Here is a 142,520-nt window from a genome sequence, read left to right on the forward strand (position 1 = left end):
TGTGAATGGGAGGGAGCCCAGTGGAATAGTGGTTAAAGTAGATGAGTTTAAATACTTTTGGTCAGCTGGCCAAAGTAATGGAGAGTGTGGTAGAGAGGTGAAGAAGAGAGTACAGGCAGGGTGGAGAGGGTGGAGAAAGGTGGCAGGAGTGATTTGTGACCGAAGAATATCAGCAGAGTGAAGGGGAAATTTACAAGACAGTAGTGAGACCAGCTATGTTGGACAGCTTAGAGACGTGGCACTAACAAAAGACAGGAGGCGGAGCTGAAGATGTTGAGATTCTCTTTGGGAGTGGTGAGAATGAACAGGATTAGGAATGAACATATCAGAGGGACAGCTCAGGTGGGACGGTTTGGAGACAAAGTCAGAGAGGTGAGACTGAGATGGTTTGGACATGAGCAGAAGATGGACCCAGGGTATATAGGGAGAAGGATGCTGAGCATGGAGCCACCAGGCAGGAGGAAAGAGGGAGGACAAAGAGGAGGTTTGTGGATGTGCTGAGGGAGGACATGCAGGTGGTTTGTGAGACAGAGGAAGACACAGAGGACAGGGTGAGATGGAAACGATTGATCTGCTGTGGCAACCCCTAATGGGAGCAGCCGAAAGAAAAAGAAAAAGAAGAAGAAGAAGACGACTAAAACATTGCAGCTTGAGTCTGAGAACAGCTTGTGGCACAGAGATGGAGGATGATCAGACAAGACCCTCTGTCTTGTTGATGGACACACAGATCCAAGATGAATTCACTGATCTCCTCTAAAGTTCTGGGGAGTGGTTAAGTGGGCCTCTATAGTCCAACAAGCCAAAATACTGTGATATTTTTTTAAAATCTGAAAATAGCCCATCTGCTTGTGTGGAGACGCATAAAACCAAAGGAGAGAGATTTGGAAACATGCTGAAAACAACAGAACAACAGTTTCAGTAATGAGTGCATAAGATAGAAGACTGATGTGTGTTGTCCTGTTTGTTTCATTTCGGTGAATCACCAAATTCCCAGATTCTTTGCATTCTTCTTCCAGGCACTCAGATCAGCTGTTTTGCTCCCATTAACTTCTCCATGAGACAAGGAGCTTATGTGGACTCATTCTGCTGGGCCAGTACAAGCTCAGTCTACACAACTGTGGATGCACAAGGTACAAAATGAACACTCACAGGCAATGAGAACCCACAGGTTCCGCCTGAAAGTACCGTATGTGTCCGAGTATGTGCCTATGGGACTGGTCAGCCAATTCATACAACAAATACACAGAGAAATTATAAAGTATTTACAATATTATTGTATGTACTCAAGTTGTATTATAATAATAATTAATAAAATAATAGGCATTTAAGGTGCTTCTCGGTGCCACAAGATAAGGTCTGTGTTGAGATTTTTTCCACATCTGTCTCAAAATTTAATAATTTCTCTTCCATGTTAGAGTTTACCTTACATCAGATTTTGTAAAAACATGTTAAGTAATATAATACCTATCTCACAGTGTTAAAATCTAGTTTGAATTGTCCTGGCTCTTACAATTTAACACAAAATTATAATTATTTTTATGTTTCTTTTTTCCTCGCAAGTTAACTTTTCCCTGTGTTCTGTGAAAAATGTTTTTATTATTAAAATGAGGTTTCTCATTATGAGGAGAAAAAATATATCTCTCACCTTGTGTGAAACTTGATGACACAGATGAAAGGAAGCCTTCCAGCATAGAACTGTATGATTCAATTGGTCCAGATCATTTTCTACAAATTGTGAGAAATTATTTATTACTTAATTTATTTTTAAGATAGAACACAAGTTGCTGTGTATATTTAAACTATTATGCACACTGAAAAAGGTGAAACATGGACCAACTTAAAAAAACAACAACTTTAAACTGTTTCTTTTAAATTTATTACATTCTATCAAATTTAATATGCATATGCTGTGGACATGAATGAGCGAAGCTCGTCAGCATCTCACCATGTCATTTAGGTCCTTCAGACTTTATTTGAGTAAATGCTTCAGGGGAGCATTATCATGGCAAAAACCTTTCAGCTTCACCCCCCCCTTTTTAAGCATTTTTCTTTATTTGCCTCTCACATGCCCGAAAAGCTCCTCCTTATCTAACCATGTCCTTTAGGTCCTTCAGACTTTTTTCAGTAGAATGGTTCTTGGGAGCATGACTAAAACCTTTCAGTTTCTGGTGGGGAGTCTGCCCCCCCAGACCCCCCCTTTTTAAGCATTTTCCTTATTTTGCCTTTCAGCTTCTGGAAGGGCTCTGCCCCATACTCCCCACCTTTTTAAACATTTTTGTTGTGTTGGCCGCCAGAAGAGGAGGTACTGCTGGCCCACCACCAGAGGGCGCCCTGCCTGAAGTGCGGGCTTCAGGCACGAGAGGGCGCTGCCGCCACGGACACAGCCGGGGGTGACAGCTGTCACTCATTATCTCATGACAGCTGTCACCCATCTACACTTCATCATACTACTCCATAAAACCCGACGTCATCTCCACCTCATTGCCGAGATATCATCTACCTGTGAAGGTAATTCTCTGCTAAACTGAAAACACTGACTAATAGTCTGAACTTCTTTGCAGCTGTTTTCCTGTAAGTGTTTCCTTATCTGCTGGATTGGCGTTTGGTGTGATCAGCGACGGCTTCGCTTCACACTCCATGTTGTGAAAGTGTCGTGACACGGACCCACAACAGGGGGCGTTAACGAACGGACAATGGATAAGCCAAAAAGTAACAATTTAATGTTGTGAATCGCCCAACAACGTACAGACAATAACAATATGGTGGACTGTCAATCATACACCAGGTGACGTGTGGGCAGGCTCGACGATAGAAGACGCCTGGAGAGAGAAGAGCTGGATCCCCACACAACTTCCAACACCAACGGAGCTGAAGAACACCGGAGCCGCCAAGCCCTGCGCCCCAGGTGGCCGCTGTCTTCAGCGGTCAGACCCGGTACTGCTGGCAGAGAACAGAGAGTCCAGATGAGTGTGAGTTCGCACACTCAGTAATCCCACAGTCTGTATTAAGTAAAGGAGGGAAAACCTCCACCTCCAATCACACACACTCGTGCAGCTCCTGGTCAACCACTTATCTGGTTGGGGTGTGAGGCGAAGCCGTCGCTGTCACACCAAACGCCAATCCCTCAGATAAGGACACACTCCAGGAAAACGGCTGCAACAGAAGTTCAGGTTATTACACACAAAGTGTCAGTCAGCAGAGAAATTACCTGAATGGTAGTTGATTTCTCGGCGAGGAGGTGGAGTTGCAGTCCGGTCTTTGTAGTGGTGGTGATGGGTGACAGCTTGTGTTGATTAATGACAGCTGTCACCTCCAGCAAAGCCGACGCCCTCTCGTGCTTGAAGCCCGCACTTCAAGCAGGGCGCCATCTTGTGGTGGTGGGCCAGCAGTACCTCCTCTTCAGCGGCCCACACAACAGGACCCCCCCCTCAACGGGCGCCTCCTGGCGCCCGACCAGGCTTGTCCGGTGCCGCAGGTAGAAGTCGGCCAGGAGGGCCGGGTCCAGGATGAAGGTCCTCTTCACCCAGGAGCGTTCTTCGGGTCCATACCCCTCCCAGTCCACCAAATACTGGAACCCCCGGCCCTTCCGACGGACGTCCAGGAGCCGGCGCACGGTCCAAGCCGGCTCCCCGTCGATGATCCGGGCAGGAGGCGGCGCCGGTCCGGGGGCACAGAGGGGTGACACGTGGTGAGGTTTGATGTGGGACACATGGAAAACCGGTGGATCCGCAGTGAAGCTGGCAGCTTCAGCTTCACTGCGGCTGGACTGAGGACCTTGAGGATAGGGAAAGGTCCGATGTATCTGTCCTTCAACTTTTGGGATTCCACTTGCAGGGGAATGTCCTTTGTAGAAAGCCAAACCTCCTGCCCAGGCTGGTACGCAGGGCCGGGGCACGCCGGTCTGCATGGTTCTTGGCCCTCGTCCGGGCATTGAGCAGGGCAGAGCGGGCGGTACGCCACACCCGACGGCACCTTCTCAGATGGGCCTGGACCGAGGGCACCCCGACCCTCCCTCCACTAGCGGGAACAATGGGGGCTGGTACCCCAAACACACTTCAAATGGGGAGGGCCGGTGGCAGACGAGACTTGGCTATTATGAGCGTACTCGATCCAGGCCAGATGGTCACTCCAGGCCGTCGGGTGCGCGGAGGTCACACAACGGAGGGCCTGCTCCAGTTCCTGGTTTGTCCGCTCTGCCTGCCCGTTCGTCTGGGGGTAGTACCCAGACGAGAGACTGACGGTGGCCCCCAGTTCCCTACAGAAACTCCGCCAGACCTGGGAGGAGAACTGAGGACCACGATCCGAGACAATGTCTGATGGAATCCCATGCAGACGCACAACGTGGTGGACCAGGAGGTCTGCAGTCTCCTGGGCCGTCGGGAGCTTTGGGAGGGCCACGAAGTGGGCCGCCTTGGAAAACCGGTCCACTATCGTTAGGATGGTGGTGTTTCCCTGGGACGGCGGGAGGCCCGTGACAAAGTCCAGGCCGATATGAGACCAGGGGCGACGAGGCACTGGCAGAGGCTGAGGAGGCCTTGGGCCTTGTGATGGTCAGCTTTGCCCCTGGCGCAGGTGGTGCAGGCCTGGACATACTCCCGGACGTCGGCTTCCATAGACGCCCACCAGAAGCGCTGCCGGACCACTGCCACGGTTCTTCGCACCCCTGGGTGACAGGAGAGCTTGGAACCGTGACAGAAGTCAAGGACCGCAGCCCTGGCCTCTGGTGGGACGTACAGTTTGTTCTTCGGACCGGTCCCCGGGTCCGGGCTCCGTGTCAGGGCCTCCCGGACGGTCTTCTCCATGTCCCAGGTAAGGGCGGCCATGACAGTGGACTCGGGGATGATGGTGTCAGGGGGGTCTGACAGCTCGGTCTTGACCTCCTCTTCGTGCACCCGGGACAGGGCATCAGATCGTTGGTTCTTTGTCCCGGGGCGGTAGGTGATCCGGAAGTCAAAACGCCCGAAGAACAGCGACCAGCGGGCTTGCCTGGGGTTCAGACGCTTCGCGGTCCGGATGTACTCCAGGTTCCGATGGTCCATGAAAACTGTAAATGGTACCGACGCTCCCTCCAACAGGTGTCTCCACTCTTCAAGAGCCTCCTTCACCGCAAGAAGTTCCCGATTGCCAATGTCATAGTTCCGTTCAGCTGGGGTCAACCTGCGGGAAAAGTAGGCACATGGATGGAGAACCTTGTCGGACTCCCCGCTCTGGGATAGCACGGCTCCTATCCCTGAGTCAGAGGCATCCACTTCAACAATAAACTGGCGCTTGGGATCGGGCTGCACCAGAACTGGTGCAGTTGAGAACCGGCGTTTCAACTCCCTAAACGCGGCTTCGCACCGATCCGACCAGGTGAAGGGGACTTTTGTGGAGGTCAGGGCTGTCAGGGGGCTAACTACCTGACTGTAACCCTTGATGAACCTCCGGTAGAAATTTGCAAAACCGAGGAACTGTTGTAGTTTCCTACGGTTCGTTGGTTGGGGCCAATCTCTCACCCGCAACCTTGGCCGGATCAGGGGCGACGGAGTTGGAGGAGATGATGAACCCCAAGAAGGACAAAGAAGAGCGGTGGAACTCACACTTCTCACCCTTCACAAACAGCCGGTTCTCCAACAACCGCTGTAGGACCTGACGTACATGCTTAACATGGGTCTCAGGATCCGGAGAAAAAATGAGTATATCGTCTAGATATATGAAGACAAACCGATGCAGGAAGTCCCGCAAGACGTCATTAACCAATGCTTGGAACGTCGCGGGCGCATTGGTGAGGCCGAACGGCATGACCAGGTACTCAAAGTGACCTAACGGGGTGTTAAATGCCGTCTTCCACTCGTCTCCCTCCCGGATCCGAACCAGGTGATAAGCATTCCTAAGATCCAATTTCGTGAAAATTTGGGCTCCATGCAGGGTGAACACTGAATCCAACAGAGGTAACGGGTATCGGTTACGAACCGTGATCTCGTTCAGCCCTCTGTAATCAATGCATGGACGGAGTCCGCCGTCCTTCTTGCCCACAAAAAAAAAGCAGCACCCATCGGGGAGGTGGAGTTCCGGATCAACCCGGCAGCTAACGAGTCCCGGATGTAGCTCTCCATTGATTCGCGTTCCGGACGTGAGAGGTTGTACAGCCTGCTGGACGTACTCAGCGCCCGGTATCAAATCAATGGCACAATCGTACGGACGGTGCGGGGGAAGCGTGAGTGCCAGATCCTTGCTGAAGAGTCAGCAAGGTCGTGGTACTCGGCTGGCCCCGCCGCCAGATTGGGGGGGACTAAAACCTCCTCCTTAGCTGTCACACCGGGTGGAACCGAGGATCCTAAACACTCCCGGTGGCAGGTTTCGCTCCACTGAACCACAACCCCAGACAGCCAATCAATCCGGGGATGTGTTTAACATCCATGGAAAACCCAATATCACTCGGGAGGTAGAAGGTGTTACATAAAACACAATCTCCTCCCTGTGATTCCCAGACACCACCAATGTCACTGGCTGAGTCTGGTGTGTGATTAGTGGAAGAAGGGTGCCATCTAGTGCCCGCACCGACAATGGTGACGGTAAGGCCACTAGAGGGAGCCCAACCTCCTTTGCCCATCTGCTATCCAGCAGATTTCCCTCCGACCCCGTGTCCACCAGTGCTGGGCGTGAAGGGTTAAATCCTCACTCAGGATCGTGACTGGGATTCGTGCAGATTTACGGGGTCTCCCTGCGTGGGTATTGTGACCCACCCTTAGCCCAGTCTCTAAGGACGAGTGCTGCTGTTTTGATCGTTTAGGGCATTCTCTCTGTGTGTGCTCAGTTGAGCTACAGAGAAAACACTCTCCACGGATCAGCCTCCTTTGTCTCTGATCTGATCGTTTTTTGGCCCTGCTCGTTGGGAGCTCGTGGAGAGCCCTGGCAGTGGAGCGTGGGGAAGTCGGCTCCCTTTCAGACCCGGGAGGAAGAGGGACGGCTTGTGCCTGACCACGCCCTTCATCTCGCTCCCGTCGGTGTTCTGTTAATCGGTTGTCTAACCGTATAACCAGGTCGATAAGCCCATCTAAATCCCGCGGCTCGTCCTTCGCCACCAGGTGCTCCTTGAGGACCAGAGACAGTCCGTTTACAAAGGCGGCGCGGAGCGCAACAGCATTCCAGCCGGCTCGCGCTGCCGCGATGCGGACGTCGACTGCATACTTTGCTGCGCTCCGACACCCCTGTCTTATCGACAGCAGCACACTTGAAGCGGTCTCGCCTCTATGAGGGTGGTCGAACACCTGTCGGAACTCCCTCACAAACTCAGTATAAACCGTTAGAAGCCGTGAATTCTGCTCCCAAAGTTCCGTAGCCCAGGCGCGTGCATCTCCTCGAAGCAAGTTTATAACGTAAGCCACCCGGCTGGCGTCTGACGCGTACATGACGGGACGCTGTGAAAAGACAAGCGAGCACTGCATCAAGAAGTCCGCGCACGTCTCCACACAGCCTCCATACGGCTCCGGAGGGCTTATGTATGCTTCAGGGGAAGGTGGGGGGGTCGTTGAACGACCAGCAGAATGTCTGTTTCTGGCACACGGTCAGCAGGAGGAGGTGCTGCAGCAGCGCCCTGATCATGCGCTTCCACCTGGGCGGTGAGAGCCTCTATCCTGCGATTGAGAACACTGCTCTGCTCGGTAACTAAGTCCAACCGAGCGGCAAAGGCGGTTAAGATGTGTTGCAGCTCACCCACCACGCCTCCTGCCTGTGCACCTCGCTCTCCCATTGGCTGTTCAAGCGATGGTTGACGCCCCTCGGGATCCATGACGCTGGCCGAGAAATCCTGTTGTGAAAGTGTTATGACACGGACCCACAACAGGGGGCGTTAACGAACGGACAATGGATAAGCCAAAAAGTAACAATTTAATGTTGTGAATCGCACAACAACGTACAGACAATAACAATATGGTGGACTGTCAATCATACACCAGGTGACGTGTGGGCAGGCTCGATGATAGAAGACGCCTGGAGAGAGAAGAGCTGGATCCCCACACAGCTTCCAACACCAATGGAGCTGAAGAACACCGGAGCCGCCAAGCCCTGCGCCCCAGGTGGCCGCTGTCTTCAGCAGTCAGACCCGGTACTGCTGGCAGAGAACAGAGACAGTCCAGATGAGTGTGAGTTCGCACACTCAGTAATCCCACAGTCTGTATTAAGTAAAGGAGGGAAAACCTCCACCTCCAATCACACACACTCGTGCAGCTCCTGGTCAACCATTTCGAGTTGGGGTGTGAGGCTAAGCCGTCGCTGTCACAACCAAACGCCAATCCCCAGATAAGGACCACTCTCCAGGAAAACGGCTGCACAGAAGTTCAGGTTATTACACACAAAGGTCAGTCAGCAGAGAAATTACCTGAATGGTAGTTGATTTCTTGGCGAGGAGGTGGAGTTGCAGTCCGGTCTTTGTAGTGGTGATGGGTGACAGCTTGTGTTGATTAATGACAGCTGTCACCTCCAGCAAAGCCAACGCCCTCTCGTGCTTGAAGCCCGCACTTCAAGCAGGGCGCCATCTTGTGGTGCTGGGCCAGCAGTACCTCCTCTTCAGCGGCCCACACAACACCAACCAGATAAGTGGTTACAGGAGCTGCACGAGTGTGTGATTAGAGGTGGATGTGACTTTCTACCTTCTGACTGTTTTGTTACTGGTGTGCACACACCCACATCTCACTGTTTGTGCTCCTCACCAGCAGTACCAGATCCGACAGTCGGGGACGGTGATCACCTGGGAATTCGGACTTGGCGTCCAGTATTCACCAGGTTCAGTGGCGGCGGAAATCGTGTGGTTCCGCTCTTCTCTGGACAGACGTCTTCTCTCCTCGAGCCTGCCCACACGTCACCTTTGTGTATTGACTGCTATCATATTCTGAGATTGTCTGTATAGTCGCTGTGCACATTCACAACATTAAATTTTACCTTTTGGCTCATCTATTGACCGTTCATTTGCGCCCCCTGTTGTGGGTCCGTGTCACTACACTTTCCCCAACAATTTTCCTTTTTTTTGCTTTTCAGCTGACCCCCCTAATTACGGCCCTCTTAACCTCCTGCCACTTTAAGCATTTTTTTAAATGTAGATGTAAATTGCACAATGCACAATATGGCCATATTATCGTATTTCAATATTGTCATATAAATTGTCATGTAAATGTCACTTATATACATGCTGTCCATATTCTTGAGCCACTTAGGTGGGTAGAGAGTTCCCATGGATAAAAAAGCTATTCAACCTACCATCCCTGGTTCTCAAGACCAGGCACCCAAGTGGCTCTACTCTCTCTCTCTCTCTCTCTCTCTTTAAAGATATTTATGTGTACCTTAGTAAACACTAGTAGAGTTCCACCTTAGATTGGAATGTATAATAGAAGATATACCTTACTGAATTGTCATCAATATGATATACGATATGACTATGATTTGACACAAAGTGCAGCAACAGTGAAAATTAAACATTCTTAAGAAACAGTAATATACCAACTCATTTTGCACTCATCATAAGGTTAGGATACTGTGCCCTCCAAAAGTATTGGAACACTTGGAATTTCACACATTTTAATTTGTTTATGCGATTTTAAATACAAGAAACAAAATAAATAAAAATAAATAAAAATTCCTAAAATGATCTTCCTCAAACTCAAACTGAAAGCAAATCTCTAAAACTTGATAAAACCTGTAAATAATAATCAGTTTTATTGCCAGTTTTCTTCAGACAAGTCAGGGGATGGAAACATGAACATTTCCAAGTCAGTGAATATGTCTTGGACATCAATTATAAAGAAATACAAAAGTTTCTTTCACCAAACATCAAATCTCGCTTTCATCTCAAATGTACTTTGACAAATTGTAGCTGAACTTTCAGGTCTTCTTTTAAAGAAATCCTCCTCTACACCACTTCTGTTGGGAAAGTGTAGGAACACGGACCCACAACAGGGGGCGCAAATGAACGGACAATGGAGGAAGTCAATAACAATGCTTTACTGTTTGAAACACGCACAACAAACACAACCGATACAATGTCAAATAATAAGCCGAATTCCAACGGTGTCGTGTGGGCAGGCTCGAAGATAGGAGTCTGTCCAAGTCGAACCGGAACCACCGGATTTCCTCCGCCACCGAACCCCGGGAATACTGGAGCCGCCAAGTCCCGAACTCCCAGGTGGCCACTGCCTCGCTCGTCGGATCCGGTACTGCTGGCGAGGAACAGAAACAGTCAGATGTGGGTGGTCTGCACCCAGCAGCACGTAGGGTGAAACACCACCTCCACCTTCGTCAGAAAAATACTGTAGTGTAGGAATGTGAGTACTTATCCAATAAAGTCCAATACAGTCTCCAGCTGTCCTACACACAAGCAACAAAGTATTACTGTCAAGACGATAACACAATTGGCTGAGTACGTTACCTCCTTGGTAGAGCGATATCTCGGCAAAGAGGTGGAGATGACGTCTTGCTGATATACTGATGCTGATCAGATGAGTGGTGACAGCTGTCATAGGTGATGAGTGTCAGCTGTCACCCGGCTACTCCTGTTAGGCGGCGCCCTCTGGTGCCTGGAGCCCGCACTCCAGGCAGGGTGCCCTCTGGTGGTGGTGGGCCAGCAGTACCTCCTCTTCTGGCGGCCCACACAACAGGACCCCCCCCTCAACGGGCGCCTCCTGCGCCCGACCAGGCTTGTCCGGGTGGCGACGGTAGAAATCGGCCAGGAGGGCCAGGTCCAGGATGAAGCTCCTCTTCACCCAGGAGCATTCTTCAGGTCCATACCCCTCCCAGTCCACCAAATACTGGAAGCCCCGGCCCATCCTACGGACGTCTAAAGCCGGCGCACAGTCCAAGCCGGCTCGCCATCGATGATCCGGGCAGGCGGTGGTGCCGGACCGGGAGTACAGAGGGGTGAGGTTGATGGGCTTGATCCGGGACACGTGAAGAACGGGATGGATCCGCAGTGAGGCCGGAAGCTGAAGCCTCACTGCGGCTGGACTGATGACCTTGATGATTTTGAATGGACCGATATACCCGTCCTGCAGTTTAGGGGAGTCCACTTGAAGGGTCCTTGGTGGACAACCACACTGCCTGCCCTGGCCGGTACGTAGGGCCGGGGTCCGCCGACGGTCTGCATGGGCCTTCATCCTCATCCGGGCCCTCAGCAAGGCAGAACGGGCGGCATGCCACACCCACGGCACTTCCGTAGTGGGCCTGGACCGAGGGCACACCGACCTCTCCCTCAACCACCGGAAACAAAGGAGGTTGGTACCCCGACATACCTCGAAAGGGGAGAGGCCGGTGGCTGAAGACACCTGGCTGTTATGGGCATACTTGATCCAGGCCAGATGGGTACTCCAGGCCGCCGGGTGCACGGCTGTCACGCAACGCAGGGCCTGCTCCATCTCCTGATTGGCCCGTTCTGCTTGCCCGTTGGTCTGGGGATGATACCCGGATGAGAGACTCACCGTGGCCCCCAGTTCCCGGCAGAAGCTCCTCCAGACGTGCGAGGAGAACTGGGGACCACGATCGGAGACGATGTCTGTTGGGATCCCATGCAGCCGGACGACGTGGTGAACCAGGAGGTCCGCTGTCTCCTGGGCCGTCGGGAGCTTCGGGAGGGCCACGAAGTGGGCCGCCTTGGAGAATCGGTCCACTATTGTGAGAATGGTGGTGTTGCCCTGGGACGGCGGAGGCCCGTGACAAAATCCAGGCCGATGTGGGACCAGGGGCGATGGGCACGGGCAGCGGCTGGAGCAGTCCCGAAGCCCTGCGATGGTCAGCCTTGCCCCTGGCGCAGGTGGTGCAGGCCTGGATATAATCCCGGACGTCGGCCTCTAGGGACGCCCACCAGAAGCGCTGCCGGACAACTGCCACGGTTCTTCGCACCCCTGGATGACAGGAGAGCTTAGAGCCGTGACAGAAGTCCAGGACTGCAGCCCTAGCTTCTGGTGGGACGTAGAGCTTGTTCTTCGGTCCAGTTCCGGGTCCGGGCTTCGTGCCAGGGCCTCCCGACGGTTCTCTACGTCCCAGGTGAGGGTGGCCACGATAGTGGACGTCGGGATGATGGGTTCCGGTGGATCCGACAACTCCGTTTTGACTTCATCTTCATGTACCCGGGACAAGGCATCCGATCTCTGGTTTTTGGTCCCGGGACGGTAGGTGATCCGGAAGTCAAAACGGCCGAAGAACACTGACCATCGGCTTGCCTGGGGTTCAGCCGCTTGGCGGTCCTGATATACTCCAGGTTCCGGTGGTCAGTGAAAACCGTGAATGGCACGGACGTTCCCTCCAACAGATGTCTCCACTCTTCAAGAGCCTCTTTCACCGCAAAGAGTTCTCGATTGCCGACGTCATAATTCCGTTCGGCCGGGGTCAACCTGCGGGAAAAATAGGCACACTGGTGAAGGACCTTATTCGGTCTTCCCGCTCTGGGAAGCACAGCTCCTATCCCTGAGTCCGAGGCGTCCACTTCAACCACTAACTGGCGACTAGGATCGGGCTGCACCAGAACGGGGTTGCAGACGAGAAGCGCCATTTCAACTCCTTGAACGCGGCATCGCAACGATCCGACCAGGTGAAGGGGACTTTTGTGAGGTCAGGCTGTCAGGGGGCTAACTACCTGACTGTAAGCCCTTAATGAACCTCCTGTAAAAATTAGCAAAGCCGAGGAACTGTTGCAGCTTCCTACGGCTAGTGGGTTGGGGCCAGTCTCTCACCGCCGCAATCTTGGCCGGATCAGGAGCGACGGAGTTGGGGGAGATGATAAACCCCAGGAAGGACAAAGAAGTGCGGTGAAACTCCCACTTCTCGCCCTTCACAAACACAGCCGGTTCTCCAACAACCGCTGCAGGACCTGACGTACATGCCGGACATGGGTCTCAGGATCCGGAGAAAAGATGAGTATATTGTCTAGATATACGAAGACGAATCGGTGCAGGAAGTCCCGCAAGACATCATTAACCAAAGCTTGGAACGTCGCGGGGGGCGTTTGTGAGGCCGAACGGCATGACCAGGTACTCAAGTGACCTAGGGGGTGTTAAATGCCGTCTTCCACTCTGTCTCCCTTCCGCTCGACCAGGTGATACGCATTCCTAAGATCTAGCTTAGTGAATATTCGGCTCCATGCAGGGGCGTGAACACTGAATCCAACATGGCAAACGGTATCGATTACGAACCGTGATGTTTTCGTCAGTCCCCTATAATCAATGCAGGACGAAGTCCTCCGTCTTTTTTACCCACAAAAAAGAAACCTGCACCCATCGGGGAGGTGGAATTCCGGATCAACCGGGTGGCTAAAGAGTCCAGGACTGTAGTCTCCATTGATTCGCGCTCAGGTCGTGAGAGGTTGTACAGCCTGCTGGACGGTAACTCAACGCCTGGAACCAAATCAATGGCACAATCGTACGGACGGTGGGGGGGAAGGTGTGAGCGCCAGATCCTTACTGAACACATCTACAAGGTCGTGGTACTCCACCGGCCCGTCCCTAGATTGGGCGGGACTCTGACCTCCTCCTTAGCCTGGGAACCGGGAGGAACCGAGGAACCTAAACATACCCGATGGCAGGTCTCGCTCCACTGAACCACTACCCCGGACGGCCAATCGATCCGGGGATTGTGTTTTAACATCCAGGGGAACCCTAAAATCACACGGGAGGTAGCAGGAGTCACAAAAAACTCGATCTCCTCCGGTGATTTCCTGACACCCCAGAGTTACAGGTGGTGTCTTATGCGTGATTGGAGGGAGCAGGGAGCCATCTAGTGCTCGCACCTGCACAGGCGAGGTAAGCGCCACCCAGAGGGAGCCCTATCTCCCTGGCCCTCTGCTGTCTAACAGATTCCCTTCAGAGCCCGTGTCCACCAGTGCTGGGGCCTTCAGGTTGAATCCTCATAAGGATTGTACTGGGAGTCGTGTGGCAATGTGGGTGTGTCCACGTGAATGTCTCGGCCCACCCCTAGCCCAGTTTCTAGGAGCGGGCGTTGGTGTTTTAACCGCTCGGGCAGTCTCTTACCTGATGCTCCATCGAGCCACAAACAAAACACGCTCCGCGGGCCAGCCTCCTCTGTGTATCTGGTGCCCTAAATGTGGCCCTGCTCGTGCCATAGCTTCGTCAGCAGGGGGAGCTGTAACCACACGGAGCGCAGGGGGCCGTGGAGCGGGGGGTAGGGCGGAACGCGGTCGGAACCGGAAGGGAGAGGGACGGCGCGTGCCCGCCACGCCCTTCGTCTCGTTCCCGACGGCGTTCTTCTAACCGATTGTCTAATCGTATGACGAGATCAATAAGCCCATCTAAATCCCGCGGTTCGTCCTTAGCCACCAGGTGCTCCTTTAGAACCAATGACAGTCCGTTTACGAAGGCGGCGCGGAGGGCAGTGCTATTCCAGCCGGACCTCGCAGCCGCGATGCGGAAGTCGACTGCATAGGCAGCTGCGCTCTCCGGCGCCCCTGTCTCATTGACAGCAGCACGGCTGAAGCGGTTTCTCCTCTATTTGGGTGAGGAAGTCAAATAACAATGCTTTACTGTGAAACACGCACACAAACACACAACGATTACAATGTCAAAGAATAAGCCGAATTCCAACGGTGTCGTGTGGGCAGGCTCGAAGATAGGAGACGCTGTCCAAGTCGAACCGGGAACCAACCGGATTTCCTCCGCCCCGAACCCCGGGAATACTGGAGCCGCCAAGTCCCGAACTCCCAGGTGGCCACTGCCTCCGCTCGTCGGATCCGGTACTGCTGGCGAGGAACAGAAACAGTCAGATGTGGGGTGCGTCTGCACCCAGCAGCACGTAGGGTGGAAACACCACCTCCACCTCTCGTCAGAAAAATACTGTAGTGTAGGAATGTGAGTACTTATCCAATAAAGTCCAATACAGTCTCCAGCTGTCCTACACACAAGGCAACAAAGTATTATTGTCAAGACGATAACACAATTGGCTGAGTACGTTACCTCCTTGGTAGAGCGATATCTCGGCAAAGAGGGTGAGATGACGTCTTGCTGATACTGATGCTGATCAGATGAGTGGTGACAGCTGTCATAGGTGATGAGTGTCAGCTGTCACCCCCGGCTACTCCTGTTAGGCGGCAGCGCCCTCTGGTGCCTGGAGCCCGCACTCCAGGCAGGGTGCCTCTGGTGGTGGTGGCCAGCAGTACCCTCCTTCTTCTGGCGGCCCACACAACAGGACCCCTCCTCAACCGGGCGCCTCTGGCGCCCGACCAGGCTTGTCCGGGGGGCAGACGGTAGAAATCGGCCAGGGGGGCCAGGTCCAGGATGAAGCTCCAGTCTTCACCCAGGAGCATTCTTTCAGGTCCATACCCCTCCCAGTCCACCAAATACTGGAAGCCCCGGCCCATCCTACGGACGTCTAAGAGCCGCGCACAGTCCAAGCAGGCTCGCCAATCGATGACCGTGGCAGGCGGTGGTGCCGGACCGGCTAAGTCAAGAGGGGTGAGGTGTGATGGGCTTGATCCGGGACACGTGAAAGAAGGGATGGATCCGCAGTGAGGCCGGACAGCTGAAGCCTCACTGCGGCTGGACTGATGACCTTGATGATTTTGAATGGACCGATATACCCTTCCTGCAGTTTAGGGAGTCCACTTGAGGGTATGTCCTTGTGGACAACCACACTGCCTGCCCTGGCCGGTACGTAGGGGCCGGGGTCCGCTGACGGTCCTGCATGGTGCCTTCATCCTCATCCGGGCCTCAGCAAGGCAGAACGGGCGGCACGCCACACCCAACGGCACTTCGCTAGGTGGGCCTGGACCGAGGGCACACCGACCTCTCCCTCAACCACCGAAACAAGGAGGTTGGTACCACCAGACATACCTCGAAGGGGAGAGGCCGGTGGCTGAAGACACCTGGCTGTTATGGGCATACTTGATCCAGGCCAGATGGGTACTCCAGGCCGCCGGGTGCGCGGGCTGTCACGCAACGCAGGGCCTGCTCCATCTCCTGATTGCCCGTTCTGCTTGCCCGTGGTCTGGGGATGATACCCGGATGAGAGACTCACAGTGTCCCCCAGGTTCCTGGCAGAAGCTCCATCCAAGACGTGCGAGGAAACTGGGGACCACGATCGGAGACGATTCTTGTTGGGATCCCATGCAGCAGTACGACGTGGTGAACCAGAGGATCCGCTGGGTCCTCCTGGGCCGTCGGGAGCTTCGGGAGGGCCAGCGAAGTGGGCCGCCTTGGAGAATCGGTCCACTATTGTGAGAATTGGATGGTGTTGCGCCTGGACGGCGGGAGGCCCGTGACAAAATCCAGGCCGATGTGGACAGTGCGATGGGGCACGGGCAGCGGCTGGAGCAGAGTCCCGAAGCCCTGCGATGGTCAGCCTGCCCCTGGCGCAGGTGGTGCAAGGCCTGGATATAATCCCGTACGTCGGCCTCTAGGGACGCCCACCAGAAGCCGCTGCCGGACAATGCCACGGTTCTTCGCACCCCCTGGATGACAGAGAGCTTATAAGCCGTGACAGAAGTCCAGGACTGCAGCCCTAGCTTCTGGTGGGACGTAGAGCTTGTTCTTCGGTCCAGTTCCGGGGTCCGGGCTTCGTGCCAGGGCCTCCCGGACGGTTCTCTCTACGTCCCAGGTGAGGGTGGCCACGATAGTGGACTTCGGGATGATGGTTCCGGTGGATCCGACAACTCCGTTTTTGACTTCATCTTCATGTACCCGGGACAAGGCATCCGATCTCTGGTTTTGGTCCCGGGACGGTAGGTGATCCGGAAGTCAAAATGGCCGAAGAACAGTGACCAGCGGGCTTGCCTGGGGTTCAGCCCGCTTGGCGGTCCTGATATACTCCAGGTCCGGTGGTCAGTGAAAACCGTGAATGGCACGGACGTTCCCTCCAACAGATGTCTCCACTCTTCAAGAGCCTCTTATTCACCGCAAAGAGTTCTCGATTGCCGACGTCATAATTCCGTTCGGCCGGGGTCAACCTGCGGGAAAAATAGGCACACGGGTGAAGGACCTTATCGGTCTTCCCGCTCTGGGAAAGCACAGCTCCTATCCCTGAGTCCGAGGCGTCCACTTCAACCACTAACTGGCGACTAGGATCGGGCTGCACCAGAACGGGTGCAGACGAGAAGCGCCATTTCAACTCCTGAACGCGCATCACAACGATCCGACCAGGTGAAGGGGACTTTTGGTGAGGTCAGGGCTGTCAGGGGGCTAACTACCTGACTGTAGCCCTTAATGAACCTCCTGTAAAAATTAGCAAAGCCGAGGAACTGTTGCAGCTTCCTACGGCTAGTGGGTTGGGGCCAGTCTCTCACCGCCGCAATCTTGGCCGGATCAGGAGTGACGGAGTTGGGGGAGATGATAACCCCAGGAAGGACAAAGAAGTGCGGTGAAACTCACACTTCTCGCCCTTCACAAACAGCCGGTTCTCCAACAACCGCTGCAGGACCTGACGTACATGCCGGACATGGGTCTCAGGATCCGGAGAAAAGATGAGTATATTGTCTAGATATACGAAGACGAATCGGTGCAGGAAGTCCCGCAAGACATCATTAACCAAGCTTGGAACGTCGCGGGGGCGTTTGTGAGGCCGAACGGCATGACCAGGTACTCAAAGTGACCTAAGGGGGTGTTAAATGCCGTCTTCCACTCGTCTCCCTTCCGGATCCGAACCAGGTGATACGCATTCCTAAGATCTAGCTAGTGATATTCGGGCTCCATGCAGGGGCGTGAACACTGAAATCCAACAGGGGCAACGGTATCGATTACGAACCGTGATTTCGTTCAGTCCCTATAATCAATGCATGGACGAAGTCCGCCGTCTTTTTTACCCACAAAAAAGAAACCTGCACCCATCGGGGAGGTGGAATTCCGGATCAACCGGGTGGCTAAAGAGTCCCGGATGTAGGTCTCCATTGATTCGCGCTCAGGTCGTGAGAGGTTGTACAGCTGCTGGACGGGAACTCAACGCCTGGAACCAAATCAATGGCACAATCGTACGGACGGTGGGGGGGAAGGGTGAGCGCCAGATCCTTACTGAACACATCTACAAGGTCGTGGTACTCCACCGGCACCGTCCCTAGATTGGGCGGGACTCTGACCTCCTCCTTAGCCTGGGAACCGGAGGAACCGAGGAACCTAAACATACCCGATGGCAGGTCTCGCTCCACTGAACCACTACCCCGGACGGCCAATCGATCCGGGGATTGTGTTTTAAACTCCAGGGGAACCCTAAAATCACCACGGGAGGTAGCAGGAGTCCACAAAAAACTCGATCTCCTCCCGGTGATTTCCTGACACCACCAGAGTACAGGTGGTGTCTTATGCGTGATTGGAGGGAGTAGGGAGCCATCTAGTGCTCGCACCTTGCACAGGCGAGGTAAGCGCCACCAGAGGGAGCCCTATCTCCCTGGCCCATCTGCTGTCTAACAGATTCCTTCAGAGCCCGTGTCCACCAGTGCTGGGGCCTTCAGGGTTGAATCCTCATAAAGGATTGTAACTGGGAGTCGTGTGGCAATGTGGGTGTGTCCCACGTGAATGTCTCGGCCCACCCCTAGCCCAGTTTCTAGGAGCGGGCGTTGGTGTTTAACCGCTCGGGGCAGTCTCTTACCTGATGCTCCATCGAGCCACAAACAAAACACCGCTCCGCGGGCCAGCCTCCTCTGTGTATCTGGTGCCCTAAAATGTGGCCCTGCTCGTGTCCATAGCTTCGTCAGCAGGGGGAGCTGTAACCACACGGAGCGCAGGGGCCGTGGAGCGTGGGGGAGGGCGGAACGCGGTCGTAACCGGAAGGGATAGGGACGGCGCGTGCCCGCCACGCCCTTCGTCTCGTTCCCGACGGCGTTCTTCTAACCGATTGTCTAATCGTATGACGAGATCAATAAGCCCATCTAAATCCCGCGGTTCGTCCTTAGCCACCAGGTGCTCTTTAGAAACCAATGACAGTCCGTTACGAAGGCGCGCGGAGGGCAGTGCTATTCCAGCCGGACCTCGCAGCCGCGATGCGGAAGTCGACTGCATAGGCAGCTGCGCTCCGGCGCCCCTGTCTCATTGACAGCAGCACGCTGAAGCGGTTTCTCCTCTATTTGGGTGAGGAGATCAAATAACATGCTTTACTGTGAAACACGCACAACAAACACAACCGATTACAATGTCAAGAATAAGCCGAATTCCAACGGTGTCGTGTGGGCAGGCTCGAAGATAGGAGACGTCTGTCCAAGTCGAACCGGAACCACCGGATTTCCTCCGCCACCGAACCCCGGGAATACTGGAGCCGCCAAGATCCCGAACTCCCAGGTGGCCACTGCCTCCGCTCGTCGGATCCGGTACTGCTGCGAGGAACAGAAACAGTCAGATGTGGGTGCGTCTGCACCCAGCAGCACGTAGGGTGGAAACACCACCTCCACCTCTCGTCAGAAAAATACTGTAGTGTAGGAATGTGAGTACTTATCCAATAAAGTCCAATACAGTCTCCAGCTGTCCTACACACAAGCAACAAAGTATTACTGTCAAGACGATAACACAATTGGCTGAGTACGTTACCTCCATTGGTAGAGCGATATCTCGGCAAAGAGGTGGAGATGACGTCTTGCTGATATACTGATGCTGATCAGATGAGTGGTGACAGCTGTCATAGGTGATGAGTGTCAGCTGTCACCCCGGCTACTCCTGTTAGGCGGCAGCGCCCTCTGGTGCCTGGAGCCCGCACTCCAGGCAGGGTGCCCTCTGGTGGTGGTGGGCCAGCAGTACCTCCTCCTCTTCTGGCGGCCCACACAACACTTCATCAGGAAGCTGGATTTTATATTTTTAATTAATTTATATCAAATTGTAGAGATTTGCTTTCAGTTTGAGTTAAATAAGATAATTTTAGAAAAATGTATTTGAAATGGAATAAACTAATTAAAATGTGTGAAATACCAAGGTCAGTTTCAGTTTGTACAGGGGTCAAAAGTTAAAGCTGCTCCATTAATTTTGCTCCAGCTGTATTTGTGCTGAATTTGATGTTTGTATCACCATTTGAATGATTGTTTCAGTTATCTGCTGCACTAATAAACAGAGCATGAACCAGCTGCTCTCTGTTAGCTTAAACATGTGTACATAAGGCAACTCAAATTAACAGAGAAATGCTGCTTTTAGCTATTAACAACCTGGACCTCATTTCTGACATAAAATACAGTCATTTACTCACCAATATAAGTTTGGTATGATTAGAAGTCCATAGTTCAAACGACATGTTCAGTTCAAATCTGAAGCAAACATTTTTCTTCTTCTACTAAGGTGGATTAGAACTTTTTGTGGTACACAGCACAAACTACTGGACAGGAGGAACCTAGCAGTCAGTGTGACTCACTGATTTCAAAATGCAGGTCTTTCAACCAAACATGTGGTGCCGTGACATGTCAATCATCTGTGTCCAATCAGATTTCGGGGGAGTCCAGTAAAACCCCGGCCTCCGCTCTAGCTTCACCCATACCACGAAGTGTTTGACATTTGAGCATTTCCTGTTTCACTGTGACTGAGAATTCGGCACTTCCTGTTGAGTGTGAGCTTGCCACTGAGTTCCTGCGAGATTCCATGGGATCTTGTCTGTCAATCCAGGAAGTGTTTGATATTTGAACATTTCCTGTTTTACTGTGAATTTCAATTTTGGCACTTCCTGTTTAGGACGCCCTGTACCATGAGTGAGCTTTGCGCCGCTGTGCGCTGCTTTGCTCATATAATTAAAATTTTTGACCATATTATTAATATACTTTAAGAAAAAAAATGAATAAGTTTAGGTGTAGTAAATCAAAGGTTTTCCTTAAAGTTCGTTCAAAGTTTCACTTTTTTCAGTGTAAGAGTTGATAATTCTGAATGAACTAATTATCTGCTTCATTCCCTCTCAATTGGATGAAAGTAATAAAAACTGTCTTAGATTTGTCACTGTTGTGTGTTTTCCTTCAGTTCTTTCCGTACATTTTGCTCTTCCTGGCCATCCTGATGTACACTCCCACCCTGTTCTGGCGATTCACAGCAGCGCCACACCTCTCATCTGACCTCAGCTTCATCATGGAGGAGCTGGATCGCTTTTATAACCGTGCAATCAAACTGGCCAAGAATCTGGCAACCATAGAAAACAAGGAAGCACCAGAGGACACCCAAAGGTGAAACCTGCTTCATTACATCTCACTGAGCCGATCACAGAGTTATTCTTACAGCTGCAGTTTAACAGCCTGTGTGCACAGAGGACCCCTGCGCAGAGAACTACAACTCTCATTAGCACAGTTACCGCAGCAGGCAAACAGGCTTGTTGTTTAACAGGCAGCAGTCAGGCACGCGGGTGATCAGTCCAACAGGAAACAGTCCTTTTGACGGAGCAATCAGACGGGTTATCCAAAATACAAAATAAAATACAAGCAGTAGGTCAGTTTGCAAAGATGAATCCTACCAGACAAACAAATCCAAGTAAAAGTAAGTCCATTTTACGCTTAACCAGTATATCAGGAGAGCAGGTTAAGTGTTGGGCTTGAGACCAGAAGATCCTCGGTTCAAACCCCAGCCTGACCAGAAAATCACTAAGGGCCCTTGGGCAAGGTCCTTAATCCCCAAGTTGGTACCAGTGTGTAGTGAGCTACTTGCATGGCAGCACCCTGACATCGATGTGAGTGTGTTTGTGTGAATGTGAGGCATAATTGTAAAGCGCTTTGAGCAACTTATGCAGATGGAAAAACGCTATATAAATGCAGTCCATTTACCATTTATGTCCCTTCAGCTGCTCCCTTGCTTTTTTTTTCCTCTGGGTCACCACAATAGATCCAAGGTGGAGCTGCATGTCAATTTGGCACAATATTTTTTATGCAACTTATGCAACTCTGCATGACATGGAGAAATGTGGCAGGAGTGGGGTTTGAACTGGAAGCCTTCTGCACTAAGACCAAGCACACTAGCCACTTGGTCACCACCCCCTGCTAGACAAACCAATCCAAGATGGCACATAAAACTCATGAAACTGGTCATGGTAGCAAAGGTGTGTCAGAGAGAGAAAGAGACAAAAACACTGGGAACATAGTGTGAGAGAGCAGTATGAACTTAGATAATCTCACTACAAGGTAACCCTCTAATGACGGTTATAAAGGCAGCCAAATGATCAAATGCAGACGTGCAGGGACACATGAATCCAGAGAAATTGTCAAAGTAATTTACCATAGGAGGGAATTAACCAGATAACATAGGGAATAATAGTAAGAACACACAGAGAAAAATATCAGAAACATAACATGGAGATCAGAAACAAACTACAAACGGAAGTTCATCTCCGTGGTGTGTCCTTCACAGAAACACTTAATAACGGTTTGTTGTTATATTTAAGGTGTTTCATGAATTAATACTAAGTTTATGTCTTTTGGCAGCAGTGCTGTGGGCCTGTCTGAGGAATGCTTTAAATTCCCTTTGGTGGAGCAGTATCTGAAGACCAAACGCTTCTCTCACGGCCTGGTGGTCAAGTACCTGGCGTGTCGCATCCTGACTCTCCTGACGCTGCTGCTGGCCTGCCTCTACTTGGGTTACTACATCCAGCTGGTCTCAGTCACCGATGAGTTTCCGTGTGACTTGAGGACAGGACTGCTGAAGAATGACAGCACGGTGCCGTCGGCGGTCCAGTGTAAGCTCGTGACGGTGGGCATCTTCAGGCTGCTCAGCTACATCAACCTGGTGATGTATGTGCTCCTTGCTCCACTGGTGGTGTACGCCGCCGTTGGACCAGCGCGGCAAAGTTCGAGCTTTCTTCGTCCATATGAGATGCTGCCAGGCTTTGGCAGCCTGGGTGTGGTCACGCCGGTCTACAATGACCTCAGCATCTATCTGCTGTTTCTGGAAGAGAACCTGAGTGAAATCAAATCATTTAAATGCCTACAGGTAGGTCAAACCACACAAACTACCCAGCAGTGGGGAATAAGTTTCATTACACTAGAAGTCTTTCAGAAAGCGCTGTAACTAGGTTTAAGGATATGATTCCTTCTTTATGTTCTCTAATGCCATATACCAACACAGTGCAGAGTAGCTACCTAAACTCTGTAAGTGAGATAGAGTATCTCGTCAATAGTTTTACATCCTCATTGAAGACAACTTTGGATGCTGTAGCTCCTCTAAAAAAGAGAGCTTTAAATCAGAAGTGCCTGACTCCGTGGTATAACTCACAAACTCGTAGCTTAAAGCAGATAACCCGTAAGTTGGAGAGGAAATGGCGTCTCACTAATTTAGAAGATCTTCACTTAGCCTGGAAAAAGAGTCTGTTGCTCTATAAAAAAGCCCTCCGTAAAGCTAGGACATCTTTCTACTCATCACTAATTGAAGAAAATAAGAACAACCCCAGGTTTCTTTTCAGCACTGTAGCCAGGCTGACAAAGAGTCAGAGCTCTATTGAGCTGAGTATTCCATTAACTTTAACTAGTAATGACTTCATGACTTTCTTTGCTAACAAAATTTTAACTATTAGAGAAAAAATTACTCATAACCATCCCAAAGACGTATCGTTATCTTTGGCTGCTTTCAGTGATGCCGGTATTTGGTTAGACTCTTTCTCTCCGATTGTTCTGTCTGAGTTATTTTCATTAGTTACTTCATCCAAACCATCAACATGTTTATTAGACCCCATTCCTACCAGGCTGCTCAAGGAAGCCCTACCATTATTTAATGCTTCGATCTTAAATATGATCAATCTATCTTTGTTAGTTGGCTATGTACCACAGGCTTTTAAGGTGGCAGTAATTAAACCATTACTTAAAAAGCCATCACTTGACCCAGCTATCTTAGCTAATTATAGGCCAATCTCCAACCTTCCTTTTCTCTCAAAAATTCTTGAAAGGGTAGTTGTAAAACAGCTAACTGATCATCTGCAGAGGAATGGTCTATTTGAAGAGTTTCAGTCAGGTTTTAGAATTCATCATAGTATAGAACAGCATTAGTGAAGGTTACAAATGATCTTCTTATGGCCTCGGACAGTGGACTCATCTCTGTGCTTGTTCTGTTAGACCTCAGTGCTGCTTTTGATACTGTTGACCATACAATTTTATTACAGAGATTAGAGCATGCCATAGGTATTAAAGGCACTGCGCTGCGGTGGTTTGAATCATATTTGTCTAATAGATTACAATTTGTTCATGTAAATGTGGAATCTTCTTCACAGACTAAGGTTAATTATGGAGTTCCACAAGGTTCTGTGCTAGGACCAATTTTATTCACTTTATACATGCTTCCCTTAGGCAGTATTATTAGACGGTATTGCTTAAATTTTCATTGTTACGCAGATGATACCCAGCTTTATCTATCCATGAAGCCAGAGGACACACACCAATTAGCTAAACTGCAGGATTGTCTTACAGACATAAAGACATGGATGACCTCTAATTTCCTGCTTTTAAACTCAGATAAAACTGAAGTTATTGTACTTGGCCCCACAAATCTTAGAAACATGGTGTCTAACCAGATCCTTACTCTGGATGGCATTACCCTGACCTCTAGTAATACTGTGAGAAATCTTGGAGTCATTTTTGATCAGGATATGTCATTCAAAGCGCATATTAAACAAATATGTAGGACTGCTTTTTTGCATTTACGCAATATCTCTAAAATTAGAAAAATTAGCCTTCAGTTAATTCAAAATGCTGCAGCTAGAGTACTGACGGGGACTAGAAGGAGAGAGCATATCTCACCCATATTGGCCTCTCTTCATTGGCTTCCTGTTAATTCTAGAATAGAATTCAAAATTCTTCTTCTTACTTATAAGGTTTTGAATAATCAGGTCCCATCTTATCTTAGGGACCTCGTAGTACCATATCACCCCAATAGAGCGCTTCGCTCTCAGACTGCAGGCTTACTTGTAGTTCCTAGGGTTTGTAAGAGTAGAATGGGAGGCAGAGCCTTCAGCTTTCAGGCTCCTCTCCTGTGGAACCAGCTCCCAATTCAGATCAGGGAGACAGACACCCTCTCTACTTTTAAGATTAGGCTTAAAACTTTCCTTTTTGCTAAAGTTTATAGTTAGGGCTGGATCAGGTGACCCTGAACCATCCCTTAGTTATGCTGCTATAGACGTAGACTGCTGGGGGGTTCCCATGATGCACTGTTTCTTTCTCTTTTTGCTCTGTATGCACCACTCTGCATTTAATCATTAGTGATCGATCTCTGCTCCCCTCCACAGCATGTCTTTTTCCTGATTCTCTCCTTCAGTCCCAACCAGTCCCAGCAGAAGACTGCCCCTCCCTGAGCCTGGTTCTGCTGGAGGTTTCTTCCTGTTAAAAGGGAGTTTTTCCTTCCCACTGTAGCCAAGTGCTTGCTCACAGGGGGTCGTTTTGACCGTTGGGGTTTTACATAATTATTGTATGGCCTTGCAATACAAAATAAAGCACCTTGGGGCAACTGTTTGTTGTGATTTGGCGCTATATAAAAAAATTGATTGATTGATTGATTGACATGTGTTAAACATAACAGGCAAAGATGCAAAGGTTGACTCTTTGAAGGTGCAAAGATTCAGATTCTGAAAGGCTGAATTCTGCCTCTTTAAAGTTTTGTCTGTACACTTTGGGAAATTCAAGCTTCAAAGCTGTTTAGACAAATCAAACATTTTTTAACACCTGGGTGCTGCGGTTGTATTGTTTTCAGTATTTCATCATCGTCATTATTATTATTATTATTATTATTATTATTATTATTATTATTATTCGGGATCTGGGTTTGTTGTGTCTACCGAGGGTGAAGAAGAAGTCAACTAGTCACAGGCCTTTTCTTATTGGGTACCTTTTCTATGGAACAGTTTGTCAGTCTGATTCTGTGGACTCATTTAAAACTAGATTGAAACTAGATCTGTTTTTTTTTTTTGTTTCTTATCAGTGACACTGATTTAATGGTTCTGATTTGCACTTTTACCACTTGTTTTAATTGCTTGAATTATATTTTATTGAATTTTATTGTTGTTGTTGTTTTTTATCACTTTCTGTTGATGTTATATATTGTTGTAGTTGCCAGAATGGATGCTCGCCCAACTGAACCCTGCTCTTGTGAAGCAAACTGAGACAACCTGTGTTGTGATTTGGCATAATAATAATAATAATAATAATAATAATAATAATAATATTACTGAACTGATAAGAGAAAAATACTGGCTCATCACTGTATGCAGTGACAGTTTCTCAGGAAAGTAATCAATATATCTTATTAATAGGTGCTTGAACTGCTGCAAGAGGCTGGTGATGAAGGATTTGATGCTATATGCTTGCTGCAAAGTCTGGGACAGGTGAAGACGGACGTGATTGACAGTCATAAGAAACATGGAAACAGCAGCAAAAGCAGTAAGGCTGAAGCATGATGGTTCTGAGGTAAAGAAGAACGTTCTAATGCAACAGAGCCTATTTCTTGTCAGTTTTGGGGAATTCCATCCATGATGACACTGTGACAGATCATGTTTTGTTTTTTTTTGGGTTTTTTTTGCAAATGACCTGATTTGCATGACCAAAAGGAAGGAAGTCAATAGAGAAGAAAATAGAAGACAGATGATTAATCAGAAGATGACACAATGTTTTGGGGTAAATGAAGAAGTCAGCTGCAGGGGGCAGTATTGAAGCGACTGATGAAATCTAAATCTCAGTGGGAGCTGAAGGGTCTTCAGAAATAAATAAGCCACAGAGAGAAGTTCCGACCGCAAGAAGGTATCAGAACTGTTGTGTAACCCAAAAATCAAGGCAAAGGCTAAAGGTCAGCTTTATCAGACCAGCAATGATGTATGCAGCTGAGACACAGGCAGTGAAGGGAGTGCAGGAAGAGGAATGAGAATACTGAGATGAATGTTTAAATGTACAAAGATGGACAAAAAAGAAGGAGAGAATCAGGGGAACCAGAAAAGACTGGCAGATCTTGGGGTGGGTGGGTGTTGCATAAACAAAGTCTGTTTGATGAATCCTGCTGTGTGCAGAATTAGAAGATTTCCCATTTTTTAAAATAAAAATTGTGCATTAATGAACGGAGTCAGTATTTAGCTGTAGGTTTTTAAAACTTTCCACTGGGGGGGTGAGGCGGTGTTCACCCCACTCCTCTAGTAGAAGAATGCCTAGTCCCCCCCCAAGCTAGAGCCAAAACATCAGTTTGGACGTGATGAGAGTGATAAGAATGGATGGAGGTGGATGGACAGACTTGAAGGAAAAGGATGTTCAGAACCAAACTGGTGAAAGCCCGTCAGACACATCAAGTCATTTCGACGTGGGAAGAGATGGAGACAAGTGCATGCTGAGGTTCAAACTCACTAACTGTGGTGGATTTAAATCATGGATCTGCTTTATTTTCTTTCAGATGTCCCTGTGTGTTGCTAAATTTGGAGAAGATGCATCATTACTGCAACTCCTGTTCATCTTCTTCTGAATTCCTGGTGGTGGATTAAAAAAACCCCCTGGAGTGTAATAAAACAATCCAAGTCTGTCATTTAATCAGAGTCTGACCACTGATGTCACTGAGTTTGTATTCTTTTTTTTATTGCTGAACAGTCATGTGTTCATATTATTCTGTGTAATGCACACTAACTCAGGATCTGAAATACCTTACAATCATACTACAATCATAATTTTATAAATATAATCAGTTTTTCTTGAACACGGTGTGGCTTTGCTTTATGACTGAGACATAAGAGTGTAAACAATGAATGCAAATGTACTTTTAGGTCAAAGTTTGGTATGAAGGTGGTGACATCATTTGTTTGTTTTTATTTCTTCCAAGTGCCCGAGGCACAGGCTTTTTAAAAAAAAAAATACAGCTGTAAAGCGTGTAATTACTTCTGTAAAATGTTTTTGTTGGAAGTAAAAAAAGGCTTTTGCTCAAGCAGAGTGTTTTTTTTCTTCTTCTTCATTTTGTTAAAAGTGAATGATCCTTAAATGAAGTATGTGAATGAAGAATATGAAGAATATGAAACAAATCAAGTATGGTTGGTGATTTTTTTTTTTGCATAATTTTTAAAATGTTAAGAGAAATACTAAAAAGGAGCGATGATGTTAATGATTATTATTGTTATTATTATTTCAATTTCATTTTATTTACATTTATTATCTACTGCATCGCCATCCAATACTGTAGGTGGCAGTAATGCAACATGGCTGCTTGATTTACTAAATTTCCTAAATCGAAGATAAAAAAAAAAAAAATCCGAATTTGATTGGTCAATCTTTGTGCGTTGTCATCCGTACTGACCAATAGCCATCGCGAATCGAAGGTCGTTTATTTATGTTATTATTATTCGTAGTTTGCTTTGTGCAAGTCACAGCACGACGGAGTTTAAAAGATAAACTTAGTAAAGGCGCTTTAGTATGTTTACATCATCCGCTTATCGGCAGGTGAGTGTCTTAGGTTTAATTTTGTTCGGATGTTGTTTTATCCACTTTAGCCAACTCTCTTAGCTTAGCTACCATTAGCCGACTTTCCGTTACACTGATTCTAAATATAAATAAACAAGTGCCTGTGCAGCTGTTATATTTTAACGTGATCGATCATACACCAACAAATCCAGCTTATTACACGTTTAGTTCTTACTTTTACCAAATAAGTTAGCTAACATTAGCTTAGCCGGTGGAACAGGCGTTGGTTTAATTATGTTTTACTTTGTTCCTGCTCAGACAAATGATTCATTTTAAACCACGTGGACCTGCGACGGCCTCAGTTTTTCTAGAATAGTCCACATGGTAAGAGGAAAGCTTTATAGAAGACCCTTTTATTGCACCAAAGGTTTGAATTGTTATATTGGGGTTAGATGAGGAGATCGCCAAAGGTTTGATTTGTTATATTGGGGTTAGATGAGGAGGACACCAAAGGTTTGAATTGTTATATTGGGGTTAGATGAGGAGATCACCAACGATTTGATTTGTTATATTGGGGTTAGATGAGGAGGACGCCAAAGGTTTGATTTGTTATATTGGGGTTAGATGAGGAGGACGCCAAAGGTTTGAATTGTTATATTGGGGTTAGATGAGGAGGACGCCAAAGGTTTGAATTGTTATATTGGGGTTAGATGAGGAGGACGCCAAAGGTTTGAATTGTTATATTGGGGTTAGATGAGGAGGACGCCAAAGGTTTGAATTGTTATATTGGGGTTAGATGAGGAGGACGCCAAAGGTTTGAATTGTTATATTGGGGTTAGATGAGGAGATCACCAACGGTTTGACTTGTTAGATGAGGAGATCACCAACGATTTGATTTGTTATATTGGGGTTAGATGAGGAGGACGCCAAAGGTTTGAATTGTTATATTGGGGTTAGATGAGGAGGACGCCAAAGGTTTGAATTGTTATATTGGGGTTAGATGAGGAGGACGCCAAAGGTTTGAATTGTTATATTGGGGTTAGATGAGGAGGACGCCAAAGGTTTGAATTGTTATATTGGGGTTAGATGAGGAGATCACCAACGGTTTGATTTGTTATATTGGGGTTAGATGAGGAGATCACCAAAGGTTTGAATTGTTATAATGGGGTTAGATGAGGAGGACACCAAAGGTTTGAATTGTTAGATGAGGATATCACCAACGGTTTGACTTGTTATATTGGGGTTAGATTCATTTCCTTTATTTACCCAGGTAAAAAACTCATTGAGATTGACATCTCTTTTCCAAGAGTGACCTGGCCAAGACAGCAGCCAAAACATTGTTACAGCGATGAGACAAGACAACAATCAAACACAATTTCACACAAGAGTAAAACAATTAAAACCATTAAGACCATTAAAAACCACAGTGAAATTCAGCATGTACTAGAAGCAGTCACAATGTCCAATAGTGTTAGTTTCACGTTCCTTCAAAAGAGATTTAAATTCACCGAAAGTCACAGGATCTGTTAATTTCAGATCTTTTTGGAGCTTGTTCCAAGAAGCGGGAGCAGCATATCTGAAAGCAGTTTTTCCCAGTTCAGTTCTCACCCGAGGAACTGACATCTGAAATGTTTGTTGGGAACGTAGGCCGTAAGATGGTTGATTTTTAAACATATATACACACAGATAAGATGGCAGGAGCCCAAGAATACATTTATAGACAAATAAAAACCAGTGTGACAATCTACGAGCAGACAGAGATGGATACTCGGCTGTAGAATACAGTGTACAGTGGTGAACACGGTTTCCACAACCAGTGATAAAACGCAAAGCACTATGGTACACACTGTCCAATTTCTTGAGGTGCTGTAAAGTTGCATTCATGTACAATAAATCTCCATAATCCAACAAAGGTAAAAAAGTTACAGAAATTAGACGCTTTCTTACAAGAATTGAAAAACAGGATTTGTTCCGAAAGAAGAAACCCAATTTCAACTTTAGTTTTCGAACTAGGCCCTCAATATGGGGTTTAAAAGACAAATCTTGGTCAATTAATAGGCCGAGGTACCTGTAAGTTGACACAATTTCTATCTCTGTGCCCTCGGTGCTTTTTATCTTGGGGAGATTTGCGGGTAACCATTTAGCATTTGAAAAAAGCATTATTTTTGATTTGTCTGCATTTAAAACCAGTTTAAGATTCATCAAATGAGACTGAATTATATTAAAAGCCGACTGTAAAACTGCAAATGGAGAGGAAGACCCTGATAAATGAACGGATTGCATCCTCCCTGATAAGTAATTACTAAACCAGCCCAGAGCTTCTTTAGAAAAGCCAATCACAGAGAGTCTGTTTAAGAGAATGGCATGATCAACGGTATCGAAGGCCTTTGACAAATCAATAAAAAGTGCAGTGCAATATTTTTTACTGTCAACAGCCTCAATTATGTCATTGAGAACTTTCACAGCAGCGGTCATTGTGCTGTGTCCTTTTCTAAAACCTGATTGATTATTAATTAAAATGTGATTTTCTTCTAGATACTGTTTAAGCTGGTCTGCAACAAACTTTTCAAGAATTTTAACTAAAACGCATAATTTTGAAATGGGCCTGTAGTTATTTAAAACTGATGAATCCCCTCCCTTTAAAAGAGGAAGAACATATGCAGTCTTCCACACAGCAGGAATGATATTGTTAGTCAGACTGAGATTGAACAGATGTGTGAGGGGCTCAGAAATAAAATCTGCGAATAATTTAAGAAAATGAGAATCCAGATTATCAGGACCTGCAGATTTAGCAGCATCTAATTGCTTTAGTGCTCTGTGAACCTCGACTTGTGTTAAAGGCCTCAAAACAAATGATTGGGAAACATTTTGTGATGGTGAAAGGGAGTAACTATTAGAGTGGTTTGAGTTTGGATACAAAGACTCAAATAGAGAGCCGGATGAAACAAAGTAATTATTAAAACAAGATAGAATTTCTGATTTATCAGTAATAAATTGTGAATTACTGACAATATGAGTTGGGAAATCATTAGTTTGGATTTTTCCAAAAGTTGATTTTTTTGCTTTCCAGAATTTCCTTGGATCATTGAGGCTCTTTGTTGTTTGGGACAAGTAAAACTCAGATTTGGCCTTTTTAATTAAAGCGGTACACCGATTTCTGAGCTGTCGGAAACTGACCCAGTCTGTCTCTGACTTGTTTTTCTTGCCCGGGCCCAGGCTTCATCCCTTTCCTTTAAAAGATTGGACAATTCAGTTGAAAACCAGGGGTTGAAGCGGCCCTTGACCCGAAATTTACAAAACGGTGCATGTCTATCAATAATTTCTGTAAAAGCATCGTAAAAGTATTTCCATGCCAGTTCTACCGAGTCAATAATAAAAATTCTGTTCCAATCAAAAGCCCATAGGTCATGGAAAAAGGCCTGTTCAGTAAAATGTTTGAAATCACACTTTAAAATAATTTGGGGTTTTGTTTTGGGTAGTTTGGTTTTACCACAATGGTCACTGATGTCATTGACAAAGATTCCAACCGCGGAGTACTTATCTGGGGCATTAGTTAAAAACAGGTCCAGTAAGGATGAATTAGAGGGCCGTTTGGGATTTGGTCTGGTTGGGCCGTTAACAAGTTGTTCTAAATTAAAAGAATCACAAATTGATTTAAAATTATCAGAAGCAGTGGACAGCCAGTCAAGGTTAAAATCCCCACAAATTAAAATGTCTTTAAAAGCTAAGTTTGAAAGCTGATCAGTAAATGCAGACAAAGCATTATTATTTGCTGAGGGTGGTCTGTAGCAGCCTACAACCGTAAGAAAATGACCATTTAAAAGTTCAACGTTGACGGCCAGAAGTTCGAACTGTTTGCTCAGTGAGACAGATGATAAAATAAATGTATTGAATTTGTTTTTCACATAAATAGCCACACCACCACCTTTTTTGGGTCGGTCGCAACGAAAAATGTTGTAACCCAAAATTGCAACATCATTGTCTGTAATGGATTGGGTAAGCCAGGTTTCAGACAAAACTAAAATGTCACAATTAAGTCTATCCACCCAAACTTTAATTGAATCTAACTTTGGGAGAAGACTTCGAACGTTCATATCCACTATTCCAAGGCCAGATTTGGATTTAAAATCTTCTGGAGTATGTAAAATATTAATATCAGGACCAGGATTTGTGTCGACATTTCCAGAAAGAAGAAGCAGGAGAATTATAAGGCATTTCCTTTTTAAAGAGATGTGCACTGATACCAATTAATTGCCGTTAACCCTTGCCCTGCTGAAAGAGGGGCAGTACAATGAGATGAACCACTTTTGTAGCTCATCGGTATTGGTAAAAGATGGTAGGTAAAGTATTTCATTCAGACGGACAGTAGACCAGTATATTGGGCTTCTAAGATGATCATGACAATAACTGAAGTCCCAGATTGTTCCTTTATGCACAGAGATAAGAGGGGGTGCTAAGAAACATGCTGATAACGTTTAAAAGACGTTTTTTAGACCAGAACAGCGCAGTGGGAGGTCCAATGTGAGCGACCACGTTGCTGGGCGTGATGACGTAGAGTCACAGCGTCGCATGTAAACAGGAACCAGCATGGACAGCCAGGCTGTAAACAAAACCCAAAATCAGCCCAACCAGGGGTCTAAAACCAAGATAAAATCTACAAAGGCCGGCACTGGCCAACGGAGGTAAAATCAAACACTTCCCTTTATTCTGAAGATTCCAAGCCGAACTCAATGAGACGCTTCGTCGGTCACCGGGCTGTGCTGTGCTGCGGTGCGGGACTCTCTCACTCTCGGCCGCTGACGGTGCTTTACTATGTGAATATGGGCTCATCATAGTGAAACGCCGGGTCCAGGTAGCTCCAAGGCCGAGCAGCTCCAGGTCAGCTCCAGCTCCCCTTCTGACTTTGTCCCTCTGGATGGACGAATCAGTTTGATGTGTATATGATGTTCAGTGTACTGAAAAGATTGTAATTCCGAGAGTGACGGGGGCCCTCAATCCACCGCCGTGGCTGAAGATAGCGGCAGCTAGCCGAAGCGGAGCCCTGACGCGCTACGGTGCAAAGTATCACGGCGGGCTAGCTAGCTTAGCGAGCTAACGATGGAGTGCGGTCCTCGTCGAGACGAACCGTAAACCAAGAAGCCGCCGCCAAGTTGTTTCTTGCTACAATATCGCCGTCCGGCGTCAGAAAGGGTCACCAGAAAAAAACATCCATTAGCCATTAGCAGAGACCGTGAATATTACCATGGGCTGAGTCGGGCAGTAACGCTATGCAGTACGGTGAGTGTCTGCAGGCGGACTGAGGAGATCACCAAAGGTTTGACTTGTTATATTGGGGTTAGATGAGGAGGACACCAAAGGTTTGAATTGTTATATTGGGGTTAGATGAGGCGGACACCAAAGGTTTGAATTGTTATATTAGGGTTAGATTCCACGTCCCAACAGCTAGGGGCTGTGAGCATGGACCGGGCCACCAGGCCACCCGCCCTCGACCGCCACCCAATCCTCTCTGCACCCGACCCCCATGGTCCCCTTTGCTGGTGGTGAACCCACTGGAGGGGAGGCCCACGTCTCTCTTTCGGGCTGAGCCCGGCTGGGTCCCATGGGCTAAGGCCCGACCACCAGGCGCTCGCGCACGAGCCCCAACCCCAGGCCTGGCTCCAGGTTTGACTTGTTAGATGAGGAGGACACCAAAGGTTTGAATTGTTAGATGAGGAGGACACCAAAGGTTTGAATTGTTAGATGAGGAGATCACCAAAGGTTTGACTTGTTAGATGAGGAGATCACCAAAGGTTTGAATTGTTATATTAGGGTTAGATGAGGAGGACACCAAAGGTGTGAATTGTTATATTGGGATTAGATGAGGAGATCACCAAAGGTTTGAATTGTTATATTGGAGTTAGATGAGGAGATCACCAAAGGTTTGAATTGTTATATTGGGGTTAGATGAGGAGATCACCAAAGGTTTGAATTTTTATATTGGGGTTAGATGAGGAGATCACCAAAGGTTTGAATTGTTAGATGAGATCAACAAAGGTTTGACTTGTTAGATGAGGAGGACACCAAAGGTTTGAATTGTTATATTGGGGTTAGATGAGGAGGACACCAATGGTTTGAATTGTTACATTGGGGTTAGATGAGGAGGACACCAAAGGTTTGAATTGTTACATTGGGGTTAGATGAGGAGGACACCAAAGGTTTGAATTGTTACATTGGGGTTAGATGAGGAGGACACCAAAGGTTTGAATTGTTACATTGGGGTTAGATGAGGAGGACACCAAAGGTTTGAATTGTTACATTGGGGTTAGATGAGGGGGACACCAATGGTTTGAATTGTTATATTGGGGTTAGATGAGGAGGACACCAATGGTTTGAATTGTTACATTGGGGTTAGATGAGGAGGACACCAAAGGTTTGAATTGTTACATTGGGGTTAGATGAGGAGGACACCAAAGGTTTGAATTGTTACATTGGGGTTAGATGAGGTGGACACCAAAGGTTTGAATTGTTACATTGGGGTTAGATGAGGAGGACACCAAAGGTTTGAATTGTTACATTGGGGTTAGATGAGGAGGACACCAAAGGTTTGAATTGTTACATTGGGGTTAGATGAGGTGGACACCAAAGGTTTGAATTGTTACATTGGGGTTAGATGAGGAGGACACCAAAGGTTTGAATTGTTACATTGGGGTTAGATGAGGAGGACACCAATGGTGTGAATTGTTATATTGGGGTTAGATGAGGAGATCACCAAAGGTTTGAATTATTAGATGAGGAGATCACCAAAGGTTTGACTTGTTAGATGAGGAGATCACCAAAGGTTTGACTTGTTAGATGAGATCACCAAGGGTTTGACTTGTTAGATGAGGAGATCACCAAAGGTTTGAATTGTTAGATGAGGAGATCACCAAAGGTTTGAATTGTTAGATGAGGAGATCACCAAAGGTTTGAATTGTTAGATGAGGAGATCACCAAAGGTTTGACTTGTTAGATGAGGAGGACACCAAAGGTTTGAATTGTTATATTGGGGTTAGATGAGGAGGACACCAAAGGTTTGAATTGTTATATTGGGGTTAGATGAGGAGGACACCAAAGGTTTGAATTGTTAGATGAGGAGATCACCAAAGGTTTGAATTGTTACATTGGGGTTAGATGAGGAGGACACCAAAGGTTTGAATTGTTACATTGGGGTTAGATGAGGAGGACACCAAAGGTTTGAATTGTTACATTGGGGTTAGATGAGGAGGACACCAATGGTGTGAATTGTTATATTGGGGTTAGATGAGGAGATCACCAAAGGTTTGAATTATTAGATGAGGAGATCACCAAAGGTTTGACTTGTTAGATGAGGAGATCACCAAAGGTTTGACTTGTTAGATGAGATCACCAAGGGTTTGACTTGTTAGATGAGGAGATCACCAAAGGTTTGAATTGTTAGATGAGGAGATCACCAAAGGTTTGAATTGTTAGATGAGGAGATCACCAAAGGTTTGACTTGTTAGATGAGGAGGACACCAAAGGTTTGAATTGTTATATTGGGGTTAGATGAGGAGGACACCAAAGGTTTGAATTGTTATATTGGGGTTAGATGAGGAGGACACCAAAGGTTTGAATTGTTAGATGAGGAGATCACCAAAGGTTTGAATTGTTACATTGGGGTTAGATGAGGAGGACACCAAAGGTTTGAATTGTTACATTGGGGTTAGATGAGGAGGACACCAAAGGTTTGAATTGTTATATTGAGGTTAGATGAGGAGGACACCAATGGTTTGAATTGTTATATTGGGGTTAGATGAGGAGATCACCAAAGGTGTTCTGTTTTGTATCAGCGATAGGTCTCCAGCTTTGCAGCAGCACACATGGCAGAATCAACCACATGCAGGTTTGGGTCCTTGGAAGAAGAACTGTGTTTCTGGAAGGAGCAAGCTGAGAGACATCAGCAAAGGTAATGTATTTACATGGCAGTAATTAGAATACAAGAACTAGTGCTGAAGATGTTCGTCAGTACCTATGTTTTTGAGATTTACTCTGCAGGAGTTTTTGTCAAAGGGGTCTGTAACATTTCCAGTTTGGTGCACGTGAAAGTGAACTTTTTATTCAATGGAGTTTTACTGTTTTCAGGTGCAGTTGTCTGCACTTAACTATACAGTCCAGCAGGAGGTCAGTTTCAATTAAATGTTTTAAACTTTGTAGTACAAATGTTAGCCAACTGGTAAGTGGGGGAAAATGAAACTGTGCTCTCTGCATCACCTCCAGTCATTAATAATTTTAGAACTTGACTTATTGTAAGTCTGATAACTCAAAAGTTTCATGAACATGAAAATGATCCCATTGTAAGCAATAAACCTCCTTCCCAGTCTTTTCCTGTTCCCTAAGAACATTCAACTTTTCCATTTCCACTGAACTCAATTTAACAGGAAGGTGACAAATTTGTATTTGGATCAAGGTAACAAGTTTATTTTGTACGTTTTCCCAAATGTGATAGAAAATACGAAGTAGCTGTTGATAAGGCACCGTATTCCTTTTTCTCATATCGCATCCCATAAGAACCAAAGAATTGTACAGCGTCCAGTAGGAAACTACTGTAATTATTGTGAGACACAGAGGGACATCATGGTGTCAAACCTCTACAAAAAATAATTGAAATTCATTTCCAAGTTCAGAACTTACTGTTAAGAACCCTGAATTGACTAGTTTAATTATTGGAGCTGTAGAAAAAGCAGTTTGGTATTTGTGTATGGTACTGTATCAATAGTAATGAAAATAGAACATCAGAGAAAGAAAAATAGAGAATATTAAGTTTTTTAATGTCTCCCTTTTCCCTCCAGGTTACCACAGCAGATCTGATATGGATCTGTGTGTTGATTTTTCCACAAATTTTACACCAGAAGCTCTTCCTGACATAATTCTTCATCACATGGAGAATGGGCATGGGTGGTCTTGAACCAGGGACCTTCTACTCTGGAAACAAGCACACTAACTGCTTGGCCACCACACAGCCCCAACTCTAGATTAACATGAAACCAAAGATGTTTAAGAATTTTATAGGCCAACATGTGTCATCAGTGGCACTTTAATGTTAAAATTACACAATGCTGATGAGCTTTTTGAATGATATTTATTATTTAATTAATTTCTAAGCATTTACAAGGGACACATTTGATTAACCAATATTAAAAACACCAAATAGTGTTGTGTCTGCATGTTCCATTCCCTTTTGTACATGTAGAAGAATTGTGCAGGTTAACTCTTGTAAGTCAAACGGCCATGTTCAATCAGTAATCACAGACTGAGTAAACCCAATTTGGCCAAACTCTCTCTGTACATTTATCAGCCCAAAGTTGACTGTCGTCATCCTGAAGAAGGTGCAGTTCATCTTTTTTTTTTTTTTTTTTTTTTTCAGGGCTGAGGAGACTCAAGAGGAGCTGCAGGAATTCCAGCAGATGAGTCGGGACTACGAGGCCGAGCTGGAGACGGAGCTGAAGCTGTGTGAGGGCCGGAACAAAGAGCTGCTGTCTGCCAACAACAGACTCCGCTTGGAAATGGAAAGCATTAAGGTCTCATCCAGAGCTTCACTACGACACCAGAGTGTGCCACTTAGTGACAAGAACTACATTTGGTTCCTTTATAGCTTTGCTGCTGCAACTTTGGAACGTTGTGCCTTGCTGTGAAACTCTTTGTAGCCCGTGAGAGAGAAACTAACAACAGCAGTGAAAGCAGGATTATGTTAAAAAGAAAACACACAAATCACAGCTGATTAGAGGCAGGAAAGCAACATTTTTGTCATAGTTTCTGTGTGCATAGAAGCAGATGCCCACAACACTGACAGGAAGGGAAAACATGCTGGTACTAGTTTTCAGTACTCGATGGAGCATAACACCACTGTGACCTTTGCAGGAGAAATTTGATGCTCAGCATTCAGAAGCTCTGAGGCACATTTCCACTCTGGAGGACGATCTGACAGAGACCAAAGCAGTCAGAGATCACCTGCAGAAATACATCAGGGAGCTGGAGCAGTCGAACGATGATCTGGAGAGGACCAAGAGGTCAGAGATGAAATTTAGTGTTCTGATTTAGAACACTTAATACTCAGAATACACAACTGTTCTGGTGAATTTAAGTCTTATCAGGGGTCAGATTTTGATTTCCAGGTTTTCATATGAGAATTATTATTTTTTCCTAAGGAAAAACTTGTCTTAAAATAAATTTTGCAACAAGGATACCTGAATGATTTAAAGGACATGCCATGCAGGAATCACAAGAACTTAGGTTTAGGCTGTTAGAGACCATCTGATGATCCACCGGGATTACTTTCTGCACTTGCATGACCGGTCTCAAAGTATACGGCTTTGCAACAAACAGCTACAGAGACTGCTGAAAACAAAGTACTCATGAGTACTCGTTTTTCCGACAGCATTTACATAGCATTGAAAAAAATGTACCAGCACGCAGTTGAATGGAATGTAGCTGCTAATGTTAAGAACGGAGCCGCAGATTAATTCCAAAGTTTAAATAAGTGTGATGTTGTTTTATGATGATTTGTTTTTAAGTGATAACTGTTAGTTTTGATGCAGTCACGCTAAAAGCCTCTCTGCTGTGGGAAGACTTAATGTGTGTTCACGGCCATTAGTCATAAACACAGCCTGTTAAAAACGGTCTCTGCTAGAGACTCAGCTTTGTGCATGCTTATAAGTGTTGTCATTGATGTAACTTTGAAAAATCTAAGAAATACATCTCTGTGATCAGGCAGCCTAAAAAACAGTGGAAAGGTCTATGTGCACGTTCATGTCAGTGACTATAACGGGGTTAAAACAGTGTGCAGCTCTGGTACAGACAGCAGACTCCACACACATCGAGATCCAAAATCCGACACACTCTCAAAGTAAAATAAATTAACAAAGTCTACCAGCTCCACTGAGAACAAAATACAAAGGGAAAAAAAAAACAAAAAAACAGGGCACTCACCCACTAGTAGAATGATTTCCAACATTAAATATGTAAAGTCCACACCATCAAAGAAGTCGTCACGCATGGATCATGTGCAGTTGCCAGCTGGAGCATAATTTTAATTTAATGTTTATTTAACCAGGTTAGTCCCATTGAGATTGAGACCTCTTTTGTAAAGGAGACCTGAACAATTACAAAGTTTCCAATTCACCTAACCTGCATGTCTTTAAATGTACGAGGAAGCCAGAGCACCCGGAGGAAACCCACGCAAACACGGGGAGAACTTGCAAACTCCACACAGAAAAGCTACAGGTTGGAATTGAACCCATGACCTTCTTGCTGTGAGGCAACAGTGCTAACCACTAAGCCACCATGCTGCCCCGCCAAGAACTCTAGTATTTTATGATATACATAATACTAAACATTTATAATTATAATCAGTTAATTTAATGGGCTTTTAAATCAGTGGCAACCTGGTTTAACTTGTCAGATTTTGAGACAAATTTGTCTGAAACAGAGCATCATTGGAAACAGAGTATTGGGTTGTTTGGACAGGATGAGAAATTGTAATGTGCATTTTCTGTCACAGTGGTTAATTGTCTACATAACTGACAGATGATGCAACTAGTTGTTAGTTGGAGCTCTAGTCTACTAAATGCGGCCAACTCCGCTCAGTGGAGATGCTCTAAACAGGAAAAGCTGCTCACATTTTGTCCACATTCACTTTGGTTCAGTTGTAGTGTTTGACAGCCTGCTTCTTGTCCCAGGGCTACCATCATGTCTCTGGAGGACTTTGAGCAGCGGATGAACCAGGTTATTGAGAGGAATGCCTTTCTGGAAAGTGAACTGGATGAGAAGGAGAACCTGCTTGAATCTGTTCAGAGGCTCAAGGATGAAGCGAGAGGTAAAACCTGTGAAATTAAGATCAAAGTCGCTGCTGATTCCAATCATTTCTGTCACCCGACTCCTTCTTTCCTGGATTAATTCAACATTAAGGGACTAGAGAGTTTGTAAGAACTGTGTAAACGGCGTCCACAAATACATTTTGCCAGCATATAACACAAAGACCAGACAAATGTCTTTCAGACTTAACACTTCCTCAAGCCGACTTCTCAATATTCCTGATAAAGTTTATTTGGGTGGATTGCCTCGTAGTGATGAAGGCGTAAAGGTGAACATCATCTGTGTAATGCAGACGTGGTGGTGATTCATTTTTGAGTAAAAGAAGAATGAATGTAGACAAAGACGTATCAGTCACAGAGTTAAAGGACTCCTTCACTGTTTTTATCTGTGTTGGAATATTTTTGTCTGATAAGAAATGCGAGAACAGTTTTTAATCCCCCACCCCCCCACAGAGAGCTGCAGTTTTCATTTAATGTCATTGGAAGAAGAAAAAAAAAAAGCCTTTCTTAAAGCTGGAGGCTTGATCCGTCAGTCAGCTGCTCGCTGCTGCTGAGTGTCTGGTTGACGTTCACACGCGGGTTTGTGCTTCTGTAGATGCGTTTTGACATGAGTTGGCCCTCGTCAGTGGTTACGGGGTCAGTGATTGATGCTGGAATGAGGTGCTCATTAAGAGCTTCATCCTCCTAAAGGAGTCGTGCAGCTTCTGTTATTTTTTCTCTTTCCTTAACTTTGACGCTGCCGGTGTAAAAGAAAAAGAGCTTTTTACTCCCGACACATACAGTGTCCATGAAAGTTACGAGGAGACGGTTTAATCAGATTCACGGTGGCTTTGTGTCCTCACGCGCACATGCAGAATGTGCATGGTGGTAGTGTCCGACTCTGTCGGCTGAAGTTCTTTGGTTTGTCTGTGTTCTGATGTTGCTGTTTGAGGAATGTGCGTTTGCTCTGTCGTTAACTTGGCTGCTAACGGAAGTCAGTCCTGCGCACATTATTGATTGATAGGCATCCACTGTGATTGACTGACAGGTGAGTTTAGTGTGTGCAGGTCCCCTCCCCATCACATGTTTTGGGTTGTCATCATAAATTAAAATCTGAATGTAACCCTTCTGTCGGTGTGTTATTCTGTTTGTTTCAGACCTGCGGCAGGAGCTCGCTGTACGCCAGAAGGACAGACGGCGGTCCAGCAGCCTGACCAAAGACCCGGAGCGACCTGATCTACCGTGTCCTTCATCTACTAACCCCTCCCTTCCCGCTACGCCCTCCAAACCGATTGGCTCATTTGTCACCCCTCCTGCTTCCAGAATTCGGCGAGGTGACCGGCCCTTTGGGACCAGTTCAAAAACTGCTTTAAGCGTTTAAATGTGTTGATTCTAATTCAGATTTGAATTGAGATAAGGAAGAAATTTATTGAAATACAACACTGTGCAAACAATTTTACTGTCTTAGAATCTAAAACAAACAAACAAACAATCCACTGGTGCCTCAGCAGAAAGTTTCAGGTGAAATGTGAAAATTCTGTTATAAAAAAAATGATGGAATAACAATTTTAAAATGTATTTGTTTAGTGAAAAACAAAACAGTCAACTTGCTGCTGATGATAAAATGAGGGTTAAAAAAAACAAAACAGTAAAATCAGAGCTTACTTAATTTGTTTTTATAAAGTGCAGAGCAGACTAGATAAAAGTCATTATGTGGTTTTAAAGTGGTCAGGGTTTTTCCTTATTTTTATTTATTCACAACTGTAAGTTGTCCTTCCAGCAAACTTCCTTATCTTCAAACTCAAGAACTGTAAAACTCTCAAAATGAAAATTTTTACACATTAATACTAGGAGGTCAAAGCTCTGCGTGGCAAAAAAAAGCATGTGTTTCTAACATTTATAGTTGTTTTTTTGTGTTTTTTTTTACCAAATTTTGGGTTTCAAGTAGGAAGTGTGCAGAAGCTCTGAAATGCTCACGTCACCCACTAGATGGTGACAAAAGCTGCTCAAATGTGCGGCAAGGTCTCGACTGTTTATTTATTTGAGAAGTTAACTTTTGGTGAAAATAAACCGGCTGACAGACAAAAATCAACTTACAGTCCTCTCCCTGAACTTAGGACAACTTACTTGTTTAAAAAGGTTGAGATATTTGGCGGCTTTATATTATTTCCGGTACAGGATAATGACGTTTATTCCACTCACACGTCTGTCTGTTTCCTTTAATCCCTGTGTTGTCTGTCGTCTCATCATGTGTTTGTGTTCAAACTAAACCAGTGCACCTGTTTGTGGTGTTTCAGGTGACTGTCTGACAGGAAGCCCGCTCACCACATCGGCGAGAATATCTGCACTCAACATTGTGGGAGAGCTGCTGAGGAAAGTGGGAGTAAGAATCCGAGCATCTCACACAGACTCTGGAGATTTTAATCTCATGGAGAGATTAAAACTTTGTACAAACTGACCGATGGCTGTTTGATGATTTTCTGACAGAATCTGGAGTCCAAACTGGCATCATGTCGAGACTTTGTTTACGACACAGCTGCCAGCAGGCCGGCGCTTCTGCCCGGTGCTGCTTCTCCTTCAGGGATAGACGGAGGCCACGAGGTGCAAACTAGCAGCATGAGTCCTCCGCCTCATTACGACAGGTAAAATCAGCACCGTGGTTTTGATCCATCCATCCAGTCTCTAAATGCGTATATTTCAGTTTATGGTCACGGGGGGCATTTTAATATTTATTTGTTATAATTCTGGCATAACTAGCAATTTTTCATTATTTTTAAAGACTTTTAGTGCATTAAATGTGCTTAAACTTTTTGCTCACGGGTGTTTAATTTATTATTTTTTGTCTTTTTCCTGTCTTACAGTTTGGTGAAGCGGTTAGAGTTCGGACCTGCTCCTCCGAGAGGCGTCCCCCAGGGCCCACAGTCACCACAGGGAGGAGTCAAGATCCTGCTATGAAAGAAACGAGGCGGTGCCCACCTCTCTCCCTCACTAACCGCATTCCCTCATCACCGCCGCTGATCTCTTCGGACAGTAAAACGCAGCTCTCCTTGTTTTGTGCCGCTCACAGGAGGAGTGTGGGCTTAGATGAGTTTTGCAGCATGAATGATGCAGAAAAGTGGTCTGTTGTCAAATCAGGGATCGTACGTGCCCGCCTCCAGCCCCGCCCCTTTGCGTGGATAAGTGTTGACGCTCGGCTGGTTGCTTCAGCACATCAGCTTTAAGATGATCGAAGGACTACGTGCTGAAAAAAAAAATCTCCGGCTTTAAAGACTCAAAATCAAGATTTCAAAATGCAGTATTCAAGTTGTTCACAATAAATAAAATTTTGGGGGGAAAATTCAAATGGTCTTTGATGGCGTTCAGAGCACACTACGGTTCAATAAGCATACAAGTGGGGGCGCTATTTTACCAAAGTTCAAACAAATTAGAAATCAATATGAGAGTAAACTCTTCGTTCTTCCACCAAATTTCATTGAATTCCATGTTTATCTTGTTGGAGATCTGCTGACAAACAGCCGTGATCACATGACCTTTGCACATGTAAAAATAGAGGATTATTCCCATGATGCCTTACTACTTCTAAAATCCACAGAATGCAAATGTTCAAACTACTCATACAAACTTGTCACTGTTGACAGACCAAAAGTTGAATTGATTACAGCCTGATTGATGATCAATGCTGAAACTTCTTTTTATTATTTTTTTTTATTTCATAAATCTGAAATTGTATTTTGAACACATGCAGTGTGAAATTAGATTTGGCTTAAAAATTCAGAATTATTTTAATTTGAATTTTTGTTGTATAAAGAATCCCAAATAAGAGCCTGTTACAATCGGTTATTTGCAGATCGTTACACTGACGCAAAACTGAAACATGCAAGAAGAAGAAGAAAAAGCGTCAAGTGAGAAATCAGTTAAGCAAATATCCAGTTTTGATGTGTTGTGGACTTTAATGAGCTGCTACTGATTAACAGTGGCAAAGATTACAGCTAGGAGAACTTATATATATATATATATATATATATATATATTAACCCATAATCACACAGAATGAAAATTCTCCGCTGCTGCAGAATTTGTAATTAGTTGTTAGTTACTGTCGGTATTTTAGCTGTCGCTGCCATCAGTGCGCTGACTGCTTCAGTTCCTAATTAACTAACCTGGTGTCAGTTAAACTATTGATTTGATAATTAACAATAAATCTGTTAAGTCATTTCTTAAGATTAAAAAATCCCAAATCTTTGTCAGATGCGAACATTTTTCCCTCCTCTTTTGAAATGGATTTTAAAATGTTTTGAACTTGATCACTACTTATTTGGAACTGGTTTTAAATGGCTACAAAACAAAAAAATTAAATGTTTTAAAGCTGGTTAAATTACAGTTAATCTGGATGATCTAGATTAAGAAAAGACTGGTTTAAAGTGGTGTTAACTGGTTTACAGATGGATTTTAAATGGCTCAAAACCAGTTTACATCAAGTATATTTGAGAATGTGGCTTAGTTTGGTTATTGAATCCAACTAAATGAAACTCTAGACTATTGGTTAAACAAAAATAGATCTGCCTTGGGTTCCTAGAAAGTTAAACTTTTTTTTATTTTTAGGTAGGTTTCCTAATCTTGGTTAAATGCTATCTGTGGTTGCATGGACTCGTACTAACAGATTGTTTTTATTATGAAAGTTAAAATAATGTTTTCTACCTTTTTGATTAAAACATATTTTTACTTGCTGCTCAGTTTAGTTTAGTAGGAGTTACCAGGAAGCTGCAGGAGGAGAAACTTGAGCAGTAATAGATTTTAACATCTTGTTTGCCTTTTTTTTTTGGTGACTTTTCATTGCTGCTCCACACATACAGAAAATGGTAAAGATATACAGACCTTTATACTTTACTGTATACAGAAAAAAAATATTACAAATATTTTCTGCTCCTTTAATTTCCATAAACTAACCTGTGTGTAATCCAGATTAGAGCCTGACCGATATGGATTTTCGGGGGCTGATACCAGTATGAGGAAGTTTAAAAATTCATAGACATATCTGCCGATACATTAAAAAAAAAAAAAAAAAAATGGCAGTGATTCCAAACATTTTGTTATGAAACTTGTGACAAAGACATGTAACTGAGGCATTATGTTTTTACAGTTTGAACATGAAATTTATTCTAAATAAAGTATAAATGTGACCAATGAACAATGTACTTCATACTACCTTCACTCATATTGGCAGTCGCCATGTTTCATTGATGGATGAGCATTTGCATAAAACACACTTCTTGCCTGTTTTGGCTCCGCCTAGCTCCAAGTATAGCCAGAGGTTGTCTGTTGTTGTTATAAAACACCCACTCTGATTAAAAATGAAAGGCTGCTGGTCGCTTTGCCTCTGTCTCTTGTAGCTAATGTGACCAAGGGGTGATGGGGTCCCAGTCATACTTGATAACATTGGAAACAATGTCACCAAAGCACCCTCTGCTGGACAAACTATGTATTTATGCCATTTCCAACAGCCAAAGTGGGTTTTTTTCTCAACATTGTTTATTCAATAAAATAAGTTTTCATGTTGGCAAAAATAATGCTGATAGCGACATGTTCATGAAAGGCTCTTATCGGCCGATATTATTGGACAATTGATATATGGGTCAGGCTCTAATCTAGATCCACTGAGTCCTGGCTGCAAACACTTCTGTTTAGACATTGAAGTCTTTGTGCCTGAGGTATAATTCTGATGTCTGCGCATGTAGAAACATTTCTGCACCAAACGGTGAACTGCTGTCCGCTCTGTGAGACACGCCCACATTGCATGTCGAAGGCGGCTGTTCAGTGAGACTGAGTTTGTGTTTATGTAAAATAACTTTGGAATTAATCTCGTAGGGTTCATGCAATAAACTCAGTTCAGAAATCCTCTCGAGTTATTTGAAATCAAAACACTGGTGTTAATGTCCTGAAGGTTTCATACTGTTAAACCAGGGGTCACTGATCCATGCAGGACAGGTGACCTCCAGGATCAGGTTTTGTGACCCCTGATTTGAAGCTGAAAGAAGAAATGTGGTTTTGTTTTATTTTATTTTGTGTTAAACTTTTTCACTGAAGATCATACGACTAACTGTCAGATTTGTGCAGTATATAATGCACGATGTGACAGCCGCTAGTTTTCTGAAGAACTTGATTTTTCTGAAATTTGGAACAGACAATCCTTGCAGGACTGTCTGGTCATAAGTTGGACCTCCTTGCCAGGCTCACAGGGCCCCACAAAAGTGCTAAAAGGGCTTTTTTTTTTTTTTTTTTTTTGCACTCCCCTCCCCATACACATACACATATATATTACACATATATATATATATGCCGAGGAAAAGCTGCACGGTATCTTTCTAAAAACTAAAATTTGCATATAGATTGAATCAGGCCACACTAGGTTTTTAATGACCTTGAATCTTTCTGGTATGTAGTCTGATTTTGCTGTTGAAACAATTGTGGCCTCACCACTCATGTTTTTGTGTTTTAAATGGTAAATAAATAAATGGAAAATGGACTGCATTTATATAGCGCTTTTCTATCTGCATCAGATACTCAAAGTGCTTTACAATTATGCCTCACATTCACCCCAATGTCAGGGTGCTGCCATACAAGGCGCTCACTACACACCGGGAACAACTAGGGGATTAAGGACCTTGCACAAGGGCCCTTAGTGATTTTGCGGTAGGCTGGGATTTGAACCGAGGATCTTCTGGTCTCAAGCCCAACGCTTAACCACTAGACCATCACCTCCCCAAGATATTTCCCATGATATTTTCTTGGTTGGTCCAGTTGTCCGGACAGGATGAACTGATCCCAGAACATGAAGACAGAGGTAAGACGATGACATTTATTGATCGACTGTGTGACGTCCAATTAGAAGAAACTGCTCCTAATTTTATTATTTTCAGTGTGACATGTTTGTTGCTGCTCACTCCACAAATTATGAATTTAGTGAACATCATGAATCCTTCACACGTTCACCACACCACTGCTGTCACTTGACCTATGACCTTCTGCTTTCCATCCTGACAGATTTAAACAGAGGAACGTTACAAAGTCCTCCACAAGTCTCACCTGAGAGACTAAAACTGATGCTGGAATCAGAAGATCGGATAAACTGCTGAAATGATCAAAGTACAATCTCAACACCATTTTTTGTAAAAATAAAAATCTGGAATCAACTTTTTGAGTCTCATTATCCCCCCCCAAAAAAAGACCATTAATATTTTTCCTCAGATGTGAGCATGAGGCACTGTGTTATTTTGAGTCAGCTGGTTTTTGTCACCCTTAGGGCGGAGCTTAGTTTGGATTCAGTTTGATCATTTACGTCACAAAATCTTTTTTTAAAAATCTTTATTTCTTGTGCAGGTGGATCAACAAGTATGAAAACATGTAAACGTAAAGTTAGCGACAGCTTCAGGGTGAACAGGAAGGTTTTAAACATGTACAAGAAAGTAAGTGCTGCCCCGTGCCTAATAATCTGGGTCATGGCTGAATAGTAAGATGACACCTGAAACATTCTGTCATTAGCTCAGTTTATGAAAAAAGAAAAATGTAACCATAATTAGGCAGACGGTGAAAATGATACACTGGAACAGTGATTTAAGAAAAATGTTAAACTGTTAAGTTTTCTTCAGGTACAAACAGACAGGAGGTCTGGGATCGAGTTTTCTTCTTCTTCTTCAATAAGACAGCAGTCACAGGCAGGAGGAGGACACGAGGCCCCCGTTTGGAATTCTAAGGCGACTTATCGCCCGCAAGTCCACATGCTTAATAATCAGAGGCACAAAACTTTGCATAAAGAAGCCATTTGGTGCACAACAAAACAGTGTTAATTAACAAGACAAAGTATCACACGGCAGAAAAACCGCCGGAGAAACAGCGTCCTGACTGATACCAGGTCCTTTTGTGTCAAGAAAATAAAAAGTGCTCTGAAACACGGAAGAAAAACAGAAAGATCAGAAAAACCCAAGTTCAGATATAAAAATTCAACTAGAAAATAACGAGGATGCTAAAAAAAAATTTAGAAGCAGTTTAAATGTTTTGCTTCCACTTTGCATCAGTTATTTTTCCTGATCAGATTAAACATGTCTTTTCTCGTCTTATTCCGAGTCAATAAAGATGGGACGGAGTGATGGAAAGAAGGAAAGGATGTGAGGAGAGGAAACGAGGAGATCACATTAAGATCAACAAAAATTCCTTTCAGGTGTCAACTGAAGCCACGCCCACTTCTGCTGATGACATCAGTTAAAAGTTTGGCAGCTGTTCTGACGAATTAATATAAATGAAGAAATTAAATTTGTAATGTATATAAATAATTCTGTGATGTAAACATTTTGCGTTAAATCATTATGGTTAGATTTTAAAAATAAATCCTTTTCAGACTGAGTGAACCTGAACGGACTGTGATGATACGAGAGTTGAATTTTTAGATCTGAGGTTTTTTTTTTTTTTTTTTGGTTTCACATCGAGATCTTTTTGAAATATTCGATACTTAGAAGAACGAGCACATCAGGCTTTGAACATATTCTCCGCTGGTCGGTAATTCTACTAATAGCTAGCCGTCTGTTACTCCAAGGACTTGGTTCCGTTGTAGTCGGTTTGAGCGTCGAGCTCCTCCTCCGAGGCGTCCTCCACCACCCTTCGGCCGCCGCCCACACGCCGAGTTGTGCCACCGAAGGACGGCTCGTTTCCACGCCTGAAGCACCGCAGAGGCACAAACACAAAAAGGAAAAAAATGAAAATCAGATCAGTTGTGTGAAACATTTGAGCCGGTTAGGTTTGGTATGAAACCACTTTGGTGATCGACTACAGGGAGAAGCTATGAAACAGGATGTGCTGGTTACAGGTAAAGCACGCCGGTTATCTTTGTGACTCATTTAAGGAAAATGAGTTTGGTTTATAGCAGTTAAACCAAGCGCTGAGAAAAATATGGCCTCCAGGCAGAAAATGCTGGAATGGAGACGGAGGCCTGGGTTTGAGCTGATGACCCATACTTCTCTCAGAGAGGCAGAATAAAGCGTGTGCACAGAGAAACTAGAAGTTATGGTGACTTGTAGACACAGAGATACCTGCTGAATTACTCCTTGGGTTCAGGGTTGCTTCTGGAAAAAAATGGACATGATTGTTTTGCCTGTGCTGCTGAAATCTTCAGGCTAAATCCTGAACAACTTCAATAATCCTCAGTATGTCATTGTCAAACCATAAAAAAAAAATGTAATTTCACATTCTTGACTTTATGTAAATAACTATCCTGTTAATTTGTCTGTATCTGTGTGAAAGCCCGTTTCTGCCAGTGGACCAAAAAAAAAAAAAAAAAAAATCCTCCTTAGTAATTAGAGTCATCCTGAGACAAAAATGTGATAAAGGTTCATCCAGATCGAGTCAGTGCTGAGGAAAAAAGTATGATGACATTCTGATCTGTAGAGAGCAGGTTGAGTCTAAGCTGGAGATGTGGAGATACACTCTGGAGAGCAGGGGAATGAAAGTCAGTAGGAGCAAGACTGAGTCCATGTGTGTGAGAGGGAGCCCAGTGGAATAGTGCAGTTATAAGGAGTAGAGGTGGTGAAAGTAGAAGAGTTTAAATACTTGGGGTCATCTGTCCAAAGTAATGGAGAGTGTAGGCAGGGTGGAGTGGGTGGACGGCTTAGAGACAGTGGCACTAACCAAAAGATAGGAGGCAGAGTGGAAGATGCTGCGATTCTCTGAGAGTGAGAATGGACAGGATTAGGAATGAAGATATCAGAGGGACAGCTCAGGTGAGACTGAGATGGTTTGGACATGTGCAGAGGAGGGACCCAGGGTATATAGGGAGAAGGATGCTGAGGATGGAGCCACCAGGCAGGAGGAGAAGAGGGAGGCCAAAGAGGAGGTTTATGGATGTGCTGAGGGAGGACATGCAAGTGGTTGGTGTGACAGAGGAAGACACAGAGGACAGGGTGAGATGGAGATGATTGATCTGCTGTGGCGCCCCCTAATGGGAGCAGCCAAAAGAGGAATTACATCAAATTAAAAATAAAAATCTGGTTTCTTTATATAACTATTTATAAAATTGCATTATTTAAAATCACAGTGAACAAATATACACATGACAAATTACATGAAAATATTAACAAAAAATGGAATGTGTCCTTATGTGCCCCCACAACCAAATCATCACTTTTACAGCCGGATTTATTTAGGTAAATTCAGGAGATGGATATGTGAACGTTTCCAAGTCACTGAACATCTTTGATTTCTTGTTCAATTAATCAACAGCATTTCCTTAAAAAGAAGTGAAATTTCAGTTGCTAGAAGGCACATGGGAGACTCGAGGTTTGATTTAATGTTCCAGGATGAAGCTGTGGTGATGCAGCAGACAAAATCACACTCTGTCATCATACTGACTTAGAAAGTTTAAGTTTGGATTCACTTTTATTTTTTGCCCTTGGCAGAAATGGGCTTCCAGAGTTTTGAAGCGTTCCTGCATCGGGATAACTGCGCACTGAAACCCTTCCCGAGTTGTACCTGAGTTTGCTCTTGAGGGAGTTGACCTCGCGGCTCATGGCCTCGTTGGCCTCTGTAGCTTCATCCAGCTCTCGCTGCAGCTTCCGGCGGGCGGCTGTGGCTCGCTGAGACTCCTCCTCTGACTCCTCCAGCTGCCGCTTCAACTGCTTCACGCGAGAATTTGACTTTTCTGCCTGGTTGATGAACAGCCCAAATATGCAGGTTTAGTTCAAAACGGCCATCATGCGCACGTGGCATCATCATCATTAAACAGTCACTGTTCACTCCGAATTAAAATAATAAAACCCCACCGTGCAGCTGGCAGGCTTCACTCTTAGTTTTTTCACGGTGAAACATGCGTGACGGTTTTATTTTAGCTGCCCATCGCGGCACACTGAAATCAGAACATGAAGAAGAAGTGAGGCGTGGCGTTGGTGCAGACCTGGTCTTTGTACTGTTCTGCCTGTTTCCGTTCGTCTTCCACCTGCATCATCAGGTCCTTCAGCTTCTTGTCCTTCTGGCGTAAACTCTTGGCAGACGCCTGCTTCTCTCTGCAACACGACAACCAGGAAAAAAGTGATGAAGGCAGCAGAAGTGAAGGTGGATAATCAGGTTAAAAAAACAAAATCACATTAAATATCCTCTTAATCACTGATATTCTGCTCTGATGATGAGTAGAGCAGATGTTTTCACGTGGTGCTCCGGACAGGCAGAGTCCACAAGTATTTGGACACCACCCCATCAAGACTCTGCTTATGAGGCGAGTGGTTGCTAGGCAACAGATGCTTAACTTGTCTGATTAAAGCCATCAAGAGCATCAAAGGCAGAACTGAGTGACATTAAAATCATCTTTAATCTTTCACACTGAACTTTGACCTTGATGGATCAAAGCTTTTATCAATTTAACGTGAGGAGCTAATGTCCGCTAAGTATTTGGGCATTTCGAACAGACAGGATGGAAGCATGGAAGTGTGTGTGTTTACTACACACACACACACACACACACACACACACACACACACACACACACACACACACACACACACACACACACACACACACACACACACACATCTGACTTTTATGTCTAAGAAGATCGATTAAATTCTAAACCCGCTGAGCAAAATCATCTGTCAACAATGATCAGTACTGATGATCATCTGCAGAGGAATGGTCCATTTGAAGAGTTTCAGTCAGGTTTTAGAATTCATCATAGTACAGAAACAGCATTAGTGAAGGTTACAAATGATCTTCTTATGGCCTCAGACAGTGGACTCATCTCTGTGCTTGTTCTGTTAGACCTCAGTGCTGCTTTTGATACTGTTGACCATAAAATTTTATTACAGAGATTAGAGCACACACCTGTCGCTATGGGCGGACCCTAGGGGGCAGTGCCCGCCCACTGATATGCTTGGGCCCGCCCATCCAAGCCAGATCACAGTCACAGATCTCAAATAAATAAATAAATAAAATCCTTTGGGCTTTTAGCTTTAGCTTTGGGTCAAAACGGCCAGTGTTGCATAATCACTAAGACATTAAATATATTAAAACCGTGTGAGTTTGTTGGAAAGTTTGTCTACGTATGTAATCACGTCAGTGTTGCCCAGCAACAATCAGTTACCGCGTTTATGGGGGGAAATGAAGTGAGTTTTTGCCAGCAGACAGCAGCTAGTTTTTGTGCTTTCCTAAATATGGATATATGTAACTGGTTTAAAACCCCAACATCGGTAACTTCGGATAAACCAACACATGATGTCGTTGGTAAAGAAAACCCTGGACCCATTTCTACCTCCGTGGATCCTGTACTGACACAGGGTGGACGAAAGAGAGGACAGCGCTGGCACTCTACTCAAAGTAGGTCCAAATTTTTATTGTGTGTGTGTGTGTGTCAGAGGCGATTGCTAAGACTGCAAGGGAAGCTCAGCTTCTCCCAAAATGTCAAAAAAAATAAGTGATCAAATATATACTGTTGTGTGTACATGTCACTGACTAAATAGGCGCTACAACGCGCTCAACTTTTGTTCAGAATCAGCTTCTTATCACTGGCAACGACGCGGCTTTCCTCTCACTCAAACCCGCAGCTTCACAGCGCTTTAAACAGTGTGGACGCTGAGCGTCTACAGACTTCAATAGTGTAGTAGACTTCAGTGTGTCTGGGGGTCTATGGGGCAGTGGGCTGGCCGGGACGCTCAGCTTCTGCATGACGATTGGATGATCTGTCTGAGGCTGAATCCCTTTTTGATTGACAGCGAAATGAGCGAATCAGCGATCTTTTGGTGTAAACATCCGTGGGAGCATTTTTTAATTTTCAATTCTGTTCTGAGTTGAACCGGAGACTTTCCTAATCCTCTTAGCGAGATTTTCGTTGTTAAAAACGGCTAGCGACAAATCGAGCTTCTATTTCTGGTGTTTTTTTGTAGCTGCTTGTGTTTGGAGACTGACTTCTATCACTCTGACTTCTATCGCAGTTTCTGTCCCTACCGAGCAGCGGGTGCCGCTGAGCTCCTCCACCGTCACAAAGCACTCACAGGCGGACACACTTCACACTAGCCTCGCGCCAGTCCCAGCTAGCGAGCTAGCTAGGTAGCAAGCTGCACATAATGGCAGACAATTTTAATGTTGTGGACCGGATTTTGGCGAAGCCATTTGATAGTCTTCCTTACGAAGAAAAACTTAAATCAATTTTATTTATATAGCGCCAAATCACAACAAACAGTTGCCCCAAGGCGCTTTATATTGTAAGGCAAAGCCATACAATAATTACGGAAAAACCCCAACGGTCAAAATGACCCCCTGTGAGCAAGCACTTGGCGACAGTGGGAAGGAAAAACTCCCTTTTAACAGGAAGAAACCTCCAGCAGAACCAGGCTCAGGGAGGGGCAGTCTTCTGCTGGGACTGGTTGGGGCTGAGGGAGAGAACCAGGAAAAAGACATGCTGTGGAGGGGAGCAGAGATCAATCACTAATGATTTAATGCAGAGTGGTGCATACAGAGCAAAAGAGAAAGAAACAGTGCATCATGGGAACCCCCCAGCAGTCTAAGTCTATAGCAGCATAACTAAGGGATGGTTCAGGGTCACAAACCCTAGGAACTACAAGTAAGCCTGCAGTCTGAGAGCGAAGCGCTCTATTGGGGTGATATGGTACTATGAGGTCCCTAAGATAAGATGGGACCTGATTATTCAAAACCTTATAAGTAAGAAGAAGAATTTTAAATTCTATTCTAGAATTAACAAGAAGCCAATGAAGAGAGGCCAGTATGGGTGAAATATGCTCTCTCCTTCTAGTCCCCATTAGTACTCTAGCTGCAGCATTTTGAATTAACTGAAGGCTTTTCAGGGAACTTTTAGGACAACCTGATGATAATGAATTACAATAGTCCAGCCTAGAGGAAATAAATGCATGAATTAGTTTTTCAGCATCACTCTGAGACAAGACCTTTCTAATTTTAGAGATATTGCGCAAATGCAAAAAAGCAGTCCTACATATTTGTTTAATATGCGCATTGAATGACATATCCTGATCAAAAATGACTCCAAGATTTCTCACAGTATGACTAGAGGTCAGGGTAATGCCATCCAGAGTAAGGATCTGGTTAGACACCATCTTTCTAAGATTTGTGGGGCCAAGTACAATAACTTCAGTTTTATGAGTTTAAAAGCAGGAAATTAGAGGTCATCCATGTCTTTATGTCTGTAAGACAATCCTGCAGTTTAGCTAAATGGTGTGTGTCCTCTGGCTTCATGGATAGATAAAGCTGGGTATCATCTGCGTAACAATGAAAATTTAAGCAATGCCGTCTAATAATACTGCCTAAGGGAAGCATGTATAAAGTGAATAAAATTGGTCCTAGCACAGAACCTTGTGGAACTCCATAATTAACCTTAGTCTGTGAAGAAGATTCCCCATTTACATGAGCAAATTGTAATCTATTAGATAAATATGATTCAAACCACCGCAGCGCAGTGCCTTTAATACCTATGGCATGCTCTAATCTCTGTAATAAAATTTTATGGTCAACAGTATCAAAAGCAGCACTGAGGTCTAACAGAACAAGCACAGAGATGAGTCCACTGTCTGAGGCCATAAGAAGATCATTTGTAACCTTCACTAATGCTGTTTCTGTACTATGATGAATTCTAAAACCTGACTGAAACTCTTCAAATAGACCATTCCTCTGCAGATGATCAGTTAGCTGTTTTACAACTACCCTTTAAAGAATTTTTGAGAGAAAAGGAAGGTTGGAGATTGGCCTATAATTAGTTAAGATAGCTGGGTCAAGTGATGGCTTTTTAAGTAATGGTTTAATTACTGCCACCTTAAAAGCCTGTGGTACATAGCCAACTAATAAAGATAGATTGATCATATTTAAGATCGAAGCATTAATTAATGGTAGGGCTTCCTTGAGCAGCCTGGTAGGAATGGGGTCTAATAGACATGTTGATGGTTTGGAGGAAGTAACTAATGAAAATAACTCAGACAGAACAATCGGAGCGAAAGAGTCTAACCAAATACCGGCATCACTGAAAGCAGCCAAAGATAACGATACGTCTTTGGGATGGTTATGAGTAATTTTTTCTCTAATAGTTAAAATTTTATTAGCAAAGAAAGTCATGAAGTCATTACTAGTTAAAGTTAAAGGAATACTCGGCTCAATAGAGCTCTGACTCTTTGTCAGCCTGGCTACAGTGCTGAAAAGAAACCTGGGGTTGTTCTTATTTTCTTCAATTAGTGATGAGTAGTAAGATGTCCTAGCTTTACGGAGGGCTTTTTTATAGAGCAACAGACTCTTTTTCCAGGCTAAGTGAAGCTCTTCTAAATTAGTGAGTTGCCATTTCCTCTCCAACTTACGGGTTATCTGCTTTAAGCTGCGAGTTTGTGAGTTATACCACGGAGTCAGGCACTTCTGATTTAAAGCTCTCTTTTTCAGAGGAGCTACAGCTATCAAAGTTGTCTTCAATGAGGATGTAAAACTATTGACGAGATACTCTATCTCACTTACAGAGTTTAGGTAGCTACTCTGCACTGTGTTGGTATATGGCATTAGAGAACATAAAGAAGGAATCATATCCTTAAACCTAGTTACAGCGCTTTCTAAAAGACTTCTAGTGTAATGAAACTTATTCCCCACTGCTGGGTAGTCCATCAGAGTAAATGTAAATGTTATTAAGAAATGATCAGACAGAAGGGAGTTTTCAGGGAATACTGTTAAGTCTTCAATTTCCATACCATAAGTCAGAACAAGATCTAAGATATGATTAAAGTGGTGGGTGGACTCATTTACATTTTGAGCAAAGCCAATTGAGTCTAATAATAGATTAAATGCAGTGTTGAGGCTGTCATTCTCAGCATCTGTGTGGATGTTAAAATCGCCCACTATAATTATCTTATCTGAGCTAAGCACTAAGTCAGACAAAAGGTCTGAAAATTCACAGAGAAACTCACAGTAACGACCAGGTGGACGATAGATAATAACAAATAAAACTGGTTTTTGGGACTTCCAATTTGGATGGACAAGACTAAGAGTCAAGCTTTCAAATGAATTAAAGCTCTGTCTGGGTTTTTGATTAATTAATAAGCTGGAATGGAAGATTGCTGCTAATCCTCCGCCTCGGCCCGTGCTATGAGCATTCTGACAGTTAGTGTGACTCGGGGGGTGTTGACTCATTTAAACTAACATATTCATCCTGCTGTAACCAGGTTTCTGTAAGGCAGAATAAATCAATACGTTGATCAATTATTATATCATTTACTAACAGGGACTTAGAAGAGAGAGACCTAATGTTTAATAGACCGCATTTAACTGTTTTAGTCTGTGGTGCAGTTGAAGGTGCTATATTATTTTTTCTTTTTGAATTTTTATGCTTAAATAGATTTTTACTGGTTACTGGTGGTCTGGGAGCAGGCACCGTCTCTACGGGGATGGGGTAATGAGGGGATGGCAGGGTGAGAGAAGCTGCAGAGAGGTGTGTAAGACTACAACTCTGCTTCCTGGTCCCAACCCTGGATAGTCACAGTTTGGAGGATTTAATAAAATTGGCCAGATTTCTAGAAATGAGAGCTGCTCCATCCAAAGTGGGATGAATGCCGTCTCTCCTAACAAGAACAGGTTTTCCCCAGAAGCTTTGCCAATTATCTATGAAGCCCACCTAACTTAGAGTTAAACAGCAGGGCAGATCAACTCCTCAGATTAATTTGGTGCAAAAGGTGGGGAAAAGTAACAGGTCTTTTCAGCTGTCCTGGTATGACAAAGTGAGCTGGCTGACTGGAAGTGCAGTAACAAATAAAATGTACTGTTTCTTGAAACAGTACATTTTGCTCATTTTGTTATGTAGGCCGAAAATGAGCTTCCCCTCCTTGAAGGACCAGCATCCGCCACTGGTGTATGTGTGTGTGTGTGTGTGTGAGATGGCAATTGGTACTATTGCTACTGCTACCCTTCTGTTGGTTGCTTTGAAATGCACCCGCCGTGGTGTTTTTTTTTTTTTTTTTTAGTTTGAGATGCTGGTTGTCATCTAATACGTCATGTGCACACTCAGTTGGTGGTGGTGGTGGTGGTGGCGGTGTGTGTGTGTGTGTGTGTTGGCAATTGGTAGCTACCCCTCTGTTGGTTGCTTTGAAATGCACCCCCCATGGTGTTTTTTGTTTGTTTAGTTCGAGATACTGCGTGTGATCTAGTACGTTATTTGTACTTGTGTGTGTGTGTGTGTGTGTGTGTGTGTGTGCGTGCGCGAACATGCGCGCGCGTGTTTGAGAGAGAGAGAGAGAGAGAGAGAGAGAGAGAGAGAGAGAGAGAGAGAGAGAGAGAGAGAGCGAGCTGGTCCGGTCATGGTTAATGTGCTGATTATTGTGAGGGATTAGGGCTGTGTGAATAGTAAAAATAAGGAGAAATAAGCTATTAATAGTGGTGCCCACCTGGTGGATTTCATAAGCCCCCCTTAAGACTGAGATCTGGCGACAGGACTGCTAGAGCATGCCATAGGTATTAAAGGCACTGCACTGCAGTGGTTTGAATCATATTTATCTAATAGATTACAATTTGTTCATGTAAATGGGGGATCTTCTTCACAGACTAAGGTTAATTATGGAGTTCCACAAGGTTCTGTGCTAGGACCAATTTATTCACTTTATACATGCTTCCCTTAGGCAGTATTATTAGACAGCATTGCTTAAATTTTCATTGTTACGCAGATGATACCCAGCTTTATCTATCCATGAAACCAGAGGACACACACCAATTAGCTAAACTGCAGGATTGTCTTAAAGACATAAAGACATGGATGACCTCTAATTTCCTGCTTTTAAACTCAGATAAAACTGAAGTTATTGTACTTGGCCCCACAAATCTTAGAAACATGGTGTCTAACCAGATCCTTACTCTGGATGGCATTACCCTGACCTCTAGTAATACTGTGAGAAATCTTGGAGTCATTTTTGATCAGGATATGTCATTCAATGCGCATATTAAACAAATATGTAGGACTGCTTTTTTGCATTTGCGCAATATCTCTAAAATTAGAAAGGTCTTGTCTCAGAGTGATGCTGAAAAACTAATTCATGCATTTATTTCCTCTAGGCTGGACTATTGTAATTCATTATTATCAGGTTGTCCTAAAAGTTCCCTGAAAAGCCTTCAGTTAATTCAAAATGCTGCAGCTAGAGTGCTGACGGGGACTAGAAGGAGAGAGCATATTTCACCCATACTGGCCTCTCTTCATTGGCTTCCTGTTAATTCTAGAATAAAATTTAAAATTCTTCTTCTTACTTATAAGGTTTTGAATAATCAGGTCCCATCTTATCTTAGGGACCTCTTAGTACCATATCACCCCAATAGAGCGCTTCACTCTCAGACTGCAGGCTTACTTGTAGTTCCTAGGGTTTTTAAGAGTATAATGGGAGGCAGAGCCTTCAGCTTTCAGGCTCCTCTCCTGTGGAACCAGCTCCCAATTCAGATCAGGGAGACAGACACCCTCTCTACTTTTAAGATTAGGCTTAAAACTTTCCGTTTTGCTAAAGCTTATAGTTAGGGCTGGATCAGGTGACCCTGAACCATCCCTTAGTTATGCTGCTATAGACTTAGACTGCTGGGGGTTCCCATGATGCACTGTTTCTTTCTCTTTTTGCTCTGTATGCTCCACTCTGCATTTAATCATTAGTGATTGATCTCTGCTCCCCTCCACAGCATGACTTTTTCCTGATTCTCTCCCCTCAGCCCCAACCAGTCCCAGCAGAAGACTGCCCCTCCCTGAGCCTGGTTCTGCTGGAGGTTTCTTCCTGTTAAAAGGGACTTTTTCCTTCCCACTGTCGCCAAGTGCTTGCTCACAGGGGGTCGTTTTGACCGTTGGGGTTTTTCTGTAATTATTGTATGGCTTTTGCCTTACAATATGAAGCGCCTTGGGGCAACTGTTTGTTGTGATTTGGCGCTATATAAATAAAATTGATTTGATTTGATGGAATATTTCACCTTGAACTTTAAGTTGGACCTAAATCAGCACAGTATCGATGTGCAGTAACACAGAAACAGAAGTTTGTGTTCGAGTATTCGCTTAGTGCTGTGATGTGCTTCTGTGGTCTTCACCTGTTCTCCTGCTCCAGCTGCTCCTCCAGTTGGGCCACTTTGGCCTCTAAAGCTGAGATGGAGGACTTGAACTTGGACTTGACCTGGTTCTCCATCTCCTGGAGTTTTGCCTTCAGCTCCTTGTTGTGGCGCTCCATCTGCTGCCGGGCGCTCTCATTCTTCTGCGAGGTGCTGCGCTCTGTCTGCAGCTCGTTGTTCAGCTGCTCCACCTGTGCAGAAGACGCGTCACATTGGAAACCGTCACTGTGAAACCTGCTCTTTCTGAGGAGATGCAAGGTGCTTCCACGGTGGAGTCACCTGCTGTGAGCTCTTCTTCAATCTGTCATTCAGCATCTCCATGTTGCTCTGCTCTTCTTCCAGCTCCTCCTCCAGCTGCGCAATCTTGGCTTCTAGACGTCTCTTCTCATCTGCCAGCACCGCCCTGCAGACAGCAGAAACCACTGTGTGTGACATTTAAAATGTCACGCAGTGCAAAGTCTGACATCTCCACCTACTTTCCAGAAGAGTTGCTGGCCAGCTCATCGGACAGCTCATCTCGTTCAGCCTCTGCCTGCTTCCGCGCCCGCTCGGCTGCAGCCAGATCCTGCAAATGCAGTGTGTGTTTGTGACGTCTCTGCTTGAAGCTGTGATGCTGCCTTCTTTGGACAAACATGCAGCATTACCTCCTGGACCTGCATCAGCTCAGCCTCCAGACTCTTGGCCTTCTTCTCGCTCTCCTTTGCGGTGACTAAAACCTCTTCCTTGGCTGCACGGGTGTCATCCAGCTCCCTCTGGAAGTCCTTCATCTGGGCCTGGTGGGAGGAAGCAGCCACAGCAGAAACTCGAGTGTTTGAGCTTTGACCTGATGGTCGATACAGCACCAGAAAACGCCACAAACACAAAATGCATCTTATACCAGAAAACATCTTCATTCTTCAATATTTATGGTAATATTATTCCATTATCCCGTTGCTGCACATTGTGGAGAATATCTGGTTGCAGCCTGCGGTGTGCCAGCTTTGATTCCAGAGTCTGTGTAGTGTTACACGTCTCTCTATCACAGCCCGACCGATATTTCGGTGGTCTGAGAATATTGACTGATATGAGAATTTCAGGAAAATATCAGTATCTGTGTCATTCTTACAGATATGAAAACTTTTATTTTACCAAATAAAAAAATGCAGAAAAACACTCTCTGTTGTAAATGGTGTCATTGGGGTGGGGGGTACAACAAACATATTGGGATCAGTTATTTTTGCAGATGAGAAAACTTGCATTTTAACAAACAATGTAAGAAAAAAAAACATTTTGGCTGTTAGAAATGGCGTCATTACATGCTTTGTCCTGCAGACGGTGATCCAACAACATTGTTTACAATGGTGTCAAGCATGGCTGCGACCCCATCACCCCTTGGTCACATCAGCAACAAGAGACAGAGGCAAAGCGACCAGCTGCCATTCATTTTCAACCAGAGTTGGGAGTGTTACAGTGACAAAAGATAAATGGTTGCTTTGCCACCGACTAGGCAGATCCAAACTAGACAAGAAGTTTATTTTGAGTGATGTGCCAGGAGATATATCGGTATCGTACAATCCATATTGGTGCAACTCTACTTGCTATCTCTCTGTTTCCTGTCATTTGCTATTGTTGGGATAAATGGCCAAGTACAAAAAAAAAACAAACAAAAAAAAACCTGACTTCTGCAGCTCCAGAAACACGTTTCCTGCATTGTCACATTTTAGACACAACGTCCCTTCAAAGAAGCAAAAACCAAATAATCTGTGGGTTCACTTCATGACGTAGGTTCTTCATATTCTGACCCAGAGCGGTTCTGTTGTGTGGCGGATGCATAGACATGTCTCGCATCCACCCCGACCCTATGATGCACTTAATACTGTATGCTTTTGTACTTTTCTGTTGTCTTGCACACATTAACTCGTCTGCTCCTTCTAACCACAAAACACACGAAAAGCAAGAAAAACATGATGCTTTGATCACTGTGAGAACTGGATTCAGTTACTCATTCACTCCTAATTGGAGTGAGCAGGTATAGAAAATAGATGGATGGAGTTTAGTGAGAAGATAATGTATCATCATGTGGAACACAATCTGCCAGGCTGCACTTGAATGCATCACACAGTTAAAACAGACTTTTCTTTAAGACTGGTTAGTCAGATGATTACTTCCTGTGCTAGGGATCTGCTGCTCCTCCAGTTGTCTCACCTGAAGCTTGCGAAGCTGCTTGATGGCTTCGTCTCGTCCCTTGTTGGCCGCCTCGATGTGTCCCTCCAGATCTTTTATATCTGTTTCCAGCTTCTTCTTGGCTGCTGCTGCTGAGGCTCGTTGCTTGCGCTCATCCTCCAGCTCTGTCTCCAGCTCACGAACCTGCAGTCAGAGTGCAGCATCAGTTTGACAGACGCAGCGTTTCTGTTAAAATGTGTTTTTCTGCGTGGACATGCGAGAACATGCTGCTCCTCTACCTGCTTGACCAGCTGTCTCTTCTTCTCCTCTCCCATCTCATCGCGTCCTTGGAGGTCCCTCTCAAACTGGGCCTTCAAGGCCTGCATGTTGACCTCCAGGCGCAGTTTGGCATCTTCAGCCGCCTGCAGCTCGTCCTCCAGTTCCTCCAGCTGCGTCTTCATCTCCTCCACCTGGGCCTCAAGACCTCGTTTGGACTTCTCAAGTTCATGGACCTGACAGTGGTTGGGCATGTGTGGTTGATGGTTACTGGGTTAAGTACTAATGGAGTCAACAAAGATGCAGACATGATTTTCAGAGTGCCTCAGCCCTGACGAGGTCCCGATGTGGCAGTTTGTCTATTAGTGAGTTAGTTATTAAAACAGGAAATCTTAAAACAACACATACGGACATCAATAAAACTTGGTGGAGATGTAGATCTTGAATCGTAGAACATCTGATAACATTGTGATGTGGATCTGGATCAAGTTGCAGATCCTGTGTTAGATCTTTGATCCTGACCAAAGGGGTGCAGTCTGCCTTTGATCCTTGCTCTTTAACCTTTAGTCACTGATCCTGCTGGTCACATACGTAACTAGGTAAAGAACAATAACTTAGTATCTGTAACTGATTAAAGTGAGAGTCACTGACTGTAACTCGGTAACAGGAGCTGAATGACTCGAGGTAACAGAGTCATTGTCTGATTGGTTGTGGGTAACTTAGAAAACAGTGATTTTTGTTTAGAACAACTAAACCAGTTATTATAACCGTTATGGGTTAACCAGAGAGAAACTGATGGTAACTAGGTACCTGCAACCGAGGAACCCAAGACTCCATTGATCTTGATTAAGTTTATTCTTATTACACGGTCGAGGCACTGGGATCTAAGGGATCCAGCCCGGATCGTGATTACAGGATCACAGGTGGACAGACGACCACCAAGACACAATATTCTTGGTCAGGTTGAAAGATCAGGTTTGAAAAATTTTAGGGAAGACGTCAAAGGAATAACATCTTAGCGTGGAGAGACATCAGCAGACTGCTGGATCTTGGTGGAGGACTTTGGTGGAAGTGTGCAGTCTGACTCTTAAAATGTTGTTGGAAGCCTCCGTAAGTCACCTTTAAAGGTCTGCAGATGCTCTGTGTGATCTGTGCATGAAATAATGTTCTGGTACTAACATTTTTTCCCACATCGTCCTTGGAACTGATCAGGTCTTCCATCTCGAGCCGCAGCGCCTTGTTGGCTCTCTCCATCTCCTCTCTGGTATCTTGGGCCTCCTCCAGAGCTCTCGCCAGGGACAGAGCTTTGGTCTCCTTCTCTCTGGCCTCGGCTTCAGCACGGTCACGCTCCTCTGCATATTTGCTGGAGATGCTCTTCTCCTCAGCCAACATCTGGATGACAGCAAGGACACAGAAGTTTTGTCGATCTATTTTAGGACGTAAAAACTCTCCATACTTTGTTCTACCACAGAGCTGAATTTAGACAGGTCTTTCAGGCCTGCCTTGCTTGTTGCCTGTTGTCATTCAGCTCACCTGGTCAAATTTCTTCTGTTTCTTCTCCAGGTTTGACACGTTCTGCCTCTGGTTGTCCAGGTCCATCAGTGTGTCCTCCAGCTCCTGCTGTAGACGGTTTTTGGTTTTCTCCAGTTTCTCATACGCTGATGCTTTCTCCTCAAACTGGGTGTTGGCTGCTTCCAGGTCCCTCTGCAGACGTTTCCTGCCCTCTTCCAGCGTCTCGATGTTCCCCATCATTTCATCCATCTTCTTCTTGGCATCTGACAGCTGAGGAACCAAAACAATAAGTCAGACTTCTTCACACATTTCTGGTCATGCTTGTTGAATTTCTTAATATAGCAATGTTTTTTTCTTAAGATTATCTGGAGTTTGAACTCTGACCTGGATGTTGAGGGTGGACACATGTCTCTCTACATTCCTCTTGGCTTCCATCTCCTCTTCGAGCTGCTCCTGCAGGCTGTTCCTGTCATCTTCTACCTGCCGTAGTTTCGTAGATAGCTGCAGTTTTTGACGCGTCTCCTCAGCCAACAGCTCCTGTAGCCACACACAAGGGCAATGGTCAGCGCTTTCCATCCCACCTGTTGGTGGTTTGAGATGATCTGAGATTCTCCTGAAGGTCCACTCACCTGTGTGTCTTGGAGGTGGGAGCTGAGGCTGGTGATGTCTTTGCTCAGTTTGATGTTCTTGCCCTCTGCTTCGTTCAGGAGCGTCGTCACACTCTCCAGTTCAACCTGCACGTTCATTTGAAGCATACCGTACATTAACGTCCTCTTAAACGCGCCCAGTGCCCCGTTTTTTAAACGAGTGCGATTACGTACGGTGATCTTGGAGCATCGGTCTCCCAGCTCCGCCTTCTGCTTCTCACTGTCGTTGAAGCGTGACTGCAGGTCTGCCAGCTGACCTTCAACCTTCTTCCTCTTGTACTCCACGTCTTGTTTGGCTTGAGTCAGTGAACGCACCTCAATGGTTAGTTCTGACGTCTCCTTCTCCAGAGCTTGTTTAGCCTTCTCCAGGGTGGACTTCACCTGAGCAGAGGACAGTTAAGACTTTCTGCTGCAGATTACAACAACGTGAGGAAACACGGGCAACATTGGATTGATCGATATCGAAGTACACTTCTACTCTTGATCTTGACCTACATCTTATGTAGATTGACGGTTATGATGGACTTGTTTTTATCTTCATGTCTTTCTCTACTCTAGCTCTTCACCTCCACTTCAGCTTTCCTTTTATGTTTCCACTGTACTTCCTCTCATCACACGTCCAAACCATCTCAACCTGCTGTCCTTGACTTTCTTGGATATTTCTTCTCTGATTCTCTCATTTCTTATTCAGTTCAGCTTCGTAACTCAACACGTCCATCTCAACATTCTCATTTCTTTTTCTGCACTCCCATCACTGCCCCTGTCTCAGCCCTGTCCATCATTGCTGGTCTTGTCCCTGTCTCATCTTAATTCTTGGATCACACACTTGCAAATCTCTTCCAGATAATCCCCCCAGAGTGGACTCTGGGGGGATTATTTATTTCTGCTCCCACGCACCCTACAAATTTAAAGTTATTGTTTCTTTTCTAGGGCACAAAAATCTGTATTGCCAAACACCTCTGCCCAGTGACCTCATGACTCCGTAAGTTGTTATAGGCATCTCTTGATCTCAAAGGCTGCAATCTCATTTCCCCTGGATTAGAAGTGGGACTGGACCAGTTGCGTACTTGGGCGATTGTCATCCAAGACCTAAGGTGGTCCTGTAGTGTAGTGGATGCAGTCGCATGTGGCAAGATCCCAGACCTGACCTGTCTTTTGTCTCCCTGTAGGCTAACTTCTAAGTCCTGATCTTTATTAAGACTTAAATATTATTTCTTGGCAATATTCTTCCATCCTTTCCTCCAAATTCATCCATCCATCCATCCATTTTCTTCTGCTTTATCCGGAGTCGGGTCGCGGGGGCAGCAGCTCAAGCAAAGCCGCCCAGACCTCCCGATCCACACACACCTCCTCCAGCTCCTCCGGGGGAACCCCAAGGCATTCCCAAGCCAGCCGAGAGATGTAGTCCCTCCAGCGTGTCCTGGGTCTTCCCCGGGGCCTCCTCCCAGTGGGACGTGCCCGGAACACCTCTCCAGCGAGGCGTCCAGGGGGCATCCGGAAAAGATGCCTGAGCCACCTCAACTGACTCCTTTCGACGTGGAGGAGCAGCGGCTCGACTCCGAGCTCCTCCCGAGTGACCAAGCTCCTCACCCTATCTCTAAGGGAGCGCCCAGCCACCCTGCGGAGGAAACTCATCTCGGCTGCTTTTACTCGCGATCTCGTTCTTTCGGTCATGAGCCAAATCCCATGACCATAGGTGAGGATCGGAACATAGATCGATCGGTAAATCGAGAGCTTTGCCCCCCTACTCAGCTCTCTCTTCACCACGACGGTCCGATACAGCGACCGCATCACTGCAGATGCTGCACCGATCCATCTATCGATCTCACGCTCCATCCGTCCCTCACTCGTGAACAAGACCCCGAGATACTTAAACTCCTCCACTTGAGGCAAGGACACTCCACCGACCTGAGGAGGGCAAAGCACCTTTTTCCGGTCGAGAACCATGGCTTCGGATTTGGAGGTGCTGATTTTCATCCCGGACGCTTCACACTCGGCTGCAAACCGCCCCAGTGCACACTGAAGGTCCTGATTTGACGAAACCAACAGAACCACATCGTCCGCAAACAGCAGAGACGAGATTCTGTGGTTCCCAAACCAGACCCCCTCTACACCCTGGCTGCGCCTAGAAATTCTGTCCATAAAAATAATGAACAGAACCGGTGACAAAGGGCAGCCCTGGCGGAGGCCAACGTGCACTGGAAACAGGTTTGACTTACTACCGGCAATTCAAACCAAGCTCCTGCTGCGGTCGTACAGGGACCGGATAGCCCTTAGCAAAGGACCCCGGACCCCATACTCCCGGAACACTCCCCACAGGGTGCCCCGAGGGACACGGTCGAATGCCTTCTCCAGATCCACAAAACACATGTGGACTGGTTGGGCAAACTCCCATGAACCCTCGAGCACCCGATGGAGCTTGTAGAGCTGGTCCAGTGTGCCGCGACCAGGACGAAAACCACACTGCTCCTCCTGAATCCGAGGTTCGACCATTGGTCGAATTCTCCTCTCCAGTACTCTGGAATAGACCTTACCGGGGAGGCTGAGGAGTGTGATCCCCCTATAGTTGGAACATACCCTCCGGACCACCACCCCGGTCTGCCAATCCAGAGGCACTGTCCCCGATTGCCACGCAATGTTGCAGAGGCGTGTCAGCCAAGACAGCCCCACAACATCCAGAGACTTAAGGTACTCAGGACGGATTTCATCCACCCCAGGAGCCTTGCCACTGACGAGCTTTCTAACCACCTCGGTGACTTCGGCCTGGGTAATGGATGAGTCTGCCTCTGAGTCCCCAGTCTCTGCTTCCTCTTCGGAAGACGTGACGATGGGATTGAGGAGATCCTCGAAGTACTCCTTCCACCGCCCGACAACATCCCCAGTCAGGGTCAACAGCTCCCCACCCGCACCGTAAACAGTGCTGGTGGAGAGCTGCTTCCGCCTCCCGAGGCGTCGGACGGTTTGCCAGAATCTCTTCGAGGCTGACCGATAGTCCTCCTCCATAGCCTCCCCGAACTCCTCCCAGACCTGAGTTTTTGCCTCTGCGACCGCACGGGCTGCAGCACGCTTGGCCTGCCGGTACCTGTCAGCTGCCTCTGGGGTCCCACCTACCAACAAAGATAAGTAGGACTCCTTCTTCAGCTTGATGGCATCCCTTACTTCCGGTGTCCACCACCGGGTTTGGGGATTGCCGCTGTGACAGGCACCAGAGACCTTGCGACCACAGCTACGAGCAGCCGCATCGACAATGGAGGTGGAGAACATGGTCCACTCGGACTCCATGTCTCCAACCTCCCCCGGGATCTGGGAGAAGCTCTCCCGGAGGTGGGTGTTGAAGACCTCGCTGACAGAGGGTTCCGCCAGTCGTTCCCAGCAGACCCTCACGATACGTTTGGGCCTGCCAGGTCTTACCGGCTTCCTACCCTCCCAGCGGATCCAACTCACCACCAGGTGGTGATCAGTCGACAGCTCTGCCCCTCTCTTCACTCGAGTGCCCGAGACACGTGGCCGAAGGTCAGATGATACGACTACAAAGTCGATCATCGACCTCCGGCTCAGGGTGTCCTGGTGCCACGTGCACTTATGGACACCCTTGTGCTCGAACATGGTGTTCGTGATGGACAAACTGTGACTAGCACAGAAGTCCAACAACTGAACACCACTCGGGTTCAGATTGGGGAGGCCGTGCTTCCCAATCACCCCCCTCCAGGTCTCACTGTCGCCGCCCACGTGGGTGTTGAAATCCCCCAGGAGAACAATGGAGTCCCCAGTCAGAGCGCTATCTAGTACCCCTCTCAGGGACTCCAGGAAGGTCGGGTACTCTGCACTGCTGCTCGGCCCGTAGGCTGAGACAATGGTGAGAGACCTGTCCCCGACCTGAAGGCGTAGGGACGCGACCCTCTCGTTCACCGGAGTGAACTCCAACACTTGGCGACTGAGCTGGGGAGCAATAAGCAATGCGACCCCAGCTCTCCGCCTCTCCCCGTGGGCGACGCCAGAAAAATGAAGCGTCCAGCCCCTCTCCAGGAGTTGGGTACCAGAGCCCAAGCTGTGCGTGGAGGTGAGCCCGACTATCTCTAGTCGGTATCTCTCAACCTCCCGCACAAGCTCAGGCTCCTTCCCCCCTAGCGAGGTGACATTCCATGTCCCAACAGCCAGGGGCTGTGAGCATGGACTGGGCCGCCGGGCCACCCGCCCTCGACCGCCACCCAATCCTCTCTGCACCTGACCCCCATGGCCCCCTCTGCAGGTGAACCCACAGGAGGGCGGGCCCACGTCACTCTTTCGGGCTCAGCCCGGCCGGGCTCAGCCCGGTAGGGGGGCCGAGCTCCTCCAAATCCCTTCTGCAAAAAGAATGCAACATGAAAACTGGTTCAGTCTGGTGCAGACCTGTTTCTTTGATAGTGGTTTGGACCCTCACCCCCTCATCTATAAGCAACATGTTGGTCATTGTTGGTGTTTGACATCAGTCTAAGGTTCTTCAAATGGAGCTATAGCGTCACCTGGTGGACAGTCATCATTGATGCAGGTACAATAGTGTTTTGCCAAGAGCTCTAGTACATGATGCCATAGTGCAACAGAGCCCTGGTTCCCAACTTATGGGTTTGAGACCCACATAGGGGTGTCCAGAAAGTGAGGTCATGAGGTTTGGTCTGCTGTAAAGCAGAAGTGCAGATGTTACATAAAGTTATAAAAACTCACTTAATGGATAATAAACAGTCTCCAAGGAAAAAAAAAAAAGGTTGGTGATCTGCTGCACCAGTGGGACAAACTCCAGCTGAGCATCAGAGGCTTACTCGTTTGGACTGCTCCAGCTGCTCAGTGAGCTCCTCCACAGCCTGGGTGTGCTTCTGTCTCATCTCATGCACCTGGGCCTCATGGGTCCGGTTCTCCTCCTCAATGGCTTTCTTCAGCAGGGTGACCTCCTGTTCTCGTTTGGCTCTGTCACACAGATACATGTTTACTGCACAAACCGGACTTGGACTCGGTGATCGATGCTGTACTAATATTCCTGGTGCATTACATAAAACTCCTTTATTGCCTGTCTGACCTGAGTTCCTGCTGTGTCGCCGTGGTGTCCAGAGTGTCCTCGAGCTCAGACTTGAGAGCCTCCAGCTCCTCTCCGAGGTCTCTCTTGATCTTCTCTGCCTTGTTCCTGGCTGCCCGCTCAGAGTCGAGGTCCTCCTGCAGGTCTGAGATGTGACCCTCCAGCTCTCTGATCTTCTTGAGTGCATTGTTCTTCTGCGATGTCTCATCCTCCAACCTGAGGAGATGCATGCTCTCAATGCCTGATCACTCAAGAGAAAATTTATCCAACCTACCAACCAGAGCTGGAAGTTACCTGGCCAAAGCATTCTGTAGCTCCTCCTCCTTTTTGATGAGTTGGGCTTTGAGGTCAGCGATTTGGGCCTGCAGGTCAGCTATCTGCTCCTGTAGGTCATTTGACTCCGCCTCCAACTTGCGCTTAGTCTTGTCCAGCTCCTGTCGACTCTTTTCTTCTTTCTTTAACCGGACTATTAAGAACACAGCAGGTATCCGTTTGTGCAAATCGAGGCTTCTTTCCACTCAGAACAGACTCTGATAATAAAGACAGACAATTATTCTTTAATCCATAAGAGATGATTACCCTCCAGTTCAGAAATCATGGATTCATGTTTATTTTTGAGCTTGGTGAGGTTTTTAGACTTTTCTTCTTCCTCGGCCAGGTTGGTGCTGAAGTCTGCAATTCTCTCCTCCATCAGCTTTCTCTCCTGGAAACCACCAAAGAAAGAAAGAAGAAAGAAATTTTATTGTCATATGCACAGAAGAACATGTTCCCTGCACAATGAAATGTGTCTACTGCATTTAACCCATCCTAATTGCCAGTAGGAGCAGAAGTCGCCATTAGGCGCCCAGGGACCAGCTCCAGATGTACATCCCTGCCTTGGTCAACAGCAGGGCTGAGCAAACCAACACCGACCCATAACAAACAACACACACACAACACACAACACATAGGCCGGCCCGGTACATAAAACATATATATGAAAGCAAAACACGAGGGAAAAGGAGAAAAAAAACCCTCATAGCTGCTACATTACACAGCGGCAATGAGGAAAAAAATCCCCATCAGCACAGAAAAACAATAATCACACAGACAAAAACAAGGACACAGGACAACAACTGAGATTTGAAAGGACCAGTTTATCAGAACACTCCGGAGGCAGCCTGTTTGGCGCCGTCAACGGCCTTGTCCGACAATCCTGGAGGGGGAGGGAGCAGCCCTGTGCAGTCTGAGCAGTCCTAAACAGTTCTAACACAGTCAACGTCAGAGCTGGAGAAGCTGAGGGGAGAAGACCAGGGAGCGAGCCTTAAGTGTTGATCTTCTGAGGAGGTTTTATCATAGTGACCTTGAAGTGCAGCTGTATTTGGGGAAGCCAAATGAATAGCCAGATTAGCAGACGCCTGAAAGATTCCACAGTTCTGAGAACAGAGTGGCTCTCAATGCATCTGAATGTAGAATGTGGTCTTCACAGATGGTCAGAGCGGGTTTCCAGGGCTGCAATCCTGCTCGAGATGTTTTCCAACGCGCGGTTAACCCCTGCCGACTGCGCAGCCACTGCCTTCCCAATCGAATCAATCATGTAGGGCAGCAAGCTGCTTCCACTTTCTTGATTTTCCGGTAAACCAGCAAAGTGCCCGCTCCACACATCAGAAAGCCGGTCACCACCAAGCCGAATATGTACACATCTTCGATGTCCTCCACAGAAAGCATCTAAAGGCACATGACCTGCCATCTCCTCCACGAGTCCATCACGTAACCCATCACATGCATCCCGGCAGGACAGGTCGGGTCCTCCGCCCCCGAATGTCTTGTAGAAAAAATAGTGTCAATTGCGTTCAGAGACCACTTTAACAGATCCATTTTTGTCGTTTTCCAGAAGAGCAAAGCTGCAGCCTCACAGACAACACGCCACAGAAGCAGGAAAGATAAGGAGGGAGGGAGAAGAGAAAAGTGTGTCCGTCTCGGCCGAGTGCAAGCTGGCAAAAAAAAAAAAAAAAAAAAAATCAGTTAGCCTTAAGTCATCTTTTCAAATTGTTTATCCATGAGCCAGAAGCCAATTTTGACCCAGCTGTTTCCACTTAAGGGAACTAAATGAAACAATTCAGCCTCAGTATACCATGGTCTACACCAGGGGTCTTCAACTCGTTCCAGAAAGGGCTGAGAGGGTGCATGTTTTCTTTGAAACCACCCACTCCAGCAGGTGATTTCACTGATTAACTGATTCCACCTGTTCAAAGTGATGTTAACCAGTGAAATCACCTGCTGGAGTGGGTGTTTGCAAAGAAAGCCTGCACCCTCTCAGCCCTTTCTGGAATGACTTGAAGACCTCTGATCTACAAAATGTATGGTGGCCATCCAGGGTGGTAGTTTTAGCCAGGTATGGGTCAAAGAAGGGGTAAGGCCTGGGGAGGCCCCCATACACCTTTATGTAGGCCATGGGACACTGAGGCTGGATTCTAAGTATTGCTTCGGCCTCTGTAGTGGTGCTGAAAACCTGCATAGCCTCAGTAAGAAAGTCCAGTGAGGTCTGCAAAGCATCATGTCATCATACAAACTGTAGGGGACAGTAAATATCCACAACCCTGTGATCATGAATCGTTCTCACTTTGAGTAGCTTGTTGTTGTGGTCTTCCATCACCAGGATGTCATCTTCCAGCTTTTTGATTTTGCCCTCACAGGTAACTTTCTCCAGCTGAAGCTTCTGACGAGCATCTTCTTCCTCTTCCAAATGTTCCTCCAATTCCTACAAGGAAAAAGGTGATCATGGTCGACCTCAGATGTTCGAAGATTCATTCCCAGCTGAACATGCAAACAGCTTCTTTTGCTGCAGCTAAATAATAATAAACACAACATGCGTGTCTAGTTTTGACCTGCATCTGCTGCTGCATCTTCTTCTTCTCCACGAGCAGTGCCTGAGAACGGTCTTCTTCTTCATCCAGCCTCGCCTCCATCTCATGAAGGATCTCCTCCAGCTCCTGTTTCTTAGATGCCAGACGAATCCTCATCTCCTCAGCCTCGGCATACAGCTCTGTCTCTGCCTGGAGCTGCTCCTGCAAGGCATTCCTCTCCTCCAGAACCTGCCGAGGATTGGACAAGACTCGAATATCTCCAGCATGAGTCCAGGTGGACCTAAATTAAACTTGATGCAGTATTTTTTATGCCTTTTACCGTTGTGTGTTTCAGGGTAATCTCCTTCAGCTCAGACTCAAACTTTGCAGCCACTTCTTTGGCTCTGTGCAGCTCCTCCTCCTTTAGACTCATTTCCTCCTCCTGACGGGTCACTTGCAGCAGAGGTTTGACCTGTGGAGCACGAGGATGGACCAGATCACATTTTGAGAAACAGGGCACAGATTCTAATATAAAAGTCATTTTGCTTCTGTGTAAAAATATGCAGACTCTAAAATACAAGGTTGGACCTTGGTGAAGAGCCTCCACCACTGCCAGTTCCTGAGTTTGAGGTAGGCAGCACAGTTCCTCTGGATCACCTTCATGGCTGTGAGCTGCTGTTGCCTCTTAGCAAATGCCCTTTAAAACCACAAGAAAACCAACGTGCATATTACAGGTACTATAATACAAATGAACCTATTGGAGAACATCAACCCGACCAGAAATACAGCACAGGAACGGAGAGCCAAATAGAGGACTATCGGACCTGGACACTCCTTGAATGATCTAATGGAATCTGAAACTGGACTTAGATTGTAGATATTTTAAGGATTCTCTACAGTTGAGCAACAGAAGTTAATATGTGTAAAATGGCCCAATATGAGCAGAGGACCAGAGAGACATGACCTCTAAAATCTCCCAAACAGCAGGAAAGGAATGAAGTAGGATCTGGTTGGGGGTGTCGGTCTGAAATGTCAGACTGGTATTTCGTTAGAGGGTGATGGCATGCTGTATGGAGGCTTGACTATGCTTACTTTCGGGCCAAGAATCCTCGAGCCTGAGCCTGGAAGGCGATAATGATGACAGTGATCTTTAGATCTCGCTCCTCCTCCAGCTGGGCCAGCACTCCAGTACGGAAGAAGATCTTACTCTGTCCAATCCTGTACAGGTTGGGGTCCAAGTCCAGATGCTTAATCTACACAGTTGGGAGATAAACAAGGATGACCTCATCATCACTACACTGAGTATTCATGAAGTGGACCAATCAGGACTTGGAACTTTACCATGAGGATGCAGGCTTGCTTGCCATCCATGAACCCTTTGGGAATTGCATTAGCAGCTAAGATCTCATAACTGAAACCCAACAGAGATGAGGCAAGTGTTAATACTGTGACTTTCAGCATCTTTTGATTAGCGAGTCTGAAAAGATGTGATTCACCGTTGACGGAACTCCTGGAAGACTATTCTGTTGGGGAATCCTTGTCGGCAGATTCTGATCCCCTCCAGCACACCGTTACACCTCAGCTGATCCAAGACCAGGTGTGCATCTAGTTTACCGGCCTGTAGAGGGCAGTGTTGAATTTTTAAAACTGTGGCTTAACGACATTTTCAAACAGTGAAGGATGTGAGTGATGATGTCAGATCTAGTTACCCTCTTCTCGTGGTTTGGGATGATGCATCTGACAAAGTTGGGTTGGGTGTTGTGGAGCGTCGTCATGAGTTTAGCCAGAGACTCCTTGTAGAGCTGTCCCACCGTCCGGAACATTCCCTTCTTGGTTTTAGAAGCGCTTGGCATGGAGGTGTCTGACATCTTGGCAAGCGTATCAAGACCCACAACTCTGTCCACTGCAAGACACAAAAACACATCGCTCAATTTATGCAGGAGAAAAAAAAAATCAATGTGGAGTGGATCTGCTGCATGTTTGCACATTTTATTGAGAGAATCATCTCAGACTGGAAACAATATTTGTGTGAAGAACAGACATTCTGATGAGGTTGTTTTCTGCACAACGTCTAAGTGTGGTCTATAAATTTTTGGTCCCGATTTTAAAACTGAGGAAATCAGGACCAATTTTTTAAAACAGCTGCCAAAATTTGTATTCTTTAATTTATATTCCTTTCCTTTTCGCTATGGCTTATAGTTAGGGCTGGATCGGGTGACCCTGGACCATCCCTTGGTTATGTTGCTTTAGACGTAGACTGTGGGGGGGTTCCCATGATGCACTGTTTCTTTCTCTTTTTGCTCCGTATGCATCACTGCATTTAATCATTAGTGATCGATCTCTTTTTCCTGGTTCTTTCCCTCAGCCCCAACCAGTCTCAGCAGAAGACTGTCCCTCCCTGAGCCTGGTTCTGCTGGAGGTTTCTTCCTGTTAAAAGGGAGTTTTTCCTTCCCACTGTGGCCAAGTGCTTGCTCATAGGGGGTCGTTTTGACTGTTGGGGTTTTTCATAATTATTGTATGGCCTTGCCTTGCAATGTGGAGCGCCTTGGGGCAACTGTTTGTTGTGATTTGGCGCTATATAAGAAAAAAGTTGATTGATTGATTGATATCTACTTACATACGAGTGTAATCAAACATCAACAAATATACCCGAGCATGCGCGATTCCCATGATGCGATTATTTTTGTGCATATAGAAAATGCTGCTTCCACAATTTCCCCCAGACTTTTCCAAAAAGCTAAATTATCGCTGTTAATATTTCCAAACTGTCTTCTGCTGAAGAGTGAGACACGCTTTTCATGGGATTCATGTTACACAGAAGGATTAGAAAGAGGCTTCTGCTCAGAGAACGGCAGCTCCTGATTACAGAAATTTCTACCTGCTTGTACACTTTCACACCAGAGCAACAAATAAATCCGATTATTCACATTTTGTAGTTCATGACTAAACCTGAAATAATAAATTTTTTGAAATGTTAAAAACTTTTTCAATTGCTCACAATGTTCTATCAAGCTGCTTCACCATAGATTACATCAGTTTTCAGGCCCTGAGTGGGTATCTGAATATTTCATTTTTTTGCATCAAACATGTACACAGTTGTTTCACAAAAATCAGCAATGGGAGACCACCCAAAGACCCAATTTCACCAAAATGAGAAAACCTCACTCCACGTGTCGATGCAACAACACCAACTTGAAGGAGTGCAGTCTGCATGGGTCGTCACACTTCCACGAAAATATTTGAAACACGAGGCATGTGCACTGAAACATTTAATTTATATGTAAATAGAGCAAAATATTCACATTCCCGTGTTTAGAGTTTTTTTTTCCTTCTTCTTCTTTTTTAAATTGAGGAGGCTGTTTTAGCTCCTGCTCAGTGATAACATGTTGCTACATGAGTTAAAGCAGTCAGACATCTCACCATCTTTCCAGAGGTCTTGTACAAATGTACTGGAGGAGTTGTTGAGCAGCGACGTGACGTTATCATTAAGAGGGTCCATGTTCTTCGTCAGCCACGCTGTGGCGTTGTAGTCTACCTACAACCCAAAGAAGATCCATTCAGGAGACCATTTCAACCATGTACTTTTTTAGAAATGAGCATTAGAACTCTGTGACAGCAAAAGATTTATGTTCCAAAAAATAATTAACAGTGGTGCATTGGGGGGGGGGGGGGGGGGGGGGGGGGGGGGGGGGGGGGGGGGGCTGAGGAGGTTACAACTCCCCCACTGGGAAAGTTCTTACATAAACAAAGGACCACTGATGGGCACTGTTGCATGCAGAAGTAGAATTCCAGTGTTTTTTTTTTTTTTTTTTTAAATGTACAAAAAATGAAGACTACAGAGTCCATATTTAGCTTCCCCAGATTAATTATATGGTAGTGTTCAGAATAATAGTAGTGCTATGTGACTAAAAAGATTAATCCAGGTTTTGAGTATATTTCTTATTGTTAACATGGGAAACAAGGTACCAGTAGATTCAGTAATCTCACAAATCCACAAGACCAAGCATTCATGATATGCACACTCTAAGGCTATGAAATTGGGCTATTAGTAAAAAAAGTAGAAAAGGGGTGTTCACAATAATAGTAGTGTGGCATTCAGTCAGTGAGTTTGTCAATTTTGTGGAACAAACAGGTGTGAATCAGGTGTCCCCTATTTAAGGATGAAGCCAGCACCTGTTGAACATGCTTTTCTCTTTGAAAGCCTGAGGAAAATGGGACGTTCAAGACATTGTTCAGAAGAACAGCGTAGTTTGATTAAAAAGTTGATTGGAGAGGGGAAAAAGTATACGCAGGTGCAAAAAATTATAGGCTGTTCATCTGCAATGATCTCCAACATTTTAAAATGGACAAAAAAACCAGAGACGCATGGAAGAAAACGGAAAACAACCATCAAATTGGATAGAAGAATAACCAGAATGGCAAAGGCTCAGCCACTGATCAGCTCCAGGATGATCAAAGACAGTCTGGAGTTACCTGTAAGTGCTGTGACAGTTAGAAGACGCCTGTGTGAAGCTAATTTATTTGCAAGAATCCCCCGCAAAGTCCCTCTGTTAAATAAAAGACATGTGCAGAAGAGGTTACAATTTGCCAAAGAACACATCAACTGGCCCTAAGAGAAATGGAGGAAACATTTTGTGGGACTGATGAGAGTAAAACTGTTCTTTTTTGGGTCCAAGGGCCACAGACAGTTGTGAGACGACCCCCAACTCTGAATTCAAGCCACAGTCACAGTGAAGACAGTGAAGCATGGTGGTGCAAGCATCATGATATGGGCATGTTTCTCTACTATGGTGTTGGGCCTATATATCACATACAGGTATCATGGATCAGTTTGGATATGTCAAAATACTTGAAGAGGTCATGTTGCCTTATGCTGAAGAGGACATACCTTGAAATGGGTGTTTCAACCAGGACAATTACCCCAAGCACACTAGAAACCAGCAAATGTTGGTTCCAAACCAACAAAATTATGCTTCGCAGATGTGAAGAAATCATGAAAACTGTGGTTATACAACTAATACTAGGTTAGTGATTAACAGGATTGCTAAAAAAGCAGTTTTGATCATAATAGTTTTGGATTTGTAGCATCAACAGCAGATGCTACTATTATTGTGAAACACCCCTTTTCTACTTTTTTTTTTTACTAATAGCCCAATTTCATAGCCTTAAGAGTGGCATTCATGAATGCTTTGGTCTTGTTGGATTTGTGAGAATCTACTGAATCTACTGGTACCTTGTTTCCCATGTAACAATAAGAAATATACTCAAAACCTGGATTAATCTTTTTAGTCATCATTAATCTTTTTAGTAATCGTTTAGTCATGTTTATTCATGTGACATCAGGGTGAATGTGAGGCATAATGGTAAAGCACTTTGAGCATCTGATGCAGATGGAAAAGCGCTATATAAATGCAGTCCATTTACCATAAATGCAGTCCATTTAGTCACACAGCACTACTATTATTCTGAACACTACTGTATGTGATTTTGCCAACTTCTGACTGGCCCATTCGCCACTTTCTGAGCTGTACCACATGCCGAGTTGACCGCTGGCGGAGCTGAGTACACCTCGCATGGAGCATAGCGCAGCCAATCGAGTGACGCCTTTATCGATAACGACCAATCAGATAACGCGATACAATGCCTACTTTGCTGTCTGTTTGTTGACAAGATTCTACATGATGCCTATGCAATTATTTCACAAAGACTGTTCTTTATTAAGCCCTTTCACACGGCCCGCTCCGAGTTGCATCGTGCATCGTCATGACAACACCTTGTACACAAGCAGTAAAAACTAAGAGCACGAGAAAAAAAAAAAAACACTGCTGGCTGCAGCAGCTCCTCGGTCTTCTCTCACAAATGTGTTTAAATACAGTCCATAAAAGTCCTGCTCACAGACTGATTGCCAGAGACAGGACATGTCCACATCAAGTATAACTCCAGACATCTCCACATTTACTCACAGACAGTTCGTTCGTGCGTGTGCGCATCTCACGGTCAAAGTAGGAAAGACAAACTATAACAGAACTCAGAGCGCAGACCTGCAGCTCAGCACAAGATCAAATATAAACTAGAAGATAAATCAGAGTGCACAGTCTGTCTGCAGTGCGCACCTGACGCAGACATTCCTGCGTCGTCATGACACCACAGGAAGCTGGAGGCAGCCCCGGTGTGAAAGGGGCTTTAGAGATTGTGCTCATGAAGTATTTTGGACCTGTTGGTGCAGTATGACAGTAATAATAAAGAGTTGAACCTTGAGATTGATTTTTCAGTTTTACTATGTTTGACAAACTCCCAATTTTCTTGTTTACATTCTTGTTTAAATATAATAAAGCAGTTATAGACTTTTGATTTCTCATCAAAAGTCTATAATTGTATTTATGTAGGAAAAAAGCTTTTTATTTTAAAAATATTCTGGTGGAACATACCCCCGGCCCCACCTTACTAAGGATTTATCTTCAGCACACTCAACCAAGTTACCCCCCCCCCCACTCCCCCAAACTTGAAGGTATGTCCGCCGTGCCGAGTCATACATTTGTCTTATAAAATACATTATTCACCTTTCCTGCATAGTGAAGAATAGAAAACTCTGTCTTGTCCTTGAGCTGTTTCGGTTTGGCAAATTTGACGTGGTTTCCTTGAGTGTTGAGAAGTTTCTCTACAAAGGAGACATCTGTGGCTTTGGGGAACCAGCACTCTTCATCCAGCAGGGCCAGGATGCCTGGAGGGTTATTCTGCAGAGAAGACCACCAGGTCAAAGCAAGTCTTCACGTGATATTTAGGTAAAATATAAATTTAAATGCGTTCTCACTGGCCGCTCAATGAGCTCAATGCAAGGCTGCAGGTCAAGACCAAAGTCGATAAAGTTCCACTCGATGCCCTCCCTCTGGTACTCCTCTTGCTCCAGGATGAACATAGTGTGGTTGAAGAGCTGCTGCAGCTTCTCATTGGTGTAGTTGATGCACAGCTGCTCAAAGGAATTGTCCTGAAACAAGCAAACAGAGTTGAAGATACAGAACATGCAACGATAGAAGATGACTACAAGATTCACTGGCACGACGGTTATAGATTCATTTTCCAGCAGGTAAATCACAACATGTTAATACCTCAAAGATCTCAAAACCAGCTATGTCCAGGATTCCCAGGAAGGATGCACCCTGGCGCTTGGTCTTGTCCAGAGCCTTGTTGACTCGGCCCAGGATCCAGCGGAAGAGGCGCTCAAACATTGCCTTGGCCAGAGCTTCAACAGCAAAGTCCGCCTGGGAAACACAGAAGTAACATCTGATGACAGAACAGACTGATGATCTAAAGCTGGACGACTGTGAGAAGGTTTCATTCACAGCAGAGCATCACACGGTACCTGCTCTTTAGTCTGGGCCTTCTGCACCACCTCTCTGCCCACTTTGATTCGAGGAGTGAGGATGGCACGGGGTGAAATCGTCACGTTTGATGCCCTGCAGGTGACACACCTTCTGGGCCGCTAAAGAAAAAGTAGGAGAGATATTTTGGTACATCATCCTTCCTTCCCCTTTCCTTCTTCACTCCATCATCTATGTTTTGTTCACTGTAAAGCTAAATAAAGTCCATTTTCCATTTCTGCGGTTATCCAGGACTGGCTCTCAGCTCCTCCTGCAAGATCCTGAAGCATTCCAGGACAGAGGGAGATTCTATATATATATATATATATATATATATATAATTATAATATATAGATATATATATATATATATATATCCCTTAAGCAAAAGTCATCTCCTAGGTAGACATCCTGAAAAAATCTGCTGAGGGATTCATCCAGGAGTGATACTTCTCAAATGTTTGAAACCACTCACATTCTACCCAAAGTTCCAAAGGTGATGGCAGGAACAGATGGCAGGAACATAAAGCACCCTCTGAAACAATGCCTTCCATTCTAACTCAGGTCTTTCTTTCAAAACAGGATGATGACCAGTGCCCCTAGTTCAGCTGATACTGCCAACCAATCCACCTCTTGGTCTCATGTTCCAATTTTCCCTCAATCATGAAACCATTTATCAAAGATAGGGAGCTCCTTGACTTGGGGAGCAGTAACTCCTTACCAACTGGAAGGGAGCAATCCATCAGAGTATCATGGTCTCAGATTTGGAGTTATCAACTCTCATCCTGACTACGTCATCGACAGTTGCAAAATGTCTCAATGTGGAGAATCTGGAACAAGGTACAACTCTGCTAAAGATAATAACCTCCTCTCGCTAGTTCATGCAGGGACTGGACAATGTTGGACTTAGGACTTTGGTACTCATGAGGTATTTTGTGGACACTGCAGGAATCTGCAGTGTCCACAAAAAGACACAAGACGGACTCATCAAAAGCCTGTAAAACACATGCATACTGGAGGGGCAACTCCAGATTTTTTAAAAACTATAAAAAAAATTGGATTTCCAAAGTGTTAAAGTTTGAGCACACTGCTAATGATATGTATATTTCTTCTAACATTTGTGCAGAGTGTCTGACAGTGTGAAGTAGCACAGTCTGACCGGTGTTGTCTGGCATGGTGGCCTGTTCCTGGTTCCTCTCTTTCTTGAACTCAATGTTTCCGAGCTGCATCACTGAGGAGCAAACCTTCAGGATATCTGGAAGACACGTGCAGGATTGTTTGTTCATCATGGCACATCAGTCACTGCATCAATTTCAGCATTTCCCACTTATGTTTGTCTCACATAAAACTGCTGAAGTCTATAAGTAGGCGTGCACATAACTGGCGCTCGTGTGTGCTAAACATAATTGACACGCAGCAGAAAACATGTAGAGAAGACCTTCTCAGCAGGAAATCGATGATGACAGATTCTAGGAACATCGTTTCCTTCTGTATTTTCATTTATTTTTAGCACATGCGAGCACCTGCTATGTGCATACCTGGCTATTATTATTATTATTACTATGTGGACTTCACAGGAGTTTACAATGAACCATTTCCAGACTAATCTTTTACTTATACCAGGGGTGTTTCCACAGATGTAAAGTTGTGGGACAAAGGCGATGTTTCAACATGAAATCATGACTTTTTTCAACTGTACAAAGTAAATTCAAGCTGATTTTACACAATAGGACATTTACAAATTAAATACATTTCTAAAATGATGCGTTTTAGAAAAAAATATCCAAATACTCTGCTACGATGGACTGTTTTAAATTCCAAGATGTTGGATTTTAATGGTGTACTGGAGAGTACGAAACACAGTGGAAACCAGCAAAGGAAGTAAGCATTCATTTTTAAATTCACTGTTCCTCTGGTATGGGTTAGAAAAGGGTTGAGGATGCTTTATGATAAGGTATAATATCAGTATTCCATTATACAAAGTTCTTTAAAACGATATCGGCAATGATACTGATGCACAAACTGGCTCCTTCAGTCAATAATCAGTTAATATTAGGTGAATTTGAAGGTGAGTTGGAAACTTTAAACCTGGTTAAATAATGGTTAAGAAAAAATTTAACTGTAGCCGTAGAGCGACAGTTTGGTCAAAATGACCACCGGTCTAAATGCACGTTATAACAGAGATAAATTTGACCATGTTGACCTGTGTAAATGAAATGATTTAAAATCATTTCTGTCTTTCTAAACAATCTTTCAGACTCAACTAGACCAAACACCACTGGATGATCAGGGTTGGAACTGATACCGATTCTCTCTTCTTCGGTGAAGCCCATGATGTTCATGGCCTCCATCGTCTCTTCGTACATCTCATCGTCCTGTTGGCCGGAAATCTGGACATGGCCCGAACTCAGGAAACGGTAACTGTTGAAGGACTCTAGAAGAAGTTCCTCTAAAAATAGAACAAGTAGGTTTGAATTTATCTACAGCAGCGGTTCCCAATCGTAGTCTTCGGGATCCTGACTACTGCATGTTTGCTATTTCTGCCTGATCTACCGGGACATCTCAGCCAGGTGTGTTCAGCAAATAAAAAAACTGGCTCAACAGTAGAACACACCTGGTTTTGATCATTATGTGCAGTTTGAGCATGGAGAAATGGAAACAACACAGTACTTGGGGTCCTGAGGCCCAGAACTGGGAATCACTGATCTACAGAGATACATTTTAGCCAGTCAAACAGTAATATTACATTTATTTAAAAAAGGTCAAGATTTAAAGTGAAGATCATGACTTTTCCTGATGACCATATAATCATTATGCACACGTTTTGGTGTTTCATGTTTAACAACGATTCTTACCGCGCAGTTTTTCTTTGGCCCAGCAATCATGTAATAGAAGATGTGAAAGGCTCTTTCAGTTTTTGCCTGTCTGATACATCGAGACTTCTCCAGCAGGTCTGTGAGCATCCAGCTGTTAAAGAACACACACTGCATAGGCTGCCAGAAGGTTGATATCAACTCCTGAAATAGTTTACATTCAACCGAAGAAGCCACGTGATGACACACAGACCCTCTGCATTCACACAAAGGACCCATCGACACCACTGCCTTCAAAGACATGAGCACGATTTTCAAACACATTTCACATTTTTGGTTTAAACACCAAATAAAAAGCCGGCTGGTCTCCCAGAATGAAGCTCACGGACAGAAGAGCAAAGATTTCAGCAGAATTTGGGATACAGGTCTCAATATTGGCACCAACAATGTAGCCGGTCACATCAAAGTTGATACGGATGAATTTACCCTGTAAGAGAGACGAAGGTGTTAAACACAGTTATTCAGTGACACTCGAATACCAAAAAACGGATCGTTTTATAGCCGAACTCACAAATCGAGAAGAATTATCATTTTTGATGGTTTTGGCATTCCCAAAGGCCTCCAGGATGGGATTAGCCTGCAGGAGCTGCTTCTCCAGCTCCCCCTGAACAGCGATATAGAGAAACAGAAACATTAAACAAAGAATGACCTCGCTGTGACACGTGACAGTTCCCGGGGGTGTGGAGGTGGAGAGGCAGGGGCATGTTTCAGTGGTGGAAGGGCAGTTCCTGATGGAGGTGGGACAGTGCCTGGTGTGATGGGGCAGCACTAAGTGGAATTGAGGTGGCTCCCAGTGGGGTAGGGCAGTTCCCATTACAGTGTCTGATGGGGTTGAGAGGGGTTTATTATATCCATCCCATCCTATGGGTTGTGGTAGGGTTACCTTACAGTATCATAAAAATGTCAAAAGCAAAAGACTAGATAAAACGTTTCTGTGGGGCTTTGTTGTCCAGGTGGTTTCCATAGTAGAGAAGCTTTAATCTTCAACTGGACTGGGTTGCTTGACGTGAGGACGTTTCGCTTCAAATCGCAGAAGCTTCCTCAGCTAAAATTCTTGCTCTGGTAGTCTGACTTCTGTCTGACCCTTGTCGAGAACAAACAGAGCCACAAAAGCTGGAGTTTAAACCTAACCAAATGCCTCCTCCCAAGAGGCAGACTGCTATTGGCTAGTGACTAAACAATAGCTTAATTAGCAACCTATTGTGCTCTAGTTAGCACCCTCCTAATGACAGGGTAGCTGTACCTCCTAACGATGGGACTGACATCTCTCCTGATGGCCGCGCAATGACTCCCCATTCCCATGAACAAAAGATGAAACTGCTTTGATTGAGTACCCATTGTAAACAGGGGACAAAGCGTGTCTCAGACCCCCTCCCCGGTTAAGGCTGGGTTTCAACTGTTTCACATAGAATGCTCCTTCACTCCATCTCCTCAAACCATTCTTCTCTCTGGCTAAGATTTTAATCCTTGTCCTCAACGTGTGGTTAGTGTCTTTAAGGTGGAGATTGAACTGCAGATGAGGTCCACTGGCGCCCTCTCTGCGGTGCTGGTATAGCTTTTAAAAGTATAATCTGTGAAAATGACCCGATTAGCAGGTAAGTTTACCTCGACAAAAGAGCAACTGACTGTCACTCGATTTGATTATTATTTTTTTCTTGAAGTTTTTTCTTTTTTATTGTCAATTATTTCAGATTTTGTTTTTTTTTTCACAACATGGATACTGCATTTTAAATATATGCCATTTAAACTTTAATATGTGGGTTTCAACTCAGGATTTGAGATGACTTTTAATTCACGTTTTGCTGCAGCGTGAGGTTATGTTTGGGTCACGTACCACCGGAATAATTTTCACGGCACTGAACGTTGATGAAACATAGTCTTTCTATTCAGTGTGCTGACTGATTTCTGATTGACAAACGGCTTTCTCAGAGGCGATTTGTTTCCCAGCGTGACCGTGGAGAATGTGGACTGAAGGTGGATCTGGGTGATGGTGGGTAAATGAGGCGGACACCCCGTCACTGTGCATCGAGGTAATCCACCTGATCAAAGGAGGCTGTGTGTCAAGGTCATGTGCTGCAAACCTAAAAAACAACTATCCCCCCCCCCCCATCTCTTCTCCTTTTAAATGAGCTAAGTCATGAAAAAAGAGCTGCAACATTAAAGATTAAAGATAATCTTACACATGTTTGCCACGTTTGGCAGCTTGGTGCCCGTTTGGACCATTAACTTCGGTTAAAAGGTTCATTTTAACCACCAGTGTGGCATCAAAAAAAGCACATGACGGTCTGCTCCGGTCCTCTGCACATGACCGAGGCAGCGTCTCTAATCTGGAGTGCGTCCCCGGTTGCCAGCCTGTGGGCTGCTCTGCTCCCTGCCTAGTGGTTGAATTGTGTTTGGGGAGGTGGTCTAGTGGTTAAGCGTTGGGCTTCAGGCCAGAGGATCCTCGGTTCAAACATCCAGCCAGACTGGAAAATCATTGAAGGCCCCCTTGGGCAAGGTCCTTAATCCCCTAGTTGCTCCCGGTGTGTAGTGAGCGTCTTGCATGGCCAGCACACTGACAGAGTGTTTATGTGAATGGGTGAATGTGAGGCATCATTGTTTAAAGCGCTTTGAGCTTTTGATGCAGATGGAAAAGCCACTATATAAAATGCAGTTATTTACCTGCAGAGGACAACTTTCACTTTTTTTACCTCCACCAAGGAGGTTATATTCTATGGTCGTGTTTGTTGTTTTGTCTGTCTGTCAGCAGGATAACTCAAACTGTTTTGAATGGATTTTGATGAAATTTTGTGGAGTGGTTGAATGACAAGAGGAACAATGTGATAAATTTAGTGGTGATCCAGATCCGATCCCAGATCCCGATGCTAACACGTTAGCATGTCTATGGCATTTTTCAATGTTAAAAGTTAGCGTTAAGCAGTTGCAGCTGTAATCACGTTCGGGTGGATTTGTTTCAAATTGTAATATTTCTTAAATTTATTTTTTGTTTAGGGTTAGCCCTCTGTCTGTCAGCAGGATAACTCAAAAAGTTTTGAACGGATTTGATGAAATTTTGTGGAGTGGTTGGAAATGACAAGAGGAAACAAGTGATTAAATTTTAGTGGTGATCCGGATCACGATCCGGATCCCGATGCTAACGCTGTTAGCATGTCTATGGCATTTCCAATGTTAAAGTTAGCATTAAGCAGTTTGCAGCTGTCATCACGTTCGGGTGCATTTGTTTTCAAATTGTAATATTTCTTACATTTATTTTTGTTTATATATTAATAATCTAATGATTATTATATACAATTTTAGAGAAAGAGACAAAAATAAATAGATCACTGTGCCAAGGAGGGAATCTCTTTAGGGTCAGTGACCCTATGGCCTTGTTTAGAGAAGTGTTTCATAAATGATAAAAAAATTCCTATATTTGCAGTTTAGTTGAATAATAAACTGAATTTTGTCTCTTATTTGTTTTTGTCTATAGGCACATGCAATATCAATATCAGTGCTCAGATGACAGTAGCTTCTGGGAAAGGTGCAAGTTGCAATAAACTGTGATGCCAAGCACTAAGGATACATGCTATTCAGTCACAGCAGATTAAACTTTTTTTTACTACTAAGCAAACATCATTGCTAGACTTTTTTAGGTTCAATGTTTCCACGGCGTGTAGATGTTATGGTGTCAGTGACCCCATGGCCTTGGCGGAGGTTTGCACTCTCTGAGTGCTTCTAGTTAATCAATGTATCAGCAAGAATAAGTCCATTCTTTTTCTTCTTTTTTCATTTAATCCTGTAATTGATCCTATATCTTTCAGATTAGATATGAATAAACAAGTGCAGTTCAAAAATGTAAAGAAATTGTTTACTATTACAAAACAAGGTATTTTAAGAATTAATCAAATTAACTAAAAAGTAGAATTTTTTGTAGTTTTGCTAAATAGCAATTAAATATAAAATCCCTCCACCCCTCCCTCCAAATAAAAAGAGGTTTTGATCAACTAAAGAAAAGAGTGCTAATATATGGTGATAAAAATCATATTTATAAAAAATTTGGGTCTAGGCTGCACTGGATATTCATTTTACGAGTCTCTAAAGGGAAATGATGAAGTCTAGTTAGTGTCTGGGAAGATGTTAATCTATCAATAGTTGTAAATCTACTTAGTCACTCACATAAAAGCTAGTTACTACTTGTTTTTAATGAATGGATATTAGCTGTGAATTTAATCACTGAAACATGTTAATGCATGGACATTAATTTGATTAGTTACTAAAGCTTTATGATGCTATATGATGCTTAAAGGTGACGTAGAGTTACACTGATTTAACATGATGAATCCAAACTATGGGATGGTGCGGAGACACGTCATTTCCGGCGAAGTGGCGAATCCGGATGCGAGAATTTGTACTTCCGCAACTGGCCACCCGATGAAAACAAGCTCGGGATGTATTGATTGAAATCAGCTGGTTTTGTTTTGTCTCTAACAGCCAGCTGACGGCTCTCACTGCCTAAAACGACGACATTTATACACCAAGCTGAGCTGAAATGAACTACTGTACATTAAACTGACTTTATTGAAGAGTTTGACCCCTTTGAAAAGTGACCAAATAATATGTATTTTTATTGCGTTCAGCGATGTTTTCATTGGCCAAATACGGCCACCAGAGGGCGCTCAGCTAAAGTCCTTGGCAACCCATTTTTAACTTTGCTACTGTTGTTAAAGTTGCGTTGACTCATTTGTGTTGGGCAGCGGTTCCGAAGAAAAGTTAACAAAATGAAGTGCTTGATGGCCTTTGATACCGGCGAAGCATCCTGTGAATATATGTCCAAACCGTCCTTTAAGTTTCTGAGGCGACATTTTTAAAGTCTGTTTTCTGACACTGAAGATTTTGATGATATTCTTCTGGCAAGTTGACTCATGATACAAGTTAAAAAATGAGGCTAATGTCTCCAAAAACATGTTTAAGAGAAAACGAGGAAAGATACAGACCAGCTGATGAGGTGCAGCTCAGAGTTGGCAAAGCAGAGAAGAGGATCCAGTTCAAATCACTGAGGAAAAAAAAAAAAAAGACAACAGCAGAAAGAGCAGAGCAAAATGATGGAAAGTGAAAGTGACAGCCATCCCATAAAGTGTTTGCAATAAATTACTGTGACAGAAAAGCAGATGAGGTCGAGTCAAATAGTTCCTAGAAAGGAGCAAAAGCAAGAGACCAGTAAAAAGTGATGAACCCAATGCTATTTCTGTTCTGGTAAAGACTGTGGGAGCCACAGGGTTCTAAAAAAAAAAAAGGAGAGCACACAGCAGCAACATTTCATCTGGGACAAAGACAGACTGTGAGCAGGATCAACAGGCTGCAAACCAGCAGGTTAGGTGAACGGGTGACACTGACAGTGTGCATGTGTTTGTCTATACGTGACCCAAAACTGGAGTAAATGGGTTTAGAAAATGGATAGATGATACAATACCCAAAAATTCATCATTCTAATAACTGTGTGACCATCCAACCCACACCCCGGACCACACGAGGTCTTAGGAAGTTTGATTCTGCTTTATGACTTCAAGGCATGTTGTCTCATCTAAGTACCTTCTCTAGCCCAACATAAACCTGGTCTGGGTGTCATTTTATATCCTTGTTTCTACCAAACAGGTTTGTTCAAGTACCATAAATTATCTGATGGTGGGTTGATGATAGATGTGGAAATGACATGTGACATATTGTCATACATATGTTCACGTCATACTTCTATCAAGGAAAGTACAGCCAACAATCTACAAAGAAAGGTAACCTTAATGACTCAATAACCTTATCAATCAACTGAACACTTAACCTAGTTTTGTTGTCAACAGTGACAGTCACTCTTTATGGCTATGACTTGGGTTTCAAAACCAGCATACTTTAGACTGAAGAAAGCACTGGGATGGCTGGCAAAAAGGTACCAAGAAGAAACAAAGCATCACTTTGCCTTTGACCCAAATGTTCTGAAACTAACTTTGAGATCTCTTCGATACCAATGATGAGATGCTTCATTGCAATCCCAAACTATCACCCTTGATTAGGAATGGGACGTAATCTGATGTATGGAACTTATTTTTTGCTTGTTTTAAGGTTAAGTGAAGGTGAAGCTCAAACATCAAACTGGCATTTTCATGTTAGAGATTCAAGTCACCATGTGCTTTTGGTTACTTACAGTCTAATAGGAATTAACAAATTCTACAAGGTCCAACAAAAGTACATCAAAGGAGAGCGAAGGCTCCTCATCACAGCAAATGGAAGGCTGTGAGATGGGTTGAGTGCTGGGAGGGAAAGGCGGGTAAGTGGGGAGGTTGGTGACACATTAGGACAGAATGTTTTTTAATAGACAAGACAATCAGATCAGCATGCTCACACTGTGAAAGGACCCTTTCACTGTCAGGGAGGCTCCAACATCATCTCCAGTGGCAGTGAAAGGGTGTTCATAAAGGGTTGATTAATCAAAAACAGGAAACACAATCAACAACATCAAGAGTATAAATCACGACATCTTCAACTCAACATCTGATGATGATGCTCATGCAGCCTAAATCAACTTCCATTGGGTAAGATACAGAATTTCTGAATGTTGTTAGCGTAAACGGCCTCCAATTCATGAACAGTAAGATATGAGATTTTGACCAAAAGAAAATAATTACACAAATAAAATTATTCTGTAACTCAGTGACAATATCTTCATGCACTACGAGGCTTGGATGAAAAGCATTGACCCTGTCTATAAGGCCGGAGGTATGGTCAATGAAAAGGCACACCTATATTTCAGCTCCACACAATGTAAACCGACTTCTTAACTTTCACTTAACAATGGATTTGTCCTTCGGTAAAAATTGAGAAAATGAGCTAAACTAATTATTGAACAGTCATCAAGTATCTGAAATTAAAAGGGTTAAATCCCACTTATATCCATGTTGATACGGTTGGTACATTAACCTTCATTTACAACTTCCAGAAGGTGGGACCCAGAATTCAAGAGGCAAATAAGGTCTAGGCAGCCTCACCTGCCTCCATCCAGGAAAACTGATCAATAGACCAGAGACAGCTGATATGTCAATACACAGCTAATGCTGTTGGCATCTTCTTGAACAGCGCTGAAAATAAAATAGACGAAAGAACTTGGAATGGAAAAGTTTTGTCGTAGAGAGTGCCACAATTTCTGACTAGGGAAGAACTTGGAATTTTTGGAACCAGATTGTGTTGACTACATAAAATGTTCTCACTCAAGATCAGCATCCATCACTTTTAGCCAAAGGCAAATAAAACTCGCGCAGTGGAAACATCCGTTCTCACGCTGTCCAAAGAAGGCCAGTGTCGTTTTGTTTGCTGGGAAAGCAACAGCATCCGTTTTCTGAGCTACTTTTCAAAAGCTTAGACCATAAATGGGGTGAAAATCTTGGTGAAAAGGCTACATGAGGCTATCAGGTGTGAAAGGAACTGGGAAAGTTGACAAATGATGTCTTGCTTCATCTGGGGCCTCATGTACAAAGACTTGTGTCGACTTTCTAAAAGTTGGCGCACGCCAAAACCCTGAATCAGGCGTAAGCACATATTCAGAAGTATCAAAGTGTGCGTAGGCATGAATCCACGCACGTTTGGTTTATACATCCCACCGAACGTTGAATCGGCCAGCCAGGATTTTTGCGTGATGCACCGCACATTTCCACGGTCATTTCACTTTTGATACATCTGAATGCTGGCGTGGAGACGGATGGACGCCAGGTTTTTGTGCGTAAGCACGCTTTGTAAATGAGGCCCCTTTCTCACAAATCCCAAAGACAATAACTGTGGCTTCAAGTCATTCTACACTCACCATCATGTCCTGATTAGTTATCATCGGTCGTCCATCTCTGCCATATGTTGGTTGTAAAGTATTTTAAAGATGATGATGTCATATTATGGAGAACATTTTTGACGAGTAGGATAAAACCCGTGGACCACTGCGACGACTACATTGTAAAATAACTACCAACAAAACTCATCCCAAAGGGAATCAATGTTAGACTGAAAACTTTTCATCCAAACCTCGTATTCTAACCTAAGGATGGAATTCACACAAACAGCACATGACAAAAACACACTCCAGGCATTCCCCTTTACTCACGTAGGCAAACTGTGCTCCTGATTGTTGCTATTTGGAGGAAATGGCGATATACAGAATTAAAGTGGGCAGTTTCCTACATGCATGAATCAGCTCTCCCATAACAGTGTGTCAATGCTTTGGCAGATCGTTTGATACGAAGTGATCATTTCAGTATTGGATACTTACAACACTGCTGTCCTTTTTGCCTTTGTGTGATGACGCCACAACAGCGAGATACTGGATCACCTTCTTGGTGTTCTCTGTCTTCCCGGCACCAGACTCCCCACTACAGGGGGAAAAAGAAAATCCATATTTAGAAAACATTCATCTTCAAGGCCCATGGATTGAATCAGGCCTCTAATATCACTGGCCAGTTTAATTTAACCAGACATGAGACATTTCAATGTCCAACCAGGAGGACATCTGCTGGAGGGACTATATATTCAATCTGGCCTGGGAATAAATGGTAAATGGACTGGATTTATATAGCGCTTTTCCATCTGTATCAGACACTCAAAGCACTTTACAATTATGCCTCACATTCACCAATTCACACAAACACACTCGCACACTGATGCCAGGCTGCTGCCATGCACCCTGCTCACTACACACCGGGAGCAACTTGGGGGTTAAGGACCTTGCTCAAGGGTCCTTAGTGACTTTTCAGTCAGGGTGGGATTTGAAACGAGGATCCTCTGGTCTGAAGCCCAACGCTTAACAACGAGACCAAAGAGGCGGTGATGGTCTAGATGGAATATAGGATATTCCATGAGGAATAGGAGAATGTTGCTGGGCATAAGCATGGTCTCCAATTGCTGATTTTCTACACCAGACTAGCTACATTTTGATGCAAAAAAAAGAAGAAAAAAAAGCATTGCATACCCGGCTGCGGGCTGACGTTGGGTGTAAGTGGAAGTAAAAGTTTTGTTGTAAAGCACTGTGCATGATTGTGAAATTTTTGAACATATCTAAAAAATGAGTAATACTGGGATATATCATGATCCAAAACCGTGAACAGTCAGATGTAATTAACACAGAACACGGATAATATTTTAAAAAGTATGTGATGGCGGACATCCGGGCACAACATGAAGTAATCAGGATCTGCTGTTCTCGGGGCAGAAGCCTCCTTTAGTTCTCCTCTGCAGCATAAATCCATGAAAAGCATGTTGGGCTCTTCAACAGAAAACAGTTTTGAGATGTAAACAGAGATATTTTAGCTTTCTGGAAAAGTTTGGGAATAACGCGCACAAACACTCGTGTAATGGGACTTCCTGTCTGTACGTTGTTGTATCCAGCAATACGTGGTAATCCACAGTTACACTCCTTTATAAGTGGGAAAAAATTGTAGGAAATATGAATTTTGTCTGCTGTTTTGATAAATCTAATCTGGGGTCATTGAGTCACTCGTTGGATCTGTTCCTACATCAGAGTCAGTCCAGAGTCCACCACAGAAATCATCCAATCCAGCACGAGGATCCAGTCGCATCTCAGACAGAGAGAAAAATCAAATCAAATCAATTTTATTTATATAGCACCAAATCACAACAAACAGTTGCCCCAAGGTGCTTTATATTGTAAGGCAAAGCCATACAATAATTACGGAAAAACCCCAACGGTCAAAACGACCCCCCGTGAGCAAGCACTTGGCAACAGTGAGAAGGAAAAACTCTCTTAACAGGAAGAAACCTCCAGCAGAACTAGGCTCAGGGAGGGGCAGTCTTCTGCTGGGACTGGTTGGGGCTGAGGGAGAGAACCAGGAAAAAGACATGCTGTGGAGGGGAGAAGAGATCAATCACTAATGATTAAATGCAGAGTGGTGCATACAGAGCAAAAAGAGAAAGAAACACTCAGTGCATCATGGGAACCCCCCAGCAGTCTAAGTCTATAGCAGCATAACTAAGGGATGGTTCAGGGTCACCTGATCCAGCCCTAACTATAAGCTTTAGCAAAAAGGAAAGTTTAAGCCTAATCTTAAAAGTAGAGAGGGTGTCTGTCTCCCTGATCTGAATTGGGAGCTGGTTCCACAGGAGAGGAGCCTGAAAGCTGAAGGCTCTGCCTCCCATTCTACTCTTACAAACCCTAGGAACTACAAGTAAGCCTGCAGTCTGAGAGTGAAGCGCTCTATTGGGGTGATATGGTACTATGAGGTCCCTAAGATAAGATGGGACCTGATTATTCAAAACCTTATAAGTAAGAAGAAGAATTTTAAATTCTATTCTAGAATTAATAGGAAGCCAATGAAGAGAGGCCAATATGGGTGAGATATGCTCTCTCCTTCTAGTCCCCGTTAGCACTCTAGCTGCAGCATTTTGAATTAACTGAAGGCTTTTCAGGGAACTTTTAGGACAACCTGAAATAATGAATTACAATAGTCCAGCCTAGAGGAAATAAATGCATGAATTAGTTTTTCAGCATCACTCTGAGACAAGACCTTTCTAATTTTAGAGATATTGCGCAAATGCAAAAAAGCAGTCCTACATATTTGTTTAATATGCGCATTGAATGACATATCCTGATCAAAAATGACTCCAAGATTTCTCACAGTATTACTAGAGGTCAGGGTAATGCCATCCAGAGTAAGGATCTGGTTAGACACCATGTTTCTAAGATTTGTGGGGCCAAGTACAATAACTTCAGTTTTATCTGAGTTTAAAAGCAGGAAATTAGAGGTCATCCATGTCTTTATGTCTGTAAGACAATCCTGCAGTTTAGCTAATTGGTGTGTGTCCTCTGGCTTCATGGATAGATAAAGCTGGGTATCATCTGCGTAACAATGAAAATTTAAGCAATGCCGTCTAATAATACTGCCTAAGGGAAACATGTATAAAGTGAATAAAATTGGTCCTAGCACAGAACCTTGTGGAACTCCATAATTAACCTTAGTCTGTGAAGAAGATTCCCCATTTACATGAACAAATTGTAATCTATTAGATAAATATGATTCAAACCACCGCAGCGCAGTGCCTTTAATACCTATGGCATGCTCTAATCTCTGTAATAAAATTTTATGGTCAACAGTATCAAAAGCAGCACTGAGGTCTAACAGAACAAGCACAGAGATGAGTCCACTGTCTGAGGCCATAAGAAGATCATTTGTAACCTTCACTAATGCTGTTTCTGTACTATGATGAATTCTAAAACCTGACTGAAACTCTTCAAATAGACCATTCCTCTGCAGATGATCAGTTAGCTGTTTTACAACTACCCTTTCAAGAATTTTTGAGACAAAAGGAAGGTTGGAGATTGGCCTATAATTAGCTAAGATAGCTGGGTCAAGTGATGGCTTTTTAAGTAATGGTTTAATTACTGCCACCTTAAAAGCCTGTGGTACATAGCCAACTAATAAAGATAGATTGATCATATTTAAGATCGAAGCATTAATTAATGGTAGGGCTTCCTTGAGCAGCCTGGTAGGAATGGGGTCTGATAGACATGTTGATGGTTTGGAGGAAGTCACTAATGAAAATAACTCAGACAGAACAATCGGAGAGAAAGAGTCTAATCGGCATCACTGAAAGCAGCCAAAGATAACGATACGTCTTTGGGATGGTTATGAGTAATTTTTTCTCTAATAGTTAAAATTTTATTAGCAAAGAAAGTCATGAAGTCATTACTAGTTAAAGTTAAAGGAATACTCGGCTCAATAGAGCTCTGACTCTTTGTCAGTCTGGCTACAGTGCTGAAACGAAACCTGGGGTTGTTCTTATTTTCTTCAATTAGTGATGAGTAGTAAGATGTCCTAGCTTTACGGAGGGCTTTTTTATAGAGCAACAGACTCTTTTTCCAGGCTAAGTGAAGATCTTCCAAATTAGTGTGATGTCATTTCCTCTCCAACTTACGGGTTATCTGCTTTAAGCTACGAGTTTGTGAGTTATACCACGGAGTCAGGCACTTCTGATTTAAAGCTCTCTTTTCAGAAGAGCTACAGCATCCAAAGTTGTCTTCAATGAGGATGTAAAACTACTGACGAGATACTCTATCTCACTTACAGAGTTTAGGTCGCTACTCTGCACTGTGTTGGTATATGGCATTAGAGAACATAAAGAAGGAATCATATCTTTAAACCTAGTTACAGCACTTTCTGAAAGACTTCTAGTGTAATGAAACTTATTCCCCACTGCTGGGTAGTCCATCAGAGTAAATGTAAATGTTATTAAGAAATGATCAGACAGAAGGGAGTTTTCAGGGAATACTGTTAAGTCTTCAATTTCCATACCATAAGTCAGAACAAGAACAAAGATATGATTAAAGTGGTGGGTGGACTCATTTACATTTTGAGCAAAGCCAATTGAGTCTAATAATAGATTAAATGCAGTGTTGAGGCTGTCATTCTCAGCATCTGTGTGGATGTTAAAATCGCCCACTATAATTATCTTCTTATCTGAGCTAAGCACTAAGTCAGACAAAAGGTCTGAAAATTCACAGAGAAACTCACAGTAACGACCAGGTGGACGATAGATAATAACAAATAAAACTGGTTTTTGGGACTTCCAATTTGGATGGACAAGACTAAGAGTCAAGCTTTCAAATGAATTAAAGCTCTGTCTGGGTTTTTGATTAATTAATAAGCTGGAATGGAAGATTGCTGCTAATCCTCCGCCTCGGCCCGTGCGTTCTGGCAGTTAGTGTGACTCGGGGGTGTTGACTCATTTAAACTAACATATTCATCCTGCTGTAACCAGGTTTCTGTAAGACTACAACTCTGCTTCCTGGTCCCAACCCTGGATAGTCACGGTTTGGAGGATTTAAGAAAATTGGCCAGATTTCTAGAAATGAGAGCTGCTCCATCCAAAGTGGGATGGATGCCGTCTCTCCTAACAAGACCAGGTTTTCCCCAGAAGCTTTGCCAATTATCTATGAAGCCCACCTCATTTTTTGGACACCACTCAGACAGCCAGCAATTCAGGGAGAACATGCGGCTAAACATGTCACTCCCGGTCCGATTGGGGAGGGGCCCAGAGAAAACTACAGAGTCCGACAGTTTTTGCAAAGTTACACACTGATTCAATGTTAATTTTAGTGACCTCCGATTGGCGTAACCGGGTGTCATTACTGCCGACGTGAATTACAATCTTACCAAATTTACGCTTAGCCTTAGCCAGCAGTTTCAAATTTCCTTCAATGTCGCCTGCTCTGGCCCCCGGAAGACAACTGACTATGGTTGCTGGTGTCGCTAACTTCACATTTGTCAAAACAGAGTCGCCAATAACCAGAGTTTGATCCTCGGTGGGTGTGTCGCCGAGTGGGGAAAAATGGTTAGAAATGTGAACGGGTTGGCGGTGTACACGGGGCTTCTGTTTAGGACTACGCTTCCTCCTCACAGTCACCCAGTCGGCCTGCTTTCCCGGCTGCTCGGGATCTGCTGGAAGGGAACTAACGGCGGCTAAGCTACCTTGGTCTGCACCGACTACAGGGGCCTGGCTAGCTGTAGAATTTTCCACGGTGCGGAGCCGAGTCTCCAATTCGCCCAGCCTGGCCTCCAAAGCTACGAATAAGCTACACTTATTACAAGTACCATTACTGCTAAAGGAGGCCGAGGAATAACTAAACATTTCACACCCAGAGCAGAAAAGTGCAGGAGAGACAGGAGAAGCCGCCATGCTAAACCGGCTAAGAGCTAGTAGCTGCGCTAAGCTAGCGGATTCCTAAAAACACACAAAGTGAATAATGTGTAAATAATTTAGAGGTGATTCAGCAGAGGGAGTGCTTTAGTTAAGGCACGTGAAGATCACACTGTGAAACAAATCGCTACGTAGTTAACTAGATCAATCTAACTGCGCAGATTAAACAGATACAGCAAAACACCGCTGTGCTCCGGAACAGGAAGTGATACAATACCGCAGTGAGAGCCAACCACCAGTAGAGGCAAGCAAGAGTGAAAAAGAAAACAATCAGTCGGCCAGAAAAACTACACTAATCCGTCAGCGCTAAGCACCAGCAAAGCAGAAGAAATACTCGTCCAGACCTTCAGTTCTTCATTTGTTACTCAGGGAGCCATGAAAACCTCAGTAATACCATTTCACATTTTCCTGCACTTTGCTGGATACTTTCAAGAAGTGGGGATGGAATGTTGTCTGCCTGGGTGGCTGGCGATTGCACCAAGTGGTGGATGAAGGACACGATGAGCACATGCTACCACATCTGACCTGATGTTTTTCTATGAAATATGTTTGACCATCTGGTAATAAAATGGCACAGATACAACTTGTATGAATAAACTCCTGGTCCATATCATTCTGGTGTCTCCGTTTGGCCCTCACTTTGATGGACTCTGTCACCGCTGGATTAGAAGATGAGTGGAGAGATAACACAAGCAGCACCTTTGCTGGACACATGATTTACATTTCAATAAGCACAAGAACTCTGCTTATTGAAATGTAAATCATGTGTCCAGCAAAGAAATCTACCTTCTTCCTTACAGATGATTACACAGTTAAAGGGACTTTTAACTTTTAGGGGAGGTGATGGTCTAGTGGTTAAGCGTTGGGCTTCAGACCAGAGGATCCTCTCTGGTCTGAAAATCACTAAGGGCCCTTGGGCAAGGTCTTTAATCCCCTAGTTGCCCCGGGTGTGTAGTGAGCACCTTGTATGGCAGCAGCCTGACACTGGGGTGAATGTGAGGCATTATTGTAAAGCGCTTTGAGCATCTGATGCAAATGGAAAAGTGCTATATATATATAAATGCAGTCCATTTACCATAATGGCTTTGGGAATAAATCCCAGTTTGGATCTTAGTGATTTGACAGTTTGTGGTCACTTGTGATATTATCAAATTTATTCAGATTTACTATATGACGGATAAATCAACCTAATTTAGAACTAAATAAATGATTTGCTGTATTTTTAAAGCAGTTAATTTGCCATTCTCAAACAGAAGCAAGAGCACAATGTTTCCCCCTTGAGAGAATGCAGTCTTTCATCTCAAAAATGAACGATCCCAGAACCATGTGCCAGCGGTCCAGGATGCAGGCAGCCTCAGGCTCGGGTCCATAAAAGGCTAAAAGGCAGAGGATGCTCTCCGTGCTCGGGCTTGGCAGCTCCAAGAGCGGCCCAATAACTCTGTCCTGTTCAGGTCTGCTCAGGATATACGACATCCAGACTCCTACTGTCATTTGTCAGCGCAGGATAAATTATGAAGCAAGCTTTTCTTCCACATTCTTCATTAAACTGTCACTTCTTATTTGGACTTTGTCCATCTAGAAATGACTGCTGTACTCCGGGACCCCACAAGTATCACGGCTCAAAAAATGATCCAGTTCTCAGATTAGTAACTCCAATTCTCAAAATAACACTTTGCCTGTCTAAGTATTTTCAATAAATTATATTCTCATCCCAGAAAATGACAGAAATGTGGTAAACTGAGCGTGCTCCATTCTTGCAAAGCGAACAAATTGATTAGGACAAATAAAATGCACCCCAGTGGTTCAAGCAGCAAACACATCTGGAAGAAATTCCAGTAAAAATGAGGCATTATATACGTATGTCAGCTTTGTCAAACGTTCCTCTGATTCAAATGTAGCGTCCGGTGTTTTTGCAAGAGGACTAACTCTACGTGTTCTGGTGTCCAAACATCCAGATCATCCCTCTCTGGCGTGTCTTTTACAGATATGCACTTTGTCTACCAGCTGTTTTCTTTGTAATCTTGATTTATGGCGCTGGTATTTCACAAATGCACATCTCCAAAGCTTTTCTACACAGTCAACGATCCCTCAGCACGAACAAAGTAAACCCCTGAATTCCGCTAAATTATGAGGATTCCTTCACTAATTCACATGATATCTTCAATCCCTGAGCAGGATAATGACAATGTGCACATCCCAACAACATCCTGTCATTTTATGGCCGCTGTGTTTATTCTGTAAAACACGGAACAAATAGAAAAAAGGAACCCGGTCACTCTGCTGTGATGGTATGTCAAAACCTGAAGAAAGGATTTAGCATTAGCAGCTATTTCCCAAAGAATTGTTTTACAAGTACAGAGTGTGGCAGGAATATATTTTTATTCCTGATTAGAAAAGTGTCAGTGGTCAAAAGTGTGCAGTAGGTAACGATGTCCTATGAGCCAACATTTGTATTTTTTTTTGATAAGTCAGTCTCAGAAATATTTCTGGGTCAAGCGTAATCTGAGGGAGGTGGACATATCAGTATGAAATATGTGTCTTCAAAGAGTTCAGCTTCTATTTCAGATTATGTTCTCATTCATGGCGGAAGCTCATCTCAAATTCAGTCAGATAATTTATTATTTTCTGTAAATATAAAACACTTTTGTCATGTTTTTCTTAGATGAGATGTCACTGTGATGTTACCATGGTGTTACCGTGATGTCACTGTCGTGTTACTGTGATGTCACAGTGGTGTTTCCGTGATGTCACCGTGGTGTTACCGTGATGTCACCGTGGTGTTACAGTGATGTCACCGTGGTGCTACCGTGGTGTTACCGTGATGTCACCGTGGTGCTACCTTGGTGTTACCTTGGTGTCACTGTGATGTTACCATGATGTCACTGTTGTGTTACCGTGATGTTACTGTGGTGTCACTGTGATGTTACCGTGGTGTTACCGTGATGTCACAGAGGTGTTCCTATGATGTTACCGTGGTGTTACCGTGATGTCACAGTGGTGTTCCCATGATGTTACCGTGGTGTTACCGTGATGTCACTGTCGTGTTACCGTGATGTCACCGTCGTGTTACCGTGGTGTCACCGTGATGTTATCGTGATGTTATCGTGATGTCACTGTCGTGTTATCGTGATGTCACTGTCGTGTTATCGTGATGTCACTGTCGTGTTATCGTGATGTCACTGTCGTGTTATCGTGATGTCACTGTCGTGTTATCGTGGTGTCACTGTCGTGTTACCGTGGTGTCACTGTCGTGTTATCGTGGTGTCACTGTCGTGTTATCGTGATGTCACTGTCGTGTTATCGTGATGTCACTGTCGTGTTATCGTGGCGTCACCGTGGTCTTACCGTGATGTCACTGTTGTGTTACCGTGGTGTCACTGTTGTGTTACCGTGGTGTTACCGTGATGTTACAGTGGTGTCACTGTGATGTTACCGTGATGTCACTGTGATGTTACCGTGATGTCACTGTGGTGTCACTGTGATGTTACCGTGGTGTCACTGTGATGTTACCGTGATGTCACTGTGGTGTCACTGTGATGTTACCGTGGTGTCACTGTGGTGTCACTGTGATGTTACCGTGGTGTCACTGTGATGTTACCGTGATGTCACTGTGATGTTACCGTGATGTCACTGTGGTGTCACTGTGATGTTACCGTGGTGTCACTGTGATGTTACCGTGATGTCACTGTGGTGTCACTGTGATGTTACCATGATGTCACTGTGGTGTCACTGTGATGTTACAGTGGTGTCACTGTGATGTTACCGTGGTGTCACTGTGATGTTACCGTGGTGTCACTGTGATGTTACCGTGATGTCACTGTGATGTTACCGTGATGTCACTGTGATGTTACCGTGATGTCACTGTGGTGTCACTGTGATGTTACCATGATGTCACTGTGGTGTCACTGTGATGTTACCATGATGTCACTGTGGTGTCACTGTGATGTTACCGTGGTGTCACTGTGATGTTACCGTGATGTCACTGTGATGTTACCGTGTTGTCACTGTGATTTTACCGTGTTGTCACAGTGATGTCTTAAGTGTCTCTCAGTTAAGTATTTTGGCAAAACAAAACTCTTTCTGCATTGAGAAGAAAATCAGTGTTTCCCCAACCGCAGACATATTTAATACAACAATATCTGTTATTATATCGTGAGATCACAGCTCCACCTTCAAAAATGTCAGAAGCATGTCCAAGACTAATTCTTGATTGGGACACATTATGCGAAAAAGATTATCGATGTGATAAGAACACGCTCGATTAGCACACCATTCTGATCTTTGGACTTCTCTTCCAGCCCAAATTATTAAATGAAGGTAAAACAGGAAAGCTGAAGTGAAAAGCTTTACACCGTCTCACTGCTGAAAAATTAACTTCCTCTAAATATCAACAGTCCACAAATTTCCGCCTCATGTTGTCGGGGGGGAGCACCCCTGTAATCCTGGGAACTGTGGTGTTAAGATTTTCAGCCTATGGTAAACTCTTCCATAATAATTTCCTCGGTTTCCCTGAGGGAGTCTTCACAAGGGATTAATAAAATTCTATCTAATCTAATCTAATCTAATAAATCCCAGGATGAGTGCAGTCTAAAATCCCCCATGGATCCATAAAAATGTGTTATAGTTGGATTTCCCAGAATTAGGAAGACTTGGGGCAGCTTTCTTGATCCAGACAGGATGGGAGTATGCTGAAGGCCAGGCCTCCAGGAGGATGGTTCATGCCCACCTTGAAAGACTTCCATGGAGCCACCTCCCTGCCATAATGTTGGAATAGGGATCAGGTGCGCCAACAGTCCAAATGGCAGGACAAGGAAAGAAAAATTCCCAGGAGCGTCACAGTGCAGGAGATCGACAGGCAGACTGAAGCAGCGATGTGTGCGAGACTTCACACTGCTGTGATGGAGAGAAACGAGCAAAGCTCTCAGTTTGCTATTCAATCTCCATCCCAACCTTCGCCTTTGCTCAAACATTTTTGGACGTGACCAAAAGCATGAGATCATGCATACAAGGCACTGAAATGGGTGTCGTTCACATGCTGGCAGGACACACCTCGAGGGAAAAGATGAGGAGTTACAACATGTGGGAGGAAATGAAAGTAAACATCTGTGAGGTCCAGGCAGATCATTAGGATGTCTGGTTGGAGACATTCATCTGTCCTGGGAACACTTTGGGATGCTCTGAGAGGAGCTGGAGATTGAGGCTGGGATCAGGGCCCTGAACCAGTTGATGACTGGAAAAATGGATGGCTGGATAATCATGATGAGTCAAAGCCAAAGTCAGTTATGGAGCACATTCAAATTAAAAAAATGTTTGCTTCGACATTTTGGAAATTCAGTGTGTTTCTCTGAGCATGATCCAGTACAAACGTGCTTCAGTGTTGAGGACAACAGCTGGAGAAGGTCAAGGACACACCCACTGCTCACCTGGCTGCAGCAGACACAGGACACGGTGGGGATGGACCAGCTGCTGTTTTCTCACATGCTAACTGGGACTGTTCTGTTCTGCTTGCAGAAGGCAAAGCAACACACAAATTGGAGTGAATCCACCCCCCGGCCCTGTTTCCATGAGACAACGAAGCTTGATAGTTGAGGAAATGGACTGATGTGAACCAAACAATTTGCTGCATCCTGCCAGTTTTGAGAGGAAGCAGAGTTCAGCTCATCATTAAATAAGATGAGGATGTACGTATCACTCACTCACTCACTCATCTTCAACTGCTTATCCAGGTTCGGGTCACAGGGCAACAGCTCCAGCAGGGGACCCCAGACTTCCCTTTCCCAGGCCACATTGACCACCTCTGACTGGGTGATCCCGAGGCGTTTCCAGGCCAGTGTGGAGATATAATTTCTCCACCTAATCCTGGGTCTTCCCCAGGGTCTCCTCCCAGATGGACATGCCTGGAACACCTCCCTAGGGACCTTACAGCCACAAGAGTTCCTTGTGCCAGTGGGACCCCCGTAGCCTTTACCCCTCAGCATCCTCTCCAGTTGTGCCATCAGCACCTGGTATTTCCTGATCTTCTCATGTTCTTTCTTTCTGATGCTGCCACATCTGCCACAACTGCTCCACCACCACTGTGTCTGGAAGGTTGGACAGCACCTCACCTGTTTGTTTGCGTCAAGCTTGAAGTCCAACAGCACCTTAGCACTACCATTCTTTGATGTTCCCCAAATGTACTTTGGTACTTCAAGTCTGAATTTGGCACAGATGGTCCTCTACATTATCCCAGCCACCCCCCCCCCCCCACTACGGTAAACAAACAGGTAAACAAACACAAGTTCACAAATAACATCTGATTACACAAAATCCTAAAATACCTCAAATTTAAAAATACTCCAAACTGAAGTATTGATCATAATACTAAATTCTGTAACACATCAGATTCTGTGCCCAGCTAGCTACATAGCTAAGGCTACATGCTAGCTCACCAACTCAGGTGGAAACCATATAAATTACTTCAAAATAATACATTTGTACAAAGATTACTGTTTTACAAGTGGCTGCAAACTATTATTGCTTTGGGAACAGATAATGTATTTTCTGAGCAGGATTTTGAAAAAATTATATGAGGTCACATGGCTAGCTAACACAATAGCTCCCAGCAGCTCAATACAGTGGCTTGCAAAAGTATTCAGCCCCTTGGTATTTCACACTTTTTAATTTGTTTATGGCGTTTCAAATACAAAAAGTAAATCAGGCTTCTCAGTATAAACATTTCTAAAATGATCTTCCTTAGACTCAAATTCAAAGCAAATCTCTACAACTTGATATAAATTAATTAAAAATATAAAAGCCAAGATGATGGTTTGCATAAGTATTCAGCCCCTTTGGTATAATACCTGTAAATAATCAGTTTAATTGCCAGTTTTCTTCAGACAAGACAGATGGATACATGAACATTTCCAAGTCACTGAATATGTCTTGAACTTTATTTCCACCAGTTATGAAGAAATACAAACAGTATGGCACTCTATGGTAAATCTGCATGGAGCAGACAGTTCTCAAAAACTGAGTGACTGTGCAAGAAGGAGAAGAGTGAGGAAAGCCACCAAGACACCCAGACAACCCAGAAGAATTTACGGGCTTCTGTGGCTGTGATTGAATAAATTGTGCACCGTGCATATTTTGCATTTTGTATCCTCACTTATACAGCTTCATGATGAAGTTATTAAAAAGAAGACCTGAAAGTTCAGCTAAAATTTGCCAAAAGGTACATATGAGATGCAAGCCTAGATTTAATGTTTTGGTGAAAGAAAATCCTCCTCTGTACCACTTCATCATGAAGCTGTATAAGTGGGGATACCAAATGCAAAACATGCACTGTGCACAATTTATTCAATCACAGCCATAGAAACCCGTAATGTCTTCTGGGTTGTCTGGGTGTCTTGGTGGCTTTCCTCACTCTTCTCCTTCTTGCACAGTCACTCAGTTTTTGAGAACTGTCTACTCCACACAGATTTACCATAGAGGGCCATACTGTTTGTATTTCTTCATAACTGATGGAAATAAAGTTCAAGACATAGTAACGTTTTAATGTTCATGTATCCATCCTCTGACTTGTCTGAAGAAAACTGGCAATTAAACTGATTATTTACAGGTATTATCCAAAGGAGCTGAATACTTATTCAACCCACCATCTTGGCTTTTATATTTTTAATTAATTTATATCAACTTGTAGAGATTTACTTTCAGTTTGAGTTTAAAGAAGATAATTTTAAAAATGTGTATATTGAAAAGCCTGATTTACTTTTTGTATTTGAAATGCCATAAACAAATTAAAATGCGTGAAATACCAAGGGGCCGAATACTTTTGCAAGCCACTGTATTGATTGAACCAAACTGATCTGAGGTGATTCTAGAGAGCAGACTATCATGCCAGACACAGGGAAGGCCCTTGTCTCTGGACATTTAATGCCGGAAATGGAGCTCAAACATTTGGCCCACTAATCTGGTTCTTCGATCAGGGTGGGAGGCATGTACTTCCTAACCAAAGGTCTGCGACAGGAGCAAGTTTTGACCCCACTGCCTTGTGAGAGTACAGTGAAGAAACAAATGCATGAAGAGTTAAGTTCCATTTGAAAACAACAAAACATCACAGCATCTTAATAGTGTCACTCAGAAGCCGTTTTCATGTGCTGATGGAAGCTCGCTGACAAAAGACACGACTTTCTTTTATTTTTAGGAGAGACGAGGAAAAGATAACATCTCTAAGTTTAATCTGTGGCTTTTTTTTTTTTTACTTACGTGCAGAGAATAGACTGATCCTCACGATCTGTAAATACAAAGAAAGAAAGTTTGTCTCATTAAACTGCTCATCCCAACAACTTTCATTATTCTGACCAGTCGAAACAGACCCGGGTGCAAACATAACCTGGTAATAATGACCCATCTAATGTGTTCTCCAGTGGGACTGATTTCAGGTCTTAAGGTGATTTGCACTTGTTTTACTGAACATGTAATTGCCATAAATACGTTGATTATGAACCATGAAATCAACTCTGAATGTGTTGAGCAATGACTCATTTTATAGTTTTCCCAAAAGACTTATGAAAGTCCATGTAAGGCCATGTGGGAACTGCATCCTTCACAACGAGCCAGAAATACTGAAAGATGAGAGGACTTCACTGTCAGATAACACTCATGAAGGAACAAGAGCCCTACACATAAAATCAAGCTCTTCATCAAAGAGAAACCACAATGCTGCTCCATCCTCCACCCACACCGTCACACATCCGACTTTGACATTGTTTTACAATGTCAAAGTCGGATGTATGATGGACAGGACACCAGTCTACTGCAGGGCCAGATATAGACAGACAAACACGTCCACACGCTCACTCATTCCCACGGTCCATTTAGAGTCTCCAGTTCACTGAACCTGCATGTCTTTGGAAGTGGTAGCCAGAACACCCAGCGGAATCCCATGTGAACAGGGGGAGAACATGCAAACTCAACACAGAAAGGACCAGGTGGGAAGAGAACCCAAGACCTTCTCACGGTGAGGTAACAGTGCTAACTACTAATCCACCGTGCTGACCGGGTATAGTCAGGATTTTTAAAAATAACTTAAATATTTGTTGTTTTTCACCAGCTGATTTGAACCTGATTAAACTTTCTTTTCAAGTCCTGACATAAGTTTGTTGCAATACACTGTGACTTTTATGTCAGTCGTGCAGAACACACAGATGCTCTGCTGTACCCATGACTGTGCAACATGTTGTGCACGTTGGCTGCCGTGCACAGCCTACCCTGGACTGTAAACCAGTTTCTCCTTTAGGGCAGTATTTAGAGAGTCTGGCTGCGGGTCCCCTGCTTCCTTTCTTGATGCACGCAGACAAAATGCAGCACATTCCCTTGTTTTATTTCCTAATTAAGTCACATGGAGACAGAAAGAGGTGGCCCAGGATGCAAGTGCTTGAAAATTATCCAAAAGCAACACACACACATACCAAACTCAAAGACTCCGAGTGGAGAAGCTTGAAAGCATGATGGGGGTTTTCTTCAGTCAAACACTTACAGAAACTGACTTTGTCAAACAGCTGGAAGAATTTTTTTTTTTTTTTAATCACATCAGACATCAGCAGATAGCAAACTCCTTACAGGAATTGAAACATTTTATCTGCTGAACATCAAAGACCGAAGAGCGATTTAAGCTGAACGGCTAAAACGTGCTGGTTTGAACAATTTTGTGATTCTCACATGAACTGAAAATGTTTTCCATGACAGCCTTGTGGATTTCTTGCAGGGATGAGCTCGAGTGGATTCCCATCCATCCAGCCTCACAAATATGGTGCCCATGTTCTCTGTGTTTACAGATGACACCGTGTTTACACGCCACAACTGCAGCAGTAAACAAACTCACTTCCGGTCTACCTTAACTGGGAAATCTTAAAATGTACACAGTGACACAAACGATAAATTATGCTTAAAAGGGCCACACTGGACATTTTTACCTCAATATATACAATTAGCAAACATTTAACATGACAGCAAATCCTCCAAACATTTTTTATACTTTTTCCTGCTGAACTCTTTCTTATTTACCATTAAATCAACTTATGGCTAATCCACAGATTGGGGTACAGTAAAACTCACATATAATGGATTCAGGTGGACAAGTGAATTTTTTCTGTTATAATCGAACTCGAAAAATGGACAAAATACATTACACATATAAAGCTGACAAAATCTCTTCTTCTTCTAAACCCATTATATGTATGTCACAGATTAGTTACAGTCAGAAGGCGCCGAACATCTACGGAGAATAACCAGCACCAATTAGTCTTACGTATTTTTTTGATTAAACGCCTGACTTTGAATCAGGACCTGCCTCATTTAATGACCCGGTCAAAACTTAGTCTGCAAAAAATAAACGCCTGCCTTAAATAAACGCCGGACATTATGTGCATTAAAAAGATGACACTTGGTCAAGTCTGCTGGGGAGTGATACCTTAAAATCCTAAAGCATGATTTATGCTTCTGTAACGCTGCGGCCATGCAATGACGCTGATGTGTGTGTGACCCTGTTAAAGTTCTCCATCACGTTGGTGGGCGTCTTAATGCAATTTGCCACAGAAGCAGTGGCTTTTTCTGCATCAATTTGTTCCTCAACAAGCTCCACTTCTTTATGCAATCATCAACCTCCAAACCAACGATACCGTACGTGTGATTTCTCTCTATGAATTGCAGGTCATTTGAGCGTCTTTTTCTGACTTCATGTTGTGAAGTTGGTTATATTTGTGGACTTTTCTGCCAAATGCTTTTGATCCATGATCGAAATGTAACTGGGGGGTGCATTACAAAAACTTTTAAATATGATGGGAGAGGAAGGAGTGAAACTGGAAAAGTGACAAATCACAGTAGTCCAGCAGTTAAGGGATAGAATCGTGCACTTTTTTTACAAAAGCGCCAAACTTTGTCCAGGGACTCTTTAGGTTATAAGTCATGTCAAAGCGGGAGACATTTGATTTTAGCCCTGTATCCTGCTTTTTTTTAAAAAGGGTGTTTGCATGGTTATAATACAGTGTATATTTTGCTATTCATATGACAATATGATCATATGGTTATTATGTAGGGGGCCAGTGATCAAGATTGGACATTGTTAAGCTGTAGAGAATGGCTACTGCAACTAGTGCAAAGCTATACTGAGCTTATGTGATCATGTATCGTCCGTCGTGCGGCGTCATACGTCGTCGTACATCCTTATACATTAGCAGGGTGGTATGTTTCAAAATGGAAAGAGGTACAGGACTCATTTCAGGCCTGTAGGGATCTTTAACAGGCCTCTACCTCTGAGACATAAAATTAGGTCACGGTGATCTTCCTAGCATGAAAGCTGTAGAGAGTAGTTCATTAAAAATATTCATGAAACATTTGTGCATATCTAGGAAGTTTGCCAACCAGGTATTTACAATGTTTTCAGTTAAAAAATATGGTGATAATCGTCTTAATACCAATAACATTAAATAATAATGATAACAACAACAACAATAATAATAATAATGGTTATGGCCATAAAAACAAAACTGATTTCTTGTAATTAATAAAAAAGCATTTCTTTCCATTCAAACACTGTTGTTATTTTAGAGTGTAAATATGTTAGAGTGCATGAGTAGCATCTTTCCTTTTCCATATGCTCACAAACAGCTAAATTGCATAGGTATATTGATATTCACAATGAGTTAGACAATATTTAGTCACTTTCCCTAGATTAACGCTTTTTCTAAGAGTGTAAGCACACTGAAGTACATTCAAAGCATCCCTACTTAGCCTTAATACATTTTTCATAACCTTCAAGTTTATATTATGAACTTAAAAAGACATTTGGATAAGAGTTTGTTATGAATTATATGCTGTAGAAGGCTGAAAATGGTTATTCTCTTAAACCCAAGTTTTTAGAGTGTAGACGTTTATGGATTCAATGTCTCCCGATCTTATATACTTCAGGACACTATAAAGTACCTCTGATAAAGTTTCTGCACTTTTGTATAAAAGTGCATGATTCCCCTAAAATTTGTCCCTTAGCTGCCGGACTACAGCCCCTTTGTGGTCTCCGTCATTTAGCAGATGCGCTGCTTTGCAGCCCCAAGAGGACTCTGATCTGAAGCGGTTTGGTTCATCACACACAGGGATATGTGTGAAACTTAACACCATATTACAGTGCAGGCAGCAAGCAGTATTCTGTTAATAATCACTGGTCTTGAATTACGCCCTGCCTCATCCGGTCTTTTAAACATGGAAATGCGGTGTCCACTTTCCTCAAAATGGTGAGTGTCACTGCTGAACTTCATTTCATACCTCTGTCACTGGGCATGTCCAGACTGCTGTGTCTGGGACAGGTGAGGGGTTTTTAATGGGAATACATTGTGATGAGACAGGACATTTTGCCCAGTGTGAGCGTTATACAAAATCCAGTATATATGATGTTTATAGGAAATGGACAACCACACAAAAACATTAGGACTTTTGCTTTTGCTTTCTGGTGAGTGTGAATATCTGGTTTATATGATGACGTTTTAGGAGAATTTTACTGTATATGTTTTTCTTTTTTTTGAAATAGAAAATGCAACCAGCAGCAGTGGGTGCCGCTTCATCTGCCGGAGAACAGAGACAGACCTTGTTACCTTCTCCAGCCTCTAGAATTGACTGTGAGTCAAAGATGATCTAGAAGGGAGATCCATTTAACAGGTTAGAATTTTTATTTTCAGGAAGTGGTCAAATGAGGTCTCTGTGATGTTCCATCATTGATCTATTAGTACAAACATGATAAAAACCACACCACACGCACCATGTCCATGTACCCCAGATGGTTAACATACTTCACTGAGTGAGCACTGCTCCACCCCTCTCGTCGTTGTTTCATTGCGAGGAAATGGCGGAATGATTTGGGCTTTTTTTCCATCAGAATTTTTTCAGAAACTGTTAGAGACAGGCAGCTGGAAACCATTCGAAAAATTTATCTGGCTCTCGGTGAAAATTTTACAGGCTTCACAGAGAATAAGGACTGTTACTACAGCTTTAAGGACGGCCCACAATGGCACACGGCGCGCCGCACTCCGAGCCGCCATCAAGAGGCAGAAACCACCACATCATTTCTAAACGGATGGCTGTGTGGAGCCGGGACCGTCGTGTGCAATTTCTCTGGTTATCACAAGAGTTGGACATCAGCCATTTTCCAGCAGATTTCATGGCGGCTCGGAGCGTGGCGCGCTGTGCACCATTGTGGGGTGTCCTTAAAGCTGTAGTAACAGCCCTTATTCTCTGTGAAGCCCGGAAAATTTTCACCGAAAGCCAGATAAATTTTTCGAATGGTTTCCAGCTGCTTGTCTCTAACAGTTTCTGAAAAAATTCAGATGGAAAAAAAGCCCAAATCATTCCGCCATTTCCTCGCAATGAAAATCCAACGAGGGGGCTGGACCACTCCTCCCACAAGGCGTGCTCACAGGTGAATGACTCAACTGACAGGTGTGGAAAAACTCACGCATGCGCACGAAGGTTCAAGCTTGGCTGACGTAAAAACATATGAATCAAATCCATATAGTTTTTGAAGTAAAAACATATGAATCAAATCCATATAGTTTTTGAAAAAAATAAAAAGGTACGATACTTTTCTCACAGACCTCGTATGTTTTAAATAAATGGTAGTAACTCAACATCTATGCAAACTGAACACACGGGTGACATCCAGTTTTGAGGTAGAGATTCTACCCCTTTTATATGAATCATTCCCACGTCCGGCCCTGACATCTGCCCTCATTACACCACAAATCAAACCAAAAAAGGACCAACGTCCATCTGTCGGTATGCTGTTACAAAAGGGGGAAAAAACCAACAACAAAAAAACCCCAAACAAAAACAAAACCTCACTTTACTGCATGGATAAAAGTCTAAAATTAAAACATTTGAATTAGAAAACAGGAAATGTTTTACTAACCCCCCCTTCATCCAGATGTCAACTCCTCTGAGAGCACATCTTCACATCAACACGAAATCCAGTGGGTATGACCCCGAGAACCACAAGAAACAAGTTCTATGGGAAAGGGGGATGTAGCGACGAGGTTAACCAAGAGACATTTACTGAAGACACGCTGGTGACGCGGTCACGATCGTCACCTGTCTGAGGCTCTCAAACATGCCGCAAACACACACACACCATCATCACCTTCTGCAGCTTTGTTGATATTACAAAACAATTAAAGTATGAAAAAAAAAACATATTTATGGTCAGTGGAAGTCTCAGGGGGCAGTTCCAGATTTGTACCTTGCATCATGTTTCTGTAGGCGTTGTCAGCGATGGAGTAGATATGAGGCGGGACTTCGTGTCTTTTCTTCCTTTTGTACATGTCAATGATCTTCTCCGAGTAGATGGGCAGCATTTTATACGGGTTCACCACCACACAGAAGAGGCCGGAGTACGTCTGAGAGGCCACACAAACATTGGTGTTAAACAGGAAGAACAACATAAAAGACGAACAAAGATCCACAGCAGGAATTGTCACAGAACAAAGATTTAGGCCTGAACGGCTTGTTTTAGAATTCTGCGACATTCGTCACAGATGTCCATATCTGGACTTGTGCACGCCCCCAGACTGCGGTCAATGAGTCACGCCCACTTGATGTTTGCAGGTGAGAGATACCAAAACATTGCCCCTCCCTAAATAAAGAAGGGGCGGGGCAAACAAGAACTGTTTTCAGGAGGCATCGCCACAGCGTAGTTAGCTACACTCACACAGAAGGCATATGCGCGGCACAGTACTGGTAACCATTGGCAATGCTATAGTCGCTGCGTACATGCAGCACTCGCCACTAATACTGGTGACTCTCGGCATGTGACTGCTGCATTTGCGATCATCTGCTGCTTCCTGGCCAGTGATTTATCATGTTTGTCTCTGTTTTCTTTGTCATCATGAATTTCCCGTCTGTCACACAGACGGCGTGGCGTATGTGGTGAGTTTGTGGCATGCAAGGGGAGACCGTGCAACAAGCGCCGCTGACTGCCAAGTGTTTTGGACATGTCCAAAAACATTCACCACACCCTTGTGACTGCCAACAAACATGTGGCATTGTGTGACATGTTTGTGGCGGATAGTGGTAAGTGCTGCAGGTGCCTCTAAACCCCACACACACTCCTGTGTGAGGGGCTTACGCTTTTTCCCAATTGCTCTAAATAAGAACAGAGTGTATCCAGAAAAAAAGTCAGTGCTGCCTTTTTTTTTTTTTTAACAAGTGGACTGCATTTTTGTGCGGTCTCTCAGGGACCTTGGAAGCAAAAAATTCCTGAAATTTTCAGAAAGACGCTGTGACATCACTGAAGCGTCTTTTCAGAAAACTGGAAGGAGATGCTTATTTTTACTGATTTGTCATTTAAATTCTATCACAGCAAAGATGAAAAAACTAAACAAAAACCAAACTGTGACCATAGATTGGACAGACTATGTTCCTGCTGAGGGTGAGTACTTTTTTAATCGCCATACATTATAAGATACTTGTTAGCTGTTTATTGGTGCCACAGAAACAAATCCCACCTGCAGGCTTGTTTTTCCCCCCACTGAAAGTGCTGAGATGAAGCGTTTGTGGACACTCTTGCAGCGATTTTTCCCACATGGAAAAAAAAAGCACTATGTGGACACAGAGCCTAAAATGGATCCTTTGTGAGTCTGCGTGTATATGACTGTTTCTACTTACATAAATAAGACCAGAGAAGTAGCGCTCACGGAGATTGTGCAGCACGGAGGCTTCGTTGAGGCATGTGAGCTCGGCCATGTCTTCCACTTTACTAAACTTGGGCGGGTTCATCTTCTGGATGTCATCCTTGTTGACAGTCACTTTCTTGCCATTGTCGACCAGCTCCACCAGGACCTCCTCGCCGCGCTCCTCTTTGATGCTGGCTGCCTCAAATCCGTGCTTCTCCGAAGGGACCCAGACCAGCTTCTTCGCTGCCCAGTCAGCCTGAGCCATCGGGCTGTTGAGGAAGTCCTTGTCAACAAAGAGGAACTTCTCATCTTCACTTGGGGCCTTCTTGGACATCTTGGATTAAAGTGATGGGCCAACTGTTGAATAGATTAAATTGATGGGCGATCAGATGAAAATGAGAAATCAAGGATATGACACCTAAAGATCAGCATGAAACAGCTTCTGAAATGTATTTTGGTCACAAATACTGACAGTTTGGGCACACGGTTAACTAAACACTGCAGTAAGTGACGGGCCTCTTTCTGGTGGTAAAAGAAGTAATATGTCACATCTCTGGGAGTTCCAGAGCAGATTCTCAGAGACCGCCACCCCCTCAACCCCACGCCATGAGGGAAACAACACCCTCCCCCCCTCAGATAAAGACGACCCTCAGGAATGAACACATTTACAGAGCAGCTTCAAGCTCACAAGTATTTCTTTAGTCATTTCTTAATTAACAGCATCAAACTTTCTCCTGCTGTCTGCGTCTATGCGTCTCTGCTCGGGGGCTCCAGTCTCGTGCTGTCATGACCATATAAGGGCTCCTCCTCCTGGAGCTGGACTCTTTGCTGCCGACCTAAACAGCAAGACAAGCGAACTCCCAAACAAAGCCCATATAGGGAATAGTATGTCTGTGGCTGGTCCACTCGTTTACTTCCAACATGATAACAGCAAGGCAGAGAGCCTGAGGGGACCATGGAGCTGCAGCCATCCTGCATCCCGCGGAACCCGAGCGGGCGTCACTTTTAAAAGCACTTGGTGCTAAAAAACACTGTAATCAATCAAACCAAACCAGGCTTAAGGCAAAAACACAACTTCACTCACTGCCTCATACATGAAAATTCAGTAAGGTATATCTTATATATTATATTCCAATTCTAAGGTGGAACTATACCAGTATACTAAGGTATATCTAAATATCTAAAAAGGAAAAGTAAAATAGAAGAGTAGAAAAGAGTAGAGTAGAGCCACTTAGGTGCCTGGGCTTGAGAACCAGGGATTGTAAACTCATTATTCAAGTAGAGGGCACCGCGGCAAGGCCCAACAGTGTCCTACTGTGATGGAGTGTCAGTGGGGGTGCTGTTTCACCAACGTACAACTAACACAGAAACCAACGGGAGACATTGTAGAAATTTTAATGCAACAAATGATCTTGTATCCATCTAAAAACTGAATCGACTCTTTCTAAGACTTGCACTGTGATTGAATGTCATGATCCAACACGTCGGCCAAGGACACGCCCAAGTTTCACCTGTTTGCAACAGACTGACAGACCGGTTGGCTGCCTTGGTGGTTGCCATCCAGGACCCAAGATGCAGCGAAGCGTAGCACCAGTGTACGGCCCCTGACTTGAATTTGACTTTCTTAACCACAGGTGTCGCCCTGTTCTGGTATTGAGCCCTGGTGCTTTTGTCATTTCATTAATGCTGAGGTCAGATTAGGGATCAAGGTCAAATAGATCAAAGAACTCCGGGGATTGGCTTCACCTCCCTTTGGGTACTTGTCAAATTCTACCTACACTCGATACATGGTATGAGCTGTCAAATCGGATTGTTGTCTGAAAGTCAGGTGGCTTTTTGGACGTCAGACTCTCACTCAGTCTGATCAGCTGTTATGTCACCATGGTTCTATTAATTTATTTTGCAGAGTGGCACACTGTGAGTGACTGGGAACTGTGAAGGGGGAAAACCCCGTCCCACACTGAACCTCCTGGGAATGCTTCTTAAAGGCACCCCAGAGACCCGTTAAACCAAACCATCCAGACACCAATGAAAGCTTCTGCACGATTATTAATTTGAGGCCAAGACAGAAACTTCCTATTTGTCAAAAACAATTAAACCACCGGCCAAGTCAAGATCACCCAGACCTCTGAGGAAGCAGCTGATGGTCTGGTGAGTCAGGATAAACAGGCGCTCCCCTGACAAGCTGCTGTGCTGAAATACGTGCAGCCAGTCAGGTTTGTCATCTCCCCTGTTAACTCTCCGCAGAATTTGTCTTCACCTGCAACATCACCTGGGTTAGAGAGTTCTCGACTTTCTATCCTTTGTTGCAAAGACAAATCTGTCTGTGTGTCCCCAGAGACTGTGATAAAGCCAGAGGGAACAATGAATTCTGGGAGAAGAAACAGGATGTTGGGCTCCAACGTGATGGCTTTCAGTGTGCTACAGAGGTGGCAGCGGTGTGTTGCAACTTTCTCGATTCAGTGCAGCGCATTCTAACTTCCAGGACTTCAAAATCCACTGGAAGAACGCCATTAATTGGTGGAGTACCTCAACGTGACATGAAATACCTTATTTTGCTTTCCTACATGGAGAACAAAAAAATTTCTGGGTTTTGTAACATTTAGAGTTGCACCAGTGGTGCCAAGCTTTCCAACAAAAGCAAATACTGTCTGTCTGCACAGACAGAATATTCACATGTCCAAGCCCACTAACGACATTACAAACAGATCTACACGGCTTAAAAAGAAACATCAAGTTGCTGCCGTTTTAAAACTGAAGAGGTCACTTGGATCAGTGGTGAAACATCTTGAAGACCAAGATCTCCAGTTGCTGTAAACTTCTAGATTATATTTGACCAGGATGACTGAACACTACAAGCCCGACACATTTCCTGAATTAAAGGCCTGTTTGTCATCAGTTCACAAAAGACTTTTAAAATTAGCAGTAGAGAACATTCAACAAAATGGAACAAACTGAGTATCAAGACTGAAACTGAAAAGTTTTGTGGCAAAATTTTCTCCCTCAGATGACCTAAAATCTTGTCAGCCTCCAACCATCTCCACCTGGTAAACCATTTATCACCTAACACCACACAGTGAGACACAGACTCACCGTCCATGACATTACTGTTGGTGTCTCCCACTGGAGTCAAGAACATTCTGATGAAAGATTTTGGAACATTTTAATGCCACACCTTCTGATTCCTGATCGCATCCAGACTAGTCATGTTCTAGAAGAACATGGAAGATTTTGAAGGAAACCCAGAAAATTTCACTGAACATTTTCAATACGAGTGTTGAGTCCATTGCCTTAAGTCAGAGACCACCCATGGACACATAATAGCCACCAAAGAAGGCTGAGATGGTCTGACATCCCAGGAAAGTGATGGTAACAGTTTGGATCCAAGGGTTGTGCTCATGAACCATCTTTCAAATGGTGAGATCCCTTAATGAGGCCTATGCCTTCTTCCTGAAGCAACTATGTCAGGGGTGAAGTAGGTCAGTGGCGGCAGGCCACTTTACGAGCATATCAGTGCCAAGAATGTTCAGGTTTTTGGTTCAGGTGATCAGCGGGTGATTTAATTAATACTTTTCTCACCTCAAAGTGGTGTTAATCATCTTTAGATAGGAGCTTAACTGATGACAACCCCCGTCCGGGTGCAGTGCAGCAACAACACCCTTAAATAACAACTAACATATACATATCAAGCTGAGTTGATTAAAGAAATAGCCATATAAGTTTGAAACTGTTAATTAACTCACAAAAAGGACTCATACGTTTCAGTAACCGGTTCCAGAATCCTTCCAGGGATCATGTTTCTTGAGGAAGTAAGTCAAGATTTAAGATGAAAAAGTTTTATTTCAGCTCTTAAACAGTTGTCTTCAGAAAAACAAAAGCAAGCTATTAAGTTCAATTTGCTAAATTTATTTCAGTCAAATGGTCAGTATTGTAATTAACATAATTTGCTGTGATTCATATTTGACTCTGTAAGCCACATAAAATGATTTTTGAGTTCAACTTTGATGATATACTCAAAAATAAGAATTGGCATCAAACAAGGCACAACTGACCAAACACAAGCTGGCTTTATATTGTTGACTTTTGACTTGATAGAAGTAAATTTTGTACAAAATTGCAGCAGTTATTGTTTAGCTAACGGCGTCATGTAATCTAACTTTATATAATAAAATTATTCCCTACCAAATTCTAATTTTTTTTTTTTAAAAGAGAAAAGTACAAACATTGTCAAACTTAAGAATGCAGCAGAACCAGTGGCGGGGACAGTTCCGCTAATTAGCTAACCACTAATTAGCGATGCTAACTCTTTTGTTTGCAGATTAGCTTTTCAGCAAACTTCAAAAACCATCAGTGAACCAATTAGCTTCTGATAAATTTAGTTCCAATAACTTTTAGACAGCTAACGTTTTTTTATTTTGCATAGTTAGTAGCAGAAAAAACATTTATAAACCCTTTATAAACCCTGTTGGTTTGTCTGCTACATATTTTGCAGCAGTGAGGCAGCTGAGAGGAGCTGAGCTCAACTCTACCACAGGAAAAGGGGCCTGGCTGCAAGGCTGCTACAAACAAATACCTTACAAATACATTCGAAAAATAACCCGCGATAAGCGCAATCCGCGAAGTAGTCAGTGCTATTTTTTGCAATTATTATAGATGTTTTAAGGCTGTAAAACCCCTCATTACACACTTTATACACTTTTCTCAAACAGACATTAACATTTTATCACTTTTCTCTCCTGTGTAAACACTCTTTTTTCTTCTGTGCGAGAAGATTATAAACAGACCTTTCACTCACTGCCTTCGGAGGTACGGATGCGGGACCCGCAAAGAATCCAAGTCCTCTCTCAGTGGCCACGGAGCTCTGCGGCTGTGGTCAACATCTGCATCAAAACAGCGAGCATAGTCTCTGGACCTGTTGCCAGATTTGACGCAGCTCTGCACAGCAGACAGGAGGGCGGTGTGAGTGGCCCGCTGCTGTGTTTACCGATCCCGCAGACTCAGAAAGTGCATCGGAGGCAGTGAGAGCAATCGCGGTGATGCCGACCGGTGCCGCGACCGGCCCGCCTGATAAGGACGCAGAACACAATGCACTGAAGAAAAAAAAAGCATGCAAAATTGCACTTAAAAAAATCAGCGAAACTGCAAGGCCACGAAAGGTGAACTGCGTTATAGCGAGGGACCACTGTATATATGTGTGTGTGTGTGTGTGTGTATTTTGGGGTAACTTTAAACTTCATTACTAAATTTAAAATCAAAGGTGATCTTATTTATTTATTTTTGATGACCTGTCACAGCCCATGTGCAGTACCTTCACAATCCACTTTGGGCCGCTGCCTGCACTTTGGGAATGACTGGTTTTGTATAATTTCTGATCAGTTTTAAGGCAATAATGGATATTTCAAATATATCCCTCTCACATAATTTCTAAATGATTATCTGGGAAGTGATTTTAGCCGCTAGGTAGCTAGTTTAGTCTCTATAATGGCTCTCTAAGCTAGCTTGGCTAGTTACTTGAAAGTTAGCCATTGAGCTTGTTTTTAAAGAATGCATTTTTAATGTCTATAGGGTTTAATACTGCCGTATATAACACACACATGATTAATTATTTACACAAAACTCAGCATGTTCAGGATAAACAGACAATCTTTCCATCATGTAAAAGCTCTTTAAAGTCTGTTAAAAAATAGATAAATGAAAAAAAAGGCTGAATTCTTGTAAAGTGCATATTGAGAAATACACAAATATCTTGAGTGTTTCTTTGTAAACTTACACTGATAACTTGAGTGAACTCAAAGAAATTTATTCAACTTATAACTCAGAACACAAGAAGTCAGAACACCTGTTATAAATTTTTAAAATTGAGAGAAATTATTCTTTCCTTTGAAAGATACCTGTTTACACCGGAGTAATTAAAAAAGTTGAGTTGACTGGAGTAAACTCTGCTTCTTTTTTTTTTCAGTGTAAGTTTGACATGCAAACTGACAGGATCCACTGCAGCCGCAGCGACGCGTTTATCAGGCCGAGTGCAAAGAGGAAACTCTGGTGACAGTCGAGTCACTTTACTGACACGTTCACACTCAACTTCGCTTTGATACACAGTCACGTGACGCTGACGTGACCTGACAGACAGCGATAACGACTGTATGAAGCCCTTTACGACCTTTGGATGAAGCTTTATGACGGCTGGATGAAAAGCAACAAAAATGACACATTCCCGGTCCAGACTGTGTGTGTCAAAATCAAATTACACGAGAGACTTTTGACAGACTCTGTCCTCACAGGTGAGACACGAGAAGCCACCAAAATATTGGTGCTGATCAAAGACATTTAGCAGGAAATATCTGCTTCATAAAGATTAATAAGCTTCTAAACAATAAAACACACATGAACCCTGAACGTAGACACACATTTTATTGTAATTAACTGTCAAACATGGATTTTATAACAAGTGCACTTTTTGACTGTGTAGCACCATATAAAAAGAAAAAAATAATCTAATTAAATACCTTGAAATAATTGATTTTTTTTTTTTTTTCCAGACTGTTTAGAAAAATCTCTGAGGCTTTGACAACAAAGGCAGCTATTTAATGTAATATCTGATATATGCACATCACTCAGAAAAAGCAAGATAAGTCCTGCTGACTGTCTGTGTGCCGCATCCGGCCCCCGCGCCGCTAGTTTAAGAGCAGATACACACCAAATCCTAAAAGAGCAGGTCGGCCTGGATGTCACACATAAAAAATAATAATAAAAAACTCTGAGCGTCGTGGTTAAAGCGGATTATTAACACTAATTTATGAATGGTAATAATACTTTGCGCTCTGACGCGCGCCGTCATGCGTAAATCCAAAGCGTGCGTTCAGTACTCACATAAAGCGCAGAAACGTCCGCTGAGGGGAGTTCTGGGGGACTTGGGGCGTTTTCAGGGTTTGGACTGTCCGGCGCCGACGAGGCAGTACTCCAAAAAAACGAACAGTCCAAATGACCCCCGATAAACTCCGAGCTTTACCATTTAAAGTGCGCCTCGGTGCGCGAGGGTGGAGCTACGCGCGCGGAACCTCCTCCTCCACCACGCCGCGCGCACAGACACGTGCACGGAGGATGCGGCGGCTGAAGATGAATATGACAGACGGTAAAATATTTCCAAATGCCCACTTTTCATGTCTGGATGTTAGTTTGTGCCAAACACGAAGAGAAATGTTCATATTTCTTACTTTTACACATTTGCACATAAAACACTCTGGTTTCTGATTTTTGCCAAGGTGGTGTGGAATCTGAAGATCCCCTCCCCACATGTCCCCGGTTACACAAACAAAGAAAAATCCCACACTGGCAGTTGGTTCCCACATACAGGGGCGGATCCAGGAATATTTGGTGATGGTGATGGGGGGGCAATGAGCTCATTCATGGAATGACAGCTTAATACTGTCTCTGATGTTAAAAAAAGGAAAAAAATTACACTCATAGAAAGCAACCCTTTCCACCGTGAACACTAACGTACATAAAAAAGCCAAATTTGCAAAGTAAATGATTCAATTTTACATCAAACCCAGGTCATTTAGGGCACCAAGGTCATGACCTGGGCTTTAGCTAGCTGAGGGCATTTTGGCCAAGTGGTTAATGCGCTTGGTTTCAGTTCAGAAGGTTCCGGGTTCAAATCCCACCCCTGCCACATTTTTCCATGTAATGTGGAGTTGCGTCAGGAAGGGGCATCCGGCGTAAAACTTGTGCCAATTCAACATGCAGATCCACCTTGGATTTGCTGTGGCGACCCAAGTGCAAACAAGGGAGGCAGCAAAGGGACTTACTATTTTAAAGTATGTGGTGACCACAAAAATGTGTGTGGAGAGAAACTAGCAATAGCATCATCACCAGTGAATTTTTGACAAACTGTCTAGGAACCTAAAAAACAAGCAAAACAACAACAAAAACACTAATCTATAATATGTAGTATCTGTCCACAGACAGGATAAATGTCTAAGGACAGACAATACAGTCTAACATCGTTTTTTTTTTCCACAGGAAGATGATGAAGAAATCAAACTTCTATCAAACTTAAAAACCTTGTTTTATTTTCTATATTAACTTTTCTTTTTAATTTCCTCTTTTTATATATATTTTCTTTTCTTTTTTTTTGGCTGGTGGGGAATGGGGGGGTGCATCACCCCCTGGATCCATCCCTGCCTATGACTCCTATGTTAGTCTGTTAATGCATGTTTCAGATGCATTAAAAGTAACCGGAATCTGGGAATGACATCAGACTCATAGGAATTCTGCTGAACCGTATGTACATAATCCTGAAAATGAACACGATGGTAACAAACCAAATGTGACAAACTACAACAGGACAGATTAACACTGCAAGGAAACGTGTGGCCTACTATGAGGTCGGAGCAGAAAGGTTCAATTCCCTGACCACAGAGGAAGGCACCTTTGAGCAAAGTCTTTAATCACCAAATATCTTTTATGAACACATAAAAGGACAACAAAAAAATTACAAGAGAATACACATCATTCAGTGGAAGTGGTAATGATAGAGTGATACTTTCTCAGTGAGGTACAAAGACAACTCGCCACCGTAACTTATTAGACTGAGCGAGAACACAAAAATTAAGTTTTAAGGAATCAATTTTTGCGTAAAGTTTTGTGGTTTAGTCAGCAATTCAGTGATGAGTTTTGATTAACGTCCTCAACACATCAGGATGAGGATTTACAGGTGAAAACTGCATCCAGTGTCAACATTAATTCTGCAACTCTGGGAGTCTTCTTTCTGTTTGATTTACACCGGATATAAAAATGTCCTCGTTTGTTTGGGCTTGTTTACGGTTTGATTGTATCATGAATAATAGTAACTGTTTTATGGACAGAGTTCTGTGTATTGACTTGATTTAAACATGTACATCAGTCCAACATGATCAGAATGTGTCCACTTGACACAATTTACCTCTTATCCAGTTTGGATACAGAAGAAAAAAATACATTAGATGTTTCATTATTATGCTGGACACATTTAAATCAAGTATATTCAGAAACTTTTTTCAGTGTAAAATAATAAATTCTATACTAATCACAGTGAATAACTTTGTCTGCATTTAAATCTAATTTAGTTCATGTTGAAGAAATGTGTCAATTTGAGTTTAAAAACCACACGTTTCTCTTCAGAACAGTAAAAACATAGACCAGCCCTAGAAGGCATGTACTTTAAACAATCACCGTGTAAGATGTACAATGATACAGTCTCACAGCAATTTATCCTACAATCACACTTCCTTCTGGGATTTTATTAGATTATGTAATCTGCTCTCTGTCCTCATAAGGAACTGTCCCAGACACGGGGACCCCACCCCAGAGATCCCCCTGAATGCACGCAAACCATAAATCCCATAACGAATGTGAGCATCCAAACAGTCGGTACACACTCTGCATTCCACCTTCACAAACAGCCTGGTCCCTGCTCACTGGAAGCTCCTATATAAGGACATGGTTCTGTTTGTTTCAATAAATCAAACTGCATGCTGGTCCGTGCCTGACAGACACAACACTGCACGAGCATGTGAGTAAAACCTGATGACAGAAAGACCAACATACAGGACCTCTGGGGCCCTCTGGCCAATATCAAGTAGGTGGTGTGGCACTGAGGACGGGGACGAGAGTTTGAAGGAGACAGGGACAGCGCGAGCAGGATGAAGCCGATGAGGAGGCAGCGCTGCCCTGAACGTAGAGGTTGTTCAAGGGTGCCATATAAGGACGGTGGGGTCTGTGTGGAATCCCCACAGCTTTCTGTGTTAACGTTCAAAGCTGAGCACAGACAGGGACCCCAAGCTCCAGTGACTAAATATGGTGCAGCGACAACAACGTCCAAACAAACAAAGCTCATTTTAGGTGGATAAATTACAGTTATTAAACTGGGGGAAACAGACATACTGCACAGAGGTGTGCAAACCTCTCTGACCCCAGCCTTTTCTGGAAGAAGATCATGGATTATCAGCAGCTGGAGTGAGGTCAGCTCGAGCACACAAGAGCTGGTTTTCAATGTAATGACTACATTTACAAAAAACAAACAGCATTTGTCATGTTAAAATCATTACTCACTCAAATCTCTGAATACTTCACTCGTCTTTGACAACTGTGTTTATTACAGAAATCGGTGCAACCACAGCACAGCTTTGAATTCATTTAAACCACATTTTCATACACATTTTTCTATTCATTACAACATATATTGAACGTGATATTGTTAAATCAATATAACAGAGTGATCTGAAGCTCTGTGGGATTTTTAACACCAGACTTAGGAAACATATATAATATGAGCAGAGCACCCAGAAACATGGCTGTAAGATGTTTTTAGTATGATTAGTGTTGTAAAAAAACAAAACAAAACAGGGGTCAAGACCCGAATTCCTTTGGACTAAGATTAATTTTGACCCACTCATTGTGGAACCAGCGTCATTAATGATTTAAGGTCAATGAAAATCTCTGTGTAGGTCGACAGTGATTCAGGGATCAGTGTGCAGAATCGAGATAAAACTTACCGAGCGGCTTTTCCCACTATAAACTGAGTAGTGTGCAACAAATTCATTTTTGGTCTTTGGGACAGGACATTCAAGAACAGTGAGTTTCCTTGCCTGTAGTCAACCTCCCAAGAGTCTTTATACAAACATATAGAAAGTTTTTCTATATGCTGGGGGTGGGGGGGTCATGAGAACAATGAGCTTTTTTTTTTGTCGTCAGCCTTCCATAAAATCTTTATTTGTAATTAGAGAAAAGTTATTGATACATTTTTCTGTGATAAGTTGTGAATATATATTTTTGCCCCTCTTGAGAGCCCATGGGGTCGCCATCAGAAAGTTCATCTTAGACACTGTCTGGTCACAGTAAGATGAACCCCCAAGGATTGTCCATGTCAAAAAAAAAATAAAATAAATAAAAGCTCAATGTTTTATTTGGTCCCCTACCCCAGAAACCCATCAGATGGTGCACTGCACATGAATCTTGGTGGCTCCTGTGGACGCTGGTCCAAAAGAGCACAAAAGTGAACTTGTCATGTAGCCAAGTGCTATTTAGATTTGCTTCAAACGAGTGTTGAAGAGACAAAAAAAAACAACAACAAAAAAAAAAGGTACTTCACAGCCTGGACGACAGCATAAGGCCCATATCACAATGTGAAGACCAGCAGAGACCGAGTGTCCCAGAGCCTGATCAAGAAACAAGGATTAGCCCAAAACCAGGGAGTGAGAGGGAGGAACCAGTTCAGGAAGCGAGGCCCCGGCTCGAGAGGAGGAGTGATCCTGGGTGACGTGATAACGGGTTAATGTAACTGAGAACAAGCAAAAAGAAGGATGTGGTGAGAGTGAACCACTGTGACTGTGACAGAGAACGGGAGAACAGGAGGACCGGTTAGTATTTGTTACCAATAAATGATGTGGCTGTTTAATTTACCCACGTTTCCATCTGGACCCTTTGAGTGCACCTGTAATATGATCTACAACAAACAGGAATGGTGTCATGCTAGCAAGGTCAGACATGTTCAGGTTAGCATTTATTCAGACACAAAAGTGACGTGGAACACAAAATGGACACATTTTAGACAGGAAGGAAGACAAAGACCTGCGATACTTATCAAGCTTCATGTCACTGTGGGAAGAGTTGTCCAGGTCGACAAAGTTGGCGTCTTTTACACCTCTTTCAAATCCTTTAAATTTAGAGCAGGTAGCTCAGCTGCCTACCAATCTATAGACTTGGGTTCCAATCCTACTCATGCCACCTGTTTGTGTTGTGTCGCTGAACACCCAGCTATACAAGGGTACTGGCCTTGGCTGGGAAGTAACCTGCGTCAGATGAGTTGTAGACTCTCATCCACTTCCTGTTATTGAATCTCAACATAAGCACCAGCAACAACCGGCCTCAGGGCCCATATCGGGCGTACTTAAAAATCATTTAAATCCTTCCAATAAAAATCAGTCACATCACCACAAGGACAAAAAGGACCCACATGGGTAATGAAGAACTTAATGAGTCTCCGGGGGGGGGGAACCCATCGCCCTCTATTATTCACCTGAAACAATCCAGGTACTTCAGACTCAACCGAGTCAATGAACAGAACCTGGACCATAACGTGATCTTTTATGTAGGTTTAATGCCATTCTTCACAGTCATTGCCATAGATGGCCGCCTGTTCCAAAGACATTATGTTTATGGATATGTTCGACTCCCGAGGAATGCAAATGCATTCTAATTTGAGCTCAGGGCAAACATCGCCGCCCTCCGGTGCATTCAAAGTCAGCTGCATTCAATTCTGTGTATACAGCTGTCACTGTTACAACTCATTTATACAGCAGAGAAATGCTACCTGTCCCGGGCGCACTGCCAACCGAACAATCAGTAGTTCAACTATCTGCTTATATAGCCATTGTCAAGAGAACGCTCATATCTACTGCCAATAAACTCTGAACTGGACCTCAGCCAATCAGAGCTCTGAACTCTAACTTTACAGTGCAGTGTTCTAAACGAGGCTCGCCGTCACTTTTTTCCACTAAATGTTTTTAAAAGAGAGAAAAGCAACATGTCAGGCGTACATTATATTTTTCTAGAGATTACACTTAAAATGTCATTTTTATAGCCGCTTGTTTCATCAAACCACCAGTTAAAAAACAATAGAACCTCTTTTCCCTTTAGTAGTTTTATTTACGTCAGCGATGAAAGAAGTGTTAATCGGTATCGAGCTGAGGAATACCGGGCCGGCTCCAGAGATAATCAGATCCAGAAACTGAGCGCTTAAAGTCATGTGACATAAGAATGTCCAGTTCCCTTAAATGGAGAGAGGAAGTGAGACGCACAAAGTCTGTTTGTTCCAGCTACAGTCTGTCAGAGCAGCTCAGTGGTTTCTTTGTTACATTTTGTTATTAGTGGGCATTTTTTGAAGGTAACATTTAATTTTAATGATGTGTAGAAACAGCAGGATGAAACCTGAGATTCTCTCCTGTTGTTTTATTAGACTTTGTGGTGTCATAAGGACATATCACCTAATCCTAAACTGCAGACATGAAGGGGTACAGACAGAAGTACAATGCATGAAAGTGACATGAAATCATCAGATTACAGTAGAAGCGTCGAGAAAATAATTCATGCTTTTTACCCTCAAAGTGAATAATTTCTATAATGTGACTGAAACTATAAAACAATGCAAAACACCACTAACATCACCTTTATAGCTACTTTTCTTTGGAGAAATCCAGCAGGATTAAAAAAACAAACAAACACTTGAAGTCACTGTCTCTTGGGTTGTCTGGAGGCTGTTCACAAACTGAACATACAATTTTTTTTGTAAAGAGAGTCATTATTAAGAATGAAACATTTAAAGTTTTAAGCATAATAGTTTTTCTCAAACTGATTTTAAACCGTTCTTTAAATTGTAATTAGACTAAAGTTTCATAAGTGTTTTTTTTTTAAGTTTTGAGGAATTATTCATACCTTTTATGAGCTACACAGAAGATAACTGGTGCCTAAAAACTGAAATATTCACAAGAAAGGAAGTGAACGTGATTTGACGGCTAATTATTCCTCCTTTGCGCCATATTTGCCATTTACACTTTAAGCTTTTAATGAATGATGTCAAAGATCATCTTGAATGTTTCGTAGGAATTCCACTTTGGTTCACATACAATGTGAGATGTAACGAGCTCATGTTCTGTCCCAAGTGTTTGAGATCGCAACTCTATCAGAAAGTTTCAGGGACATTTTTTCTAATGAGGAAAATTACACCCATTTCTGTTTATATTTGCTCAAGCTGCCACCATGTGGCCAACCTGTTAAACAGCACCATCACAATAATTCCCACCACACTACTTCAGAAATAGAAAATATTCATTTTTTTTTTTTTACAACTAAAAGAGAAACACCAAGTATCAACTTTTACAAAACTTAAACTCTTGAAGGTAATGACGACACCAGCTGTCTGAGCTAGGGGTCAAAGTTAACACTGAATCCTCCAAACGTGACCTCGATTTGACTGAAAGTCAACGCACAAACTATTTTAAAGTAACATAACCATAAACAGGCAGCAGTGGTGGTCAAATGGTTAGTGTGCTTGGTTTCAGTGCAGGTCACCGGTTCAAATCCCACCCCTGCCACATTTCTCCATGTAATGTGGAGTTGCGTCAGAAAGGGCATCCATTGTAAAACCTGTGCCAAATCAATGACAGAAACTGAAGAAGAAAGAAACAAAGAAATGAAAGAAACTGACAATTTAATTTCAAGCTATATGTAACTTCAACTACATACAGTAGTGTTCAGACTAATAGTAGTGCTATGTGACTAAAAAGATTAATCCAGGTTTTGAGTATATTTCTTATTGTTACATGGGAAACAAGGTACCAGTAGATTCAGTAGATTCTCACAAATCCAACAAGAGCAAGCATTCATGATATGCACACTCTTAAGGCTATGAAATTGGGCTATTAGTAAAAAAAAAAAGTAGAAAAGGGGTGTTCCAATAATAGTAGTGTGGCATTCAGTCAGTGAGTTCGTCAATTTTGTGGAACAAACAGGTGTGAATCAGGTGTCCCCTATTTAAGGATGAAGCCAGCACCTGTTGAACATGCTTTTCTCTTTGAAAGCCTGAGGAAAATGGGACGTTCAAGACATTGTTCAGAAGAACAGCGTAGTTTGATTAAAAAGTTGATTGGAGAGGGGAAAACTTATACGCAGGTGCAAAAAATTATAGGCTGTTCATCTACAATGATCTCCAATGCTTTTAAAATGGACAAAAAAAACCAAAACAAAACAGACGCGTGGAAGAAAACGGGGAAAACAACCATCAAAATGGATAGAAGAATAACAGAATGGCAAAAGGCTTCACCCATTGATCAGCTCCAGGATGATCAAAGACAGTCTGGAGTTACCTGTAAGTGCTGTGACAGTTAGAAGACACCTGTGTGAAGCTAATTTATTACAAGAATCCCCCGCAAAGTCCCTCTGTTAAATAAAAGACGTGCAGAAGAGGTTACAATTTGCCAAGAACACATCAGCTGGCCTAAAGAGAAATGGAGGAATATTTTGTGGACTGATGAGAGTAAAATTGTTCTTTTTGGGTCCAAGGGCCACAGACAGTTTGTGAGACGACCCCCAAGCTCTGAATTCAAGCCACAGTTCACAGTGAAGACAGTGAAGCATGGTGGTGCAAGCATCATGATATGGGCATGTTTCTCCTGCTATGGTGTTGGGCCTATATATCACATACCAGGTATCATGGATCAGTTTGGATATGTCAAATACTGAAGAGGGTCATGTTGCCTTATGCTGAAGAGGTCATGCCCTTGAAATGGGTGTTTCAACAAGACAATGACCCCAAGCACACTAGTAAACCAGCAAAATCTGGTTCCAAACCAACAAAATTAATGCCTCACAGATGTGAAGAAATCATGAAAAACTGTGGTTATACAACTAAATACTAGTTTAGTGATTCACAGGATTGCTAAAAAGCAGTTTGAACATAACAGTTTTGAGTTTGCAGCGTCAACAGCAGACGCTACTATTATTGTGAACACCCCCCTTTTCTACTTTTTTTGTTTTACTAATAGCCCAATTTCATAGCCTTAAGAGTGTGCATATCATGAATGCTTGGTCTTGTTGGATTTGTGAGAATCTACTGGTACCTTGTTTCCCATGTAACAATAAGAAATATACTCAAAACCTGGATTAATCTTTTTAGTCACATAGCACTACTATTATTCTGAACACTACTGTATATGGTGATAAAATGAGTACCTGCTCCTAATTTCCATCATGCCTGTGACATACGACTATTCTGTGCGAGTAACATCCCATTTGGTGTATTTCCGTTACAGTTACTGTCTTTCAGAATTTAATCATGTGGTATTTGGCACTTATCACCAGTATTCATTTACTCACAGCATTTTACAGTGTACATACAGAAACCTGCACATCTAACTTGGTTTCTGAGTCGTCTTGTTTTATTGGGAGGAAATCTCTCCTCATGAGTCAGGTCATCATTCTGGCTACTGTGCGTGACTGTAGATTTAAAGTCATTCACATCCACCGTACAATCCCATCTGTTCCTAAACATGACGAAATGTCCAGCTGGAAACTGTTTTCAGCACGAATATGTTGCCACAGCAACCAGTTTGGACCGATCTGACGAACAGGATAAAATCTGTGATGCGGCAGGGATCAAGGCGCTGCACTGTCTGGAATGTCAACTGTGCTGAAACACAACAAACAAACAAACAAACTCATCTAACTCTCATACAAAGTGTGCAGCATTTACATTCAGGCATCAGGTCCAGCTGCAGACAAAGCTCCGGCACCCCGCAGAAACACTTTCCCTCCATCATCACTGATGCTCAAGAAGTGGGACACCAAGCCATACAGAAGAGGCCTGCAAAGAGACACAAAGCTCTGACTTCATGGAAAAGACAAATTACGCGTTGAGTTTAACAAGATAAAGCCGATGTAAATCAGTCCAACAACATGGCCAACTCACACCTCGGATCAGTTTCCGGTCCTCACATCCCTAACTGATTTTAAAATGTTACTGAAAACTTTTAAAGTAAAACCAGAACTGGCTCAGAGTTGGATGTTAGAGCTTTTATCCCGTATGAGCCCCTGTTCAGCCTCAGATCAGAGTCCCTGCTTGCTGTTGTGATGTCCAGTTTACAAACTAAAGGCATTTGAGCGTCACAGTGAGGCGCACTAATCTCTGGAACATCCTGACTACAGAGATAAACACAGTCTGTGCACCATTCTTGTTTTTATTGTGCCTTATTTGAGCTTTCTATTACAACCCCAATTCCAATGAAGTTGGGACGTTGTGTAAAATGTAAATAAAAACAGAATACAATGATTTTCAAATCCTCTTCAACCTAAATTCAATTGAATACACCACAAAGACAAGATATTTAATGTTCAAACTGATAAACTTTATTGTTTTTGTGCAAATATTTGCTAATTTTGAAATGGAATGGAAACTCTTACTGGGCCTCATGTATCAATGTTGCGCACTTGTGGCGTAAATTTACGGTGTAAATTTGAAGTACACCAAAGTTGCCGTGACATGTATGAAGCAGTGTGCACCTGCCTATTTCCGGCGTACGCCTGACGTGACCTTGATAAATGCGACGGGTGAAAACAATCGTAATTATAATGAACATGGCCATAAATATGCAGACTCCGCTTCAGACACACCCTCATTTTACGACATGGAAGCCAGGAAGACGGCAAAGAAAAAGAACTCCACCAATCACGATGCCTGCCAATAGAGCATCAAAAGTGGCCGTCGTATTAATTGTTTTGTAGTATAATCAAAAAAGTGTTACAGTGGTCCCTCGTTTATCGCCGGAGTTACGTTCTAAAAATAGCCTGCGATAAGCGAAATCCGCGAAGTAGCTAGTCAGCGTTATTTTTTACAATTATTATAGATGTTTTAAGGCTGTAAAACCCCTCACTACACACTTTATACACTTTACTCAATCAGGCATGAACATTTTCTCACTTTTCTCTCGTGTGTAAACACTCTCAAAGTTCAAAGTTTGTAGAGAAATAAGACCAACCTGTTTTCAGGCCCAAACATTTGTTTGAGAAATAAAAATAGAACGTTTTCCTATAAATAATTATGATGGCTTTTAGAACTAACGAATTTAATTTTAACGATCAACATATGAGGTTGGACACATAAGAAATTATTAATAGTGACTGACCAGTATTTCACAGTTCCTCTGATCGCGCCTCTTCGTCCTGACGCCGCGCCTTTTTCCACTGAGTCAAACCTCACTGCAGGTGTCTGTTTCCGAGTAACAAACACAGTTATGAGTAGTTGTTGGCGCTCTTTTTTTCTTCTGGGCGAGAAGATTCTTATAAACATACACGCAGACTCCAATGCACTGTAAAAAAAAAAGCATGCAAAATTGGACTAAAAAAATCCGCGAAACTGCGAGGCTGCGAAAAGTGAACGGCGTTATAGCGAGGGACCACTGTATTCTCTTTTCACATGTCAATAATTCTTGACGTGGATATTTGCTCGCTCAATTAATAAGACACGCCTAATTTTTCAGATTTCTTTATTTTTAAATTTTATTTATTTATTTTATTGTAACAAACGAATGGAGAAGACAAAACCTGATTGCAACACGGGCGAAGGGAATGACAACACTACAGTTGTAATTATCAATTCCATTGTCTAAAACGGTCACACCACATAAAGTTAAGCTCAGCGCTGCTCTGGCTCCAGGCTCTGGAGAAAAAGGCGAGCAGCGCTTTCTTTGCGGTCAGCGCTGTGGCCACGGCTCGTGCTCCATAGACCAACAATCCCGCAAAAGCGGGATTTGTATTAATTATTATGTGGTATAATCAAGAAAGTGTTATTTATGTAACATATGCACTGATCTGTATAATGGCACTGTTCATCATGTTGATCATTTTCATTTTTATGTGGATTCCAGTGCTGGTTCATTTTGGTGTATAATTTACACCACCTCTCGACCTGGTGTATATTTTCAGCGCACCGTATGCCAACGACCACATTGATAAATGCCAAGTAGCGCAGCCATTTTGGCGTACACCCCATATACGCTCAAATATCGCCGTACGCAACGTTGATACATGAGGCCCATTGAGTGTTGCTAGAAGGAAAGGTGATGTAACACAGTGGTAAACATACCACTGTCCCAGCTTTTCTGAAACGTGCTGCAGACATCCATTTCAAAATGAGCAAATATTTGCACAAAAACAATAAAGTTTATCAGTTTGAACATTAAATATCTTGTCTTTGTGGTGTATTCAATTGAATTTAGGTTGAAGAGGATTTGAAAATCATTGTATTCTGTTTTTATTTACATTTTACACAACGTCCCAACTTCATTGGAATTGGGGTTGCAAAGCATTAAACATTTTTGAACTAAAACTGTGAAAAATGAAAGGCATCGGCAGGACGACACCCTGCACACGCACATAATAATAATAATGTAATGGTAATTTCGAGACTTGACAGGAATGGTCTTATCCAGACAATATGCCAGGCCTGTTTAATCTAAATGAACTGCATTGTTATAAAGCTTTACAGTGATGCCTCACAATCACCCATTCAAATCAAAGTGCTGCCATACAAGACGCTCACTACACATCGGCAGTAATTTAGGGATTAAAGACCTTGCCCAAGGGCCCTGAGTGATTTTCTAGTCTGATGGGGATCTGAACCAAGGATCCTGTGGTCACAAGCCCAACGCTTTAACCACTTGACTATGATGCCGTCATGATGTCACTCATAGCACATAATAAATGATTAGCTGATCTATCTAAGCTTTGGATCACATTTCTAGTCCCACCGTCTGTGGAGAGATTGTGAAAAGTCTTGTTCCCCCTCCCCACAACAACTGTGATGTCATTTCATGATGTTTTTGTGATGTCATCAGTTTGCTCAAACCATTTGATTATGATGGATTTGAACTTCAAATGATCTCTAGCTGTACTGGCATACATGCACACACAGCTGACTCCCTGGCATGTGAGGTAATAAAGAGAGCTGAGTGGGAAGGTTTAAGAACCAAATCCAGGTCTCCATAGTCTCATGGGTACACACAGTTCTACCCCGTCTGTAACAGAGCTGAGTAAACAGTAGCTCACGGTGTCGGCTCACTGGCGTCTGTTGTAAACACTTACACGGACTTGGAACTTGCGTCCTCAATTACTTTCAGCTCGTTTGCCAGGAACTGTCTGTCCAGGGGAACCTCAGGTTGTCCTGACTCTGTAAAAATAAGCAATGCTGAGCTTCAAAAATGACATATAACACACACCACAATAAAACAGCTGCTGAAATCAGATGTTGAAATAAAAAGGAAAATGTGCTCCAGCAGAAAATGTGCAATGAGTAATGAAAATAAGAAAAACAAACTTCATTTAATCACTCAACATAAACAAGTGAAAGATTCTGGCTGCTCAGAAACACCCAGAATACTTTAACAACTGTGCAGCAAGAAATAAAGAATTATTATAATCTACTGTCTTAAAAAGACTAAAAAAAAAAAAATCTGAATTAGTGTCCAAGTTTCCATAAAATCATAAACACACCAAGTTGAACTGCAGCCCTTAAAAAAAAAAAAATGAATTTGGCTATATTCTGACAATCACCACAGCAAATGTCAGGATGTTTCATCAATGCATGAAAACATGCTGTCTATGTTACATAACGACGGGAACACAGTCATCATGTTGTGACTCACCCGCTGTCAGCACTGACGCCGTGTACCTGTACTTGTTGAATTCCAGGTACTCTCGGATGAGCTCATTGATCAGCAGGTTTTCGTGGGACAGCGGCGGACGAGGTTCATGCTGGTCATTCATGGCGCTGAACACTTCTGCCCGCATACGAGCTTTTAACTGTCCCAGCACGCCACGGGACTCCAGCGTCTCCTTCACCGCTAAAACGTTTGAAGAAGAGCGACGAAACATTAGTCATTGACACAAAAGTTACCTTCAAACCTTTTCATTATTGATTCACTGTTGAGCTTATGGTCCTGAGACAGAAAGGCGTCGTGTCCAGGGTGAACTCCCCCTCATGTCCTGTGACTGCTGGGATAGGCTCCAGCCCCCTGTGACCCTTAATTTGTGTAAGTGGGTATAGAAAATGGATGGATATTGAGCTTACAAATAAATAAAAACACCAGAATGTTCCTTCACCTTCCTCTCTTTGATATCACTGTGAATGAGCTATTTTTAGATTTTTGATCATTCAGAAAAAAACTACACCAACACTTTGTCCCATAAAAAACAAACAAAAATCATTAGTTTTTCATCCCCACCCGCATGCTGAAATTGGGCCCACATCAATTTTTTTTTTTTTTTGACGGCGGTACAACTTGTGCGAGAACTAGCATGTGCACTAGGTGGTGAGTACGCTTTGGCCTAAGACGGCCAAAGTTTACCGGGGCGAGCCTGTAACTTACCGCCTGACAATGGAGGTCGCTCAGGCGCTAAGTACAACGTCTACAAGGTGAGTTTTAACTCAGGGAAGCTGACACATTCTATTTATGTGCCTTCTGGCAAAATGTAGCCAAAATTTCACATCTTCCTTGAAGAAAATCATTCTCTTGTTATATAAAAATCCACTCTCTCTCTCATCACTTTTTCTGATGTCAATGATAATAAATTGTTTTTTTTTTTTTTTTTAATGGGGCCTTAATGACAGAAATTGACAAACAAGTTCATTTCAAACTTCATGTAACTTCAACCACACCTGCTCCTAATTTTCTTTATGCATGCACGTTTTCAAATGAGTCTCTGTGATAATCCCAGACTTGTCCAGCAGGTGGCAAACAGCTCTACGCCATTTTAAAAACATGTTTTTGGATTGTACTGGTTCATCAAATTTTAATCACTTTGCCCTCATCATGTGACCTTTTAATTTTGTGAGTTACAAGATGAGAGTATTTATTACACTCCCCCCCCCCCCCCCCCCGAGACAGGGGATATATGGTCAGCATCCACCTGTGTGGCTGTTATGAACACATTCAAGTTATTCCAAAATATGTGCATAACTATACACCACTTTTAAGTTTTGAGCCATATAGTATCTGTCTGGATTATGACTATCTTAAACATGAGCTTCAGTCACTACCAGCAGACAGATGCTCGGTCACAACTTAAGTTGTTGCATTTGAGTTTATAAGGTACCCAAAAGATGCTTCCAAAGTCGCAGATTTGCTTTATTTTCACATAGTTTGTAGATTATGGGCCCAATATGAAATACCCAAAAATATTAGGTTTATCAGTTTCCTTCCAGAAGAGTCTGAAAAAGGGGTCGTGGCACTTTTTGGTCCACATCAAGTGATTTTTTTGCCCACAGGTACATGACATCAAGACCCAATAAAATCCAAATTTTCATCCAAATTAATCCCCATCTTCCTGACCCTTAAGGGCACCAAAAAGGACTTTTTTTTTGGGGGGGGGACCAAATTTGAGGAAAATTTTCTCCATATTAGAAATCTTTCAGGATACATATTTCTGCATTAAAATGATTTAATCTCAGAATATTTTCAAAAACCACATTCCTTATATTATAATAGAGGCTAAGTATGTTCAGTAGAAGGCTAGGAAAACAGATTTTTGGTTTAACAAAAAAAACAAAAAAACATCCGTTGCTGAAACATCCATCAATTTATGAAACATTACGGTGCTTAAAATGGACAATAGGTACTGTTGGGGGGGGGGGGGGGGGGGGGTCAAGGCATTATACGTTTAGAGATATGGTTTTTCAAAGTTGGCCAAAAAAAAAAAAAAAAAGAAAAAGAAAAAGAAAAGGCAATTTGCACTAAGGTGTGGGACAGTGGATCAGTGGTTAGCACTAATGCCTCACAGCAAGTCGTGGGATCACCTCCTGCCCTTACTGTGTGGAGTTGGCATGGTCTCCCTGTGTTTGTGTGGGTTCCCTCCGGGTGCTCTGGCTTCCTCCCACACCCAAAAACAAGCAGGTTAGGTGAATTGGAAACGTTAAATTGACCATAGGAGTGTGTGCAGGTGTGAATGTGTTTGACTGTCGTCCTGTCCAAAGTGTAACCTGCCTCCTGCACTACGACTGCTGGGATAGGCTCCAGCCCTCCCGTGACCCTTAATTACAGTAAATGGGTATAGAAAATACAGAAAACTTGAACCAAAAAGTGCCACACCCCTTTTTTCAGACCATTCTGAAAGTAAAACTATTTTGATCAAAATCCTAATATATAGGATTTTTAATATTGAGCCCATAATCTACTGAAGATGCAAAAATAAAAATAAATCAAATCTGACACCATGAACTGGGAACCTTTTGTTGATTTCAAGAGCTGAAATTGCCATTTTTGCTGCTGTTCTTCTGACCACAGTACTGGGTCTGCTTGTGACATTTTTAAATCTGTATTGTTAGCTTACTTCCCTAACAGATGCCAAACACCATTAAAAAAACCTTTAAACTTAAAATAAACTTAAATATATGTTCCAAACCACCTTCCAATTTGTCATTCATGCGATTAAAATGTTTTTAAATCATGATATAATTTATAGGAACATAACACTACATTCAGTTTGTAACATGTAAGCAGTGTTTCTGTGTAGGCTCTCAGTTGTTCAGGTGGTTTCCATAGTAAAGAAGCTTGAATCTTCGACTGGACTGGGTTGCTTGATGCGAGGATGTTTCGCTTCAAATCGCAGAAGCTTCCTCAGCTAAAATTCTTGCTGTGGTAGTCTGACTTCTGTCTTGACTCTTGTAGAGAAGAAGGATTAGGATTAGGGTTAGGTTAGGAACAGAATTATCACCATGTCTTTGACATGGTGATAGGCACTGGCACATGCGGTAATAGTCTTCCCCAGGGACAGAAACTCCCAAAATTAAAAAAAATAAAATAATAGATAAATAAATACAATAAAATTAAATAAATAAATAAATTGCCTCCCCTGCCAAGTAAGATGTAGGCTCGGATTGGATTCAATAATAATTTAAAGAAGTGGTTTTTAAATAACCTTTTACTTCAAAGAGAATACAGTTAAAACCCCTCTTCTCCCCAAGTATACATGATGTCACAAATCCCCCAAACATAAATCTCACATGTCATAAGTTGTTCCTTAAGGTTTTACTGTTAGTAGGCAAGTGTTAGATATGAAAAAAACACACACTTCAAGCAAAAAAACTCAGTACCCTTGGTCAAAGGTCAGAATTAATAAGCCACACAAGACAATCATTTTATTAGGAGATTTGTGACATATGCACAAATAATACTTCAAAATATTGAGGGGGAAGACGGTAAATCAAATATTACTGGATAATTATCCCTTCATATGTAGGCCAAATAGATCAGTTAAATTTAACCTAAAGATCCAATTCCTTTCTACTCCTTTCAGTTATAACAGATCTGTTTTTCTATTCTCCAATCCGAAAGGCCATATATCATCAACCAGGTAAAGTTTATTGAAAGGGGGAATTTGCATTTAAACGATGCTCCCCCCCAAAAACTTTATATTATTCAACCAAAAATTTCTTCTCTACAAGAGTCAAGACAGAAGTCAGACTACCAGAGCAAGAATTTTAGCTGAGGAAGCTTCTGCGATTTGAAGCGAAACGTCCTCGCGTCAAGCAACCCAGTCCAGTCGAAGATTCTAGCTTCTCTACTATGTAAGTAGTGTGTGTGTGTGTGTGTGTATGTATATATATATATATATATATATATATATATATATATATATATATATATTTAAAAGGTTTTGAACAGATGCATCACAAGTTTAAAACCCTACCAGTATACTTTCTGAGTGCAATAAAAGTATTTCAAATGTTGCTAAACGTTGTACCATGCACTGTACTATGTTTGAAAACAAATTTTACACTTCAGTCAACACAAGATGAATCATAAATTTTAAACTAATTTTGGAACATTTTTCAATAACACAAAAATTGCATTGTTAAACAGTGAAAATAATGAAAAATAACAGACATCATCATGAAACTGTCAACTGTCATGAAATAAATAAAATGACAATTTCCCGTGTTTTATAGTTTTAAATCGTATGCACATGCACAATAACACCATTCTCATTAATCCTCGAATTCTCTCTGTTTTTCGTCTTTAAACATGAAAAGTTGAATTTTATTTCCAAGCATCAGAAAAAAAAGAGTTATTCAGAAGATGTGGTTTTTGAAAGCGCGTCACCTCTGTCCGGTAAATACAAAATTTATGAAACAATATTTCCACGGTGTCACACCCGAATGTAAAACAGTCTGACTGTGAACTTTTTCAACGTTAATTTTTTGAGTTTATAATTTTAAAACACAAAACTCTTACCGCTCTTCAACTCTGAAACAGACGCCATCGCAACAGCTTCTTCCTGTCTCTCTGTTATGGCGCTTACAAACAAGGTCACGTTCAGTTACCGCCACCACCTATTAAGGAGTGTCATAGCACGTTTTGCAAGTGAAAATCTGCTCTTATTTCTGTAAGGTTAAAAAAAAAGATAAATAAATAAATAAATAAATAAAAGCAAACTTTGTTTGAAAGCCTTTAAAAAAAATCTAAATTAATCAATTTAACAAATGTCTTACTGTATTATTTGTTTTGCATTGTTATACACAATCAGTAACTAACCCTCTCTCTCTCTCTCTCTCTCTCTCTCTCTCACTCACTCACTCACTCACTCACTCACACACACACACCTAGATAAGCAGCAGAAAGTGAATATATATATATATATATATATATATACATCCATTTTCTTCCACTTTATCCGGAGTCGGGTCGCGGGGGCAGCAGCTCAAGCAAAGCCGCCCAGACCTCCCGATCCACACACACCTCCCCCAGCTCCTCCGGGGGAACCCCAAGGCATTCCCAAGCCAGCCGAGAGATGTAGTCACTCCAGTGTGTCCTGGGTCTACCCCGGGGCCTCCTCCCGATGGGACGTGCCCGGAACACCTCTCCAGCGAGGCGTCCAGGGGGCATCCGGAAAAGATGCCCGAGCCACCTAAACTGGCTCCTTTCGACGTGGAGGAGCAGCGGCTCGACTCCGAGCTCCTCCCGAGTGACCGAGCTCCTCACCCTATCTCTAAGGGAGCGCCCAGCCACCCTGCAGAGGAAACTCATCTCGGCCGCTTGTACTCGCGATCTCGTTCTTTCGGTCATGAGCCAAATCTCATGACCATAGGTGAGGATCGGAACGTAGATTGATCAGTAAATCGAGAGCTTTGCCCCCCTACTCAGCTCTCTCTTCACCACGACGGTCCGATACAGCGACCGCATCACTGCAGATGCTGCACCGATCCGTCTGTCGATCTCTCGCTCCATCCGTCCCTCACTTGTGAACAAGACCCCGAGATACTTAAACTCCTCCACTTGAGGCAAGGAGACTCCACTGACCTGAAGAGGGCAAAGCACCTTTTTCCGGTTGAGAACCATGGCTTCGGATTTGGAGGTGCTGATTTTCATCCCGGACGCTTCACACTTGGCTGCAAACCGCCCCAGTGCACGCTGAAGGTCCTGATTTGACGAAGCCAACAGAACCACATCGTCCGCAAACAGCAGAGACGATGTGAGAGAATTTATATATATATATATATATTTATATATATACGAGGTCTGTCAATAAAGTATAGGTCCTTTTTATTTTTTTCAAAAACTATATGGATTTTATTCATATGTTTTTACGTCAGACATGCTTGAACCCTCGTGTGCATGCGTGAGTTTTTCCATGCCTGTCGGTGACGTCATTCGCCTGTGAGCACTCCTTGTGGGAGGAGTCGTCCAGCCCCTCGTCGGAATTCCTTTGTCTGAGAAGTTGCTGAGAGACTGGCGCTTTGTTTGATCAAAATTTTTTCTAAACCTGTGAGACACATCGAAGTGGACACGGTTCGAAAAATTAAGCTGGTTTTCGGTGAAAATTTTAGCGGCTGATGAGAGATTTTGAGGTGATACTGTCGCTTTAAGGACTTCCCACGGAGCGAGACGTCGTGCAGCGCTCCCAGGCGTTTCAAGCTGAAAACCTCCACATTTCAGGCTCTATTGATCCAGGACGTCGTGAGAGAACAGAGAAGTTTCAGAAGAAGTCGGTTTCAGCATTTTATCCGGATATTCCACTGTTAAAGGAGATTTTTTTAATGAAAGACGTGCGGACGGGTCCGCGCGTCGGGACACAGCCGGCGCGGTGCGGCGGCACAGGAAAAACACCTCCGTGTTGATAACCATTTGTAAAATCCAGGCGGCTTTTGATGGCTTTCAGTGGAGTGAGTGTATGAGAAATTGTTTAACAGCTGGACATGTTCCAACTTGTCCTTAAGGCTTCCAACAGAGGTGTTTTTCCTCTGGCGGAGCGTCACTGCGGCTGCATGCGCACGAGGGTTCAAGCATGTCTGACGTAAAAACATATGAATGAAATCCATATAGTTTTTGAAAAAAATAAAAAGGACCTATACTTTATTGACAGACCTCGTATATATATAAATTCTATTGTACTTGCATTAATGATAAATACCCACTAGGTGGAGATATTGCTCCATTTTCAATCAATCAATTTTTTTATATAGGGCCAAATCACAACAAACAGTTGCCCCAAGGCACTTTATATTGTAAGGCAAGGCCATACAATAATTATGTAAAACCCCAACGGTCAAAACAACCCCCTGTGAGCAAGCACTTGGCTACAGTGGGAAGGAAAAACTCCCTTTTAACAGGAAGAAACCTCCAGCAGAACCAGGCTCAGGGAGGGGCAGTCTTCTGCTGGGACTGGTTGGGGCTGAGGGAGAGAACCAGGAAAAAGACATGCTGTGGAGGGGAGCAGAGATCGATCACTAATGATTAAATGCAGAGTGGTGCATACAGAGCAAAAAGAGAAAGAAACAGTGCATCATGGGAACCCCCCAGCAGTCTACATCTATAGCAGCATAACTAAGGGATGGTTCAGGGTCACCTGATCCAGCCCTAACTATAAGCTTTAGCAAAAAGGAAAGTTTTAAGCCTAATCTTAAAAGTAGAGAGGGTGTCTGTCTCCCTGATCTGAATTGGGAGCTGGTTCCACAGGAGAGGAGCCTGAAAGCTGAAGGCTCTGCCTCCCATTCTACTCTTACAAACCCTAGGAACTACAAGTAAGCCTGCAGTCTGAGAGCGAAGCGCTCTATTGGGGTGATATGGTACTACGAGGTCCCTAAGATAAGATGGGACCTGATTATTCAAAACCTTATAAGTAAGAAGAAGAATTTTAAATTCTATTCTAGAATTAACAGGAAGCCAATGAAGAGAGGCCAATATGGGTGAGATATGCTCTCTCCTTCTAGTCCCCGTCAGTACTCTAGCTGCAGCATTTTGAATTAACTGAAGGCTTTTTAGGGAACTTTTAGGACAACCTGATAATAATGAATTACAATAGTCCAGCCTAGAGGAAATAAATGCATGAATTAGTTTTTCAGCATCACTCTGAGACAAGACCTTTCTGATTTTAGAGATATTGCGTAAATGCAAAAAAGCAGTCCTACATATTTGTTTAATATGCGCTTTGAATGACATATCCTGATCAAAAATGACTCCAAGATTTCTCACAGTATTACTAGAGGTCAGAGTAATGCCATCCAGAGTAAGGATCTGGTTAGACACCATGTTTCTAAGATTTGTGGGGCCAAGTACAATAACTTCAGTTTTATCTGAGTTTAAAAGCAGGAAATTAGAGGTCATCCATGTCTTTATGTCTGTAAGACAATCCTGCAGTTTAGCTAATTGGTGTGTGTCCTCTGGCTTCATGGATAGATAAAGCTGGGTATCATCTGCGTAACAATGAAAATTTAAGCAATACCGTCTAATAATACTGCCTAAGGGAAGCATGTATAAAGTGAATAAAATTGGTCCTAGCACAGAACCTTGTGGAACTCCATAATTAACTTTAGTCTGTGAAGAAGATTCCCCATTTACATGAACAAATTGTAATCTATTAGACAAATATGATTCAAACCACCGCAGCGCAGTGCCTTTAATACCTATGGCATGCTCTAATCTCTGTAATAAATTTTATGGTCAACAGTATCAAAAGCAGCACTGAGGTCTAACAGAACAAGCACAGAGATGAGTCCACTGTCCGAGGCCATAAGAAGATCATTTGTAACCTTCACTAATGCTGTTTCTGTACTATGATGAATTCTAAAACCTGACTGAAACTCTTCAAATAGACCATTCCTCTGCAGATGATCAGTTAGCTGTTTTACAACTACCCTTTCAAGAATTTTTGAGAGAAAAGGAAGGTTGGAGATTGGCCTATAATTAGCTAAGATAGCTGGGTCAAGTGATGGCTTTTTAAGTAATGGTTTAATTACTGCCACCTTAAAAGCCTGTGGTACATAGCCAACTAACAAAGATAGATTGATCATATTTAAGATCGAAGCATTAAATAATGGTAGGGCTTCCTTGAGCAGCCTGGTAGGAATGGGGTCTAATAAACATGTTGATGGTTTGGATGAAGTAACTAATGAAAATAACTCAGACAGAACAATCGGAGAGAAAGAGTCTAACCAAATACCGCATCACTGAAAGCAGCCAAAGATAACGATACGTCTTTGGGATGGTTATGAGTAATTTTTTCTCTAATAGTTAAAATTTTGTTAGCAAAGAAAGTCATGAAGTCATTACTAGTTAAAGTTAATGGAATACTCAGCTCAATAGAGCTCTGACTCTTTGTCAACCTGGCTACAGTGCTGAAAAGAAACCTGGGGTTGTTCTTATTTTCTTCAATTAGTGATGAGTAGAAAGATGTCCTAGCTTTACGGAGGACTTTTTTATAGAGCAACAGACTCTTTTTCCAGGCTAAGTGAAGATCTTCTAAATTAGTGAGACGCCATTTCCTCTCCAACTTACGGGTTATCTGCTTTAAGCTACGAGTTTGTGAGTTATACCACGGAGTCAGGCACTTCTGATTTAAAGCTCTCTTTTTTAGAGGAGCTACAGCATCCAAAGTTGTCTTCAATGAGGATGTAAAACTATTGACGAGATACTCTATCTCACTTACAGAGTTTAGGTAGCTACTCTGCACTGTGTTGGTATATGGCATTAGAGAACATAAAGAAGGAATCATATCCTTAAACCTAGTTACAGCGCTTTCTGAAAGACTTCTAGTGTAATGAAACTTATTCCCCACTGCTGGGTAGTCCATCAGAGTAAATATAAATGTTATTAAGAAATGATCAGACAGAAGGGAGTTTTCAGGGAATACTGTTAAGTCTTCTATTTCCATACCATAAGTCAGAACAAGATCTAAGATATGATTAAAGTGGTGGGTGGACTCATTTACTTTTTGAGCAAAGCCAATAGAGTGTTATTTGTCAGATGCAGCCCGGAGAACCGACCAGCGTTTGAAGGACCCAGTATAAAATAAGCAGAGCACGGTACAAAGGATAACAGAGTTTAATGAACATAGTGCTGTGAAAAAACAAATAAGTGCGCGGTCTGGCGTGGCGGATTTGCGGTGTGCTCCCAGCAGCACAAAACGGTCCGGAGCCAGAACCAGTTCGGACCCAAGGACCCCGCCGACACCCCCCAGGTGGCCGCGACAAACCGAGTCTGTGAAAGAAGGAATCATTATGTGAGTCCACACTCTACACACAGAGGGACCGCTCAAAGGTGCACAAACAGCAAACACTTCCTGGCTTAATTACTAATCAGCTTCCCACCCTGCAGGCATAGAACACCCTGTTCACAAAACTCCACAGCAGTGGAAGCTGATTAAACGACTACATACAGCTCAATATAATAAGGTGTGAGGGACACCACATTTACTGACTGTATAAATGTTAGTCACAAAATCTAACGTACCTCAGGAAGTGTGCTGACGAGCGTGAGACCTCACCCCCTCCTCTTTCACAGACCATGCATCAAACCTGGACGTTCTCTGCATCCACTGATGATGAGATGGCTCTCGAGACGATGATCTCACCCGTCTGGTCACAAGATCGAGTCTCTGGCAAATACACACTGTGTACTCCAGTCTTAAATGCCACCATGTTCCAATCCATGTAGATGCACCACAGCTGTGAGTCCTGACGAGCCGCAGGTGATCAGGGTGAGGTCCTGATAAACTCAGCTACACAGCCACTCAGTCCCAAATGCGCACCACCTGGAAGGAAAAACAAAAGACAGGACAAAAGACAAACAAAAAGGCAGCCAGGCCCCCCCAGCCATACAACATAGAGTCTAATAATAGATTAAATGCAGTGTTGAGGCTGTCATTCTCAGCATCTGTGTGGATGTTAAAATCGGCCACTATAATTATCTTATCTGAGCTAAGCACTAAGTCAGACTAAAGGTCTGAAAATTCACAGAGAAACTCACAGTAACGACCAGGTGGACGATAGATAATAACAAATAAAACTGGTTTTTGGGACTTCCAATTTGGATGGACAAGACTAAGAGTCAAGCTTTCAAATGAATTAAAGCTCTGTCTGGGTTTTTGATTAATTAATAAGCTGGAATGGAAGATTGCTGCTAATCCTCCGCCTCGGCCCGTGCTACGAGCATTCTGACAGTTAGTGTGACTCGGGGGTGTTGACTCATTTAAACTAACATATTCATCCTGCTGTAACCAGGTTTCTGTAAGGGAGCAGGCACCGTCTCTACGGGGATGGGGTAATGAGGGGATGGCAGGGGGAGAGAAGCTGCAGAGAGGTGTGTAAGACTACAACTCTGCTTCCTGGTCCCAACCCTGGATAGTCATGGTTTGGAGGATTTAAGAAAATTGGCCAGATTTCTAGAAATGAGAGCTGCTCCATCCAAAGTGG

General features: G+C 43.7%; 4 protein-coding genes across 8 annotated transcripts; 2 read left to right on the forward strand and 2 right to left on the reverse strand.

Annotated features, from left to right (window-relative positions):
• Positions 1 to 949: 949 nt before the first annotated feature.
• LOC117526681 (pannexin-1-like) lies at positions 950 to 27,732 on the forward strand (the record flags this gene model as incomplete). The annotated part of the gene is given in 6 exon segments (XM_034188733.1): positions 950 to 1,092; positions 1,094 to 1,130; positions 20,880 to 21,079; positions 22,325 to 22,829; positions 26,131 to 26,284; positions 27,252 to 27,732. Coding segments are annotated over 5 exon segments (1,029 nt in total), but the record flags the coding sequence as incomplete, so codon positions are not given.
• A 416-nt stretch (positions 27,733 to 28,148) lies between these two features.
• On the forward strand, positions 28,149 to 45,147 carry nde1 (nudE neurodevelopment protein 1). Of its 4 annotated transcripts, none has more exons than XM_034188356.1 (9): positions 28,149 to 28,282; positions 36,070 to 36,185; positions 37,644 to 37,797; positions 38,138 to 38,286; positions 39,955 to 40,091; positions 41,226 to 41,402; positions 42,366 to 42,451; positions 42,556 to 42,710; positions 42,930 to 45,147. In XM_034188356.1, exons 2-9 carry the CDS (start codon positions 36,100 to 36,102, stop codon positions 43,021 to 43,023), a joined length of 1,038 nt encoding a protein of 345 aa, XP_034044247.1. In that variant the 5' UTR covers positions 28,149 to 28,282; positions 36,070 to 36,099; the 3' UTR covers positions 43,024 to 45,147. The 4 variants fall into 4 exon arrangements, with proteins under 4 accessions (XP_034044247.1, XP_034044251.1, XP_034044249.1 ...); XM_034188360.1 differs by lacking the exon at positions 28,149 to 28,282 and adding an exon at positions 32,907 to 32,925; XM_034188358.1 differs by lacking the exon at positions 28,149 to 28,282 and adding an exon at positions 33,502 to 33,520.
• A 3,377-nt stretch (positions 45,148 to 48,524) lies between these two features.
• LOC117526305 (myosin-11-like) lies at positions 48,525 to 118,313 on the reverse strand. The gene is given in 44 exon segments (XM_034188355.1): positions 48,525 to 48,775; positions 50,584 to 50,756; positions 51,005 to 51,113; positions 59,140 to 59,348; positions 59,437 to 59,560; positions 59,634 to 59,722; positions 59,802 to 59,930; positions 61,342 to 61,503; positions 61,599 to 61,811; positions 62,755 to 62,967; positions 63,109 to 63,357; positions 63,472 to 63,624; positions 63,717 to 63,821; positions 63,909 to 64,115; positions 68,531 to 68,675; positions 68,785 to 68,997; positions 69,076 to 69,247; positions 69,361 to 69,484; positions 71,384 to 71,521; positions 71,649 to 71,855; positions 71,947 to 72,078; positions 72,195 to 72,303; positions 72,699 to 72,859; positions 72,948 to 73,017; positions 73,103 to 73,224; positions 73,316 to 73,509; positions 75,027 to 75,141; positions 78,167 to 78,340; positions 78,418 to 78,591; positions 78,713 to 78,865; positions 78,967 to 79,035; positions 79,037 to 79,086; positions 80,123 to 80,218; positions 81,269 to 81,412; positions 81,819 to 81,836; positions 81,839 to 81,916; positions 82,200 to 82,263; positions 82,348 to 82,440; positions 89,950 to 89,976; positions 90,115 to 90,214; positions 103,797 to 103,824; positions 109,813 to 109,969; positions 111,237 to 111,601; positions 118,115 to 118,313. Coding segments are annotated over 43 exon segments (5,934 nt in total). The 5' UTR covers positions 111,579 to 111,601; positions 118,115 to 118,313; the 3' UTR covers positions 48,525 to 48,645.
• Positions 118,314 to 121,456: 3,143 nt separating this feature from the next.
• On the reverse strand, positions 121,457 to 136,103 carry cep20 (centrosomal protein 20). 2 transcript variants are annotated; one of them, XM_034187873.1, is made up of 5 exons: positions 136,066 to 136,103; positions 131,479 to 131,676; positions 130,919 to 131,003; positions 127,533 to 127,643; positions 121,457 to 122,729 (listed from the first exon to the last, which is right to left on the reverse strand). In XM_034187873.1, the coding sequence occupies exons 1-4, from the start codon at positions 136,091 to 136,093 to the stop codon at positions 127,535 to 127,537; spliced, it is 420 nt and encodes a 139-aa protein (XP_034043764.1). In that variant the 5' UTR covers positions 136,094 to 136,103; the 3' UTR covers positions 121,457 to 122,729; positions 127,533 to 127,534. The 2 variants fall into 2 exon arrangements, with proteins under 2 accessions (XP_034043764.1, XP_034043762.1); XM_034187871.1 differs by lacking the exon at positions 121,457 to 122,729 and having other exon boundaries at positions 126,924 to 127,643.
• Positions 136,104 to 142,520: the final 6,417 nt, after the last annotated feature.

Source organism: Thalassophryne amazonica, chromosome 15, assembly GCF_902500255.1.
Source record: "Thalassophryne amazonica chromosome 15, fThaAma1.1, whole genome shotgun sequence".
NCBI lineage: Eukaryota > Metazoa > Chordata > Actinopteri > Batrachoidiformes > Batrachoididae > Thalassophryne > Thalassophryne amazonica.

Excerpts from the sequence above, each read along its gene's own strand:
- nde1 (XM_034188356.1), top strand. The coding sequence starts at position 36,100 with ATGGCAGAATCAACCACATGCAGGTTTGGGTCCTTGGAAGAAGAACTG. Across the intron at positions 36,186-37,643 it reads GCTGAGAGACATCAGCAAAG|GGCTGAGGAGACTCAAGAGG; the intron begins GTAATGTATTTA and ends TTTTTTTTTCAG. Across the intron at positions 41,403-42,365 it reads TGCTTCCAGAATTCGGCGAG|GTGACTGTCTGACAGGAAGC; the intron begins GTGACCGGCCCT and ends GTGGTGTTTCAG.
- cep20 (XM_034187873.1), bottom strand. The coding sequence starts at position 136,093 with ATGGCGTCTGTTTCAGAGTTGAAGAGCG. Across the intron at positions 131,677-136,065 it reads TGTTTCAGAGTTGAAGAGCG|CGGTGAAGGAGACGCTGGAG; the intron begins GTAAGAGTTTTG and ends CAAACGTTTTAG. Across the intron at positions 131,004-131,478 it reads GGCGTCAGTGCTGACAGCGG|AGTCAGGACAACCTGAGGTT; the intron begins GTGAGTCACAAC and ends TTATTTTTACAG.